The sequence below is a fragment of the Ammospiza nelsoni genome, chromosome 9, assembly GCF_027579445.1.
Source record: "Ammospiza nelsoni isolate bAmmNel1 chromosome 9, bAmmNel1.pri, whole genome shotgun sequence".
NCBI classification, from domain to species: domain Eukaryota; kingdom Metazoa; phylum Chordata; class Aves; order Passeriformes; family Passerellidae; genus Ammospiza; species Ammospiza nelsoni.
The window spans coordinates 34,870,123-35,010,967 of NC_080641.1; the positions used below are offsets into that span (position 1 = coordinate 34,870,123).

The 140,845-nt window shown below is 46.3% G+C and overlaps 4 protein-coding genes across 4 annotated transcripts; all 4 read left to right on the forward strand.

Annotated features, from left to right (window-relative positions):
* Positions 1 to 4,700: 4,700 nt before the first annotated feature.
* DNAJC6 (DnaJ heat shock protein family (Hsp40) member C6) lies at positions 4,701 to 37,053 on the forward strand. The gene is made up of 19 exons (XM_059478710.1): positions 4,701 to 4,887; positions 15,147 to 15,297; positions 16,028 to 16,077; positions 16,168 to 16,316; positions 19,713 to 19,835; positions 21,894 to 22,027; positions 22,829 to 23,023; positions 23,485 to 23,602; positions 24,319 to 24,398; positions 24,570 to 24,763; positions 24,861 to 24,941; positions 25,548 to 26,000; positions 27,793 to 27,945; positions 28,711 to 28,779; positions 29,405 to 29,539; positions 31,875 to 32,132; positions 32,597 to 32,742; positions 33,773 to 33,949; positions 34,837 to 37,053. The coding sequence occupies exons 1-19, from the start codon at positions 4,701 to 4,703 to the stop codon at positions 34,936 to 34,938; spliced, it is 2,955 nt and encodes a 984-aa protein (XP_059334693.1). The 3' UTR covers positions 34,939 to 37,053.
* Positions 37,054 to 38,164: 1,111 nt separating this feature from the next.
* On the forward strand, positions 38,165 to 43,551 carry LEPROT (leptin receptor overlapping transcript). Its single transcript, XM_059478711.1, has 4 exons — positions 38,165 to 38,218; positions 38,470 to 38,545; positions 39,387 to 39,573; positions 41,168 to 43,551. The coding sequence occupies exons 1-4, from the start codon at positions 38,203 to 38,205 to the stop codon at positions 41,282 to 41,284; spliced, it is 396 nt and encodes a 131-aa protein (XP_059334694.1). The 5' UTR covers positions 38,165 to 38,202; the 3' UTR covers positions 41,285 to 43,551.
* A 16,119-nt stretch (positions 43,552 to 59,670) lies between these two features.
* Positions 59,671 to 87,926, forward strand: LEPR (leptin receptor). The gene is made up of 18 exons (XM_059478305.1): positions 59,671 to 59,725; positions 61,774 to 62,067; positions 63,057 to 63,174; positions 67,465 to 67,670; positions 70,230 to 70,378; positions 71,795 to 71,939; positions 74,925 to 75,221; positions 76,798 to 76,912; positions 79,016 to 79,215; positions 79,614 to 79,765; positions 80,430 to 80,589; positions 80,671 to 80,753; positions 81,349 to 81,565; positions 82,279 to 82,461; positions 82,979 to 83,074; positions 83,451 to 83,553; positions 85,226 to 85,301; positions 86,352 to 87,926. The coding sequence occupies exons 1-18, from the start codon at positions 59,686 to 59,688 to the stop codon at positions 87,075 to 87,077; spliced, it is 3,360 nt and encodes a 1,119-aa protein (XP_059334288.1). The 5' UTR covers positions 59,671 to 59,685; the 3' UTR covers positions 87,078 to 87,926.
* A 10,406-nt stretch (positions 87,927 to 98,332) lies between these two features.
* LOC132076580 (cAMP-specific 3',5'-cyclic phosphodiesterase 4B-like) lies at positions 98,333 to 121,923 on the forward strand. The gene is made up of 4 exons (XM_059477708.1): positions 98,333 to 98,583; positions 118,763 to 118,871; positions 119,961 to 120,217; positions 121,902 to 121,923. The coding sequence occupies exons 2-4, from the start codon at positions 118,827 to 118,829 to the stop codon at positions 121,921 to 121,923; spliced, it is 324 nt and encodes a 107-aa protein (XP_059333691.1). The 5' UTR covers positions 98,333 to 98,583; positions 118,763 to 118,826.
* Positions 121,924 to 140,845: the final 18,922 nt, after the last annotated feature.

A 140,845-nucleotide genomic window follows, 5' to 3' on the forward strand; every position in this document is an offset into this window, starting at 1 on the left:
TGCCTGAGGAGCCAGGCAAAGCCTTGAACACTCCCAAACCAAGTCCTGGGCTGGGATGAGTAAATTGTGGATCATCCCTGACAGCTTTTTAACAAGACTGAAAGGCAAGGAATGAAAGATGTGTTGACACAGCAGGGTGGTAAATGGGTGTGCTCTTACAGGGAGGAAAGGAGGGGGAAAAAGATATTGAGGGTTGAAATTTTGTCACATCCTGTGTCATCCAGAGCATCCTCAGAGGGAGCACTCAGCTGCAGCCAGGCCCTGAGAACTGGGCTGGCTTTCACTGCAGCAAAGGCTCAAGGCTTCCTCTGCTGAAGGTTAAATCGAGTTTAACATTTAAACCCAGCCCAGACCATCTCAGAACCTCCTTTGCTTTTTGTTAGAGATGAACGGGACAGGCAGAGCCACTTTGGAATTGCTGAACATCGAGGGGGTTAAGAAGGGGTTGGATCATTTGATACCCCTTTCTCCACCTGGATCCTCACAAACCATCCCAGATTTTCCCTGGAACATCACATCCCACCCTGGGAATGTGCTCTGCTGTCACAAGGCTGGGACACCATTCCCTGGTCCACAGGGAGGAACCACGTGGCCATCCCCAACTCCAGGCCAAACCCCACTGGTTTATCCCAGCACAGGTCTGGAAACTGTTGGAGATGGAATTCCTGGCTCTGGAGCCACATCCTGGGGCTGTTCTGCTGCCACATTCCCAGAGCAGCACAGGGGGATTGTCATGGTTTGACCAGACAGGTGTCTGCTAAGGAGGGCAGGAGCCTCCCCTGAAATGGAGAATGGAAATCCCCACCCTCCAAATTATTATGATTTTGAAAATAACGGGCTCTTAAGTAAAGATGTGGGAATGGGAATAACAGTTATTTACCAGGAAAATTAAAAATACAAATGCAATAGTACAAAAAAAAAAAAAAAGAAAAAAACCACTGCCAGAGTGAGAACAGGAGCTGACCCCTGTGTCAGGGTGGTGGCACAGTCCCATGCCATGGTGGTGGCACAGTCCCATCCCATGGTGGTGGCACAGTCCCATCCCATGGTGGCTCAGCCCTCCTGCAGTGCCAGCTGTGGTTCTGCTGCAGCAGGGATCCTGCACAAGGGGGGAGTTTTCCTCTGCAGCTCCAGGGCTGCTGGAGATGGGCCTGGGCTCCTCTGGGAATGCAGGGAGCAGAAAGCTGCTCCTCTGGGAGTGCAGGGAGCAGAAAGCTGCTCCTCTGGCAATGCAGTGGGCAAAGGCTGCTGTGGTGCCCCAAACCTCAGATTGTACCCAGGTAGGAATGCTTGGCCCCTCCCCTGGGCGGGGCAGCTCCCCATGGGATGATGGGATTGGATCAGCCATGCTGGGACACTCACTGGCCATGGACAGAAGATAATTAATAATTAATGGCCCTTTAACAACAGAGATCTCCTGGAGGGAGGATTGGCTGTGGAAGAGATAAAGAAAACTGCCCAATGAACAGAGATAACTGCCCCACCTCTGACAGCTAGAACACACAATTCCATTTCCAACCTGAGACAGGGATGGATGCTCCTGGCACTGCCCAAGGCATGGATGAGCCCAGGTGAGAGGACAGGAAAGGTGATCCCTGTTCTGCAGGTCACTGCTGGGAGTGTCCCTGCCCTGGCAGGTGAACTCTGAGGTCCCTCCCAACCCAAACCATTCCATGACCCTGTGATTCTGTGCCTCCACACCTGGGCATGGCCACAACTCCCCTTTGTGCAGGGGGAATTCAGCATCCCCAGAAGAGAACTCCAGAACAAATGTTTGGTACGGGGGGTTTTAAAGGTATCGCTCCAGGTATTCAATTAATTTTCAAGCTCGATTTGCAATTCTAACAGCACTCCCCAGATGAATTGTGCTCCTGGAGAATTCAGGGTGTAATATTTCACCTGAGCTGCTCAGCTGATGGGAGGAGAGGGGCAGAAAATGGAATTGCACCTCAGGACAGTGGGGGCTTGGTTACAGCCACAAAGAGAGACTTTACCCAGGAGAGGCTGCAAAAAACCCAGACAGAGAAAAACAGTCAGAGGTTGGCAAATCAATTTTTCCCAAGGTCAGGAACAGGGAGGGTTTGTATCTCTTGAGGCTTGAGCAACATGAAATCCTCCTTAGCATGTCCTTAACACCTCCCCAGCCCTCGTGGCCCCTGCCAGCCTTGCCCCTCAGATCTGTCACCAGCCACTGCTCAATAAATGAATATTTCTGAGGGGCTCACTCCCTTCCTTTTCAGCTTTGAAAGTCATGTGCAATTCAAAGTTATTTGATTTTGGTTGGGCTTTTTGGTTGTTATAGCATTTTTTATACTGTAGTTCTCCAAAATCCAAAGAAACCACATGGCCCTGCTTTAGCCCAGCTTACAGGGAGAAGGGAGAGAGAGGAGAATATTATTTTATATGCTCTTTTCAGCTAAACTTCCTGCTGGAAGAGTGCAGCTTCACCTGAACCCACAGGATTCCCTAATCCTTGAGTTTGTACAAGCAAGGGTGGGACTTTGAGGTTGTTTCCTCCTCCCTCTGTGCCCCAAGATTCCCTGGAGTGGCTGCTCTGTCCTTTTGTGCTTTATAGAACCCCCTTTTCCAGGCTGTGGTGGTGATTCCTCTGTGATCCCCAAAAATCTCAGACAAGGAAAGGAATTAACAAAAGATTCAACCAGAGGGAGCAATTTTTGGTTTTTTTTCCTAAAAAAATAGCTGAGGCAGCCAGACCTTGGCTGCTCAGCAGTGAGGGAGTGGCTGCTGGATTATTGAGAACATGGAATTTTCATTTTTATTGAGAACATGGAATTTTGTCCAAGCTGAGCCTCTGGAGCTGATGGGCACAGATGGACACCACAGTGATGGGTTTTAGGCTCTGCAGGGTTTGTGTCGTGCCAGGTTTCTCCTCCACCTGTTTTGATGTGTTTGGGCTTTACCTGAGCAAGCAAAACAAATGAAAATTCACCTCCACAGATTTCCCATTTTTATCCCAGAGCACAGGAATTGTTTTGTCCTAGACTGACCAGGAGAGGTTGACAGATGTGATCCCTAGCGAAGATCATGGAATCCTGGAATGGCTTGGGTTGGAAAGAACCTTCAAAACCACCTTGTTCCAACTCTCTGCCATGGGCAGGGACACCTCCCACTAGCCCAGGCTGCTCAGAATACACAAAATGGCTCAGAAAACATGTTTATTTTTAATTTTATTAACCTGCTGCTTGGATGCCAAGAGGAGGGGCTCATTCCTGCTGGTCCGTGTTGCAATCCACAAATTGCTCCACACAGACCAAAGTATGGAGGGGGGTAGAAACCACAACCCCAGCCCTGAGTTCAGGCTGTTCCTGCGGCTGGCAGGGAGCTGCTCATGTCAGGTCAGCTCAGTTTTGGTTTGCTGCTTGTAAATCTGCCGGGGTTTCTCTGGGGAAGTTCTGGGTCACAGATGTACCTTGTCTGCTCCGTGCCATGAAATCTCAGGGGTTACATAAACAACAGCACATGACAAGGTAGGGCTGGAGCAGATGTCTGCTGCCCCAGAGGAAAGTTCAGCAGGGAAATTTCAGCCAGGTGCCAGCGATACATCAAGGTTTGGGTGTTGCTACACAAATTATTGGAATCAGAGAATCCCAGAATTATTTGGGTTGGGAGGGAACTCAGGGTTCATCCAGGCCCACCCCTTGCCATAGCAGGGTCACCTTCCTCCTTCCCATGTGGCTCCAAGCCCTGTCCAGCCTGGCCTTGCTTATTGATGTCTTTGCTTTAGAAACAAAGCTGGGCTAATTTCTGAGCAGAGAACTTTCCTTTCTGCCGGAGATCAAAGGCATGCTCGTGCCTGTTTGTTAGGGCTTCCTTTTGCCTTTGGTTTTCCTTAAATTACAAAGAAATCCACTTAGAAGAGTTTAATAGTGCTCATTTCCTTTGGAGCATCCCTGGGTTCCTCTGTTCCGTGCAAAATGAAATTAGGATGTTCAAGGCCTGGCTGAAAACTGCAACTGAGCAAGGCACAGCTCATCACTCGCTCAGGGCCACGCTCTGCTTGCTCCCGAGTCTGTTTTCATGGGAACAGCTAAAAATAGACGGGTGACAACAACAAAAACGGCTTTAGCAGTCGGTGGCACTGCCGGGAGCCGGAGCAGCGGTGGCACAAGCCAGGTTTGGGATGCCGGCTCATCATCCCACCGGGATCAGCTGCTGGGGCGGCACCCACGCCCAGCCGGGCGCTCCAGCGGCCCAGGGATGCTCCTCAGGGTTTTGGGGCTCGGTGCAGAGGTGCTGTGCCACCTCTCCTCCCGCGGGCTGCAGAGCGGGCAGTGCCAGCCCCGGAGGCGGTGACCTTGGCAGGACCGCGCCTTCCCGAGCCGTGCCACCGACATCTCGGTGTCGCTCGGCGCTGCCGGAGCCCGCACGCAGCCCCGGGGCGGCGGGAGGAGAGGGATCCGAGCCAGCAGGCAGGGCCGGGAGGAGGAACGGGCGCGGCGGCAGCGCTCGGGGCGGGCAGCAGCCGCCGCTGGGCTCGCAGCCCCGGGACGCTCCCGCTGCCGCGTCCTGCCCGCCCGCTTCCGGCGGCGGCGGGCCCGCCCTTCCCCTCCCTTCCCCTCCCCTCGGGGCGGCCGGAGCGCTCGCCGTGCCCTCCCTCCGTGCCTCCATCCCTCCTCCATCCCTCCTCCCTCCTCCCTCCCGGCCGCGGCGCCGGAGCCGCTCGCCCGCCCGGCTCGCCCATGAGCCTGCTCGGGAGCTACCGCAAAAAGCCCGGCAGTGACGGCTATGAATCCTTGCAGCTCGTGGACAGCGGCGCTGAGCGCGGCGGGGCCGGCGCGGGGCCCGGCCGGAGCCCCGGGCGGCAGCAGCAGCAGCAGCAGCCGCAGCCCCGCGCCGACGGCGGCGGCAGCACCATGGACAGCTCAGGTACGGCGGGGCGGGCGCGGGGCCGCTCCCGGCGGGGCTCCGGGGCCGCGGGGACAATAGCGGCCCTTTGTCCGGGCGCGCCGGGATGGAGGCAGGCAGCGCCGCAGCCTGCTCGGGGCTGCCTCCTGAGCCCCCCGCGCCCGCGGATGAAGCGTGCGAGGCATGAGGGAAAATGGATGGAGCGCTCTGGGATCCGTCCCCCTCCCCACCGCGGGTTGGATGCCCAGAATTGTCCTGAGGTTTTGGGTTTTTTCCTCCCCCCCACCCCGCTAAAAGGCACTCATCAAAGTGAGTTGGATTAATTCTGATGGATGATGTGCAGCGTGCACCATTTTTTTTTAATCAGGGAGTAAGGGAGCAGATGGTCTTTATGGCTGGTAATGGGATAGAGAGCTCTTCACCTCAAAAGGTTCAAATTTGCCCGGCTAACCAGGAGTGGGGAGAGTGGCCGTGCTTTGAAGGGACCCCTCTGGTTCTGGTTCCTCACCTGTGCCCACCTCCAGGAGCATCCACAGCCTTCGCAGGAACTTGTGGAGCCCAGAGTGGTGCAGGGAAACACCCTGGGTGTTCGGGAGGGACCACGTTCATGGCCACCCATGACAGGGTGGTCTCGCAGCACGGAATCACAGAGTCATGGAATGGTTTGAGTTGGAAGGACCTGAAATCTCATCCCATTCCAACCCTGCCATGGGTGCTCCAGCCTGGCCTTGGGCACTGCCAGGGATGCAGGGGCAGCCACAGCTGCTCTGGGCACCCTGTGCCAGGGCCTGCCCACCCTCACTGGAACAATTCCTTCTGTAAATCTGACCCAAATTTCCCCTCTTTCCGTCTGAGCCCTTTACTGCTTGGCCCATCACTGTAATTCTCAAGGAAAACACCTGCACTGTTCCAGGAGGGCTGGGCCACAGGCACCCCACAAGCACTTCAGATACAGCCTCTTTTCTTAACCTGGTAACCTCTTTTTGAGGGAAAAAAACACTAATGAGCCATGGCTGGGCTTGGGCAGGGAGAGCCTTATCCTTGATTTTTTCCCCCCATTTTTTCTGATGTAACAAGAATCATAAAATCCCAGAATGGTTTGGGTTAAAGGGACCTTAAAGTGCCACCCCTGCCATGGGCAGGGACACCTCCCACTGTCCCAGGCTGCTCCAGCCCTGCCCCACCTCCTTGAACACTTTCAGTCATGTTTTCCTCTTCCCCTTTGCCTTCTGAATTTGCTTTCAAGCCTTCTTTTAGGCTGGTGTTTGTTTTTCTCTAACTTACTTTACTCCCAAACTTCAGAAACATGTCTGAATTTGCTGCTACAACATCTCTGCTGCAATTGCTCATAATCACAGGCTGTGCCAGCAGCTCCTTACTCACAGTGGGCTGCTGTGTTGGAGTGATTTGGGTCCTGGCAGCCGCTGGGATGGTGAGATGCTGCAGGCAGGTTAATGTCTATCATCAAGGCCATTGCCTGGATGAATTGGATGAATTTCCTGCCAGGCCAGGGAGCAGAGGCAGAGGGGCAGTGGGAGGTGGTGGTGGCTTCCAGGCAGGTGTGGGGCTCCTCTCCAGCCTCATCCTGGGCTGTCATTTGAGTGCAGTTCAATTTGGTTCTCTGCTTTTGCTGAACAAAAAAAAAAAACCAAAAACAGACAAACAAAAAACCCCTGCTCATGGGCAGCCAGACAATGCCTTTATTTACAGGTTTTCTGCAATATTCAGCCATTTCCACTCTGCAGCTCCTCTGATTCTAGCCCAGAGCATTAAATTGTATTAATGGCCTCTACCAGTTTCCAGGATGTTCTTCCCAAACACATGGGCTAGCTCTGGGATTTGGGAGCTGATTTTTAAGGGATCTGTCTCAGCCAGAGTTTTCTCCTTTCAGTTCACTCTCCCTGCCTCAATTTTACAGGTGCTCTGAACAACACACCTGGCACTTGAGCAGCAAAAAGCCTCAGGTCTTAATGTAGCCCTTGAATTCTATTTATAGATTATTTTTTAAATAATCTCTTTATTTAATAGGGACTGTTTGGTGATTTTTCCAAAACAAAATTTTAAAATTTTGTGTGTTGCTTGTGATGCTCTGTTCCAAACCCAAACCCCACACTTGTATCTCTCTTGTTCATCTGAGCACTTCAGGCTGATAAATTCCTAATTTCTCCCAGCTTGCTGCAAAGCCATTTTTCTTTGCCAACTATGAAATTACAGCAGCTTAAAGAACCAAATCCACCCCTCAGGTGTGCTTGTGATTCTGAGTGATTTGGTGATTGAAGTTGCTCCTGGACTGGGGGACATGATTTATCTTTCACACAGGCTGCAGATGGATAATTGGGGACAAGGATTAGGGAGCAGTGTAAGACACAGACAGGAGAATGAGGTGCTTGGGATTTTGGCTTAATAGGAACAAGGAGAAAACACCACTCACATTCTGTGCATTTCTTTTTTGTTTAAGTAGAGAAAATACTGGTATTATAAATATTTCACTCTCCTCCCAATGACGCCAGAGTTGAAACTCCCAAGGTGGGCAGTGCTTGAGAATAATTCAGGTGGGAAAAGAGATCTGAATTCCTCAGGAAGGAGAAGGGTGGGGTAAAATCCATCTTGGGGAAAAGACTGTGCTGCTGGGTTTTGGTGGGACAGGGGGATCTCTTGTCTGTGGAATTCAGTGTCAGACCCTGAAGGTGAAACCTTTGAGTTGCCTTGGCCATATCCAAGCTTGTTATGTCCTTTTTTCTTTTTTTCCCCTGATTTTCAGTGACGGTTTCCTGTGGGGCAGAGCAGCTGCCGTTTGCAGTGGGGAGGGGAACAGTCTGGGGGAGAACCCAGTGCCACCAGTGATGGGGGACACTGGTTTGTCTGTCTGTCCGTCTTGTGGGGAGCAGAACAGACAACCATGGAATCATTAGGTCTGGAAAAGTTCTCTCGGGTCATCCAGTCCAACCATACTGAGGCCAGCACTGTCCATGTCCCCAAGTGCCACATCCACAGGGATTTTAAATCCCTCCAGGGATGGGGATTCCACCCCTGCCCTGGGCAGCTGTGCCAGGGCTGGAGAACCTTTCAATGAAGAAATTTTGCGAAATATCCAACCTAAGTCTTCTCTGGTGTAACTTGAGGCCGTTCTCTTTGCTCCTGTCCCTGTTCCCTGGAGCAGATCCCAAACCCCTCCTGTCAGGAGCTGTGCAGAGCCACAAGGGCCCCCTGAGCCTCCTTTGCTCCAGGCTGAGCCCCTGCCCAGCTCCTCAGGGATTCTGCAGCCCCTGCCCAGCTCCTCAGGGATTCTGCAGCCCCTGCCCGGCTCCTCAGGGATTCTGCAGCCCCTGCCCAGCTCCTCAGGGATTCTGCAGCCCCTGCCCAGCTCCTCAGGGATTCTGCAGCCCCTCCCCAGCTCCCTCAGCCTCTCCTGGTTCTCCAGACCCTTCCCAGCTCTATTCCCTTCCCTGGACACTCTCCAGCCCCTCCATGTCCTTGTCCTGAGGGGCCCAAATTGCCCCCAGGACAGGGGGACTGGGACTGGCACTGCCCAGCTCCTGCTGCCACAGCTCTGCTGCAGTTAACGAGCTTTTCCAACCAAGTTAAAAAGCTGAACAATCAAACCTTTCTTTTCTTTCCCCTCATATTGGATTTCTTCTGCACCTGGGCACAGGGAAATGCCCTTTGCTCTGTGGAATATTTGTGTGTGGGTCACCAGTGAGCAATTCCACATGTTGGATGGCTGAGGATTTGTGCTGGAGGCAAAGCACTGGCACTTCTGGGGCAAATTGCTGCTGGTTTCACTAACAGGTCTGTGTTTGCTGTCACCAACTCCCATGAGCTGAGAAAATGGGCTCTGTTTGGTTTTTCTATTAATTTCCTTAGACTAATGCAAAGTATTAGATCTTCAAGCATCCTCTCCTAATGCAGATTTGCAGCCTCATAAACACCTTCTGCAAGGAAAATAATCAGTGGCTGCAGCTTTGCTCCAACTCCCAAGTGCTCCTGATTATTGGCTTAATATTTTTTTTTGGACTGGTGTTGCTCAGAGTGAAAAGAAGCAAAAGCCAGGAGGCAGAAGCACAGGGTTGCTGCTGGAAGGCTGGAGCTCCTCATGGATGGCAGAGAGCTGGCACAGAGGGGTCAGCTGAGTCCTGAACAGAATCCTGGAATGGTTTGGGATGGAAAGGACCTTAAACTCATCCAGTGTCACCCTGCCATGGCAGGGGCACCTCCCACTGTCCCAGGGTGCTCCAAACCCCATCCAACCTGGCCTTGGACACTTCTAATTTCTCTGGGCAGCCTGTGCCAGGGCCTGCCCACCCTCACAGGAACAATTCCCAATTCCCTCCTGCAAATTCCCCAACTTGAGATAGAGGTTTGGAAATGGATAAGAGGAGGTTCAAAGAGAGACCTGAGCTGAACCTCACAGGACACAAAACATCACGAGTTATAAAACCAGATTCCAAGAAAGGCATCTACCCAGAGCTGCTTCTGTCTCTTCCTTTTTTAAGTTGCTGCAAGTGCTCTCAAGATGAGAACCAGGCAGAATTTTGAAGAAGCCAATTTATTTGGGTTTTTGCTGTGGCATTCAATTCTGCTTTCTTAGCAGCTGGCTGAGCATTGAAAGGAGAGGTTCTAGGAAATAAGATGCAAAAGTAACAGCGAGGATAGTTGTTATGAAAGGAAAAAACCCTTTCTGTGCTGCTCTCTGGTGTTTATGATCTAGATAAGATAGAAAAGAGCTTTTAAAGGGTTGGGGCATGGACTTGCTTGTGCTCTGTGCTTCCTCAGGCAGAATAACCACCAAGAAAAAGCCTCTGAAAGAAACTGCAAGCAGTGAAATTGAGATTTCTTGAGCTGTTTTACACTTGCAAACATAATGTCTTGTGCTCTGGTGATTCCTTGTCTCTGAGTCAGAAGAGAGACATCTCCATGTCACTGGCACGGGGACAAAGGCCTGGCCGGACAATGTTGGCCTGTGTTCCCCCCTCGCTGCCTTTTCAAACGGGGAGGTTCTGTTTAATGGCTCCTTTGTTTGCTTGGTATGTTTTGGACACTTGAACGATGGGGTGTTGGCAGGAGTTTTGTCTTTTCTCAGTTGTTTTGACAGGGGGGAGAAGAACAGAGAATGTCCCTCAACTCCACAGACCCATTTCACGCTCCGGCCTGGTGGCTCGCTGTCGGGCCTTGCTGAAGATGACTTTCATGAGGGGAAATTTTTAACAAATTGAACAAATCTAGCAAGCACTGGGTAGTAATCCCCCCCTCCCCTCTCAATATTACTATTCTGCTAAGAAAACACGGAGTAAAACCCCCTCTTTATGGAAATCCTCCATGTTTTTGGTGCCAGCTGCACTCCTCAGTTTCTGTTTCTCGAGCAAAAGCAGAAAGAGTGAACCTTAATTCTTTCCATGAAGAACTTTAATTATTTCCATTAAGTTTGCATTTAAGCAGCCTCAAGCAAACCTTTGGATAAAAAGCCTTGGGCTCATGCAATGTTAGTTCTGGAGTTTTATCCCAGCAAAGCACAAAAAGAGGTTCTTGAGTTCCCTACCCCAGAGTTTGCTGCCAGAGGCGCTGAGTGCTTCCCCCAAGAGGCTGGGGACCCTTTGTTGTCCAACAGAAACACAGAATTATGGACTTGCTCAGGTTGGAAAAGCCCTCTTAGACCATCTTTTAAATGGTCTTTTAACTCCTTCCAGGGATGTCTCCTGCCAGGGCTGGACAACAGTTTTGGGGGAGAAATTTTCCCAATATCCAACCTAAACCTCCCCTGTTTGAGGCATTTTCCATTTCCTCCAGGCAAAAGGCCTGGATGGAACTGCTGGAGAGCTGCAGTAAAAAAACCCCAAACAACAACCTCATATGCAACAACTCCCTGCTCAGCTGAATAAATTATTGAAGATATCTTAGTGCTGGGGATGCTTCTGTGCCTCATGATTGTCTGCTTAGGAGAGAATCATGGTTTTACCCTTTGGATGAGGGCCTGGAGTGACAGGAGAAGGGGGAATATCTGGAAAATCCCAGAGGGAAGGGTTGGATGGATTTTGGGAAGGAATTCCTGGCTGTGAGGGTGGGCAGGCCCTGGCACAGGGTGCCCAGAGCAGCTGTGGCTGTCCTGGATCCCTGGCAGTGTCCCAGGATGGGGCTTGGAGCAGCCTGGGACAATGGAAGTGTCAGGATGAGTGAAACCTGGGCTTGGGCGTTTCAGCACTCATTTTATCAAATGAGCAGAGACTCTTCTGCTCTGCACATGCTTTGCTGCTTATTTTTATGGAATAACACTTTAAGTGTGCTCAGCCTCATAGGGAACCTAACTCTACCAGGAATCTGGGACAGTGGAGGAGGAAGAGGAGACAGATGGGACTGGTAGCAAAAAATTAGGTAAAAAATAATCAGTGTTTGGGATCTGTGTGAGTCTGAGGAACTTCCCAAGTAATTTCTGCAGGTTTTCCCTGTGAATGCCCCTTTATCACTGTTTTAGTTGCCTCTGCTGGTGGTGATTTCTCTCCCAAATCATCACGCAGTGACTGTTGAAAAGTTTATGTAATTCTGATACTTGGGCTGTGTCTGATCCAAGACAGGATGCAAGTGCCCATAACAGCATCCATGGTTTAGTCTTGGCTTAAATGTGGTCAAGCTCAGCTTTCCAGATGAAGGATGAGTGCTGGAAGGAAGTTTTGGGTATCAGGATGTGATTTTGTGCCCTTAAAACACAGTTAGAACCACAGAATCACAGATGGTTTTGGTTGGAGGGATTTTGAAGCCCATCTCAGTCCAAGCTCACATTCCACCACCCAGGGTATTCCAAGCCCAGCTGGCAGGTGAAGCCCTCAGATCTCTGATATTGATTTTGGTAATATCTCAGCCATTGATTATCACTGGGTGCAGAGGAGCCACTGCCCAGAGATTTGCTTTTAGGAGCTCCTGCCACCCTCCCCTGGGCAGGGGAGGTGAAATTCCTCTTTGCAATCCTCTGCAAGATGTGGAGAACAGCAGGAGCTGGGGATGCTGAGGGTACCCAGAGATGTGGAGTCTCTGCTCTGCACCCAACACTCCTCCAGCCATGGGAAACCCTTCAAAGGATGCTCCAACCCTGCTGTAGCAGGAATTGCTGCTGCAGGGCTGCTCCTCCTGCCCTGCAGACCCTCCCAGGAGTGGGAACCATGTCACAGTGATGCTGGAGTTGTGGCAGCCTGGCTTTGCTCCCTGCAGCCTGGTGGGAAAGCACGTCCCACACGAGGCAGGCTTTGCTGGGAGAGCTGCCTGGGGGAGGAACGTGAGCTCTGCTGCCTGCTGGGGGAGAGAGGCACAAAAAGCAGCTTTTTTTTTTTTGCTGAGTGTTCCTTAAAAACAATCCAGGCTTTGTTGCTGAAGCCACAACAACAGTGGCTTGACTCCTTTCAGTGCAGGGAACTTTAAAAGGGCCGTTTCTGCCCAGGCACAGGACAGCCACCACCTTTATCTTAGGGGATAAAACAAGCAAAAACCCTTTCTTTCCCCCAGAAAATACCTTGTGGGGAGGGAGAAGGCTGCAACAAGCAGAAAAAAAAGTCTAGAAATGGGGAATTTGGGATACAAACACAGGAACAAACAAAATTTTTTCCATTGTAGTGCCAGGCTCTTGTGGTACCATTGGAAGAGAATTCAGAGGAGATTTAAAACTCCCAAACTTCTTTCTTTGGGAAGATGGGAGATGAGGATTTAATGCTTTTCTGTGTGGAATGAGATGGTCTTTCAGATCCCAAAGCATTCTGTGATTCCATGATGAGGAACAGGGAATATTTAGATCCTTCCTCACTTCCCCTCTAACAAAAGCACAGGCAGCAGCTCCCTGAGCAAAAATAAACCCCCTCATTTGACACTGAAGATATTGTTACACAAAATCTGGGCAGCCTGAGGGAAACCTGCTTCCTTTCCCATGGCTTCATGTCTGCTTTCTGTCTGCCCTTTCCAGGCAGAAAGGGTCTGTTCACTCCTGCTAAGTGACCTGGGAAAGGCAGCACTTCTCTGCTGAGCCTCAATTTCCAGGCAGCCTCCTTGCACCTCCCCTCTCCGAGGCTCAGAGTTGCTTCATCAGCACAAATAGCCAGACTGACAGAGTCTGAAATGCCTGCTCAATGTCGGCTGGCTCCCCCTGGGCTCTCGGGAGAGCTGGAATTCAGCCCTGTGCTTGGGGGGGTTCTGGGGGGCTGCTCAGGGACCTCCCCAGGCAGACAGGGCCTCCAGCCATGCAGATTTTGCTGGGAAAGATTCCAAATCTGGGATTCCAGCCACAGCACCTCCCTCAGGGGGTGGCAGGGTGTGACCCTCTGCTCTGGTCACTCTGGGGCACCTCTGGCTGCAGGTGCCAAAATGTCCCCATCACTCCAGGTCACACCTGTCCCACTCTCCCATTTCTGCCTCCAAAGCCCCACACTGAGAGCAGGATTGGTCTGAATGTGTTTGGTTTTTGAGAATAAGCACAAACACTGCTCGTGGCACTGCAGGGGATAGGGAGGGGGTGTTTCCCTTCTGGATTTGTGGTTTCTTTCCCTTTACCTGGGTAGGAATGAATTTCCTGGCCTGGCTAATCCAGACATTGATGGTTTTGCCACCCTCAGCTACTCCAGTACTGAGCACATCCCTCTGAGCTCCCCTGGATCCCTGTTCTCTTCCAAAGCTCTCTCTGCCTTGGGAGGGGAAGTTCTCCTGCACATCCATCTCCTGATCCTCTGTAAAATCAGCACTTGAGTGCTTTAATTAGGATTTCCACAGTGTCCAGCTCCCATCCTGTCCAACACCAGGCTGGTGCTGTCAGCAGGGGCTCCCTCAGCTGAACTCTCACTGCTGAGGGTGGACCATGTCAGGAAGGCTCCCAGCTGACATGTTTCAGTTTTGGAAGGAGGTTGTTGCTCTATTTGGTATTTCCTTATCACTGTCACAGCTCCTGAAAGGTGCCTGTGCTCAGCTGGGGCTGGGCTCTGTCTGCAGAAGCACTGACACAACCAGAGCACACAGCCTCGAGCTGCACCAAGGGGAATTTAGGTTGGATGTTAGGAAAAAGTTTTTTACAGAAAGGGTGATAAAGTTCTGGAATGGTGTTTAAAAAAAGCCTGGATGTGGCACTTGGTGCCATGGGATAATTGAGGTGTTGGGGCTGGGTTGGACTTGATGATCTTGAAGGTCTCTTCCAACCCAGTGATTTTCAGATTCTGGTGATTTTTGGGATTCTGCGATTCTGGGCTTGGTGACTGTTGGAGGTTTATTCTGAACACAGAATGGTCCAGCCTGGCATTGGACACTGCAGGGATCCAGGGGTGGCCCCAGCTGCTCTGGGAATTCTATTCCAGGGCCTGCCCACCCTCCCAGGGGACAAATCCTTCCCAATATCCCATCCACCCCAGCCCTGTGGCAGTGGGAGCCATTTCTTGCTCAGCCATCCTTTCTGAGTCTCTGCTTTAGGGGACACAGGAAACCTGGAATTGATTCCTGCTGCTTCTCCTGGAAATACAGTGAAAGTCTCCTTCTCTCTCTTTCTCCTCTCCACTTTCTAAATCTTCAGATTGATTTCTAAAGATTTTAAGTTTTCCATTCTCTCAGAGCCTTCTGCTGCTCTCCTACAGCATTTCCAGCTGTAAGAATTTGCCCAGTGCTGTTGAACCTCTGATCCTTTGTCCCCTTTTCCCTGTTCCAAGCTGCCACTTTTCTGCCTTGCTTTCCTTTAAAAGCTGACCTGCAGAACTAAAAGCCCCCTTTGAACATCTCCTCCTTCCAGCCCTGGCTCTGCCAGCACAGAATAACATGAAAACAAACTTTCTGAGGGAAGATCAAACACAGATTCCATGCTTGGAAGCCAACAAGCTTCTTTGATTTTTTCCTTTCTCTCTTTTATTTTTTTTAAAATCATGCTCACAGGAAGTTTGGCAAAAGAAATATTCCTGTGCCTCGAGGAGCCATCTTGTGTTCTAAAACAGAATGTAGAGGAAAAGTGGCCAATTTAGATCTTTTGCCCTGTGCTGAGACTGAACACAACCTGCACACAGTGCTGTGAGCTGTGAGCCCAGCAGGCAGGAAGGAGCCATCCCTCATCCCTTGGAGGAGGAAAACCACTTTTCCTCATGCCTGACACACAGCAGCTCATGGGGACCTGCTTGGTGTGGACAGAGCAGGGGGATTGTTGGGGTTTGTTCCAAACCAGTGACGTTGGTTTTGGGTTTGTTGTGTTGTAATTTTTTGTTTTGTTGTGCTGTAATTTTTGGCTTTGCTCTGTTGTAATTTTTGGTTTTGTTGTAATTTTTGGTTTTGCTGTGTTGAAGGTGCCTCGTCACCAGACATGGAGTCCAGCTACGGGGGAGGCCTGCTGGACATGGTGAAGGGAGGAGCAGGGAGGCTCTTCAGCAACCTGAAGGACAACCTGAAGGACACCCTGAAGGACACCTCCTCCAAGGTCATGCAGTCTGTGGCCAGGTACAGTGCACCAGGAGCAGGAAAAACCAGGAGCTGCTGCTCCCACTGAACAAGCTCAGCTCACAGGGATTGAGGAAAGGGGAAAATCCCCAAAAATTTCTTTGGTTCTGTCTCACAATTGGGGTTTGGCCTCAAGGAAAACCAAAGCAAAACCATGTGAGCTCATAGTGAGCATCAGCACCCTGAAATCTGGGAAATGCCAGTGAAATGGAGCACCTGGTCTCCAGCTCCTGGAGGATTCCCTATGGGATCCTTCCAGTGAAACACCACCTGAATATTTATTTTGTCACTGGTGTTGATGTCTCTCTCTGCTGTGCTTGCTGATGTTCCCATCCCTAAATCCACCTTGGCATGGAAGACAGACTGAGGTGACTTTGCTTTGGGGACTCTCCTGGTGTTGTCCCCTTCCATGGAATCAAGGGCTACAAGAAATTATGGAAATTTAATGCAAGACCCGAGAGGGTTTGAGGGATCTGCAAAGTGCAAACTGCTGGAGATTTCTCTTGGAAACTGGCACTAAAAATTAATGACAGAAGGGAAAAGGGACCTTTCTTGCAGGTTTTGTATCCAGCTAATTGCATGTGGAGAGGGGGAGGCTGGGTCACTGTCTGCATCTCAAGAATTAATTTTAAGATGAATTTTCCTTGTGTGATAAGTAGATTTTTTCTGGGCAAACACTCCTAACGTGCTGCTGAAGTGCCTAAATTCTGTCCCCTGCTTTGTCTCTTAGTTACACCAAGGGAGAGCTGGATATTTCCTACATTACCTCAAGGATCATAGGTAAGCACTGTGGAGAAACACAACGCCCAGAATTCCAAAGCCCAGAATTGCAGGCACCCCAGTGATGCTGGCCTCTCCTTGCCTTGGCAGTGATGTCCTTTCCTGCTGAGGGCGTGGAGCTGGGATTCAGGAACCACATTGAGGATGTCAGGACGTTCCTGGACTCCAGGCACCCCGACCACTACACCGTGTTCAACTTGTCACCCAAATATTATCGCAGTGCCAAGTTCCACAACAGGGTGAGTGCCTTCCACGGGGGCAGATTCCCCAGGGAAAGGGGCAGCAGCTCCTCTTGGACCCACAGTTTGAGGGGATTTAGGACCTAGAGGTGTTTTTAAGCTGCTGGGGTGAGTTTGGGAGTTTTAGCTGGGATGAAAGAGCTGGAAAGTTCAGGGATAATGCTCATGTGAGGAGCCTGGAGAGTGAAAGGCATTGCATAGAGTGGCTGCAGGGAAATAAAGATAAACCAGAGTTTATTCTGTTCCTACAGAGTATTGGAGCTGCTGCAGGGAAAGAATAAAATTAAAGCCTTTGGAAGAAATTACCAATAGAAGGAGGGAGATGATTTTCTTGCAGTTGGGCTTTAATCAAGCAGGCAAAGCTCGGGATGGAAAGGGGATCTGAGGGGCATTTTGGCTCTTGTGACTTTAAAAAGCCACCTGCACGGCCTGGCCCAGTTTCCCTCTCTAAAACCAGAGCAGCATCAGGGAGCACTGCGAGGCTCTGCTTCATTAATGGCTTTTAGAGGAAATCTCTGAAATGCTGCTGCTGAAATGCAAGATTAGATTTAATCTTTCTGAAAACTTCCTGTTCTTTCCCTCTCCCATGAGGGAGTGCTGTGTTTTGGTGTTGTGTTCTGTTTTTTTAAAATTTCTAAATTTTTGGTGCCTTCAACCCAAAAGGCAGGCTTAACTCTCAGTCAGGGTAAATGAATCTAATCTAAGGCTAATTTAGTTTTAATTTGAGGTGTAGCTGAATTTACCTTCAGTAATTCTGATCACCAGAAACCACTCACTGGCACTTAAAGCAAATTTCTCTGTGGCCATCAGTAACCAGACTTCAAACATGAGTAAATGAACAGGGAAGACTAATTAAGAGATATTAAGAGCTCAGAATCTTCAGTCTTGATTGATTTTGGTGCACCACTGATGCTGTTTGTGGGTGGAGAAAAATTTATCTACTTCTGAAAGCCCAGCATTAAAGATCTATTGCTGTGTGAGCTGGACATAATTCCTGAATCCCTGGAATTATCTCCCACCCTGCCCAACACTTTAACAAGAGACTTTTAATACCACTCCCAAAGGACAGCTTGGTGCTTTGGAACCATTACTTTGACCCACATAGGAAGAAAATAAAATTACCTTTTAATAAAATATTGTGGTTTCAATTTATGTGCTGGGAAATTCTGATTCCAAGTATTTTTCATGAGAAAGTGTGAACAACACAATACATGAAATAATTACCAGGCTGAACTTTGTATAAAAAACACTAAAGGGCTCTCAAGGAGGTGAAACCTCAGTGAGTTTCCTGCTGGGATGAGGATGTCAGCTGAGCTGCACTGAGATACACACTGGTTCTTTGACAGGAAAAGCTTTTCAGTCCCTGCTTTCTTTAAAGCTTTCTGCTCCTAAGATCCGAGTGGGTCCCTGTGCTGCGTGGTGGCACAGGAGGGAGATAATTCCAGGGATTCCAGGAGGGAGGTGAATTCCTGTCCTGCTGGGCCATTTCCCTGCCCAGCTGTGCCTGAGTGGGTCAGCAAGCCCCAGGTGCCCAGCCTGTTGAGGAGGAGAGGGCACTGGGAGGGTGCTGAGCCACTGGGAAAGGTTCTCCCCTAACCTGGAAGGGTCCAAGGACAGAGCTGGGAGCACCCTGGGATAGTGGGAGGCAGCACGGTGTGAACAAGGTGATCTTCAGGATCCCTTCCATCCACCCAGAGTGTGACTCTGAGCAGAGACCTGGCTGTCTCCAAGAGGAGAGGAGTTTCAAACCACAGAACTCAAATCTGGCATGAACCAAACCCAAACCTCACAGCCCCTCGTGGGTCACGTCCCTGCTGCTAAAGTCAAACAAGTGCTGAGTGCTGATTCCCAGAGCTGGAGAATCCCAGCTGCTTTTCTCCAAGGTTGTCTGTGCTGAGTGCTGGTGAGGTTCTGTTTGATGGAAACACCAAGCACACATTTAATTCCCTAATTGTGAACCATCAGGCAGATGTGTAATTAGAGGCAATGTAAATATGTAATTATGGACTGGGGGGAAATGTGTGTTATTTACTAGAGAAGTGATAATGGCTTTTCCAGATGCTTGGCAGGGAGGGCTGCTCTGAGGACTGTCAGTGGAAGGGTCACTGTAGGAATTCTAACAGGGAAAATCAAGGATGTACAACAGAAGGAATGAAAGAAACTCTGGAGACAGGAGAAGGTGAGAGGGTAAATAGGATGGTCACTCCCTGCTCTCCAAACTTTGAGCACTGCTGGATCTGTTCAGTGATTTCTACAACACAAAGCCACATCTGGATATTCTGGAGGCTAAAACTTTCACAAATCTAAAAGACAATCAGATAAATATCCAACTTTATGTAAGACAAAAATGGAATTTGCCAGCTTGGCCTGGCCCTGCATCCCATGGGAGCCTTTGGGATCCTTGCTGGACACAGCACAGCCTGGCAGGGCTCTGGCTGGAATCTGGGTGCCTGTTTCTGCTCCAAGATGTTGTGCAGGTGTCAGACAGAACCTGCAGTGCAAGTTTTATAAAACCTGGAGCATTTCCTTCCTCTGAGAGATGAAACAGTTCTGGGGATCATGTGGCTGTTTCAGAACATCTGGGCAAATCATCTCCTTCCTTCCCCATTCCCATTGAGCAGCAGCCAAATGTCAGCTGAGAGAGAGAACCAATTCTTCAGCTGAGGACAGGCCTCAGGACATTCCTCCCTTAAATTTCTTCTGGCCAGAAATGCCTTTTAAAAAAGAGATGTTTCAATTATAACCAGATGAAAGGGAGATGTCAGTTTAGGGCTATTTGATGTGCTGCTTGGGACTGCAAGGACTGACTCAGAAGCAGCACAATGAGGAATAGGAACCAGACAGACTTTAAGATTTGTGGGGTTTCTGCTCTAAGGAGCCATTCATTTTTCTGGCTCATACATTAACATACTTAGATAGGATTTCGGTTTTTTTTGAACAGAACTTTCCCTTTCATCAGTTTAGTATCTGTCACACAGGGCTTGGAGATCCTGTGCCAGAGAAGGATTCAGAACAACAGATGCTCAGTGCCCTGTGCAAATCAGAGCAGTTTTCAGGGACACGTTGTACAAAGGCTTTAGAAATCGAGGTGAGACTGGAGCATTCTAAAAGAGCCCCTCCAGATAATCTGATGTGAAATGTAAATTTTGAAAAATGTGCAGTCAGGAGCAACATATCAGCCCAATGTCATTGCATTGAGAAAGCTTTTTTGTCTGCCTCCTCATAACCCATGGGAGGCACAGCACAGAGTCACGCACGAGGAGAGCTGGAGTAGGATTGCAGCACATAACTCCGGGTTGTAAAGGACGAGTAGGTGTCTTGGCAGGGAGAATGAGCAGAGCAGGGCCTGTTTGGTGCCCCCACAGAGCTGTTTGTGTGCTGCTGCCATCCCTGCAGGTGTCTGAGTGCAGCTGGCCCGTCCGGCAGGCGCCCAGCCTGCACAACCTCTACGCTGTCTGCAAGAACATGCACAACTGGCTGCAGCAGAACCCCAAAAACGTCTGTGTCATCCACTGCATGGTGAGTGCACCCACAGCAGCCAGCACAGCTGGGCACTGCCAGCCCACACTGCTCCTGCAGTGCCTGCAGCCTGGGGACAGCTCCTGAAACAGGAGGGGTGGGATGGGATGGGATGGGATCCATGGGATGGGATCCATGGGATGGGATGGGATCCGTGGGATGGGATCCATGGGATGGGATGGGATCCGTGGGATGGGATGGGATGGGATCCATGGGATGGAATGGGATGGGATGGGATGGGATGGGATGGGATGGGATGGGATGGGATTGACCCAGAGTAAAGGACATCATCACCCAAAGCTCAGCTGGAAGAGAATCACTGAATGAGAAGCAGGAATGCAAAGCAAGAGAGGTCAAAATCATTCTCTAGGAGAAAGGTTTGAATTTTACCCAAGAGCTGCTAGCTTGCTGTGACTTGGCCAGGGTGCCCAGAGCAGCTGTGGTTGCCCCTGGATCCCTGGCAGTGCCCAAGGCCAGGCTGGATGGGGCTGGGAGCCCCCTGGGACAGTGGAAGGTGTCCCTGCCCAAAGCAGGGGGTGGCACTGGATGGGCTTTAAGGTTCCTCCCAACACAGACCATTCTGTGATTCTGTGATTTGCACTTTAAGTAGTCACAGGAGAAAATGCAGCCTTTGGACTGAAGGGGGCTGGAAACTGGGCAGAAACCACAGAGCTGGGAATTCTGCGGAGCTGTGAAATGGAGACTGTTGAAGTCTCCTGCCATAGGAGAGGTCAGGCCTGGCTGAAGGAAGCCCCCAGAGGGATTACTCAGCACTGGGCAATGCTGCACTGTGTGAGGGTGGTGTGATCCTGGATCACTCCTAATTTACTCCATGCAACCTTTCCCGTTGACAGCAATGCCCCAAAGCAGAGTTCTGCTTTGCTCCTGGAGCCCAAATTAAACCAGGAGGCTGTCAGCCCTGATCAGCACAGACTGGGAGGAGTGGAGGAAATGACTGATCCCAAATTGCACAGAGCTCCCATGGGAGCCTGGCATTTCTGCCTCTCACAGCACAGCCAGGGACGTCAATTCCCTTCAAACAGAGAAGGATGCACTTGGTGTCTCCAATCCTGGAAATCCAACTCAAAAATCCAATTCCTTTCCTGTCCTTTGAGCAGTGGATATCAGGATAATGTGATAAAGGACAGGGAGTCCTTTCCAACACTTTCTAACAAGGCTGCAGAAACCCACTTAGTTTATATGAACCTGAGAGATCTTGCCAGAAACAACTGGCAGGGGCTAAACTTGGAAAAAAGCAAACAGCCTGTTCATGTCAGTAGGTTCTTGGGGTCTGGATCAGCTCCAGTACAGAAAATCCTACAGAAAATGGCTGGAATGCCTAAAGGGGGCCTGAAAAATACAATTGCAAGGAGCAAGAGTGGTGAGACCTTGAGGAGTTGTGGATTCCCCATCCCTGGAAGAGTTCAAAGGGGTTTGGAGCAATTAGGGATAGCCAAGGTGTATATCAGAAACCCAGGGCACGGGGAATGCATTGATTTTTTCCTGCTCTTCCTACATTTTTGGTCTATCAGTGTGACTCAGCAAACTTTTCCCCATAATCACCTTTAAAAAACCCCATCAGGAGCAATCAGAGCTGTGGAGGTGTTTGGGTGAGGAAGCCTGGGGCTGGATTTTTTGTTTGTTTGTCCTTTTCCAGGATAAATTTCTGTTAGAGGACTGCCTGCAGCTGTAGGATGGGTGCACTCTGACCCCTGTGGTCACTTTCCAGGCCTATGTTTGAAATAATTATAAAATTACAGTTGGGGAGCAGCCACGAACACCAACATTTGCAGCCAAAATGTTCTTGTGGGCTTTCCAAACAAGTGTAAACCACCCTCAGCTTTGGCTGCTCCCTGGATTTTATCTCAGCTTTGTTCACTGAAGTCCTGGGTGTTGAACAAATGACACAGAACTCAAAATTGCTCATCATCTTGTGGTCTCAATCCTAATTTTTCTGGATAAAATCATATTTTGTGATTTCAGGAGGAGTGGGGAGCTGGAATTTAAAGGATCTTTCCGGTACTTACAGTTTTTCCTCTCTGCCCCTTTCCTTGCCAGGACGGCCGCGCAGCCTCAGCAGTTCTGGTCAGTGCAATGTTCTGTTTCTGTCACCTCTTCTCTCATCCTGGCCCTGCTGTGCAGCTGCTGAACACAAAGAGACCTGGAATTGTACTGTGGCCATCTCACAGGAGGTACAGTACCCTGGCTCAGCACTGAGCTCCATCCCCCTGCTCAAAGCTGCCCAAAGGCCTGGCAGGTGTGCTTTGGCCCCTAGGCTCAGCCAGGTGTCCAGATCCCAGTGTTCCTCAGAGATGAGCAGGGAGCAGGTCTGGGAGAGCTTGCCCAGAGCAGCTGTGGGATTTGGGATTTCTTTCTTTGGAGATCCCTGGTGGGGTCTCACCCCCAGCACAAAACCAAGTTCTGAGACTGAGCTGGGAAGCTCCTCCTGCTCTGAGCAGAGAGCAGGTGACATTCAGATCTCCCAGCCTGAATTATTCCTTTATTTGAGATGTCTCTGCTCACTGAGAGTGTGGGATTAGAACACTGCTGAAGGTCCTTCCAACCCAACCACTCCATGCTGAACCTGTGGTTGACAGGGCCCTGGAGAATTCCTCTCCTGTGCCAGCTGCATCCTTAGAGAAACAGCAGTGCCAGTGCAGGCTCTGTGCCAGCTGCATCCTCACAGAAACAGCACTGCCAGTGCAGGTTCTGTGCCAGCTGCATCCTCACAGAAACAGCACTGCCAGTGCAGGCTCTGTGCCAGCTGCATCCTCACAGAAACAGCAGTGCCAGTGCAGGTTCTGTGCCAGCTGCATCCTCACAGAAACAGCACTGCCAGTGCAGGCTCTGTGCCAGCTGCAGGGATGTTGGAGCTCATGGAGACTCCAGTCCTGGACCTCCAAAAGAACAGCAGTGCCACTGGATTTCGAGGCAGATTTGGAGCATGAAATGAAAGAAACAGAGGTTTCAGCCCTGGTTTTCTCTGCCTGCAGGTACATAGGGTACATTTGTGACCTAATAGCAGACAAACCTGTCATCCCCCACTGCAAACCACTGACGATCAAGTCAGTCACCCTGAGCCCCGTCCCCTGCTTCAACAAGCAGCGCAACGGCTGCCGGCCCTTCTGCGACATCCTGAGCGGGGAGACCAGGATCCTCACCACCTCCCAGGAGTACGAGAGGATGAAGTGAGTGCTGGGCCCTGCCTCCCTCGGGAGTGAATGCAGACCCTTCCACCTGGCTGGGGATGGCTGAGCTGCAGTCGCTGCCTGGCTGCTGATAAATGGAGATATTCGCTGAGAGTTAGTGCCTGGGGTGAAATAAATGGCCAGGGGGAGCCTGAGGTTGGCATGAGCGGGATAACTGCACAGACATCAGGATCTGAGCCTGGCAGGGGTGGGACAACCACAGACATCAGGATCTGAGGTTGTCAGGGGTGGGATCACCACAGACATCAGGATCTCAGGTTGGCAAGAAGTGGAATACCTTCCTAGCGATCATCCAGTGCTCTGTGGTTCCCCCTGTGGGATATTTTTGTTCTAACCAAGCAGAGCATTGAATGCTCCTCCTTGCTTGTCTTGAGGAAGGTGAGAGCTTTGATGTGGTGGGAGGGAGCTTAACCCTGGCTTTCCTGCTGTTCCCCTGCAAGAGAATACCGTGTGCAGGAAGGGAAGGTGCTGATCCCACTGGGAGCCACTGTCCATGGAGATGTTGTTGTCTCTGTCTACCACATGAGATCCACCATCGGGGGACGCCTCCAAGCCAAAGTAGGAGCTGCTTTCTCTTCTCTTCTCTTCTCTTCTCTTCTCTTCTCTTCTCTTCTCTTCTCTTCTCTTCTCTTCTCTTCTCTTCTCTTCTCTTCTCTTCTCTTCTCTTCTCTTCTCTTCTCTTCTCTTCTCTTCTCTTCTCTTCTCTTCTCTTCTCTTCTCTTCTCTCCTCTCCTCTCCTCTCCTCTCCTCTCTTGGGAACTAAGAGCTGCCTAAACATGGAATCTTCTCCCTAACCACTATTTCCCTGAGGATTTATTTAAAACTAATATTCAAGTTGCAGAGTGGGCAGTGAATATTTTCCTCCTCTCCACTCATTCTTGGTGCCCTCTGCTGTGTAGATGACGTTTCCCTGAAGCCTCTACTCCAAGTGAAATGGTTTTATGTTATTTGGGACACAAACCTGTTGCTCCAATATATTCAGTAGGAAGAGCTTAATTTCACTGCAAAACTGACAAGTAGATCCCAGAAATAAAGAGAAAAAGGGAAAGAAGGCCAGTTCCTGAAGGTTTTCTGCTGTACGGAGGCTGCAGCAGCAGGGTTGAAGGCAGATGGAAATATTGGGAATATTTGGGAATATTGAGAAGGAAATACTACCTGTGGAACAAGCAGAATGAATTCAGTTATGCAGCAGTTAAGATTAGGGTAGAATTAACTAACTCCTGTATTTAAGCCCTTGTTCAGTCTGGTTCTCTCTGCTTTTCTTTTCTTTTCAGATGACCAACACACAAATATTCCAAATTCAATTTCACACTGGATTCATAGCCCTGGGAACAACCACTCTCAAATTCACCAAGTGAGTGTTTGAAGCTGAACATTAATCAAACCTGATGCATAAAAGCCTGATGAAGGCTGAGGGAGAACAGTCACAGATGAAATATGAAAAGCCTGAATGCACTGAAAGCCTTTTTATAGCTTTCCAGAAATATTCTTTCCTTTTCAACTGGACCACTCTTGTCCCCTTTAGGCCTGAGCTGGATGCCTGTGACTCTCCAGACAAATATCCTCAGCTTTTTCATGTTATACTGGACATAGAAATACAGTCTGCTGACAGACAAACTGAATTAACTCCCCCATGGGAGAACTTCACAACAAAAGACATCAATCCCTCCATTCTCTTCTCCTCCCACCAGGAGCACCAGGACACTCTTGCTTTGGCAGGTAAGGGCTGCAGGGATTTGTTCCCTCCCCATGATTGATTCCTTCATGCTGAGCTGGGTTTTGTTTCATTCCACCTCTCTGGTGCTCTGTGCTGCAGGCAGAGGTGCCACGGATTCCCCCCAGGATAACATCAGGAACGTTGGGCAGAGTGCATTCTTCTCCTCTCTCAGCTGGCAAGGTAGGCAAGGCTTGGTCTTCAGAGTCAAATCTGCTCCAAAGAACACAAACAACCCCTGTTCCCCTGGCTGGAGCTGCAGTGAGGCTGAGGGACCCCACTGTAGCATTAGATCCCAGAGCTGGGCACACCCTGGTGTTGCCATGGAGTGGGAATTCCCTTCCTACAGCATCCTCCTCAGACTGGGCTCTGTGGGACCATTGTTGACACACTTCTAGGGTGAGCCTTCACCCGAGGCCTCCTTCATGCCAAAACTTGAAATAAATAAGCCTTGATGAGAAAATTTAGGTTAATTTTGGCAAAGGAATCGTGGTTGGAAATGACCTTTAGGGTCATCAAGTCCAACCATTGCTCAACACTACCAAGGCCACCACTGACCATGCCCCCAAGTGCCACATCTCCCATGGATGGGGACCCCAGCTGTGCCAGGGCTGCAAAACCCTTTAGGGGAAGAAATTCACCAGTTTTTATTTTACAAAGCAAAATTATTTTAGCCAAATGCTGCTGTGCTATTCTCAGCCTTCTGTTCTGCTTGTAAGCTGATTTGTACGGGACCTTTGTGATGACCAAACTAACAGCTGCCTAATTTTATTTTCAATCATCATTTAGATCAGAAATCTGACAAAAGTAGCTCTCACCCCACCTCAGAGGATCGAGCAGCGTTGGTGCATGAGGAAAGCGAACAGTCAGATGACGAACTCTTGTCCCTTTCCAGTCAGCACAGTAATGCCAGCGGTGACAAGCCCCACGGGACACCCAAACACAGCAAAAAGCAGCAGGAGCCTCCAGCAGCACCTCCCCCTGAAGACGTGGACCTGCTGGGCCTGGATGGCAGCCCCATGAGCAAGAGCTTTCCCTCGCAGCCCAGCGCTGCCCCCTCTAACTCTGACCTGCTGAATGATCTGTTTGGGGTCGGGGGGCCGAGCTCCCAGAGCCCTGCTGGAGCTGCTGGAGCTGCTGCTGAGGAGGTTTTCCACGTGGGGGCACCTGGATCTGTGCAGTCGACCCCGCGGCGCTCGGCAGCTTCGGCGTCCCCGTCCCCGTCCCCCAGGGTGGGAGAAGGTAATGGTGGCTTTATTATAAAAATATCATAGCGATACTCCATAAATAATGCTGTCCTGGTTTGAAAATCAGAATTAAAACAATTTGAAGGGAGGGCATTTACATTTTCCACTTTAGGGGAGGCTCCTGCCTTCCTTAGCAGATACCTGTCTTTTCAAACCAAGACAAATGCTTATCATAAAAATCAGTAAATTTACATGATACCACCAATATATCAGCAACAAGTGTTTGAGGAAGTTAAGATAATACTTTTGAGACATTCATGTATCAAGGAAACAGAGCAAAAACTTTAAACAGTTTGATATTAATGACAATTATTATTTGTTGGTGTTACCTCTAGAAGACAAAACCAGCAGAGGCTGTAATGAAGAGCAGAACTTTTGATGAAATTGATGATGTAATGAGCTGCATCCCTCCCAAGGGGGGGGACTTGGGCTTGGAGGATCCTTCTGGGGGATCTTGGCTACCTCCCTTTCATGTAGGGGATCCCAAGAGGTCCCAACCAGCTCCTCTGCTCCAGGCTGGTCCATCCTCACCAAACCAGTCCCTACTGGGGCCCACGCTGGGGTTTGGAGGCTCCTCACACCAACAACCACTGCAGAGCCTCAGTTTTGCTCTCATTATGGGCCCAACAGTGCACATGAGTTTTACAGAAACTTCTCTGGGAGTTTGGGTAGACCTACAGCACCATGAATTGAATTTCTCTTTGAACTTAGGGGTTTGGAGCTGTGAGAGGGATCCTGGACTAGGAAATAGAGAATTTCTGTCTCTTCCAAGGCCAGGCTGCAGGAGTGGTTGGATGGATATTAGGGAGAGGGATCTTTTGAAGGATAAAGCAGAGCAAGTGCAAAGAGAGAGAAGAAATGCAAGTTTCAGTGGAAGAAATTGGCCACTTGCACCCGTAGAAGGTTTCTCTTGTTGTAGGCTCAGTCTGAGGGCTCTCACCCAGGGCAGGTTTTGCAGACACATCACACAAGAGGTGCAGCAACAGATCAGGAAAAGATTTAGGGATTTGTGAGCTCTGCAGAGCCAGACTCACACAACTCAATTGTGCCAAGCCAGGAAAACAAGGATAAGAGCTTGGGAAATGAGTGAAGAGTAGTGATTGAGTAACATAAGTAATGAGTAGCATCATCACCACATGCAGAGCTTCTAGGGATTGTACCTTTCAGGATACTTTTAACCTTAAATTTGTTGACAAGAATCTGAGTGACTTCATAGGAGTTTCTTTTGGTTCAGTTTGTTGGGGTTTTACATGGAAGAGAGATGATTGAACAAATTGATCAAAATGGAGTTTGAGAAGAACTGGATTTTTGTAACAAGTGATGCAGGAAAGATATCCATTATTTTCTAAAGCTGTTTCTAAAAGTCCCTTTACCCCCAACATGGATAACCTTTGCCAGCCTGGGATCATCTTGAGAGGAAGCAGGAGTGGCAGGAATTGCACCAGGGCAGTAATGCCAAGCTCCAGTCTGTCCTCCACACTCTCCTGGCAGTTACAACTCCACCTGAGGTGCCTGAGTACTTTAACCCTCACTTCGCTGGCTCTAAATTCAGCCTCTCTTAGGAAATGAGAGATGGGGTCAGTTTGTTGCCATGCCCAGGCTATGGGGCTCTTTAGGGATATTAATTTGGGATATTGATGCTCTCCAGTTGCTCCCCCACAGTCCCAGGCTGTCCCCTCTTTGTTACCTGCAGGTATCAGATTTCCTCTCCCCACAGCATTCCCTTACCCTGAAGCACATTCCTGCTGCAAGTTCATGATTTCCTTTCCTCAAATATGTTTTCACAGCCACTGCCTTTGATCCTTTTGGAAGCAGCCCCAAGCAAACTGGTCCAGACCTCCTGGGCTCCTTCCTTGGCTCATCAGCTGTCCCTGGGGATCCTTTCCTCCAAGCCACAAGAAGCCCTTCACCAACTGTGCACAGCGATCCCTTTCACATGGGTAAGAAAGGGGAGCCTCTTCCAGGGGGTTTAAAGAAATGTAAAATGTTGCTTTGAAACAGAAATGGAACCATTAAGTACAAAGTGATGATTCCCATAAAAGGACTCTAAACCACAGAAACCCCACGAAACAGGAAAGAGCTTTTTGTCTCTGGACTTAAAGTACATTCAGCATCTGAAGTGTGGTAGGATGAGCTGAGTTTTGCTCAGGTCTTAGACTTAATTAATAGGCTATTTATATAAATAAAAAAGAGGCCATGAAGAATGTCTGCCCACACGTTCCTGTGGTTAGGAGGTCTCCTTTGAAGCAAACTACCATTAATTGCACTGAACACAGCCATGTTTAGAGAAAACACACATCCTTTGGTGATTTTAGTTGCAGGCACCAGCTTTCTTTAGCTCCAGTAGTAACCCCAACCAAATTCACAGCTGAATTTGACTGAAGAGAAGGAGTTTTCTTCTATTTGTTTAAAAGCTCCCTAATTTCCTCCTTCTCACCCCAAAATTTCAGGTGTAACCCTGTCTGAAACACATTCAGTCATGGATTTATTTGTGCCTGATCATCTAACAAATGCTCCTTGGGAGTATCTCCCTGGAAAGCTGAAAGGGATCTTAAAGACCATCCAGTTCCAGCCCCCTGCCATGGGGGGAACCTCCCACATGAGGTTCTGGGACTTTGTGGGGTCCCAGTGGCTCCTGGTGGGCACTGGGCTGTGCTGGTTTTGCTGCAATGCTTTCAGATACTGATATCAGTAATTCTCTTTAGCTTCAGGCACTCCAACAGTTTCCATCCAACCAGATGTTTCCAGTGGTTGGGACTGGCCCAACAAAGCAGGTATGTGCCATAAAATTCAGGGTGGTTAGCAAAAAAAACACCTTTAGGGAGCTCTGAGAGGGGAGAGGCAGAGGGGAAATGCTGCCAGTGACTGCAAAGAACAGGTTCCCTCTAAAGATTTCCAGATTTAAAATAATCTGGGTTGGTTTCCTCAAGAGCTCAGAGCAGGACAGGTGAGGTGAGGGTATCCAGAGGTTGTTTCATCCCATGGAGAGCCATGGAAAAAGCCTGGGCAGTGCTGTGCATTCCCAGGATGCCACTAAATGATTGCCTGGTTCTTTATGATCTTGGGAGAGTGTGCATGGCCTCCCAGAGCTGCTTCCTGAAGGCTTCTAGTTGTTAAAATGTATGCACATGTCACAATTCCTCTGGCAGAGCAGACAGTCTGGGAACATTCCTGCTGCTGTTCCTAATTGGGAGTGGGAGTGCAACAAGTCTGAGGCTGCTGAGGAGCTGACAATGGTACACTCATGGTACACTCAATTTTAATAGCAGTCTTCTAATATGTGGCTGAGCACTGGGGAAGAGCTGCACTCGTATCAAACAGGAGGAAAAATGTCAAACAGAAGGGAAAATGTTCTTTTTTCTCTTATATATATTATATATTTTTTCTTTTCTTTTTAAGGTGGTTTAGGAATGGGAAGTAAGTCTGCTGCCACCAGTCCTACAGGATCCCTCCACAGCACTCCCACTCATCAGGCTAAACCCCAAACACTGGATCCATTTGCTGATCTGGGAAGTCTTGGAGCAAGTTTAGCAGGTTTGCATCCCTTATTAAAAAAAGGAAAATAACAAATTACCAGCATTGTTTTAGAGAAATAGGCTGAGCAGCCTGGTATGTGTGGGGCCTCTCAGCCCACCTGCATGCCAGTGCTGCTGGCAGGCTTTCCCTTCTGCCTGACTCTGTAACTCTCACAAATCCATGCTTTTCCTGATCCCTGGTCAAAAAATGTGCTGGCAACGTGCAGGGAGCTCAGCAGGCTGCATGGATTGCAAAGCACAACCTCTGATAAGTCCAAACATGCTCTGGCTGGGGATGCTCTGTGCTCAAGTGCTGCTACAGGCCTGGGAGGAGAATTTGGCTCTGCAAAGCTGCTGGGGTTCTTGAGTAATTGCTTCCTTCTAGACTTGACTTGTTTTCCTGCTTTGTGAGAAAAGCTGTGGAATTGTTCTGCCTCTAATTTGCAGTATTATCTAAAGATGGGGTATTTCACCTGGCTACAAAGGTTGACTGCTTAGAAAAGCCTTTTCCCCTTGTTTTATGTAATGAGAAAATCAGCAAACCCTCAATTCCAATGTTTAAAAGGCAGTTCTGAGAAATTACTGAAGCTTTCCTTAAAGCCCAGCATTGTCTGAGTGTGGTAAATAGATTTTCCTTGCTTTTGTTGCTGCCCTCAGCTCTTTGGGAGCCTTGTGGTTCGGTGTGATGTTTGTTTTCCCCTTTGCGTCAGTCCCAGCACGGCTCTGGAATTCGGTTTCCCAGTTCCCTCTGCTGGATTTCAGGCTGCTCTGCAGGAGCAAAATAAAAACCGTGCCAAGCCCCATGTCAGAGCCACCGAGGTCCTTTTAAAGCACACATTCTGTAGGAGAGTGGTGGGGTTTAAAAACAAATGCCTTGGCATCCCCAGGATGTTTAAGCACATTTTTGTTGGTCGTGAGTAAATCAAAAGCTCTTCATCCAGTTTCCATGACACATTTCTGAGCTGGAAGCTGAGTGTGGATGTCAGTGTGAAATAATAAAACATTGACACTGGCTTCCTCCCACAAACACAACCAGAGCCAGAGGAGCATCCCCTAAAGCAGTGAGGCGCTGGGACTCATCTCTGTGGATGGTTTTAATCAGCACAGCGTGAGGAGACACGATTCCAACAGCACCAGCTTGGTGCTGGCACTGGCACCGGCTGCCACAGAGCTCCCTCACCCCTGCACGTGCCCAAGGCCAGGCTGGATGGGGCTCTGGGCAGCCTGGCCTAGTGCAGAGTGGGATGCAACTGGATGAGCTTTAAGGTCCCTCCCAGCTTTAATCACTGTGTCACTCTGTGTTGCCACCATCCATCCCCACGGAGCTGTGGCTCCTTTAGCTGTGGCTCCTTGTTAGCCACCTCCAGCTTTCCCTGCTTCCCTGAGCCACCTCCCATTCCTCAAACCCCCAAAGCCAGGAGCTGTCCCAGAAACAGCTCACAGAGCAATCTCTGGGCTAAAGCCATGCTGCAAACATTCGTGGCACAGCTGAAAGCAGAACCCTGGGGGACTTTGCTTGGATCAATTCTGCTTTGTGAGAAAACCTGTGGAGTTGATCTGCCTCTAATTTGCAATATTGTCTAAAGGTGGGGTACGTGAAAAATGCCAATCACTTGTTTTTAAAATTTTAAAAATCTGATAGTAATAAAATGGTTATAAAAATAACAATACAATTAGAGTAATAATAATTTGGACAATTTGGATTAGGACAATATGAGATAATAGAGACAAAGAGTTATGGATGTCCAAGTACTTTTTCTGGGCAAAATAAGCCAGAAAAAGGACCCACATTAACAGAGGATTAGCCCTTAAAAGCAATAACCTGCTGCATATTCATACACCTCATACATGGTGCATAAATTCCATTCAAACACAGGATTCTGTCTGGGCAGTGTCAGCTTCTTCCTCTGAATCCTGACAGCACCTTCGAGGCAGAAGAAGTTCATTTCTTCTGATAATGGGGCAATAAATTCTCTTTCTCTGAAAGATTCAGCTGTCCTGTGGCTGCTATCTTGCTGCAGGTCCTTTCTTTAAAAAAGTAACTTACATAGCACAGTTTCTATTTTAACATTTTGTTATAACCTAAAACGACATTTAACACAGTACTGAAGAGAATTAATCCAGCATTGCTTTCTAACACAACACATATAATATTAATTTTAATAGTTGTGAAAAGCCAATCATAAAATACACATTTTTCACAGGGTATTTGCACGTGGCTGCACAACTTGACCGCTCAGAAACGCCTTTCCCCCTCCTTTCATGCCATAACCAGCAGACCCTTGATTCCAATGCTGCAAAGGCAGTTGTGGTTTATTCCCACTGTGACTCTCTCCCTGTGTGGCTGCCCACAGGTGGCCCCTCGTTTGCCAGCAAGCCCACCACGCCGACGGGCATGGCCGGGGCCTTCCCGCCGTCCCCACAGAAAGCACCGCCACAGCCCATGGGGGGCAGTGGGTGGCAGCAGGGCACGGGGTACAGCTGGCAGGGGACACAGCCCAAGGGCCAGCCCAGCGTGCCCCACGCCTCCCCCCAGAACAAACCCAACTACAACGTCAGCTTCTCAGCCACGGGGGCGCAGGGCGAGCGCGGGAAAGGAGCTGCTAATGTCGGTAAGAGCCTTGGGCACCTGTGGGTGTCCCTTGGTTTGCAGGCTGGGGCTAAGCAAGTCTGTCACGTGGATTATTTGGTGCTTTATCCTCTCCTGGACTGAACTGTGCTATTTAGGAAGTCCTGTATTCCAAATGAGCTTCCAAAATAATCCTGGAAATGTCCAAAGCCAGGCTGGATGGGGGTTGGAGCAACCTGGGACAGTGGAAGGTGTCCCTGCCATGGGAGGGGGTTGGAACTAGATAAACTTCAAGGTCCCTTCCAACATAAAGCATTCTAGGATTCTATAATAATAATAACAACAACTTAAAAGTAACATTAAGCAACATCTTTCATGAGAGCCTGCACAGTCATTAGCACTGGGAGATCATTAATGTGATTAACCAAAGGATGTATCTTATGTAGAAAGCCAGGGTTAAATGCACCCATGCTATGATAATAACTTCAAATCTTCTCCATTTTCAAGATTCCAAGCCAAAGGTGTCTGCAGATTTTGAAGATTTATTATCTGGTCAAGGCTTTAATGCTCACAAGGACAAGAAGGGTCCCAAAACAATAGCTGAGATGAGAAAAGAAGAAATGGCAAAGGAGATGGACCCTGAAAAACTCAAAGTAAGCAAAATTCTTGGTGATGTCCTCCCAGTCATTCAATGTCCTCAACAGATTGAAACTGCAAGGTTACATTTCTGTCCTCAGCCAGACCACACCACCAATGGCTTGCTCAGTGTCACTGTCTGGGCTGCTGCCCTTCCACAACACTCCAGCCCTGATTAGCAGGTGCAGCTAATTGAACTAATCCTCTGCCTCATTAATCCTGCCTGCTTCGGAATTCTCTCATCTCTCCTCAATAAATTGCCAAACTGCAGATCTCTTATGGAAGGGAAGGGAATTCAGTCTGTCCTGCTCTCTATGTGAAATATGAGACCACAAATTGGAATTACAGAAGGAGAGGAAAAGCTGCAGCAAAAGCCAAGCAAAGTTCTAGAAAACAGAATGATCCTCTCAAAATGTCCTGGTTTTAGCCTTGTGGAAAGGTTTTAACCTTTGGGAAGTGACAGTAGCCACAATGAACACCACCATCAGCCACAACAGCTGGCCAGAGGTCAGGCCTTGGAGTGGGCAGGAGTTTTCCCAGCTCCCATTTTCATCCCCACAAAAGCTGTTGAGTCACTGATGCTCCCAGCTGATTTGGCCTTCCCAATATAATTCTCTTTGCTCTGATGTGTTTTTATTTCATTGGGGCAGCTCAGCCTGGAACTGTAAAATCTATTTATGCTTTGGTTTTCACATTTACATTTTAGCTTAGCTGAGCTTAGTTGGGGTGTGCAATTAACCTTGCTAAAGAACCAAACAATTAAACACTTAATTTTGGCTATTCCATCAAGCATTACTCAGTCAGTGTTTTTAGCAGGGATGTTGCTCAAAGTCTGTCTTAACTTTCAAGTGATATAAAATTAATGATAATTTAAAAACAGTGATATAAAAGTTAATGACAATTAGCTAAAGGTTTTCTGAAGGTTTCTAAAGCATGGAAAGAAATTTAAGATGCTCCTCAGGGCCACAGCTATTCAAATGAACAAACTTAGTCCTGGTGGAATATCTAAAGTGAGGCATAAATAGAGACTTGCACTCCTTCCTGCAGGTCCTGGAGTGGATCGAGGGCAAGGAGAGGAACATCAGGGCTCTGCTGTCCACCATGCACACGGTGCTGTGGGCAGGGGAGACCAAGTGGAAGCCTGTGAGTATGGCAGACCTGGTGACCCCAGAGCAGGTGAAGAAGGTGTACAGGCGGGCTGTGCTCGTTGTTCACCCCGACAAGGTAAGGCTGGGCTGCCTCCACCTCGGGGGGAAACCAGAATTGAGTATAAAGGGTTGCATGGGATTGCTGATTTATTGCTGCAAACAGCTCTGTGGAAAGTGAGAGCTCAAGATTTCTGCAAGTTTCTGGAAGTTGAGAACTCTCAACTCATCCCTGGAAGTGTTCAAGGCCAGGCTGGAGCAATCTGGGGTAGCAGAAGGTGTCCCTGCCCATGGAACCATTTAGGCTCTAAGGTCCCTCCCTGCCCAAAGCAGTCAGGGGTTTTGTGAAACCACTGCCAGCCCCAATGCTATGCCTGGAACCTGCTGCTTCAAGAAATTCAGAGCTTTTGGCAACCTCACTTTGACTCTCAGCCATTCTGCTGCTGGGCAGCAGTTCCAAATCAAACTCCTGCAATGGAACCACCAGGATGTTTGGCTGCCCAGCTCATGGCTCGTGCCCTGGCTTCTGCCATTTGCTGACCAGGGAGCAACAACTCCATCTGGGACACCCTGTGGGGAGGAGGAAACTTCCCCTTGGCAGGAAATGGGGGTCCCAAGGCTTGGGAGGATGTGGGCTGCCTGAGGTTTGCAGGAATTCTGATTTCATCCAGGAACCGTGTCAGGTGGCAGCTCTTCCCCCTCCATGCAGGTAAAATCCTCTCCCAATGCCAACGTTATATTTATTATTTAGAAGGTGACATTTATTATGGTGGTTTATCCCGCTCTGGGGGTTCTCAGCTCTGAGGAGCAGCAAAGCCAAGAAGTTCTTAAGGAAAGCAGCCCTCCAGAGCAGCTGGTTTTTGTCAAGGAAAAAGTGAAATTTCCTGGAGCTGCTTGGGAATCTGCTCACGTGCCAGCTTGTGTGGGAGCTCTGATATCCCTCTCTTGTCTCTGTTTTTATTCCAGGCTACTGGGCAGCCATATGAACAATATGCAAAGATGATATTTATGGAGCTGAATGATGCCTGGTCAGAATTTGAAAACCAAGGACAAAAACCCTTGTATTAGGTACTTTGTCAGCCTCCACTCCAGACCCGTGCTAGTGCTTATTTAGTCTCTTGTCACAAATGTCACAGATCAACCAAACTCTGGCTGGAAATTCACAAGTTTCAGAAAACTAAGAGCCTAATACTTATCATGAAGAACATGAGAAAGGTCTCCAGAATCCTGAGCTCAGAGGAACTCTGGCCACCTGGCTCAGCCCACCAGAGCCACAGGGTTACAGTTTCTGGTAACTTCTCTATTTTATTTTGGGTTCCAGTGGGACAAGTAAGAACACATACTGGGAGAAGGTGGAACTGGTCTGTCTCCAACAAAGTGTAGCTGGTGAATTTCCTACCTTGTTTTTGTGAGGTGTGATATGGCAGCGCTTCAGTTGAGTTCAACAACTGCTGGTGAGGCCCAAACTTGGATGTATGTTATTTTTTTCCTGAGTTTGGATGGAATTATCCACTTGAAGTGCTCAGCTGTGGTTTAGGCACGCTCCTAACAGTCACCATTTGCTGCTTAATTGCTCATCTAGTGTAGTCTGGCTGAAGAGAGCCCAAGCTGAATCCTGGGCTGGGTCAGTGTGGCAGCTGCTTTTGCATTAATTAATGCTGTGCTTCACCTCCCAACCCCGCAGAAATGTGCAGGCAGAATTCCTCCAGATGCTTTGGAAAGCGAGCAACGAGTCCTTGGGTCAGCGGCCCCTTGCTGGTTTGTTAAGCAGCAGTTTTGGGGGGAAGGGAGGGTGAATCCACCTTGAATCCTGGTCCAAGTGAGGAATGAGCACGTGCTGCATTTCCCGTGGTTCTCATCAGCAGCTCGAAACCATCACAGAAATGCCAACAACTCAAAATTCTGCCGGAAAGGTTTAGAAACTTCCCAGTTTCTAGGTAGCACTCCCCCTCCTGCGGATTCAGAACTTTTCCCAGCCCACTTGTATCACCTTTATGCCTTTATCAGCTCCAGAGCACTTGGCCAAGGCTCTTGGCAGGCTGAAACCTGTTGCAAGTTCATTTCTCAGATCATGGTGTACGAGCTGTCGCACAGACATCCAGAGACCAGGTCTGATCTCTGGGGTCACTCCAGTGCAAATTGATTCGCTCTAAAGTTTCTATTGGACCAAAGCAGTGGCATCACAAGGGAATCTCTCTGTTGCTGAAGCTGAAGCAGCTTTCCTAGTTCCAAAGCGAGTTGAAATTCAAACTTCACCCCAAATTCTGGCGTTCTTTTGTAGAGTAACTAAAGTTAGCAGTTTATTTACCAACACCTACCCGTGTTTGAGGGATACTCAGTAGATGGGCAGGAAATAATCTGTATTTACTGCCTCAGGAGCAGGTTGCCATCGGGTGTGAGTCTTTAAGGCTGGTGGTTTTTCAAGACAATCCACTACTTGTTGCACTTACATTTTCAAGTGGCAAAGCTATTACTGCAAAGAGAGTGTGTCAAAGTACATGGCTTTCTGTATAAAACTCATCCTTTTGTTGTACTGGTCCATTATTTACTGCCATTAACTGAAAATGTGAAACCAACACATAGGTCTCCTTTTATATAAAAGACCTTAAGATAATAGTAACAAACTGGATGTTATTTATTAATGTTTTGATCCAGTATGTGCTTGTCTTATTTAAAGAGATAACTGGAATGTGAATCATGTTCCTGTGATTTGTTGGTTTATTGTTTCTCATTCACATTTGTAGATATTGTGACCTATGCCTATATAATAAAAAGGATCTCATTATTATAACGTACTTTTTTTAATGATGAAAACCTCATTAGCTTTGTATCGAGTTTGTCACGGCACATAACTCTGGATACTCATTCATTCACAAAAATACAAATCCACCATTAAACTTTACCAAAAAAAAAAAAAATCCAACCCTCTACCCCATTTAAGTTTTGATTACTTCCATCCCTAATGTTTTTATGGATGCATGAAAGTATTAGGATGTATGTATATCCAAATAGTTAACTGAAAAAAATCCATTCTTGTCATATCTGGTAGTGACAGAGGTTATCAATGTTCAGGTTTACTGTTTGACTAAATTATTGTAATTTTTGTAAATACGGTATATACTCGATGAAATTGTGACTGGTCTAAAACATTTGTATATACATTAAAAAGCTCAAATTAACAAATTCAGCTATCTTTTGTGCTTGTGACCACGAGGCTGCAGTCCTGCATCTCCTGTGTGAGGGGTGGTGAGCCCTGGCTGGGTCAGTTTTGTCACTCTCATTATCCACAGGCTGGCATTCCAGGTGCTTTTCCCAAATTATTTGGGAACAACTTTGCATTGCTGTTCTCAGGCTCCTACCTTCAGAGACCCACAGCCAAACAAGCCAGCAAACCTAAATTTTTCAAATTTTTTGGAAGCATATAGTGGATTAAGCCTGTTTTAATTAGCTTTCTGGCTCAAAATAATGTAAAATAATGAAAAATGGGGAAAAACATGGAGCAGGGAACATAGAACAGCTGAGGAGGGAGGTGTCTGAAGAAAAGCTCCCTGGGGAGGGTTATCGAAAATGTTGTGTATAATCTCCCTCTTAAAGGCTTTTCTTGGGACAAAAATGCTGTTAGTGGGTAAAAGAGATTGGTTTGGGGGCAAAAATGTTCTTCTTGGGACAAAAAGACCATTCTTGGGGCAAAAAGGCCATTGCTGAATTAATAAGGCTGTTTTGGGGTAAAAAGGCCGTTGTTGGGGCAAAAAGGTTTCTCTTGGGTCAAAAATGGGAGTTCGGATGTGTCATATCAAAAAATCCAAGGCTTGAAAAACACGGCTTTAAAAAAAGCTGTCCCTTTCTACGTGTGGATTAGCACAAGGGTGGACGATGCAGGTCCTGAGGTGGCCCTGCTTGAGGCAAACGAGCCGGCTCGATTTTTTGGGGTGAAAACAGAGGTTTTCAGGAGCACCTACAAAACGGCAGCGCCTGAGGGGCGGGGGCTCTTTAAAGCGGTGTTTACGGATTCAAATCCACACAAATATACATTTGTGCACAAATATACTCTCCTTACGGACAGATGCGAATTTAACGCACGCACATACACGTTTTTTACCCTCATACAGGGGTTATATATGAGAACACGCGGGTTTTTGCGGCTTTTTACGTGCATTAAACCCCACTCGGGGCCGTCCCCTCAGGACACCCCGCCCCCTGCCGCGAGCGCAGGCGTGGCGGGAAAAGGCGCTCCCGCCCCCCGCCCGCCCTTTTAAATGCTCGGTCACGTGACGCGCGGTGAAGGGGCGTGGCCAGAAGGCGGAAGTCGCGCGGTGCCAACGGAGCCCGGACATGGCGGGCGTGAAAGGTACCGGGGGCTCCTTCAGGAGGGAGCGCGGCCCGGGCAGCGCCTCACGCGGGGGCGGGCGGCCGGGAGAGGCGGGGAGGGGTGCCTGGCACCGGGGGAGGTGGTACCCGGCCCCCGCCGAGGGATGCCCGACCCGCGGTGAGGCGGTTGCGGGTGCCCCGGGAGGGATGCCCGGTGCCTCACGGGCTGGTGCCACACGGGTCCGGTGCCTCACGGGCCGGTCCCTCACCGCCCGCCCTGTGCCGTTGCAGCTCTCGTGGCCTTGTCGTTCAGCGGAGCCATCGGGCTGACGTTCCTCATGCTGGGCTGCGCCCTGGAGTACTACGGGTGAGCGGGCCGGCGCCCTTCGCAAAGTTTCTGGTTAAAATCCATTAATTACAGCGTTTATTTTATTATTTAACGGGGCTCTTTGGCTCCTCCCGCAGCCCCCCGCTCCCAGGCTCTTGGCACGTGGTGCTTTGTTGTGATTACACATCACTTCCTAAGGCGGTATTTGCATTAAAATAAAAGCACTACAGACAGCCCTGTGCTGCCTCAGGGAAAGCGGTGCCACCTTGCTTTGTAATCTCACACCAACATTTCCTTAATTTCCTGTTCCTTTGAACAATCCTCCCACAAGTTTCCTTTTGGGATGTCCCCACCCATGGCAGGGGCTGGAGCTGGGTGAGCTTTGTTCTGTAATTCCGTCATTCCGTGTCTGTAAAACACTTTAAAAACTCGCAGGAGGCTCCTGAGAGCTGTGATACAGAGAGATGGGAGGGTGTGCCTGCTTCATCCCTGTAGTTTGTAATTCTGTGTCTGTAAAACACTTTAAAAACTGGCAGGAGGCTCCTGAGAGCTGTGATACAGAGAGGAGATGTGAGGGTGTGCCTGCTTCATCCCTGTAATTTGGGAATGCTGCTCCTGTTCCTGCCCCAGTGCATTTCCTGCTCCCTCCGTGCTCAGAGCTGAATCACCAAACGGATTCAAAACTGAATGCAAAAGTAAAATAAATGAACCCTTGCTGCATGCTGCTCTATCAGTGCAGGGAAATCCAGGTGGAATTGCCCCATTTTGGGTGCAGTCTTCTGATCAATCCACTCTTCAAGCCAAAAAGCAGCACTAGGAGTTTTGCACCAGCTTTGTGCCCGAGGTAGCTCTTTTAACATTGTTCTCTGCCCCTCCCCAGCGTGTACTGGCCCCTGTTTGTGCTGATCTTTTACTTCATCTGCCCCATTCCCCACTTCATTGCCAAGAGGGTGGGAGATGACAGCGATGCAGCCAGCAGTGCCTGCAGGGAGCTGGCCTATTTCTTCACCACGGGAATTGTTGTCTCTGCCTTTGGGTTCCCCATCATCCTGGCACGGGTGGAAGCAGTAAGTCCTTGCTAATTTTTCTTTTCAGGCCCCACTTGTTGTGCATCATCTTCAATCCTGCTTTTTTTCATTACTCTGCTGTCTCCGGGTGAAAATAATCCACTGAAATTTGCTTTTTTGATGTGATAAAAAAAAAAGAGCTCGCATGACTGAGAAGTTTTTAGCTGGTGTTTTTCCCCTCCAGCCTTGTTTAGGCCCAACCCAAGATAACATCTCCTCCTGCACCTCATGCCTCTGTCTCATGACCCTCTGCATCACTTCTAGCTCCAGCTTCCTTATTTTTCTCTTGGAATTCCTGCTTTCTCCATTCAGGGTGCTGCAGACCTGGGGGCTTGGGAGTATTAGGAGTTAAAAGATAAAAGGCCAAACTTCCAGAGCTGCTCTTGTGGCTCTCAGAGCATTTCCAGGTTTGGCCTCTGAAAACCTGAGGGAACTGTGCCTAAGTTCTTTCCTCTTTGCTTTCTGAACTTCTCCCCAGTGGTGAGATTTTGGTCACATTTGTCTGAAAGGCAAAGAATTCCCCCAGTCCCAGTGATTTTCTCAGTCCTGTTGCTTTTCCCTTTCACTCCTTTAAAATTTGTGTACTTGCTCTGAATTTATTGATTTACACAATAAATACATTTGTAAATACATTTATAAATACATGTATATACATACATTTATATATGTTATATATTTATATATATTATTATAATATATATTATATATAATATACATTATATATGATATATATTATACATACAATATATACATTTATAAATACATTTATAAATGTTGTGTACTTGCTCTGAATTTGTTTACACAATAAATACATTTATAAATGTATATATACATTTTTATATATATACATACATTTATATATATTATTTTATATTTATATATTATTATTATATATATATTATACTATTTATAAATACATTTATAAGTACATTTAGAAATACATTTAGAAATACATTTATAAATGTTGAGTACTTGCTCTGAATTTATTAATTTACACAATAAATACATTTGTAAATACATTTATAACTGTTGTGTACTTGCTCTGAATTTATTGACAATGCCCAATCCCCCTGCTATTTTTATTTTGGAGGTGGGGCCTGGCAGCAGCAGAACAACCACGAGAGGGAACTCTGTTGTGTGTTTTGGGAGTCAATGTTCCTTATTTAAGTAAATTACTTCTGCAGCTCATGAATAAAGAAAAAAGCTGTTTACTTTTAAATCCACGTTTTCCCTGCCTGTGACTTGTTTAAAAGGAGATATTTTGATTTTGTTGCTTGGCAATGCAAGGAGAGCACTAATTTCAGCAGCTTTCTCTCTGATTTAGGTGTGTTTCAATGATTTGGAAGGCAAGTCATCATTTTCTTCTCAATCCTAGCAGTAGCTTGGCTGAAGTGTTTATTAGTGATACAAGTGGCTGCTAATTGAATAATTAGTCACACAAATTGAGTTTTTTATTGTTTGCCTGTTCTGCTTTTAGCACCTTTCTGCAGTACTGTGATTTTTTTAGTGTTTTAGCTGATCTAATGGCTGTAAATAACTGTCCTGAGCATCTTTTCCAAGAAGTGCTTTGATTGTTGCATTTCTTGCATTGCAGATCAAGTGGGGAGCCTGTGGCCTGGTGCTGGCTGGCAATGCAGTCATTTTCCTGACCATTCTGGGCTTTTTCCTTGTCTTTGGCAGAGGAGATGACTTCAGCTGGGAGCAGTGGTAGGAGCTCTCTGTGGTGCTGGTAATTTTCAATATTTCACAGCTTTTCCCCAGTTCTGTGTGTGTGTAGAGATGTTCTAATGTGTGTGGTGTGTTATAACATTCACCTGGCTTTACATTATCATGTAATAATTTGCTTTCTTAAATGCACTTCAGCCAAAGGGACAGTGCTGACACTTGGCTTGAAGTAGTCACTAAAATGGGGAATTATGAATTTATCCTTGAAGAAGTTTACAAAAAATAAGCAGTTTTACACATTTCTCACTGTATTTGCATTGATTTTTTACTGAAATGTCATTGAGCCATTGGTCACTACTCCTGTTGGGTTTTTAACCACATAATCAGAGATTAATATGAAGATTATCCTAATTGGGATTGTTCAACTTGAGCAAATTTTCTGCTTCAATTAGGATCAGTTATTATTTCATTTACATCTCATTAATTTCAGAAAATTTGATTTTTCTTAATGATAATAAAGCCAAACATAAGTGATGCCAACTCTTACTGCCTGAGGAAAGCAAAAGAAAATAACCCTGGTTAAAAACCCTTCCACTTATGTTTGTTTAAAGATCATTTTCTCCACACAAAGATATTTTCTGTCTCTGTTCAGTTTAAAAATTGTGGCTAATAACATATTTTAATGCATCTTAAAGCTGACATGACTTCTATGAAGGTTCACAAAAGGAGAAACTACCCTCAGGACACTTAAATCACATTTTAATGTTCAACTCTGTATTTTTATGGGTGTGAATTGCTAGGAAAGGAGTGTTCTGCTGGGTAGGATTTCTTATTTCTTCCTTGCTTTTAACACACCCTTCTTCAGCTCCTGTTTTTTGTCTGGAAGAAGGTTGTTATTGCATTAAAACACTATATTTTAATAGCATTATCCTAGTAACCATTCACATAATCACACTTAAGAAAATCTAATTTTATTACTTTAGTTGTGTAAGAACAGAGGGAATGGTCAGTAATTAATTACTGCTGAAAGAGGAATTAACATTAAAGGACAGTTTATTTCTGGATGTTAATGCTCCATCCAAGGCATAGCAGGATAAACTTACAAAAATCCTGGGAATAACAAATTATCTGAGTGTCTTCTTCCTGCTTTTGATGAAAGCTGTTGGAACTGGGAAAATGACTTGGTTAGTGATAAACCAAATATTTCATATGAAACATCATTTCCATGTTTAAATCCTGCTGTGATTCTAAAGAAGATGCCTTTTTCCCCTACACAGTGGCACTTTTCACTCAATACTGGAGTAAAACAGTGAAATAAAACCCAGTCAGTGCCTGATGGTAAATTCCTAATGCCATTGCTAACAATTCCATTTAGCTCCACTTGGATTGGGGCTGGGTTCTGGAAAGCTTTTACTCCATTTATGTACCAAAGCCTGAGATAGAAATCTACAAAACTACTCAGTTACTGGTGGAGTTTTGGGGAGGAAAAGCAGCTGAGATGGAATTTTTCCTGAAAAGAAATCATTCTGTAGTGTGTGACAGGAGCAGTGAACAAGGACAATCTAAAGGGACCAGGAGGACCAGAAAATGCTGGTTTAAATTGCTTTTTGCCAAATTTTTCCATTGTACTGTATCCCCTTTGGGCTGTGGTTGGTGGGGACCTCATGGGTGGTGAGTAGAGAAGGTCAATGCTTTTTTATTATTGTTTTTATTATTTGTAGTATTATTTGGAAGTAGCTACGTGCACTAATCCCTAATGTGAATTTCATGCAGTTTTCACGTGGACTTTACATTACATGTTTAAAATTGTGTTGGAATCATGGAGATCTTCCTTAACCTCTAAAGTAAATTTACTTTGTTATCAAATATGGTAAAAAATAATATTTCAGTGGGGTTTTTTCTCCAGAGCTTCACTCCCACTGAGCTCTGATGGTCTGTACTGGGAATTGTGTCCCATCCCTGCAGTGGGAGTTTATTGTGCTTTCTCTGGAATGGTTTCCCTGCGTGGAAGTGAATACTGTGTATCCAAAGTGCCTTAATTTCCACATAAGGCTGATTTTTGTGGCTGCACCTCCATGGCAAGATCAGTGTTCCATGATCAGCTTTTCCCAAAGCTTCCTTGCCAGCTCATCCTGTTCCTGCCATTGGGAGTGCAGCTTTTGTACCTTTTGTAAACAGTTTTTTATGATTGCCATATCCCTGACATCAGCAAGTATTAAAACATGGACATTCAAATACCTTCTACTTTTCTTTCCAAGCTGCCTACTAAAACTGACTTTTGGAATTGTCTAATAAACATATCTGATGCTTAAAGATTTGTCTGTCTGTAATTTCAAGAGGTGACAACAGGCAGGTGTGAGGGGGCAGGTAAAACATGTCCAGTGCTGCTTTCCTGGTGTGGAATGGGCAATTCCAGGAGCCATGGGAGTGGAATTCATGTAGAATGTGTTGGAAAGGTAAAGGATGACAGTTTATTTCTTGGGTTTGTGGTGAATTTGGGAGGTTTTTGAAGCACTCCATAAAAAAGATGGGATGTGAGGTAGTGCTTGAGCTTTTCCCTTTCTTCCAGGGAGTCTGGATAAAATCCATTCTCTGCCAGCAGGGCAGGGATGCAGGGGGCATCAGAGCTCTCCTTCTCTTCCAGGTCACTACTCCTGGTATTAAAGTGATGAAAATATTAAAGTGGGGAATTCTGATCTCCCCAGAGCTTGGGAAAATGGAGTTACTGAATCCCCCACAGTGAGGAGGAGTTTGTGGGCTCTGTTTGGGAGGGCTGGAGATTCATTTTCACAGCAGTGCCCTGAGTGTGGGGCTCTGGAGGAGGTGAGTGTGGGTCACACCTGTGCACAGGGAGTGCTTGGGAATGCTGCTCACCTTTGACAGGGTCACTGCAGCTCCAGGCTTGCTGAGCTCCCCTTTGTAACCTGCTGCTGGATTGGGGGTGTTTGTGGGGGTAACTTTGATTTCCTATCCCGCCCCTGTTCAGCTGTTTTTCTTCACTTATTCCCTGTCACATCCTCTGGGATGGGTTAAAAACCAGCACAGGGGGTGCTGGTCCCAGTCTGGCACTGGTTTCGTGGGTTCTTCAATCCTCTCAGAAGCTGGTAACCTCTCTGAGCAGTTGTTAGGACCTTGGGTAACTTCCTAAAACCACTGAACAGCCTTTAATCCCACAAAACGAGTGTAAACTTGTTACACCAGGGTGATACCAAACTGTCACATTTCAAATTGTGGTGACAAACTGCAAATGGTGGAAAGCTCTAAGATGAGTTTTCTAACCCTGATCTCAATTCTTACCACAGCAGGACTTTTCAGATGCTGTCTGTTTGCTCTGCAGGGATTGTTTGGGCTCTGGTAAAGATTGGACAGACTCTCATTAAGCTGGATGCTCCCCAGGTACTAATGAGCCATTGATTTGTTTAGGTGGCCCTGCAAACACAGGCCCAGTTGCTACTGCAGGGCTTCCCAGGGAAAATCTGATAAAATGGGTGAGGAAGCATTGGCTGCTGAATTGGGATCAAATGTTAAACATCAGCTGGAGACATTTTCTCAAAAGTCCTGTTCTGTATTTATCTTGTTTTATTGCTTTGCTTTTGCCCTTTATTTTGAGGTTTGGTTCAGCTGTTATATTAAAAATGGGTTATAGATGTTTATTCCCCATGACCATGTTTATTTTTTTAATGGAATTATTATTTTTTATAGAATAGTTCTAGATTGTAACAAATATTCAGGATATTTATCTTTCTAATGGACTGGTTGGTCCCTGCTTCCTCTCCCACCCCTGGTCTGCCTGTGCAGGAGATTCTACACCTGGAGTTCCTTCTGCCCACCTCTGCTGGGGACACAACAGGGATTATAAAATTATAAAAACACCCCTCTTTTCCCTCAGGAAATTCCTGGGGAACAGGTGGAAGATTGTTTTCCAAGTGAGACTCAACCCATGGCTTTCTTTAATACAGCAATTTATATGTAGCGAACATAACTGTGCAAAATTACACATAATGTTAATAATAAATACACATTATACATGATAATTACCCCCCTCCTGCTGCAGTTTTGCATTCAGGGAAGAGTTCTGTGAAATGATTATAAGAGGAATTTCAGCTCAGCCCAGGTGTTGGGGTCTGAACCCCTAATATTTTTTAGCTCTTTGCCAAACTGGCGGAAATTCCCTGGTGGAAACTGCCTGTGTGACATTGTTACATATTTTCACTAGTGCATTTTCTTGGGGAATGCTGAGAAAATGAATTGCTCACTGTTGTGGAGTTGAAAAAACCAAAGCAGAAATTGTATTCAGGCTGGAGTTTTACATTACTTGAAACCCTGAAAAGCAGAATAACTCTGAGGTACAAACAGCAATGTTGGTGTCTCTGGTAGGTCCAGGGGGGCATTTCAGGTTACCAATGCCTTTGAATTTTGATTTATCACTGCTTGGAGCTTCATTTCCCAACGCCCTGACTGTGCTGCTTTCCCTTTCTTGGTCCATGGCAATAAATGGCGGATGCTGCCTGGGTGGTTTTGGGTTTTTGGGCATTTGGGGACAAGTTGAAGGGTGTTTAAAGTGCCTTTGAAAGCAGCACTTGGAATAAGAGGATTGAGGGTGGCATTTGTATGTTTTGCTTACCCTCTGTTGGGACTGTTTAATCTGGGGTTGGGATTTTGCTGCTCTGCTATTTCCCAGTATAACAGGAGCCTTTGTTCCCAGTTCTCCATCTTTAAAGGGGAAAAATCCTTTTCCACCACCCAGAGACAAAGCTGCAATAGTTGTCACTCTCTGGCTGCTGATCAAGCTGTCCCTGGGGAAGCTGATGGGAATTTGGGATCAGGGGGGTGCAAGCCTGACCCAGCTGGGCTGGTGACCCCTCCCATGTGAGGGGAGTCACTGTCCTTGGCTCAGGGGGTGGCATTCCTGGCCGTGCCTCACAGGAACGGGCTGTTGGATCCACAAATCCCTGCCTCGAGCACAGGGAGAGGATTTACAGCTTGTCCTTGTTCCTAGAGCACAGCTGAGTGTCACAGTGTGGCAGGTTTTTATCACCACATAAATGATGTCTTAAACAGCTCCAGGATGATAAAACCGTTTCCCATATAAAAAAAAATCCCATAAGAAAACTCTGTTCAATTTTACCAGATTAAGAAATGCAGAATATTTCTCCTGCATACAGAAATACATTTTATCTTTGAAATCATATTATACAAACTAATATCACTTAGCCAGTCCAGAGTATCCTGTGTTTCCTTCTCATTCCTTTAAAGATTGCATTCCTAACAAATATTTTTCTGCTTAATTAAAACCTACAGCAGAAAATAAATCAGTTTTCATGGATCTCTTAAGAGCCAGCCAGTCCTTAGACACAATTTCCAAGTGCCCAGCCTTTATCTGGGAGTCTCAGAGGTGAGGAATGTGCAAAGTTAATTGGGATGCAGCCAATTTCCTCAATTGGGATTGGGATTATTCACCTCCCTTTGGACACCTGAGGATGATCACAGGTATTTCTGTTTCTCTGCTCTTTCACAGGGGTTGATTTGTCATATTTGGAAGGTTTTTAATGTCAGAACAATTGTTATGAAATACAAACCTTTCATCACTGCTACTGATGTTTGAAAAGAAATGTGTTTGTTTTACTGTGTGGTGGTTTGAGATGGTTGCTCAAGCTTTGTGGGCTGTGAGGTATTTTTAAAGTGTGGCCTTTGGTTTGGTGTGAAAAATTGCCCAATTAACTTAATTTTAGTCTCATCTTCATGTTGAGGCAGTGATGCTTCTGACAAGTGATGGAAGTCACTGTGAATGACAGCACTGCTCCCTTTTCCTTTAGTGATGGGAAGAAGTTAAACAGAAATAAAGTCAGTTGGGGGGTATCATTTCCAAATAGAACCCAAACTTTTGGATTCTTTGCAGAATTTTAAGTAAATCAAAGGGCAAAACCAATTTTCTGCCACCTGCCTGACACTGAAGTGCTTTTATTGCCCACGACTCTTCAGTTTTGTGTGAGGTGCTCCAAGTTCCTGCAATAATTACATTTTCTGCTCTGTAATGGGCAGGTAATGAGGTAAACTCATTTTGAGGGTCAGTCAACACCTGATTTCCTGTAGCACTTTTAGTAATCTCATTAAATGAATAGTAGCTAACTTTTAAATGGCAGTAATAGGTCATTCCTTAGGGCTGTATTTTTATTTGGAGACTGAGTGTGGCAGCAGGGTTTGGTCCCATTTAAACCTCAAAACTCCTGCCCCAAAATGAAACCTTTTGAAATTAGTGTTATTAATCAATAGTCAATTTTATCTCTTATTAATCCATGTACAAAGAAATAGCAGTGGTGATGTGGAGGGAAAGAGCTGATGTTGAACTGGGATGATTCAGGGGTGCTCAGATATCCTGCAGCCAGCTCCAGGTTGGAATTAAATAAATTAATTAAATAAATGTGACCTTTCTGAAGGGAAAACCTGTCTGCACTGAATAATCAAATCAGATTATTCAGGATTTGTGTTTGGCAGCCTTCAAGGGAGGCGTTTTGCCACAAATACCTGATCAATAAGGGAGAGTTTAGAGATGTGAGTCCAAAACTGGCATTTTAAATGTGCAGGGCCTGGGGTGTGAGTGGAGGCTGGAGGGGGTTGTGGGTATGAATGTTCTGCTCTTGCCTGGTGTGGTGTGAACCACTGTGGGTGTGGGATTCCTGTCTGATTCCCTTGGAACTCTGCTTTTTGAGGAGCTCCTTGCCAAGTGTGGGAGAGCTGATCCCTGCCCTGCTCATTCCTATTCCTGCAGCCCCAGCAGTGCCTTGGCCTCTCCAAACTCCTGCAGGAGCCCCTGGCAGAGGCTGCTGGTGGTGCCTCAGGTTTGGCTTTTCTATTTTCGCATTCTGAGCTGCTTTAGTGTGTGGGGCTGGGCTCACATTCAGGGATGCTGAGCTCTGTGCACAGAGCAGGGAGACAAAACAATTCCTGCTCCAGCTGGGCACCAAGGACAAATGATCCAAATCTCAGCCCCAGAGCACAAACCCCGTGGGCTGGAGAGAGAAAAACAAGCAGGGTGGGACTGCAGGGCTAAAGCTGGAATGGGACAATGAACTGCAAGGTGCAAATGGAGCAGAGCTGATCCCAGGGACAGAGCCCGTGCCCGCTCGTGCATTTTGGGGCCATTTTGGTTCATCTTGGGTGCAGCCCTGGCTGGGCTCTGGTGCTGCCCAAGGTGGATCCATGGAGGAGATCCTTGGAATCAATCCCTGCTTTATTCTGGGACTCTGCCCAGCCTCTGCTCCAGGGCAGCCTGCACAAGGCATCAGTGCTGCTGCCTGAGGGAACATTCCCATGTGGAATTCCTGGGGGAAAGGCACACAGAGCACCCCTCTCCATGGGCCAGCTGCTCCCAGCCTTCTCCAGAGGCACCAAAAACTGGCAATGGCTCTCCCAGGCATCCCATTTTTCTCCCAAAAACTGGGAATGGCTGTTCCAGGCAGTGCTGATCCCATTTTTAATGTCAAAAACTGGCAATGGCTGTCCCAGGCTGTGCTGATCCCATTTTTCTGCCAAATAAAGAGAGAACAACTTCAGAATCCACCATCCAAGTGTTCCCACCATCCCGTAAATCTGAGGGCACAGCCTCCCAGTGCCTCTCACAGAGGTTTCACCCCTGTTTGGTGGGACTCTGTGTCCCCAACCCTTTCCCTGCTGTCACAATTGCAGGATCATCCCTTCACTCACACTCCTCTGTGCCAGCACTATCTGGACACATCATTCCCACCCCAGAAGGATCCATCTGCTTCTTGTTCTTGCCTCTTCCCATATCTTCCCTTCCTAGCCCAGTTTTTCCTGTTTTCCCACCACACATTCAATATTCCTGTATTTTTCCCCCTCATGCAATTCCTTCTCACCTATTATTATCTAGAAAATGAGCAGAAAATGAACATCTCAGCACATGGATCCAGCCATTCCACACTCCAGCTAAACAGGGATGAAATGCTCCCAGATTTTGAACACTGAAACCCAAATCTTCCAAGGATTTATCCAAAACTTAGTGCCCAAACCTGTGCTTAGTAGGAGCTGAAAATTGGACACTATTCCAGCACTTCCCTTGATGTTTAGGTGAAATACTCTGATTTTTGAGAATAATGCCACAAAAAAGAGCCATGAAATATGTGTGAGGTTGTCTCTTATTTAGAAATGTTATTTTCCCTCTTGGGATGAAGGATGTGTGAGGTTGTCTCCTATTTAGCAATGTTTTCTTTCCCTTTGGGGATGAAATAAGTGTGAGGTTGTCTCTTATTTAGGAATATTTTTTTCTCTTTTGGGATGGTGGGACAAGGTGGGGGAGGATCCTTGTCCCACCCATTTTCAAACTTCTCCTGCTCTAATGAAAAAGTGGTGGCATTTAAAAAAAAACTTTAAAGCCCCTTCCAACCCTTCCATGATTCATTTATTGTGGGCATGAGTAGATGGGGTTTCTATTTCATGTTGGATGAAACTCATCACTGAGATATAAACATTTAAGTAAAATCCTCTCCCCATAGCCAAAACCACAAAAGTGGCCTCAATTTGGATTAAACCCCCCATTTGATATTTTTTCTGAGCCTGTGACTATCACAAACTGAATTTTTTGACAGATTTAGAAATGCTTAAATTGATAAAAAGCCTAGATTTATTTTTTTTTTTAATGAAGGCATTTATTCAAAATACCTTCCCCTTTTCTGCAGCATTTCTCTGTGTGCCAGCTCTGTGCTGTGAATTCCTGGTCTCTGTGTGAGCTCCCACTTGAGAACCCAGATTGGTGCCAGCTTTTCTGAAGTGCTGCTGGAAATAGATCCCAGCACCACCCCCTGAGGGAGAAAGTGGTGGTGTTTGCTTTCTCCTCGCTGAGATGGAGCTGAGTGTGTCACCCTGGCGGGGGCTCTGGGGACAACAGACCAAACAACGCTTTGGAATCAAAGTCAGTCCTGCTTTTTCATGGCTGTGGCATCAGCCAAGCTGGCTTTACATGGCCAGCAGCGTTTGGGCTCTTCCACAGTCCCATCCATGCACGTGTGCACTGAAAGCTGATTTCAAATGGTGCTCATCAGGAAGAAAAATAGAAGGAAAAACAGAAGAAAAATCAAGTCAAGCTTTTTGAGAGGTGTCCTTCGCTCTTCCCTTTTCCTTTTTATTTTCCAGCTGCTAATTCCTGTAAAGGACATGTGTGACTGAAAAGTCTTTTTAGGGGAATTGGGAGCCCTGGGTGCTTTCATTTCCTCACCTAAAGAGGGTCATGCTTTGCTGTGTAAATGTTCTGGTGCTGTTCAGTGAAAGCAGAGTTGGACCAGGGAAACCTCATGGAGGAGAAGAAAAGCAAAATTTGTCCTGTTTGATGGAACTGTAGAGTCCTGGAAGGGTTTGGCTTGGAAAGGCCCTTAAAGCCCATCCCATTCTCATGACAGGGACACCTCCCACTACCCCAGGTTGCTCCAAGAGTCCAGCCTGGCCTTGGGCCCCTCCAGGGATGCAGCATGGATTTCCGCAGGCTGCAGTTCCCTTTTCATGCAATCCTTCTTCTCCCTGGCACCAGCAGTGCTGTTCCCACTCACAGGGCTTAGTCACTGCAAAGCCAACCAGCTCAAATGCATCCTCATTTCCAAGCTGAGAAGGAAAATACTCCGAAAAAAGGAAATTATTTATTAGAAAACAGCTTTGCCATGTAAAATATCGGCGTGAAGCACAAAGGTGAGCAGAGCAGATTGGTTTTCTGTACCTCAGAGGCAGCATGAGCACAACCTCTGATGTAAATGTTACTATAGTAACAGTGGTTTTATTTAAAAGCCCATTAAATAGACATATCAAACACATCCAGCCTGTCAAAATGAAAGTCAAACTGCACAGCCTGCTGCTTCAAGGACCACTTCTTTTTGGCCAAACTTGTATATTTTGCTGCAATTTCCCCCTTGAATGCACTCAGGATCCTCTTTTTCCAAATGACACCATGGCTCTTGGGAAATAAGCTGCACTAATGGTGACAGCACTAATTACCTGGGACCTCTTGTGCAGCCATGTGGAGGCTTAAAAAGGGATGGAAATTGGCTGTAGATCATTCCCTTCTGCCTCCCTCAAAAGCTTATTCCTAACAGAGCTTAACTATTGAAAAATAAAGAATATATTATGAAATATTATCTGGTCATCAGCTGTTCCACAGGTTCAGATGAACTTCCCTTGGGTGAGTTTGGTGCCACTTGGTTTTCCTCCCTTTTTTCCTTCTTCCCTCTCCATGAGCAGCTGCTGTGGCTCTGCCCCTCCTGGCCCAGTGTCAGTTCTGCCTCTCAAACCCTGCTTTGATTATGAAGTAATTACAGATTTGCATAAATGAAGAGTCATATCTTGTGAATATCACGGGTTTTATGGGTTCTGTGCTGGTATTTTTAATTTTGGAAACTTCCCTGTGCTTGCTGTGGTGCAAACTCCTGGTGTTCTTTGCCTAAAAGATGAAGAGTTTGGACAAGGGATGGAGGGACAGGAAAAGAGGGAATGGCTTCACCTTGGAAGTGTGAAAAACACCAATCCCTTGTTTTTAAAAATTTTCAAAGTTAATAGTAATAAAATGGTTCTAAAAATAGTAATACAATTAGAATGATAATAATTTGGACAATTTGGATTAGGACAATATGAGACAATAGAACTAAAGAGTTACGGACGTCCGGGTACCTTTTTCTGGGCAAAATAAACCCAAAACCAACCCACATTAACAGAGGATTAACTTTTAAAAGCAACAGCCTGTTGCATATTCATACACCTCACACATGATGCATAAATTCCATTCAAACACAGGATTCTGGCTGGGCAGTGTCAGCTTCTTCCTCTGAATCCTGATGGTGTCATCCTGCCCAAGCGAGGTGGGAAGAAGTTCGTTTCTCCTGATAATGGGGCAATAAATTCTCTTTCTCTGAAAGATTTCAGTGTCCCGTGGCTGCTCTCTTAAAAAAGTATCCTACACAGCATAGTTTCCATTTTAACATTTGTTATAACCTAAAACTCTATTTAACACACTGCTTAAGAGAATTAATACAGCATAACTTTCTAACACAACACATATAATATTCATTTGAATACTTGCACTAAGCCAATCATGAAATACGCATTTTTCACAAAAGGAAAGTGGGTCTGGATTGGATGTGGCGAAGGAATTCCTGGCTGTGAGGGGGGCAGGCCCTGGAATAGAATTCCCAGGGAAGCTGGCAATCCCTGCAGTGTGCCAGGCCAGGCTGCACGCCCTGGGACAGTGGGAGGTGTCCCTGCCATGGGATGGGATTTAAGGTCCCTCCCAACCCAAACCCAGCCTGGCATCTCTGCTGCTCCTCAGAGAGTGGATGTGGATGGAGAACCAGGCAGGAGATGGACTCAGGAGAGCTGAGCAGGGATTTTTATTTGTAAGAGATCAGGGAGTTATTATGATCTGCCACACAGAGGCTCTGTGACTGTATCCAGCATAATTGGTGGAAGGAATTGCTTTAATGTCACATTTTTAAAATAAATAAACCCTCAAGGCTGAAGTTTTGTTCTGTTGGAGAACAGTTCTGTGTTTCTTGCTCACACTTAGATTCAAAACATGCACATAGGTCACTGAAGTCTTCTCATGTGCTTTGCAAAACCACTTGGGGCTTGGTATTTTATGGTATTTTGTTGTTTTTCAACATGAGACTCGTTGAAAGGCTTCTGGCCCCTTGGTATTTCTCTAATGCTTTGAGAGAGAAAATCTGAGGTGAAACGTGGAGGCTGAGAGAAAAAAACCAACATTTCCTTGTTTATATTTATAATAAAAGCCTCTCCAGAAGTTGTTCTGGTTCCACAAACAGAGGAGGCCCTGAGCACAGGGGATGCTGTGCTGAGGCTGGAGAACATCCTGGATTTCCACGTCCTGCTGAATAAAGCACAGAGAAACTGAAAATCCTGGAGGCAAAATGGCACTGGCAAAATGGCAACTCGCTGAGCTAATTCAGACGTGAAGAGAAACACAACGGGGATGAAAACATTTGAGCAGCAAGATGTCAAATAATCATAAAATATTAATTTATAATAATAATAAAGTAGTAGAATTCTAGAATCGTTGAAGTTGGAAAAGCCCTCCAAGGCCAGCAGGACCTGATCCCCACCTTGTCCCCAGCCCAGAGCTCTGAGTGCCACCTCCAGGAATTCCTGGGACACCCCCAGGGATGGGCACTCCAAACCTCCCTGGGCAGCCCCTGCCAAGGCCTGACCTCATCTAAAAACACAATACACAAACATTCAACAAAAAAAAAATCATAAACTTATATTTATATAGTTATAAATAAAAATATACCTTAAATAAATAAAAACTATATAAGTAAAACAATAAAAAATTATAATATAAAATATAGTTATGGAAAATAACTTTAAAAATTTAATTTTTAAAAACATAAAGAATTGTAAAAACGTATGTACAAATATATGTATTTATATATAAAATGTATATCTATATATAAATAATATTTAATAATTAAACATTTAAAATTATAAAAACATATATAAATATATATGTATTTATATACAAAAATATATATGTATAATATGTAATATTTTTATTTCATTAAAATAATATTGAATTAATATATTTATTAAAATAATATTAAAATGTTTTATTAAATATAAACATCAAAAATACAATAAAAGTAAATAAAAATAGTAAATTAGGAAACCAAAATAATTTCTATAACAACTATATATTAGTTTAAAGAAATTATATATTACCTTATAACAAAAAAAACTTATAACTACTCTTGAACTATAACCAAGTAGTTTCTTCTCTAAATCTCACAACCTCTAAAACCAATATTTATCTAAACAAATCTCCATTCTACAGGGAAATTCCTGCTGGTCCAACCTGAGCCTTGTCCTGTCCCTGTTCCCTGACCTCACCTGGTTCCCAAATCCTGTCAGGGCTCAGCCCCAGAGCTCTCCAGGAAAGCTGCTCCGTAAAGAGAGACACAATAAACTGGAATTGAAGTTTACACAAAGGATGATCAGGGTGAAAGCACAACGTAACACACGTCAGAGACCTCAGAAAGGAGGAATTACCTCTCTTCTGTCTTCCTCAAGAGGATTAAGCTCAAGGAAGTTTTGGTTTAGGTGTTACAGGGGGAAAAAAACCTTAAAAATAAATATATATTTGCATTAGTGGAGGCTTTGTAGGGGATTTTTTTTTTTCCCTGGCTGGCAGAACAGCAGTGGCACATGGGGAAGTGAAAGAAAACTCTGTCAAATGTTTGTCTCAAGATATTCTAAATAAAAGGATTTTCTAGTGGCAGCTTTTGACAGCTTTTGCTGATGCTGTGAAAGTCTGGGATGTGAAAGCTTCAGTGGCTTCCTAACCTCAGACATGAGTTGTATTGAGTCACATTTCCCAAACTGCCATACTAGAATCAGGAAATATTTTAAAAATAGAATTTATCAATTTAGAGAGGGTTATTTTAATAAGGAGCGAAATTGGCTGATGCTGCTTTGAGGAAATGGGTTGTGAATTACAGAAAGTCAATAAATAAATTAAAGCCAATCAGTGGGTTTGCTCATGGGAGAAGTGTTTACACCACCCAAAAGATAGTTCCAGTCTGGTTACTTGAGAAGAGCTTGCAAAAGGGAAACAAAAATATTTGTCTTTATAGCTCATGAAGCGGAGATAGTGGGTTTGCATTTCTTTTAAAATAATATTGCTGAGAAGAAAAACCATTGTATAAAAGCCTCAGCTGGGCCTGGCTGGGACTTTCCAGTCTCTACTTCACTGGTTTCTAAATTATTGCTGCCTTTTACAAAAGGATGAGCACAAGCAAAATTAAAGGTCCATCCTTCCTAGCAGGGCTCAGTCCTTGCTTGAAATTCCTTGAAATAATTTTTGGGTGTTGTTTTTTTAATTGCAAGCTCCTGTTAAATATGTGGTATTGCTTTACATCTGTCAACTCCTCACACGCTGAAGTGCAAAAGGGTCAAAAATGTGATTTAGTCCATTACTTGTGGAGTTAAAGGTAATTTATATCAACTGCTCTTAAATTAGAGCCAGCAAATAATGGATATGTGCATTACAGCACAACCAGGTCTTGAGATATTTGAATTAATTAACATCATTAAGAGGCGCTAGGCCAGGTTGGATGAGCCTTGGGCAACCCGGTATCGTGGAAAGTGGCAAGGGTGGAATGAGATGGGCTTCAACTCTTCCAAGGTTCTCCCTCCTGCTGTGTCTGTAGGAATTTTATTTCCTGCTCCCTTGTTATTCCTTCCTGCTCCTGCTCATCATTGGTGGTTGTATGCCAAAGAGGAGATTCTGATCCAACACCCCGGCTGTGCCCCCCTGTCAGGAGCTGTGCAGAGCCACAAGGGCCCCTGAGCCTCCTTTGCTCCAGGCTGAGCCCCTGCCCAGCTCCCTCAGGGATTCTGCAGCCCCTGCCCAGCTCCCTCAGGGATTCTGCAGCCCCTGCCCAGCTCCTCAGGGATTCTGCAGCCCCTGCCCGGCTCCTCAGGGATTCTGCAGCCCCTTCCAGCTCCCTCAGCCTCTCCTGGGGCTCCAGACCCTTCCCCGCGCCTTCCCGGTTATCCCGTGTGAGGGTCCAGCGCTTCAAACCCTTCGCTGCTCCTTCCCCGCCGTCCCGTGTGAGGGTGCCGGTGCTCCAAACCCTTCCAAGTTATCCCATGTGAGGGTCCTGGTGCTCCAAACCCTTCCCAGCCCCTTCCCCACTATCCCGTGTGAGGGTCCTGGTGCTCCAAACCCTTCCCTGCTCCTTCCTGGCTATCCTGTGTGAAGGTCCCGGCGCTCCAGCCCCTTCCCAGCTCCTTCCCGGCTGTCCTTAGCGAGGGGCCGGGGCGGGCGGGGCGCTGGGCCGGGGCGGGGCGGCGGAAGGGTCGGAGCTGAGGGGAACCGGGGAAAGCTGAGGAGGGCCGGGCTGGGAACGGAGGGATCGGGGCTGAAGGGAGCCGGGGGAGGCTGAGGGGAGCCGGGCTGAGGGGAGCCGGGCTGAGGGGAGCCGGGCTGAGGGGAGCCGGGCTGAAGGGAGCCGGGCTGAGGGAAGCGCCCGTCCGGGGCTCGCCGTCGGAGCAGCGCCGTGGCAGCGTCGCTTCAGCTGCCAGTCGGAGCCCCGAGAGCAAGGAGAAGCAGGTTGGTGAATTTACTTTTTATCCCTTTCTTTATCTCTAGTTTCCTGAACCATCCCCCTGAACACAGCCGGCAGCCTGTTCCACACCCCGCTCGCAGATCCAGGCGGTTTCAGCCCTTTCCCTCCGTCTATTCCCTGAGATTCAGCGTCAGAAAGAAAACAAAAATAAATCTGGGTGAATGCGGGCTGTGAGTCCCCGATGGTGCGGGAGCTGGGATAGAAGAGAACTTCGGAAAGTTAATGAGTGTTGCAGCATTTATAAATGTTTTTTATAATGAACACACGGAGAGCCCTTAACTTCCAAGCGTGCCCATAAGGGGATATAACCTTTAAGTGCCAAGGAATCCCAGGAGCTCTGCTCGTAAGGAAGGACAGATGCACAGCATGAATGAGGAGCGGTTTCACTACTAACAAGAGAAATTCCACGGTCTGGAGAAACTCTGAAGAGTTCGGGACGTTTTGCTGCTCTCCTCTTGGGAGAGAGGCTCCACCAGCAGGTTTAGAGCTGGATTTGTAGCTGTGCTTCTGCCCAGCCTGGGCTGACTTTATTAAAGCTTTAATATTAGCAAAGTTATTCAGTGTGGGTCCTACTCATTTCTGTTCTGTGTGCACCACTTTCTCAGAACTCTTTTTGAAGAATGGTTTTTAGTGTACTCAATGGCAAATGGAATTCCATGCTGAGACCGACAGGACTGGAAAGCCCTTGGCACCTTAAACAGCAGGTCAGAAGATGCTGTGCACAGACGTTGCTAAAAAAAAAAATTATGCTTTCTAGAGGTGTTTAATATTTAAAACCAGCTGTAGTACAGTGCTTGCAAAAATCAGGGATGGTTTGTATGGATTTCCATGCCCAGTGCAGGTGTTTGTGGGTCCTGCTCATTTCAGGTTGTGCTGAACCTGTTTCCCATGCTGATAAGTCAGAGAATTCTAGGATTTTTCACCTGTCCTGTAAATAAAAATGATCTTATTTCATTGCTGTCCTCCTTGCCTGTCATATCTGTTGTGTTTTAGTTTTAATCCCAATTCTTGGTGCTGAGCTGTTCTGTGCTTGATATGGAGAGGAATATAGTATTTACATAAGAAATCAGAAAATTTATTGTACCCAGCAGTAGCAAAGTCAGTGGTTCCAGAATAATTTAAGATATATTTGTTCAAAAGGACCCAAATTCCTTCCCTTTGTATGGACACTTCCCCAGCCTCAAATAAACCAATTTGTCCTGGCTGTGTTCATTTATTCTCTCCAGGACAGAGCTTAAAAGTTGTAATAATTCTCTTTATTTAACTTCCTGTTCCCTGTAAATGTTCCTGTAAAACTTGTACTCTTTCTTACAGTGGAGCAAGGAATTCTGGCAAGTTCACTGTTCTCACTGGAAAAGATTTTGAGGAATCCTGTCTGTTCCAGCAGTGCATTTATCCTGCCCTGGGATTTAGGATTTATCTTTTTTGCCCAAAGTTTACACGAGGAAGGCTGAACTCTGAACAGAGAAGGGGCTGTTCTGTGGCCATGCAGCTTTCAGGGCTTTTTGGTCCTGTTGAGCCCTGGGTTTGGTCAGGAATGTTGTTGGGAAAACACCTCTGTAAAGCCAGCGTAGATCCACGTGAGAGGAGATCCCAGGCTGGGCTGAAAAGTGCCTTTGCCTTCTGCTCCAAGTATGAAACCAGTGCTGACATCAGAATCTCTGATTGCTCTGTCTGGCCCTTTTCATGTCAGAATCCCAAAATCATTAAGGCTGGAAAAGCCCTCCAAGACCATCACGTCCAGCCTTGTCCCCAGCCCTGAGTTCCTTGGATGCCTCCAGGGATGGGGACTCCAAACCTCCCTGGGCAGCCCCTTCCCATCCTGACCACCCTTTCCAGGGACAAATTATCCCTTAATTTTTTCCCCTTCCATCAGGAAATTAAAAAAAACCTTTATCGTCACTAAACCACATAGAAATTATAATTTTCCTTCTGAATGGGGTTCTGGGGCTCTGTTTATTTTATTTTCTTCTCAGTGTAAATGGCTGTTTCATGGGGGAAACTCTTAACATCCAGGGCCTATGGATAACTTTGTAAATTTTGGAAATGGATGTCCAGTTGTCCTGGAAGTGATCTCTGCCAGTTTCCTGCTGGGAAGTGCTTGAAGGATGGACAGGGATTTTTCTTGCACATGGAAAAGAGGAAGATGGGCTGTTTCTCATTAATAGTGTGAATAATGTACATTTGTGTCAAATAAACTCTTTTTAAAAAGGTACTTTTTTGTTTCTGAAATTAGGGAAAATCCAACTAATTTCAGTTATTTGGAAATTACTGAATTTCTGTATCTTTGTGACATGACCTGATAGCTCCATAATTCCCCTGGCGCCTCATGGCTCTCTATAAATAACCTCTTTAGAAATAAACTAATGGAAAAGGAGCAGGTGAGATGGGCACCTACCAGCTGTGCTGAGAGCCAGATTGCCCCCTGAAACTGGCAAAGTCTGAGATTCCCTCTTTAATAGCTGAAAATGGAGCAGAGAAAGCCCAGTGGATGGGCAGGGAAGGGGATGGGGATGGCTGATCCTGCAGAGCAGAGTGCTGGGGAAGTTCAGCTCCACTGCATTTGAGGGAGAGCAGGCAGGAGACAGGGACTGGGAATTGTGACATCCCTGGGCAGCTGCCTGTGCTGCAGGTAGATATGGAACACAGGAATAAATCTATTTTCCAGGACATGCAGCCCCAAAGTGCATTACATAACCTTGGCACTGCCTCCCTTGGCTCCAGGGACGTTCTCAAGGAAGCTGTCCTCAGAAATATTCCAGGAATGGAGCCCTTTGGAGGGATTTCCTAACTGGAATTTCTCACCCTGGCCTGACTTGAGCTGTGGGTTTTACTCAGCACTCAGCTCCTGACTGCAAGAGCAGCCAAACTCTCCTCTGTGGAGCTCTAACTATAAAAATATATTTTGATTTTAGCAGAATTTATGTAACTATTGGATGAAAATACAAAAGAACGAAGTATCTGAAGTGAAGGAACAATAATGAAATTTTGCTGTAAGGTTTAGTGAAGTCTTCACTGTTGGAGTGGGTGAGTGCTTCTGTGTCTGCTGCACTTGGAAAATTCTGATTTTTCCTCCCTTTCTGGCCTGTTCTTCCTTTCCTGGTGCAGAGAGGAGTGTCTCTCCCCATCCCAGAGTGTTGGAATGAGATGGTTTTTAAGTTCCTTTCCAAACCATTGTGGTTTTCCATGATTCTGCTTACAAAGGAGTGAGCACCAACTGCACTGAAATGCGCCGAAATTAAATAATAGACTGAGAATTATAAACCCTCCATTAATTTTCTGTGTGTTTTTCAGGTCAGCTCTACAAAACAAGATGTGTTGGCAAATCATCCCAACCATGGTTGTGCTGATGGGTAAGCCACTAAAAAATAAGCCAAACCCCAGTTTGGGGTGACTTTTCAGATCAGGGAACATTGTTAAAAAATACATGTAGACTCAGGACACATCCAAATAAATGCCCTAACAGATTTGATGAGATAAAAGATTCTGGGGAGTTTGTTTTGTTGCCCTGAAGTGCAAGGAGAGCTCCTCTGCTGCCATTCCTGCCCCCTTGGTTACCACAGGGCTGCCAAAGGGAGCTCAGCTCACTCCAAATGCTGCATTAATAGACTGGGAAATGCCTCTGACAATATTGGCATCTGCTCTGCAAGGACAGCTGGTATTTGCCTTCCTTGTTAATTTTTTTTTTTATTAAAATAAGGACTATTTAAAGGGTTTTAATGGTGGTGCTTAGGGAGAAAGCAGACCCTGTAATCCAGTGGAGTTATTTGGAAAATTTGTGTTATTTTTACAAAATATGAATCAAAAAGATGAATAAATCATTACATTTAGGTACCTTTTATATACATAAACACCTTTTTTCTTGCTCTCTATGTACTTTTATCCACTCATTATCGAATACTGCATTGCTGAAATTCTTTTAAGTACCTTTTGTGATCTGAACATATTGAGGAGCTTTAACTGGAAAACCTGGATGCTCCAGAGAGATTTCCTGGCATTTCAGGGCAGTTTGTCACCATCTGATGGCCCTGCTGCTCTGGGGACAGAACTGCAGGCCAGGCCTTCCTCTGGGTCATTTTAACCTCATTCTTTCTGTTTCTGGAGAAAGGGGCTGAGCACATTTGTGACTTTATAAGATCTAGTGAATCCCTTGAGATGATCTGTGACACACAAGGGGGACGTTCCTCAGAAAAAGAGATGAGCTGGGGACGGCGCTGCTGCTCTGTCCTGCTCTGTGTCACTTTTTTGTCCTTTTGTAATCATGGATTATGGCCTGAGAGTTTGTTTGCTGCACTCCTCCTGCTGGAGGCTAATGAAGCTGGGATTTACAGAGGCACAAACTCTGTTTAGTGGGAGAGCAGGGAGCAGCAGAGCCCTGCAGGAGCCTGGCAGCACAAAATCTGTGTGGAGGGATGAGCAAAACCCTCTGCAGAATAACACTCTGCATCTCCCGGTTTTAACAGCCTTTTTTGGAGCTCTCATTTAATATTTTAGTATTATTTAACTCGTGCTCTGTGCTAGAGAATTCTGAACTTCTGTTAATCAAACAGTGCCAGAGATGTTCTGGTATTTCTTATTTTGGCTGTGGCAGGGCATAGAGCATCAATTAATTTCTATTTAATGAACTGCTTCAAATTTCTGCCCTTCCTGAGCAGAACACAAAGTGCACCCCTGCCCCTGTTCCTTGCTGTAAGCAGAGCTTTAATCTTTAAATTCAGAGTGTTTTACAGTGTTTTCCCTGCTCATCCCTCTCTCAGCCATTGTGAGCACAATTCAAGCTATGACATCCACAAATGTGCTCACAGTGGTTTTATTTTAAGTCTTGTGGGAAAAAAAAAAATTATCATTTTCCAACCTCTCACTTCCCAGATAGTGCCCTGGGGTTGTGCAGTTGCACCCACAGTAATGTTGTCCTTTTTTATTTCACAGTTACAGTGGGACTGTGTTTCATATTTACAACAGGATTATATTTGTATTGAAATGGAGCTGCTTTAAAAGAGCTGGGGGGGGATCTGTTCCAGCACTGCATGGGGAGATGAGACTCACACCCAGCTTAGGATTCACTGCAGTTTTGGTTGATAAAATCCAATTTATCCCAGAGATGCTTCACCTGAAATCTTGGCCTTGCCTTTTTCAAGAGATTGAGAAAACAGAAGTTCAGGTGCAGTGAGGGTGGGGTAAAATCTGGAATCTGTGACACCATTCAGAGAGGATGTTTTTAGTGATTTTGTCTTTACCTAGAAGGGATATTTTTATTAATTTTGTCTTTACCTGAGGGAGCAACCCCCGTAAATAACCTGATTGTTACCTATTTCTGTATCACATCAACCACTCCCTTTTAGTTGTTCAAAAAGATGAACTTTTCCTTTTGTTTTCAATACTTTCCCCTTTTTATCTGCAGACTTCCTTCAGATGGCAGCTGCCCATTGCATGGTCCATCCAGTTCCTGCCAGGAATTTCACACTGCCCTGTGTGCTGCTGAATGAGACCTTTTTGAGCCCTTTCTCAGCTGGGAGCTGGTCTGGTTTGAGGAGAGAACTTGGAGCACCCAAAATCAAGCATTTCATGAATGAAGAAAATTTTCTGTGTTGCCTTTGGAGTGCCAGCAACTTTGATTGTTCTTTGTACAGAGCAAGCATGCAGGCAAGGAAGTTTATTCCTTCAGAAATAAATCTCTCTGCTCCTCAGAAAATAGGTGGGTTTAGCACTCAAGGGCATAAGGAGTTAATTATTCCAAAAATATTTAGGGTTTTTTGTTGTTTGGGAGGAGAGGGTGGGTTGGATTAATGGGGATTCACTTTTGTCCTGGGCAGGCAACACAGTGTGGTGGCAAAATCCTTACTCAGGCTGGTAAAATCCATCCTCAGTGTGGCAAAATCCCTCTCAGTGTGGTAAAATCCTTCCTCAGTGGGTAAAATTTTTCCTCAGAGAAGTAAAATCCTTCCTCAGGGGGATAAAATCCTTCCTCAGAACGCAGTGGAATTGTACAGCACAGTTTCAAAAGGGAAAAAAAAGTTGGCTTTCTTTCTAGGGGAATTGTGAATAAAATATGGAGGACTGCATAAAAGGACATAAACCCAGATCTTCAAAGGAGTTTAGACACTGAGAGGAATATTTTAAATATTTTTGGTGGATGTGGGCTTTAAACTCCATCAGCAGGCAGGGGAGATGGAGAGCAAATGGCATCACTTCTACATGAATTATGAGGCTTTCAATAATAAATGTGCAGTAAATGTCTGTACACGGATTAGGATTTTTTTCCCAAGGATTTTTTTTCTCCTCCTGTCTCTGAGGAACACGGAGCTGGCATCCTGCTGCCAGGAATCTCCTTGACCTCAGTGGGCAGAATTTCATTCCACAAATCCCCAGCTGGGGCTGTGCCACTTCCCAGGACACAGCAACCACCATCAGCTGCATTTTCCTTCACCCTGCAGCCTTGTCCCTGAATCCAGGTAAAAAGTGTTCCTTCTTTACTCATGACAATGCAGAACCACGTGGATTGTGAGCCTTGGAAGTGTTTAAGGTGCCCAAATCAAATTATTCATAAATAATTTCCCATCTGTGGTGCAGCCTCACTTTCAGGAATATCTGTTTCTTGTCCTCTCTTTGTGAGTGACTTCCATCCAGGTATTTTATTTTGTTTTAATGCAGCTCAGAAATGTGTGATCCCTTTCTTTTGTCCAGACTGGAGCTGGAACGTGGAATGTTGGATTAGGGGCAGGCTGGACCTGTTGGTTTGTAACCTGCAGCTTTTGAAGCTGGACCTGAGAGCTGACCTGAAGGTGAATCTTTTATACTGGGGGTAAGTACAGGATTTACTGTTAAATCCCTCTGGAAAACTGAAAGCATTTCCTAAAACATCAACATTCCAGCTGCCAGCATGGTGGGAGCTTTAGCTCTGCAGGTTTTACCTTGTCCTGTCTAAAAGTAATCCTGGATAAGATGGAAAGTTTGTGGTTATTTGAATGAAAAATGGTTGGAATGGAAAATCCCCCTTCTCTGTCCTTCCCATGTTTCTTAAAATCTGTCAATGAAATCAGCATTGACTTCTTAAGGTATCTTTGTTGTCAGCATTTCTTAATTTTAAAGTCTTGATTCTGCTTTTTATTTTTTTTACTATAATATTGGCTCTCTTGAAGTAACTGTGGTACTTTACATGTGATCCAATGGCAAATGCTGCTCTCATCTCATTGGCACTGTGGTGAATATTCCCTGGAATGCTGAGAGATGGAATTCTCCTGCCTGTGGGATGGGCAGCTCTGGTGCACATTGGTTACAGAAAGATCTGTTTGATACCATGAAACCACCCTGGTTTTTCTGGGTTATTGATAGGTTTGAAGAGACACACAGAGACTTCATTTCCTGATGAAACAGGATAAACTGAAGTAGTTGAATTAGCTGAATTTATAGAGGACTTCCTGAACAGCCAGATCTCATTTGGCACAAATCACCCCTGTAGTCAGAGCAGAACCCAAATGTGTTATTTAGGAATAAATATGGTTGTTGGGCTGACACAATATTAAATCCCATTTTGGTGAGGTGGGTTCCCCTTTCCAGTGCTCCTCAGGACTGTGAGTGCTGCAATACCATTCCATGGGTGTTGGTGGGGGAAGCAGCTCTGCCTTTGCTCTGCTCCATCCAGGCTCAGCTGCGCAGGAGAAGCTTTGCCAGTGATCCCAGAGCAGAAATCTCTATATTGAATTGTTCTGGGATGCCACCAGCCTGGAGCCCCAGCTGGGCTGAGGAGGCTCCTTGTGTCAGGAAGGGAATTCAGTGAGCTCCATGCAGTTTAGCAGAGCAGGCCCCGTGGGCTCAGCAGGGTCTCTGTTTGCTGCAAAGATGAGAAGCAAAGCAAAACCTTGGAGAACTCACTTCCCTCCCCACATTCCATATTAATATTTTCCTTTAAGGGTCCCTGTGTTCTGGGGGAGCAGCAAGCACAAGCATTTCAGCCTTTGGGGAGGTGACAGCTTTCCCTGTTGGCTCTCTGATACCTTAGCATTTTATTCCTGAGCCAGAATACCTTGAAAACATTCCCAGTTTTAAAAATATGCATTCCTGGCATGTGTTTCTCCCTGGGAGTCTGGAGACCCAGCCAGGATTCTCACATGCAGGGCACTGCACAAAAATAATGATACAGGAGAATCTACAACAGAAAAGCTTGGGTCTCTCACAGCTTTTTCTTTTTTTTTCTTTCTCTTTTTTTCCCCAGCATTAGAGAAGTCTCCTCTTATTTACCACATCCACAGTTTTCCTGCTTGGAAATAGCAGGAATGGGAATGTTCTGTTCTGGCCATGGCAGTGCCCTGTGAGAGGCTCAAGTGAGGGAGAGGATGGGGCTTTGAAAAGGTTATTCCAAAAGAATAGAAAAAGAAAAGGTTATTCCAAAGCCTCATTAGACTAATGGGTTAATTGTCTACCAAACATCTTTCCAGCTGTCTGATGCCAGGAATGCTGTAAAGGCCAGGGTTAATTCCATGAGCTGGAGTCTTTAGCCTCAGGGATCCCCTTGGTTTCATTTTCACTGATTATCATTTGCCCTTTGAGCTCCTGAGGCTGCATTCATATTTGGACTTATTTGAAGTACCTGGGAGGCTCTCCTCCAGCTCTGGGCCCAAATTCCCATGTTTTTTAAGGATAAATCATTCAATCAGTTGTGCATTGAGCCTCTCCAGCCAGAGAAAACCAACCTCTCATAAGAGATTGATGAGCTCAGCAGCCCTCAGATCTGCTGCAGTTTCATGGGGCAGCTTCTTCAAATAAGGATTTTTCTAGAGCTACCATTGATCAAAAACATTGGGAAATATTTATGGAGAAAATTCTGGAAGCCTCAGACAGCTTTGCTCCATCCTTTCCCAGTCAAGGCAGTGCTTGGAAAGGATATGGGAACAATGTGACAGCAGAGTTACAATGGTGATGCTATTTCACAGCCACCTGCTTGGGATGGACCTTTCCTGAAAATTCAGGTGATTTGCCCTGAAAGGAGTTTTACTTTTTCTTCTCAATTGCAAGAACAGGATTGAAATTCAGCCAGGACATTTTGCAGCATCTTATTGAAAGTCTCCAAGTTCCCCACGGGGCCACAGATGAATTTAGCAGGAGAAGCATCACCTTCTGAAGGGGGTTGAATATAAATATAAAACATTTAGGACTTCCTGCATGTTTCTTTTCCAAGGTATTGGCTAAAAGAACTCTCTGTGACAGGATTTGGGTGGAGGAGCTGACCTCTCCTCAGCTTGTGAGGGTTAATAAGTCAGGAGAGGAGGTTTTAGCATTTTTCTCCCTTTACACTGCTTTTTTTTTGGTGCAAACAAGTCCATTTGGATGGTTAAAAATTGAAATAGTTATTAGGAATGATGAGGGGCTGGTGTGGTGGTAACCACTTTCCAGATAGATCAGATCAAAGACGTGGTTTGAAGAAAGAAATATGTTTTCTTCAATATGGATTGGTTGTGGCTTTTGGAGACCAATAAAATCTGAGAGCAACAGGAGAAGGCAGAGAAGCTTCAAAGCAAATTCTGCAGTTTTTGAAAGGAAATTCAGGAGAAAACAGCGGAGCCACATCTAGAAAAACCAAATTATTCCAAGTAATTTCAGAGCTCCGTGTCTGCCAGATACCATCAGCATAATTCCTGCGAGTCCTGGTGGGAATTATTGTAGGAATGTCAGGGTGGACTGTCTGGAGCATTAATGAATGTAAAGCATACCTTGACATGGACCTGCCTGGGGCTGTTCCTGCAGAGGAGCTGGGAGGGCAGGGCTGCCCAAATTCCGTGGTTTTCCAGCCTCAGAGGATCCCAAGATGCAGAAAGATCAGTGAGGGGTGAGGGGAGTGGGGCTGGGATGATCCAGGAGTGGCTCCCTGCAGTCCCAGCCTGAACTCTTCCCATCCTCCATAATTCCCCTCAGTTTTTTGATCTTTTCCTCTCTAAGCAGGGCAGGATATGGAAATGGAACTGGTGAATCATGGCCAGTTCCCTGTGCTCTGCTCTCAGATAAATGGAGCAGATAACAAATGGACTAAACCCAAAAAATAAAGCAGCAGATCTCGTCCTTCCCTCTCCTCCAATGCAGAGATCTCTGCCCTGCCTGAATCCAAGTGTTCCAGTGACTCATGCCAGCTATAAAACCATTGGAAAAATGTACTGAAAGGCTCCTATTCCATGAATTTCCATTTCTTTCTCTGAATTAGTAAAACAAAACCCTTACGGACAGAAATAATTCCAAAATCATTTCAGAACAATTCCAAACAGGAGCTTTTTATTTTCTTGTTGGGTAAGGATGAAACGTGAAAAGAAGGAAAGAATCCGAGGTGATTGAGCTGTCAAGGTTTGTCTTGGCTTTGCTGCTGGGAGAAATTTGGCCTCAAATTATTTGCACTATTAAATTCCCAACCTTGGGGAGGCTTTAGTCACTGGATACCTGCAGAATTCCATAAATGTGGGGTTCTGGAAGAGCCTGAAGAGCAGAGATGAGAATGAGGAATGCTTTGGGAACTGCTGGTTCTGAAGATTCAGATGGGATATTGGGAAGGAATATTGGGATATTGGGAATTAGGAATTGTTCCCTGGGAGGGTGGGGAGGCCCTGGAATGGATTTTCCAGAGAAGCTGTGGCTGTCCTGGATCCCTGGAAGTGCCCAAGGATGGGTTTGGAGCAGCCTGGGACAGTGGAAAAGGTCCCTGTCCATGGCAGGGGCTGGGATGGGATTTAAGGTCCCTCCCAACCCAAACCATCCCATTATTATAATATTCCCTATAATGCTTAATTGCAGCAGGAGATAGAAGGAGCATTAACTTGTTTTGGTATTATTTCAGTGCCTCACAAATGGGAATTAAGAATTCATCTCTTTTGGGATGGCAGGGAGCTGCCATGGGAAGGTAAAACAGCACTGTGTGCCTAAAGAAAATATAGGAATTCTGTAATGGAATTGTGTTCATTGCTTGAAAGCCATTTAAAAAGGGAGAAGCAGCAAAGTTTGGTTTTTTTTCATTAATTATTTTAATTCTTTGATCAATAAACCAAATCCAGGTGGGCACGCCTATTGAGATACAGAAAATGGTTTTGTTTCCTGCTTTGTTTCCCCGCTGCAGGTCAGAGCTGTCCCTGGGGGCTGCATCCACGAGCTCTCTGCAGGGCACGGTGAGGGTGGCTCCGTGTGACTGCAGGGACCAGGCCAGCTGCCAGTGCCTGCTGGGCACCCCGAGCCTCAACCACACCTACCTGCTGTGGCTGGAGATGGTGGCAGGGGACACGGCCCTGGGGTCACCCCCGATGGCCCTGCAGCCCTCGGACATCGGTGAGCACGGCCGGACCCCTGGCCATGGAGCGCTGAGCCAGGGGGCTGAGCTGGGAACGCAGCTGAGAGAGGGAAAATGATGGGCTTGAATTGAGAGCTTCAGTGGATCAAGGGTTGGGTTAGAAGTGCGTTAGCAAAGGTCATACAATGTGATTAGAGCTTAACAAGGAAATTGATTGATACCAGGTGGGATAACTGGGACAAGGTTGGGAATGACGGGTGAGGAATGAAGTATTGAGAGAGTGCAGGAGCCATAAATACAGCTAAGAATGAGAGGAGGTTTGGACTGGGACCAGCAGGCCAAGGAGCCCTGCCAGCTTGACATGGGTGGAGAGTTCACCATGAGGAAGAGGTTTTACTTCCTCTTCAAAGGAAGAGTCAGAACTTACTGTTCTGAAATGGGTCAGAACCCATTTCTTTGGGTCAGAACCCATTTCTTTGTGTTCTGACCCAGGACAATTGCACAGCCCTAATGGACATCCAGCTAATTAAAATACAAAGTGAGAGAGTTAATGGTTATGTAACTGGTGTCCTGGAAACCATCCTGGAAACCATCTGAATATGGAAAACCTTTTTGGATAAATAGAGAGTAGGAGTTTGTGACTTTTTACACATGTCTTTGGGAGGTTACTCCCCAGCTGTCCAGTGCTGTAATAAATGTACCCTCTTTTCAGCACTCTAATAAATGTACACTCTTTTCAACTTTAATTAGTAGAAGAGTCATCTGTCCATGCTCCACAACAGCAGCAGGATGGCTCTGCTGGCAAAGGGGCACAGACAGGGCAGGAAAAGCTCCCTAATCCCTGTCTGGGCTCCAGTGCAAACCACACTGAGCACAGCCCAAGCACTCAAATATTGGTTGTTTCTCATTTTTTCCTTTCTAATCAGAACCTCTCTGTGCACAAGACTGGCCCAGTGGTGGAGCTTGTTGCTGAGGGCTTCAATTAAATTCAAAAAGCTGTTCCCACAGTTGCTTAGCAAGAAATCCCACCCATTTTCCCAAGCAGCTCTCTGATCCTGATGTTTTTTTCCTCACCCATGCAACCCCAAGCTGGAAAACATTGCTGTGTGTTTGGTCAAGCTCAAACTCTCCTGACATGATGAATTTGGGATGTGTTGCTATCCAATGTGCCCAGTTATTGCAGATTTGGGCAGATTTCATAAAGGCAGGAGCTGTCAGCTGCAGGGGAAAAAAATTAAAGTTTTATGAACATCTTATTAACTTAAAAACTTAGGAACTTTATGAAGTTCCTCCTAACTGATGTGCTCTGCAGACAGAACCAGTTAAAATCTCTGGGTGGGTTGGTTTGGAAGATGAGAGGTGGCATTTTTCATTCTGCTGGTTTAAAATGATGCTGCAGGAAAAAATTAAAAATTCAGGCTGGAGTCTGCCAGTATTTAAAAATGACACAATGAGTTAGCTCTGCTTAGTGAAGCATGTTTTTAAAATGCACAATATTAATATATGTTCTGCCAAGATTTAGCTCAATTAAAACTATTTTGAATGTAAAACTCTTGAGTGCTTGTGCCACGTGGATTTTATTTGCTGATAGGGGAGCAGGTGGCATCAGAACCATCATTATCTGTGGGATCTGATTCAGGGAAATGTGATGGCAAAGCCACTGACTTTTATTTGCTTTCTCCCCAATCACTCCCTGCTAGCCTTCCTGAAGTTAATTGCTTTGAGATGGTCCAGAAGTAGAAATTAAATAAAATCTGACTTGGTGTGGTAGATCTATACTGAAAATAATAAGAGAATTTTGTTATAAATAACTAAATAAAATCTGACTTGGTTGATGGATTTATACGGAAAATAATTAGAGATATTTGCTATAACTGAGTGACATTCCAGTAATGCAGTTAAATGGGACCCTTGGAGAGCTGCACCCCAGAGCAGGTGGGATTTGAGGGGAACATTTGCCCACTGCCCAGGAATTTTGGGAATGTTTTCCCTTCAGCTTCTGTGGGGTTTTACTCTTCCATGGGCAAAACTTGGCTGGGAATGAGGACTGGGCCAGCCAAGGTCTGAGTACCAGGGAGAAGCAGGGCCTTGGCTCCTTGGCATTGTCCAAGGAATGGAATCCTGGGCATTTCCCACCCAGAGCTCCCCTCATCCCCATGGGAATATCCAAACTCTCCATTTTCACTCTCCTGGACACCTCCTTTCCCCGCCACCATCCCTGTGGAAGGATGGGAATGTTTAGGAAATCCCAGTGTACACTATAAGGAACAAATTGATTTTCTCAGCATTCCCATCCCTCTCCCCCTCATTCCCTCTTCCCAACAAGGCAGGTAAGCCAGGGCTTGGCTACTGGGAAAAGTTGTGGCCAGAGGGAAGGAATTCCTGCAGGTTTAGGGGAAATGGGAGGTCAAACAGCATTTCTTGATGACTGCAACAGCACCAGGATGACTTTTCCAGGGATGTTACACAAGCCATGCAGTAGAGCAGCTCTTGGAAAGTGAGTTTAAAAGAACTGAGTTTAAGTCTGAGTCGTGACTCAGTAAAACCCAGCACCCTGGGTGAGGCTGGGGCTAACCTGTGGATGGATTTGTGTGCAGTGAAGCCTGAGGCCCCCGTGAAGCTGCGCCTGGAGCTGGCAGAGAGGGGCCAGGTGAAGCTCTGCTGGTCCAGCCCTGCCCCGCTGCCCTTCCCTCTGCAGCACCAAGTGAGGGTCTCTGCTCCCCCGGGCCACCACGGGGACAGCCAGGTGAGAGGCACCGTGCCCTCTTCCGGGGCTGGGCATTCCCGAATCCCGGCATTCCTGAATCCCAGCACTCCTGAATCCCAGCATTCCCGAATCTCGGCATTCCCAAATCCCGGCATTCCCGAATCCCAGCATTCCTGAATCCCAGCATTCCCGAATCCCGGCATTCCTGAATCCCGGCATTCCCGAATCTCGGCATTCCCGAATCCCGGCATTCCCGAATCCCGGCATTCCCGAATCTCGGCATTCCCGAATCCCGGCATTCCCGAATCCCGGCATTCCTGAATCCCGGCATTCCTGAATCCTGGCATTCCCGAATCCCGGCATTCCTGAATCCTGGCATTCCCGAATCCCAGCATTCCCGAATCTCGGCATTCCTGAATCCCGGCATTCCTGAATCCCGGCATTCCCGAATCCCAGCATTCCTGAATCCCAGCATTCCCGAATCCCGGCATTCCTGAATCCCGGCATTCCCGAATCCCGGCATTCCCGAATCCCGGCATTCCCGAATCCCAGCATTCCTGAATCCCGGCATTCCCGAATCTCGGCATTCCCGAATCCCGGCATTCCTGAATCCCAGCATTCCCGAATCCCGGCTTTGCCACCGCTCCCCTGGGCCTTGGATTGGGAGGGGGGCTCTTCTGGTGGAGCTGGGCTTAGCTCGCTGTTTTTCCGTGGAGAAGCTGGGCTTAGCAGGCTGCTTTTCCCTGGAAAAGCTGGGTTTAGCTGGCTGCTGTTTCCTGGAGAAGCTGGGCTTAGCTCACTGATTTTCCTGGAGAAGCTGGGCTTAGCTCACTGATTTTCCTGCAGAAGCTGGGCTTAGCTCTGTGCTTCTCCCTGGAAAAGCTGGATTTTACACCTGTCCCCACTGAGAGAAGCCCCATCTCCTGCTGGCTCTCACAAACAAACTCCCATTTTTCTCCTTGGGTGAAATCCTGGATTTTGTGAAGTCTAAATCCATTTTCTTTCAGCATTCTATATGTTCTGTAACTCATCTGTGTTTAATATTTATAAGTTTTATTATAAATAGGTTTTTTTCTCTTCCTACCATGCAAGTGGCTCTGGAATAACAAGCAGCTGTTAATTAGCAACCCATAATGAAACAAGTCATTTTCCAGAGAGTTATACAACTTCCAGCAGTCTCAAATTGACAGTAAATTTAAAGAAGAAAGATTTTTTAACCCAGCTTGCTACCTAAAAATATAGAAAATCCTTGTCTAGAATATAAGGATGTTATCTCATGTCTCTTAAGTAACAAATTTATTTGCTCAGCACTCCCATCCTTCTTAAAAACTGAGTTGAAAGAGAAGGCACGAAAGAGAATTCAGGGAATTCTGACTCCGTACAATTTATTTACGTTCCTTCTGTCTCTCTTCCTGTTTCTTTTGACAACAATAATATGTTTGGACAATCCAGCAGATGCTTCAGGTTGCCCTGGAAAGCTCCATGGCCATGGACAATGCCCTGCTGGACTCTCCATCCTCAGTGCAAGTGAGGAGCAGGAATCTCCATGCTCCAGGCTTCTGGAGTGACTGGAGCTCACCCTACAACCTCAGTTTGGGAGGTAGGACACCTGCAGGCTTGGGGATAAAGCTGATTTTCCAGCTGGTTTGTGGGTTTCGTGTTGGAAATTGAGTTGGGATGAGAGATCCTGTGGGAGCCTTTCCTGCCTGAGCTCAGCTCCCTCCCTGTGCCAGGCTGGGATTCTGGAGAGCACACCTGTGGGGCTGGCACTCCCTGCCCACACCCACACAAAGCTCTTTTCCTCAGAGCTTTTCCATTTCCAGTTCCAGCTGGCAGCCCTGAACCTCCCCTCAATTCAGGATTTTTCTCCTGGTGCTTTCTCTCACTTCTGGTTTTGCTTTTGTAGCTGAAGGCCCAGAGCAAAATCAAATGTGCTTTTTATACAGTCCAGCTTGGTTTGTAATGCTGAGCCCTGTGCAAAACTGACTTTCTGCTTATTTTGTTGTATTTTTCCATGCTCTGCTCAGAATTCCCTGGGAATATTTTGGTCTGTGCTGCCACAGGAATTCTCTGAACTCTTTATATAGGCACCTGCACCAAAGAAAGAACTAAACCTTGGGAAAAAAAAAAAAGCTTTTTTCCTATAAAACCTGAAACAACAGATCCTAAATCTGCTTTACTGCCAGAGAAAGGGAAATTTAGGGGAAATCCTAAAAATCCCTGCCTGGTTCCTCAGTGGGAGAAGCAAACCTGACTTTTAAAGGATTTAATGCTGGTTTTGGGGTGTTCTTTGCAAACAGCTCCATTCCAGCTCCACCTGTATCTTCTGTGAATCCCTCACTGATGGGGGCTGAGTTTAAACTTCTTTCAATCCTTGGAAAATTCAGTGTATTTGAGCCTGCATTGGAGCACTGCTACAATGTGCTGCTAATTGCAGTGTAAAACCAGTTTTTGGGACTTGGATCTCCTGCTGACTTCAGGAGGAGGAGGAACAGCAACTCCTGGAAAAACGGATTGATTTTATTTTGTTCCCCTTGTGCTGCTTGCACTGCACCCTCCAAGGATTTTCTGCTCTTTTCATTCAGATGTGCCTGGGGATATTAAAGATAATTTAAATCAGAGTTTGGAAACTTCAGGTGTGGAGGGAGACAGTCCAAGGCTCATTTCTGCTTCTGTTAATAGCAATTAAGGAGTAGGAAAGTTAGAAATACAACTGGATAATGGTGATGATGATGATGATTATTCTTTTTCAATTGACAAATGCTTTTATGTTTTTTTAGTTCCATTTTCAATTTCAATGGATGCCCCACCTTTTTCCTTTTGTGTAACCTGAGGATATTAAAGATTATTTAAACCAGAGTTTAGAAACTTTAGAAACTTTAGAAACTTTAGGTATGGAGGGAGGCAGTCCAAGGCTCATTTCTGTGTCTGTAGCAGTACTACTACTACTACTACTACTACTACTACTACTACTACTACAACTACTACTACTACTTATTATTATTATTATTATTTCAATACTATATAATATTGTTTATGAATATTATATAGTTTTAACATAATATATAATTACATAATAATATATAATATTATTATAATATAATATAATTATATTATATTACACAAAATATATATCGTCAATAGTAATAATAATAAAATAAAAATAAAAAATTATACATAATGTATAATATAATAGATATATAATAATATATAATATAATACGGTATGATATTATTATAAGGTATATTATTATTATTATCATCATCATCATCATCATCATCATCACCATCATCATCATCATCATCATTTGAATTTTTTTCCATTTTCAATTTCAATGGATTTCCCCCCTTCTTTCCTTTTGTGTAACCTGGAGATATTGAAGATTATTTTAATCAGAATTTAGAAACTTTAGGTATGGAGCGAGGCAGTCCAAGGCTCATTTCTGCATCTGCAACAACAACAAAATTATTATTATTATTATTATTATTATTATTATTAGTAGTAGTAGTAGTAGTAGTAGTATTATATTTAATAACATCATAATAGTATATATTATTATATAATATAACATATTATTATATCGTATTATATACCATTACACATAATATATAATATTGTCAGTAATAATAATAATAATAACATGAAACATAATACACAATAGTATTACAATATATAATATAATAGGCTATGAAATTATTATATTATATGGTATGTAATATACCTTATACTTATACTTCTTCTTATACTTATACTTCTTCTTCTTATCGCTTATGATAATTATAATATAATTTCAATATTTTAATATTTAATAATATCATAATAGTATATATTATTATATAAAATAACATCTTATTATTATTTCATATTGTTATATACTATTACACATAATAGATAATATAATATTGTCAATAATAATAATAATAACAACAGCAACATAAAACATAATACACAATAGATAGTATAATAATATATAATGTAATATAATATAATATAATATAATATAATATAATATAATATAATATTATATTATATTATATTATATTATATTATATTATATTATATTATATTATATTATATGGTATGCAATATACCTTATACTTATTCTTATACTTATATTTATTATACTTACACTTATACTTATTATTATTATTATTACTATTATTATTATATTATTTAATAATATCATAATAGTATGTATTATTATATAATATAACATATTATTATATCGTATTATTATATACCATTACACATAATATATAATATAATATTGTCAGTAATAATAATAATAATTATTATAATAACATGAAACATAATACACAGTAGATAGTATAATAATATATAATATAATAGGCTATGAAATTATTATATTATATGGTATGTAATATACCTTATACTTATACTTATACTTATACTTATACTTATTATACTTATTATACTTATTCTTATACTTATACTTATACTTATACTTATACTTATACTTATACTTATACTTATTATTATTATTATTATTATTATTATTATTATTATTATTACACTTTGTGTTTCAGTTCCAAGCCTGCCCGCATTTCCCCTTTCTGTCCCGCAGCCCAGGTGCTGTATTTCCCGGCCAGGGCTCTGGCCCGCGCTGGCTCCAGCCTGTCCTTCCTGTGCACGTTCCGGAACCGCTCTGAGCCCGTGCCGGCGCGGGAGCTGGTGTGGTGGCTGAACCTGGCCGAGCCGCTGCCGGCCCGCCACACCTCGGCGCTGAGCGGCCGCGTCAGCCGGGTGACCCTGCCCGAGCTGCGGGCCAGCGAGCCCCGCGGCGGCTTCCTGTACAGCGCGCTCTACTGCTGCCACCGCAGCCGCCAGTGCCACCGCGCCTACGCCGAGCTCTATGTCGTCGGTGAGGCTCGGGGCGCGTTCCGTTCTGCTCCCGGCCATTGTCGTAGCGAGGATGGAGTGTTCCCGTTTAAAATCCTTTATTGCCCTTGGGGGCTTTTGTTTAGGTTGGGTTGTTGGGGTTTTGTTTGTTTGTTTGTTTGTGTTTTTTGTTTTTGTGGTTTTTTGTTTCTTTGTTGTGGTGTTTGTGAGAGTCCCCAGGACGAGGTGAGAGATGAGAATCTGACTCCATGTTCTCAGAAGGCTGATTTATTATTCTATTCTATTCTATTCTATTCTATTCTATTCTATTCTATTCTATTCTATTCTATTCTATTCTATTCTATTCTATTCTATTCTATTCTATTCCATTCCATTCCATTCCATTCCATTCCATTCCATTCCATTCCATTCCACTCCACTCCACTCCATTCCACTCCATTCCATTCCATTCCATTCCACTCCACTCCACTCCATTCCATTCCATTCCATTCCACTCCATTCTCCTACACTGAAACTATACTAAAGAAAGAGAAGGATGCAGACAGGAGGTTTAACAAGAATGAATAATAAAAACTCATTACTGACTCCTCGGAGTCCAACACAGCTGATGGTGATTGGTCATTAAGTAAAAACAATTCACATGTTTGGAGAAACAATCTCCAGATCACATTCCAGAGCAGCAAAACATGGAGAAGCTGAGGCTTCTCAGCTTCCCAGGAAAAGAAATCCTGGTACAAGGGATTTTTCAGAAAATATCACAGTGGCAGTTTGTTTTTTGGGGGTTTTGTTTGTTGGGGTTTTTAAATATTTTTGTTGTTGTTTCATTTTGTGTTGGAATTTGAAATGTAGGTAATTCTCAGAACTTTGGGTTTATAAGTTAAAGCTCAGAATTAAACACAAGATTTGATTTGAGGCTTTGGAAAAAGCTTCTAAACTTAAGTGTTAGAAGTGAGGATGTGGATTTGTAGTTTAAAGAGACGTTTAATAAAGGAACGTTTAGAGTTTTAGAGTTTAAGATACAGAAAAAATAAAAGCAGTCACAAATGTGAAAAGGTTAAAGCTTAGAATTAAACACAAGATTTGATTTAAGGCTTTGGTAATGTAAGTAAGAGTTGAAAGCGAAGATATGGATTTATAGTTTCAAGACATGCTAAGTAAAGGAAAGTTTAGAGTTTTAGAGTTTAAGATATAGAAAATATAAAAGTAGTTATAAAGGTAAACAAGAAATTTAGAGTGCAGCACTGTAAGTTTGTGTGTTATAACATGATTGACTAAGAGGGCTTACACTGTAGCATGACTCTATAAGACAAAATTTTTAAAGATTAAGTCAAAAACAGAAATATTTTTGTTGGTAGTGTTTTATTAGTCAATAACTCTTTTAAAAGTCTTGTAACTAAGAGTTTTGAGACTTTTAAAACTACGCTGTGAAGATGTGAGCTGAACTCACTTTTCTTACTTATGTGGAAGATAAAAAAATAAACCACATCATCAAAACCAGTTCAAAACTCCCATCTCAAATTACATCAAAAATTCCTCACAGTTTTGTTTTGTAGCAACCATTGTATGTTATTAATTAAGCTTTTATGTCTTTTAATTAGACATGGATTTTAATATCTCCTGTGAGACTGATGGCTACCAGACTAAAATGACTTGCAGGTGGTCTGCAAACCCAACCACCCTGCTCCTGGGGAGTCTGCAGTTAAGATATCACAGGTATGGATGGAGTTTAATTCTCTTTTTATGTTTGGAAAGCATTGCTCAAAATATTTTAGTGTCAAAGAATTCTGGAGAAATGTAATTATAGAATTAACAGATTCTTTATTCTGTGTGCAGGAAGGGAACCAGAGATAGCTGAGTATGGAGCAGATTTTATTTATAGGGTTTTTCAGCATTTTTCAACCTGTTTGGGAGCCAGTTCTCTTCAAGAAGATTTCTTGGATCAGTTAAAAAATTATTCCAGTTGCTCCTACCTATAAGCTGTAGGGAAATAAGGGAAAAGCCCATTCCCAGTGGGAATGTCTGGCCTGGGGGAGCTGTAGAATCCCTGTCCTTGGAGCCTCTCAGGTCCTGACAGCTCCATCTGATCTGAATTTAACTCTGCTCTGAGTCTGACATGGGACTTGAGACCTCCTGAGGTCTCCACTCAGTCTTTGGTTCTCCTATAACTTTTTTTATATTTTTTTCTATGTACACACAAGTGAAAACAGAGGATGAAACCAACTCATTCCAAGCTGGTAAAAGTCTTGTTTGAAGAACCAAACCTTAGCTGGTGAAGGGAATGTTGCTTTGTGAAGGCAGCAATTCCCAGAATTCCAGAATCCCAGACTGGTTTGGGTTGGGAGGGACCTCAAAGCTCATCCCATTCCATCCCTGATGTGTTGAGCTTGAGGGTTTCCACTCAGACAGACAGACAGACAGACAGCTCTTCCTGAGGCAAAAAATCCATAGTTTTACTGCTTTGCTGGGCTGGAGATGCAGGAATTTTGGCCAACAGCTTCCATCAGCCCTGCCTAATCCTTTGGAAAGGCAGCCTGTCTTCTCTGGTGGAGTTCTGGATGATCCTGGTGCCCAGGTGAATATTTCCCAGGGTTTGTGGACTGAAGGAATAACTGGAATGCTGGAAAGTGCAAGTGGAGGGTTTTGGGGCAGGATTAATGCCTGGCTGAGTGCTGAGGTAGCTTTTGTTTACTCTGCCTTGACAAATATGGATCTAGTGAGTGCACTGCTGGGCAGGGAGCTGGGAATAAACCCCATGCTGCTCGTGGTGCCTTTTATTCCCACTTCCTCACTGCTCAGGTTTAGCTAAAAATGTCATTTTCTAGTAGGAGGTGATAATGTGGAGATTTGTTCATGCGCCTGCAAGATCAAACAGTGACATTACCACTGCCTGCAAATCCTTCCCAGATGCTGCTGATCCTTCTTTTTGTTCTGGTTTTTGTGGTTATTTGTTCAGAGTGAGACCTGAAAGAGGAAAATGCAATAAAATTGCTGCTGCTGTTCCCTTTAGGAGCTGGAGTGCAGCACTGCTGTGCTGTGTATGATGCTCTGCCTGTGGGGTTTTGTTTTGCTTGGGTTGTTCCTACATCTTCCCCTGCAGGCAGTGCTGCCAGGAAAAACAGCTCCAGAGGGATGATCCTGTGGGAGCAGGGAATGCTCCAACCCCAATTCCAGAGCACCAGGCACTGCTCTAATCCTGGGGGCACAAAGGGGGAACTTCCACCCAGTGTAACTCTGGTGGTTCCTCTGAGTAACTCACACCCCCTCCAGCCCCTCTCGTCACAAGTCTGAGGAGAAAGCTGAACAGTTCCCACTCCAGGAATTTATCCAGTTCCATTTTGTCCAAAAACCAAGCCTCCTCTCTTCTGTTGCCAGGTGTGATGACTGGACATGGGGTTTTTGTTCCAGAGTTGATGTTTTGGTGGGATTTGCATCTCCTGGAGACCTCACTGGGTGTCTGTGGCAGCTTCCCCCTGGTTGCCAGTTGGGATTTTGGAAGTCATTCCTGACTGGAGTCAGTTCTTGGCAGATTTGCCTTGCTGTGTTCATTGCCAATCCCTCAAATCCCACAATTGATGAGGATTTGGAGCCGCCTTCTCTTGTTGTACCTGCTGCTTTTGTTGTTTGTCCTGCTTTTTGCAGAGCCAAAGCTTTGAGGAGTGACTCTGAAATGTTTTTTATCCTTTCAGTGCGGACTCAGGTTCAAGATCCAAATAATCCTCAAAATCCCAGGAGTTTGCAGTGCCTCCATTCCTTTAATTCCCTCCAGATTTACACTTGCAGTGCATCAACTGAATGTGGTTTTTTCCTTCTTTTAAGGAGCCAAATTTATTGCTCTGACTTTCCAAGCCCATCTCCAGACTCAGAGGTGAAGGAATGCCTTTTGCAGGGGAACCATTCCTACGAGTGCACATTCCAGCCCATTTTCCTGTTATCTGGATATACCCTGTGGATAGAGTTCAAACACTCCCTGGGAACCCTGCAATCCTCCCCAACCTGTGTCATCCCAGCAGATGTGGGTAGGTCAAGATCCTTCCCTTGTGCCCCTGAATTTTTAAATGGTGTAGGGAAAGAATTTTCCCACAGGTTTTCAATAAAAACACGAGGGTTTGATATTACCTTAAAGAAAAATTGGTTTAAATGTTATTTCCATAGAGGATTTTAAATGAAACATCCACTTCTGCCTGTTATTCCCTCTACAGAAGAAATACAAAAGAATCTGTTGTGCTTTAAATGAAAATGAAATACCTGGAAACATTCCCGTGGGTTCTGTGTTTCCAGCCCTGCTTTCCCTGGAACAGCAGAGGCCTTGTGTTACCCACCACCCTCAGGACAAGGAGAAGCCATCCATGGTTGGATTTATTGGGCAGTGCCAGTGCAGACTTTGCAGTAATTATTTAATTTTTCCATTTCCCAGTGAAGCCTCTGCCCCCTTCCAACGTGGGAGCAGAAGTGACCAGGAACACGGGGCTGCTGAACGTGAGCTGGGCCCAGCCTGTGTTTGCCAGCAGGGACCTGACATTCCAGATCCGCTGGAAGCCAGGGGGCAGGGAGGAGGTTCCATGGCAGGTATGTTCCATCTGGCCTGGAGCAGGGGTCATGGCACTGCTGAAGTGTGGAGATGGTTTTTATGGAATTTATCCATGGGGAAAAATCACAAAATGCAAAAGCAGTTGCAGTGTCCACAAAGGAATTTTCCTCACAATCCCGCTTCCTCACGGGGTTCATTTTCAGGAATTTTGACTCCTAGAGCTGTGTTGCAGACATCTTTTATGAAAAATCCTTTCCTTAGGATTTTTCCTCCTGAGAAGCTGAGAGGCCTCAGGAACAAAATGTAAACAATGGTTATCTGCTGCTGTGGAATGCAACAGGTGCATCTGGGATTGGTCTCATGTGGTTGTTGCTAATTAATGGCCAATCACAGTCAGCTGGCTCGGACAGAGAGCTGAGCCACAAACCTTTGTTATCATTCTTTCTTATTCTATTCTTAGCCAGCCTTCTGATGAAATCCTTTCTTCTATTCTTTTAGTATAGTTTTAATGTAATATATATAATAAAATAATGAATCAGCCTTCTGAACCATGGAGTCAGATCCTCGTCCCTTCCCTCATCCTCGGGCCCCAGTGAACACTATCACAGAGCTGCCTAAACATCCCTTTGTGCTCAGTGAACACTATCCCAGAGCTGCCTAAACACCCCTCAGCCCTCACTGTGGCTGTTTTCCCTCTCGCAGCTGCACGAAGCGCCCGAGCCTGCGGGCAGCTGGGCAGTGGTGCCGGTGCAGCAGCCCTGCGTGCAGTACGAGGTGCAGGTGCGCTGCAGGGAGCTGCAGGGATCCGGCTACTGGAGCGACTGGAGCAGAGCAGCCCAGAGCCTCGTCCGGGACATCAGAGGTCTGTGCTGCAGGGACGTCCCCAGGGCTGGCACGTGCCACGCTCAGCTGTGACTGTCCCTCCCAAATTGGTGTTTTGCAGCTCCCTTGCAAGGCCCGGAATTCTGGAGGATCGTTTCTGAGGATCCAGCCAGGAAGCAGAGGAATGTTACACTCCTGTGGAAGGTGGGAGCAGCTGAGTTTGGGGCTTTCCTTGTGGTCCTAAAACCAGGTGGGATTGCCAGGAGTGGAGTGTGACAGGCACGTGAGGCTTGTGGGAATTGGGATTTGCCTTTTTCTGGGCTCCTGACAATTGCTTGGCTCGTCCTAGAGGCAAGAGGTGAATCCTGGTGGGAAATCTGGGATAAAATGGGAGATGGTTTTGCCTTCTTTGCCTTAAAATGCTAATGCAGGACAGAAAAAAATTCCTCAGTGCCCATTCCTGTTTGCTCATGTGCTGCTCTGGGCTTTGAACCCTGAAAAATGTGCAAAACAGGGAATTGCTGTGGGAATCTGAAAGTTTGGCTCTCCTTGTCCTTCACTTCCCTTTGCTGGGAAGAGAGGGATGAGAGTCAGTTCTCAGAGAGGGAAATGATGCCTTTAAAAGAACTCCAGCCCTTGGATAAAAAACAGGAGCCAGGACCATTCTGGGCCCTGTTTTATTATTATTTCTATTTTATTATTGGATCCCGCTTGCTTAAAATTGGAGCTGCCCAAACACCTTTGCTCTGGGAATCAGGACAGAATTCAGGAATTAATGCCCATGAATTAATTGCTGCAGCCCCTGATGCAGAATGACTCCTTGTGCAGCGTGAGCAGGTACATCATAAAGCACCAGAGCCCAGGGAGCCCCCCCTGGGAGGAATTTGTGGATCATGGCACCAGCTGGACTTTCCCGTGGATGGAGCCAACCCACACTGTCACCATCTTGGCCATGAATTCACTTGGAATCTCTGCAATTAATTCCAATTTAACTCTGTCCCAGCAAATGAGCACAGGTAAGAGCAGCAAGGAATGGGATGTGGGAAATGCCAGGAATCCTGGTGATGTTCATGGGCAAAGCTTTCTTTGGGATAAAATTCCCTCTATTGGAATAAGGAATGTTTTATGGGGATACATTCAGCACCAACTGAGCTGTTAGAAAACTCAGATTTCCTTCATGAAAATCCTGTGATTTTTAGGGTGGGAAAAAAGCTGTCACACTTCACTAATTAAATATAAAGTAATTAATCAAAGAAAAAGAAAATCCTGCTGGAGAACTGATCTTTCATCCCCTTTGTTTTGGGAACACCCAATGTTCCTGCTGGGAATGTTTTGTTGTCTCCAAAATGAGATGTGGTCGTGTTTTGGGCTGCCAAGGTACAAAGCCCTCAGACTTCCTGAGCAGCAATTCCTGCTCCACTTCCTGAGCAGAAATCCCTGGATTTGGCTGCACTCTGTTAATTTATTCCTGAGATTTCAGGAGGTTTTAATTTTTGGTTAAGGATAATTAAGGAATTGCAGGTGAGAATTGGGATATTTGATGTCTATGATAAACTTGATCTGTTTGTGCTTGGGGCTGCTTTAGTGTAACCCAGATTTTTGGTGGCTTGAAGAAAAAACCTCTCTGCCGATGTGGCTTTATTATACAAAAGACAATTAAAGTGATAACGTGGTGACACTTCAGCAGTTCATGGCATGTGGATCCCAGGTGCTTTCCCTGTTTCCCCAGTGGATGCTGTGCAGTCCCTGAGTGCTTACCTGGTGAACAGCACCTGTGTGGTTGTGGTTTGGAGCCTCTCCCCCCAAATCCCTGGGATAAAATCCTTTGTGATTGAGTGGAGGAACCTGAACAAAGAGGAGCAGGTGAAATGGCTGCGAGTTCCTCCAAACCTCAGGAAATATTTCATTTATGGTGAGTGTGTGCTTGAAAATATAATTTGTGCTGTTAATTGGTGTGGAACTGAAAAATGTGGAATTTCTGAGCTCTGAGCCCTTTTTCCCTTCTGTGTTTCTAATCACTTTTATTGACCAATAAACCAAATTGTGATGCTCATTAGAGGATTGCCTGTTGCATTAATAATCAGTTTAAGCTCTGGAGTGAGTTCATTTTGTGGCACTACAATAAAATTAGTTCTGGAATACTGAACACACCAGCTAATTATTCAAATGAATATCTGCATTTCCTTTGCATTTTGACTTTACTCCTGGAAATTATCCCAGGAGCTCCATAAGATGTTCATTCCATGACAGAATAATGCTGGATTAATAGCTTGAATCTTGGGATTTTGAAGTAGGGATCTGTAAAAGATGGATCCATTATTGCCCTCTCTGGGCTGATCTGAGCTCTGATCTGTGCCCAGAGCCTCTGTGGAGGGAATTGTTTACAAGCTGGATGGCAGTGGGTTCCAAAGGCTGATTTCTCTTTGCAGATCACTTTATCCTGATTGAGAAGTACCAGTTCAGCCTCTACCCTGTGTTTGCTGGAGGGGTTGGCAAAGCCAGAGCCACGGATCAGTTTGCCAAAGGTGACTGTCAGGGGCTTTCCCCCTGTTTTTTTATGAAGTAAAAGTGAAATTTAAGTGTAAAATCTCTGTCTTTTCTGAAAAAAAAACCCTAACTAGTAATAAAGTCACTGTAGTGTACCTACAAACAGTGAACAGCTTTAATTTGAAAACCCTCTGTGGGCTGAGCTGAGTGAAGGATTAAACTCCTATTTAAATAATTCCTTTTTGTCTGTTTATTCCCAAGGGAAAGGTTTGTCCATGTGCAATAAAACTGTTGCTCAAGGTTATTTCCCCATCTAAGCTGTTGTTTCTACTGTTTGTTATTTCCCTGTTGCCAACCATTTGCTCCCAGACAAATCACTTTGCTGCATTAATAGCTGAACTCCTTTATTTCCAGGGGGATTTGAAACTGGGAATTCTGGCAGCCTCCACGTGGTTCTGCCCATTGTCTTCTCCACCTCAGTTCTGCTGCTGGGAGTGTTGCTGCTTTCACACCAAAGGTACCTTGTTCCTGTTATCCAAAATCCAGCTCTTGTTCCTGTTATCCAAAATCCAGCTGCTTGCTCCTGTTATCCAAAATCCAGCTGCTTGTTCCTGTTATCCAAAATCCAGCTCTTGTTCCTGTTATCCAAAATCCAGCTCTTGTTCCTGTTATCCAAAATCCAGCTGCTTGTTCCTGTTATCCAAAATCCAGCTCTTGTTCCTGTTATCCAAAATGCAGCTCTTGTTCCTGTTATCCAAAATCCAGCTCCTTGTTCCTGTTATGCAAAATCCAGCTCCTTGTTCCTGTTATCCAAAATCCAGCTCCTTGTTCCTGTTATCCAAAATCCAGCTGCTTGTTCCTGTCATCCAAAATCCAGCTCCTTGTTCCTGTTATCCAAAATCCAGCTCTTGTTCCTGTTATCCAAAATCCAGCTCTTGTTCCTGTTATCCAAAATCCAGCTGCTTGTTCCTGTTATCCAAAATCCAGCTCCTTGTTCCTCTCATCCAAAATCCAACTCTTGTTCCTGTCATCCAAAATCCAGCTCCTTGTTCCTGTTATCCAAAATCCAGCTGCTTGTTCCTGTTATCCAAAATCCAGCTGCTTGTTCCTGCTATCCAAAATCCAGCTCCTTGTTCCTGTTATCCAAAATCCAGCTGCTTGTTCCTGTTATCCAAAATCCAGCTGCTTGTTCCTGCTATCCAAAATCCAGCTGCTTGTTCTTGTTATCCAAAATCCAGCTCTTGTTCCTGTTATCCAAAATCCAGCTCTTGTTCCTGTTATCCAAAATCCAGCTGCTTGTTCCTGTTATCCAAAATCCAGCTCCTTGTTCCTCTCATCCAAAATCCAGCTGCTTGTTCCTGTTATCCAAAATCCAGCTCTTGTTCCTGTTATCCAAAATCCAGCTGCTTGTTCCTGCTATCCAAAATCCAGCTGCTTGTTCTTGTTATCCAAAATCCAGCTGCTTGTTCCTGTTATCCAAAATCCAGCTCTTGTTCCTGTTATCCAAAATCCAGCTCTTGTTCCTGTTATCCAAAATCCAGCTGCTTGTTCCTGTTATCCAAAATCCAGCTCTTGTTCCTGTTATCCAAAATCCAGCTCTTGTTCCTGTTATCCAAAATCCAGCTGCTGCAGCTGAACTGGTGCCACTCTGCTGAGCTGGTGTCACAGAATCCCAGACTGATTTGGGCTGGGAGGGACCTTAAATGCCACCCATGGCCACCCCAGGGCCACCTCCCACTGTCCAGGCTGCTCCCAGCCCCAGTGTCCAACCTGGGAGACTTCCAGGGATGCAGGGGCAGCCACAGCTGCTCTGGGAATTCCATCCCAGCCCCTGCCCACCCTCCCAGCCAGGAATTCCTTCCCAATATCCATCTAAATCCCCCTTTTCCAGCTTCCAGCCATTCCCTGTGTCGTGTCCCTCCATCCCTTGTCCCCAGTCCCTCCCCAGCTCTCCTGGAGCCCTTTAGGCCCCGTGGCTTGTGGTCATTCAGCACAGGCTGCACCCTTTACATTTTCCCAAGCTGGCACCTGGAATGTCCCTTCTTTATGGTTTGGGTTAAATTTGGGCCATTTCTCATCTCTCCAATGGTTATTTCATGGCCACAGTGCTGGGGATAAATGAAATGGCAGAGATTCCTTCCCAGCACAGTGCAAACAGCACCAACTCCAGCATTTCCCTGACATTTCAGGATGAAGAAGCTGCTCTGGGAGGATGTTCCCAACCCCAAGAACTGCTCGTGGGCACAAGGAGTTAATTTCCAGCAGGTTTGTATTTCCCTGGGGCTGCTGCTCCCTCCACTTGGGGCTGTTGTTCCATCTCTGTCTCCAGTGGAAATCCAGCCCCGTTCCCCCCTCTGGCTCCATCCAGAGGTTCCCATTCCCCAGGCCTCTGGATTATACATTGGACATGAGATACCTGCTTTTAATGATGAACTGTTAAATAATAAACTGATTTTTTAGTAGGTGACAGATGGTGGCCTTTGCCAAAACAGCCCTGGCCTTGGCTGGGAGGGGTTTAATCTGTGTTTGCTGTGGTGTCCATGGAGAGGGGAAGGGACACAAACATCTCCTGAAGGGATAAACCACATGCATGAGGAAAAAATTGTTATTTTCATTGTTGAAAAGCTCCCTGTTCATTTTGATGTGGGAAGGTGATGTATTTGTGTGGGAAAACCCCAAATTCAGGGCCCAGGTGTCACCAACAGTGAGTCTGAACTGAGCAGAGCCCAGGAGTTTCACTCCTTGCTCTGATTTCCCACTACTCTGACTATTTTGACATTTTCCTCATTATTTTGGCAGCTTCCCTGCTGTAAAACATGATTTGTTAATCCACCAAAACCTGGATTTATCTGTTTTGTCCTGAATTCATTAGGAAATACAAGGGAATTTTCCTTTGGAGCTTTCTTGCTGCTGTCAGTTCATCCTGGTGGATAATTTACATCTGCATTTATTAGGAGTAGTAATTCCTGCATTTCTCCCAAACAGAGGAGTTTCACTCAGTTCAAACATGCAGCTGCTACTCAGGTGGGAATGCTCCAAAAATCCCATGGAAAGGCTGAATTTGACCTGGATAATCCAATCCTAGCAGGGAAAGTTCCTTCAGCTGATGTATCAATGGTAAATCAGTCAAGGAAATTTTGTCATAGAGGATTTTCAGCTATAAATTCTTAAAAAACAATGTGTGAACTCAATGTGGCAAAATTCCAGGCTGCTGGGAACGACCTTTGGTGTTGGATGCTGTGACCCATAAAACCTGGAGAGTGAAATAAAGCCGTTCCATAATAAATGAGCACTAAAATCCCTCTTTTCTTCCAGCCTGAGACTCTGGAGCATCTCTTTGCCAAGCACCCCGAGCCAATGTCGTGTGAGCCCCTTCTCCTGGAGGCAGAGATGGTGCTGGAGGACATCAGCATCACCAAAACCCTGGGAAAAAAGGAGCCAGGGGATTTTTTAGGAATTGACTCGCCCCAGGACTCGGAATGTGACTCTGCCTGCTCCAGCAGCCCCTTCCAGAGCAGCAGTTTCTGCAGGAGCTGCCAGGATGGAGAAGCCCCGGCTCGGGGTGACCTCAGATACGCCACAGTCATCAGCAGCCGTCCCTCCAGCGGGCCGTGCCGGCCAAAATCCTGCCCGGGGAGCTGCCTGGGGAGCTGCTTCCTAGGGCAGCACCCCACAGTGCTGGGGGCCTTCTGCAGGGGTGCCTGGGACGTGGGCACAGGGGCAGTGCTGGTGCGGAGGGCCCTGTCCCTGCTGTCCTCAGAGGGGTTCCCGGAGCCTCTGGAGGAGGCTGAGCGCGGCCTGTGCTACCTGGGGATAGCAGCCATGGACACAGGGCACAGGGACAGCCTGACAGACGCCCCCGGGGGCACGGGCCAGCCCCAGAGCATGGCTCTGCTCACGGAGCAGGAGCTTCTCCAGCACATCCCAAACGGTGTCACGGAGTTCATCCAGAGCAGCCTCAAGCCTAAAGGCGCCGTTCCCTATGTTCCACAGTTCCGGGTGGCTGCAGCCAAAGGGCAGGAGGCCACGGAGAAAAAGTGACAGAATCACCCAAAATTCCATATTCCTGAAGTTTTTCCAGGTGTTGATGCATTCCTCTGTTTTCCCTCTCTTGCTCTATCCGGCTTGTTCTGGTTTTAGGCCTCACCTGGAGCCCCCAAGGGTGAGAGAGCTGATCCAGGGCCTGGGATATTTCTGAGGGAGGAAAGCTGGAATTTGCCATTTCTCTGGAGATTATGTGTGACATCGAGTCAGCCTGGATGTGGTTGCAAGGAATGGATCAAGGAGTGAAAGGCTCAGGGTGCTGCAGGAAGAGGAAGAGAATCCAAATTCCTGTGTCTCCATTAACTGCATAAAATTATGCATTTAAAGTAAGGTAACCACATTTTATTGTTGAACACAAGATTCCAAATGGTGGGTTTTACACTGACATCTCTTCCCAAGCTCTTTCCTAAGATTCCATGGGAGAAAAGACAGGAATTGGATCCAAGGACCCTGCATTTTAGATTTTGGGAGATCCAACGTGTCTGTATGGCCTTGGAGAAGTCACTTTGCCTCTACAACCCTGTCAGGAAGCCTCAGGTGGGAGTAAATCAGGTTTGCATTTTCTGGGAGAAGCTGGAAAACAAACCCACACTGATTTGCAAGCCAAAGCTATTTTTTTTGTTTTATTGCATAGTTCATAAATATTTTTCTACACCTGCCTTTTCAGAGAACTATTTTGAGGCGTAAAGGAGGATGAATTTATTGTGTATTCCAAAGAATATATTTCTGTCAAACTTCAGAGAGACAAAACCAAAGGGCAAAACCAAAATTAAAAACCAAAGCAAGGGTGAATTTAAACCCAGTTTGGGCTGCTGACCTGGCTCTTGTGGGGCTCTTTGGTACTGGATGTGACACAGATCTGATGTTCTGGTTTCCAAAATCTTGTGTGGGGTGAGCAATTAAAACTTGTTTTATATTAGGAACCAAGACTTGTCACTGTGGTTGGAGATAAAGCTGCAGGCTCCTGTGGCTTTCCAGCTAAAGCTGTGATGGATGCTGGATTTAGGATGCACTTCTGCTGTTGGGAAGGGACAGGAGAGCCCATTTTTCTGGAGAATGGAGTGATCCTTTCTTGGAAGTGTCCAGAAAAATTATCTGGTTGTGTTTGAAGGTCATCTTTCTCCAGGAATAAAAAGCTGATGCTGATTTTGGCCCGCCCAGACCTTTCCCAGTAATTCCATACAAACAGGGGGAGCTTAACCATGGGAATGATCAGCTGAGGGACCAGGGAGGGCTTTCCTGGGAACATGGAGAATTCAGGAATTAGGAGATGTGCAGGAGGTCTCTCCTCAATGGCAGATTCCCAGGTTTCCCCTCCTTTGGGAGCCCAGCCCATCCTCTATCACTGCCATCCCATGATTTCCTAATGGCCAGAGCAGCTGGTGCTCCTCAGGAAAACCAATGGATCTCCTCTGCAAAAACCCTGCAGGAAATACAGCAAATCTGAGCTGCTTCAGCAAAAAGAGAAGATCTGGGGTGTGATGAGTGTAGAACCAAGGGGTTGCATCCTTCCTGTCCTGTTCCTGCAATCCCAGTGCTCCTGAGGATGCTGCAGATCCAGGTCCTGCCCCACAGCTCCATCAATAATTCCTGCAAGTGGCATTTCCACCCTGATGGAAGGGACATTCGATGCTGCTCCTCACCTCTCCGTGCTCCCACAGAAAGCCAAAATCTGCATGTCCTGAATGCTCCATCTGCTGCCTCTGGCTCGGGTTACAGCTCCCTCGGGCAGCAGCTGCCTCGGGGAGAGAAAACTGGGAGCTGGGCAGAATTGGGAGCTTTGGGTTCTTTTCCATCATTATTTTCCCCTCACCTTCAGGTCAGGTTGTTTCCCACAGCTAAACCTTTCCCAATTTGAGGGATTGCTGTGTTTGCAGCCTCAGGAACAGAATCTCCTTGGCTCATTCCTGGCTGAGCTGGAGATGGGAATGTGCAGTGCCTGGGTGTTTTGGAAGGTAAGGACGTTTCTGCTGGAGCCACAAGAAGCTGCCACTCGTTCCAGAACTGTCCCTGCAGGGGACACAGGTGTCACCCCGGGGAGGGCTGGAAGGGGCTGTGTTCCATGTGAGAATGTCTGGAGCAGGGAATCTGTGCCCACTGCCCCTCCCAGGCTCCAGTTCCTTGGCAGGAGAGCTGGGAAAGTGGGGAACAGGGTCACACCAGGATCTGTGCTGGGGCAAAAATGGGTTTCAAGGGATGATCTCCACCTGCAGCTCTGCTCTGAGGGGTCTCCTCCACTCCTGGCTCAGTGCCTGGCAGATCCAAAGGGATCCACCTGACCCTGGGCATGGGGAGGAGGAAAAACCTTTGGAATTGCACTTGGGAGCATCCTAAGAGCAGCCACAGGAGTGACCCAGCACAGCCCCTGTTTCCTTCCCAGGGAAAATGTTGCTGCTTCTCCAGAAATGTTCCTGTGCCACAAACAATCCTGAGCCAATTCCCAGGGAATCTGGGCTTTTTACAGAGAAATGGGATTTAGAAATGGGATTTTTGGCCGTGGCCTCACACTCACCAGGAAAGGCTTTTTCAGTTTGAACCAAGCAATTACAGGAGCCATGTGCAGCTTCTGAAGTACAAATTAAGATCCTGCAGATTCATTTTGAAGAGCATTCAGGACTGAAGCTCTTTTATGTAAGAAAATGAATCAAATGTGTCATTTTCCCTTTTCCATGTCACTTGCAGCTACAGTTAAATTCCCCTTTCTTTTCTTGTTTTTTAATCTGGGATTGATGTTTGAAGCAGCAAAACCTTCAAGTCCCAGGGATTTGGAGCTCCATGATCTTTAAGGTCCTTTCCAACCCAGGCCATTCCATGATTCCCTGATTTAAAAGCACAGAAGGGATCAATACATCCTTCAAATCCTTACCAGGCCATGATTTTGTCGTGGACATTCCAGATTTTGTGTTCCCTGTTGGAGAAAAGGGAATTAAAATGCAGGTTCCTGGTGGGAATTTCTGCAAGAGGAAGGTTCCCATTCCTCCAATCTTCCCTCTGCTGGGAAGATAACTTGTCTCAAATTTTGAATTGAGTGTATTTGGGGTGTGCATGCAGGTTTTTCCCAGTAAAACACCGGGATTTTTGCGATGCAAATGAAACTCATTTCCTATCCCTGAAAATTCATTCAGAAGCAGCCATTTCTGCCTTCAGATCCAAGAGGAGAGTTAGGGACAGGTGTCAAACACAAACCTTCCCAGCAAAGAAAGCAATTTCCATATGGATCCAGCACTTGGCAAAGGAGAGGCAGCAACCTGGGCTGCTGGAAGGTGTCCCAAGCCTTGGGTGGAATGAGATGGGCTTTAATCTCCATCCAAATCCAAACCACTGTGGGATTCTAGAATTCTGTGAAGGAGATTTTATAATTCCGTGAATGGATGGGATGGGAAAGCCAAGGAACAGCTCTGTTAGATCCCCAAAATCCATCCAGGACACACAGGTGGGCAGGAGACCCAGCTCAGACTGCAAAGGAGCACTCAGAGCTTCCAAAGATGATTAAAGATCTGGCAGGGAAAGAATTATTTAATCTTGTGCCTGCCTAATGTCAGGAGCTTGTCAGAGACCAGCTGCTGTTTGCAGGAACAGCTTGGAATCCCTCTGCTCCAGCTGGGTGGGCAGGAAAACTCCAGCTGGATCATCAGGGAAACTCAGCTGGGTGGGCAGGAAAACTCCAGCTGGATCATCAGGGAAACTCAGCTGGGTGGCCAGGAAAACTCCAGCTGGATCATCAGGGAAACTCAGCTGGGTGGGCAGGAAAACTCCAGCTGGATCATCAGGGAAACTCAGCTGGGTGGCCAGGAGAATTCCAGCTGGGTGGGCAGGAAAACTCCAGCTGGATCATCAGGAGACTCCAGCTGGATCATTGGGAGAACTCCAACTGGATCATTAGGAAAACTCCAGCTGGGTGGTCAGGAGAACTACAGCTGGATTATCATGGCACCTCCAGCTGGATCATCAGGAGAACCCCATCTGGGAGAGCACCTCCTCCCTCCTCAGCACAGGGAGCAGCAGGGACAGTGATGGGCTCAGCCCTGCTCCCCATTTCTGCCCCCTGAACCATCCCACACTCCCTGGACACAACTTCTGGCTGGGGCAGGGATGGTTCCAGAGAGATTTCTTCCAGCAGCTCTAGCTGAAGTGAAGGATGTTGGGTTCCTTTTTGTTTTCAGGTGACAGCATTTTGAAAAGATTGTTTTAGGCTGCTGTTTGTCTTGGAGCTGGGAAGGATCTGGAGCAGAGGATGGAGCTGGGGAGGGTCTGGAGCCCCAGGAGGGGCTGAGAGAGCTGGGCAGGGGCTGCAGAATCCCTGAGGAGCCGGGCAGGGGCTGCAGAATCCCTGAGGAGCCGGGCAGGGGCTGCAGAATCCCTGAGGAGCTGGGCAGGGGCTGCAGAATCCCTGAGGGAGCTGGGCAGGGGCTGCAGAATCCCTGAGGAGCCGGGCAGGGGCTGCAGAATCCCTGAGGAGCTGGGCAGGGGCTGCAGAATCCCTGAGGAGCTGGGCAGGGGCTGCAGAATCCCTGAGGGAGCTGGGCAGGGGCTCACCTGGAGCAGAGGAGGCTCAGGGGCCCTTGTGGCTCTGCACAGCTCCTGCCAGGAGGGGTTTGGGATCTGCTCCAGGGAACAGGGACAGGAGGAGGAAAGGGCTTCAAGGTACCCCAGGGAAGGTCCAGCTTGGAGATGATGGAAAATTTCTTCATGGAAAGATTTTCCATCCATGGCACAGCTGCCCAGGGCAGGGCTGAGTCCCCATCCCTGGAGGGGTTTAAAATCCCTGTGGATGTGGCACTTGGGGACACGGGCAGTGCTGGCCTTGGCAGTGCTGGGAAACAATTGGACTTTATGGTCTCAGAGGACTTTTCAAGATTAATGGTTCCAGGATTCTATGATTTTATAACTCTGGGAGCCTTTTTCTCTTTTTCCCATCAGCTGCATGTGGAAATAGATGTTGAAGCAGGGGCCCTGTGAGGACTCCAATCCAATTCCCTGACTGGAGCTGGGACAGATTGCCCTGAGCCCCTCGGAGCTCTGTGGCCTCTCTGGCTGAAATAGGCAGGTTAAAACTGCAGAGATGGAAATCCAGGAGATCTGAAGATTATTTCCTTGCAAGTCCTGCTTTGTGTCACCTGCCCAAACCCTATCAGGGGTGACAGCACCCAGAAACACAAGCCAGGGTTGCCAGGCTAAAACACAGAAAGGTTTCTTGTTGGTTTAAAAATCTACTCTGTGGGGGATTTTGTTTATGTTTTTGTTTGTTTGTTTGTTTTTGTGTTTTCTGTTGGTTTGTTTGTTTTTGGTGGTTTTGTTTTTGGGTTTTTTTGTAGGCAAAAAGACAGTGGAACCTTTCCTGCCAATTTGAGATCCTTTTTCCCACTCCGAAAAAAACCAGTCCCAGGATTAGGGGCTAAAATCTTTCTGACCACTCTTTTGGTGTGGTTTTAGGGAGCTGATGTGAATTAGCTGAGCTCTTTGCAGTGAGGAAAATCCCTTCCCTGCGCACTTCCCAGACTGTCCGTGGCAGGGTGGGCAGGCCCTGGCACAGATTTCCTGTCCCTGGCAGTGTCCCAGGCCAGGCTGGTGCAACCTGGGGTAGTGGAAGTGTCCCTGCCCATGGAGGGGGACTGGATAATCCCTGAGCTCCCTCCCAGCCCAAACCTATTCCATGAGGAATTTAATGTCAGGACTCCTTATATCTGTTCATATAAACTTGTGTTTATTTAGACCAAATGTTAGCTCCTTCCTTCCTCAAACCCAAGGACCTTCCAGCCTTGGCTGTTCTGCAGGATGAATAATCTTGTCAGTGGCTATTTTTTCCCAGAGTACATCAACACCCAGCCACAAATCCTCCTCCAGCTGGATAAACTGGGCTGGGGACAGGCTGTGGGCTCAGGGCTGGCAGCAGAGAGGAGAACATTCCCCAGCACCTCTCAGCCCTAACCCACAGCTCCTCCTGGCCCTCTCAGGGATTGGGATGCTCCCAAAGAACTCGGTGGGATGAGTCAGCTCCCTGTCTGCCAGCCTGGTGCTGAGGGGGAGGAAGAGGAGTGAGGAGCTTGTGCTGATCCAGGGAAGCTGCAGCACAGGAGGAAAGTGACAGAATCTTCTTCATTTCTCAATCCCTGTCTTGGAAAATGCACCTTTTCCTGTGCTTCCTGCTGCACCAACACCTGAGCCCTTGGTGGCACCTCTGGGGCTGCCAGCAAAGCTGAGGCAGTGGGAGCATCCAGCTTTTCCAAAGCAGGCACAACATAATCCTAATCCAGCTTCCTGCTGCTATGTTTTCTGCTCTGCTCCATGTTTTTTTCCAGAGCATCCAGCACTTCCCAGCTCTGTCAGGGATGATGCCCATGGCTCAGGACTCAAGCCCATCCTCCCTCCTAAAGCCCAGCTACAGAGAAAATTGGGAATCTGAGGCCTCACATCCCAAGAAGTGCTGCAATGTTCCTTGCTGCTGTCTTTAGCCAAAACATTTGGGTTTCCAGGTTTGTTTCAGGAGAAATCATCCATGGAATTACCCTCATTGTTTTGGGACTATGACAAATCCTTCCCACTTCCCATCTCCTCCACCTGCCTGCTCCCTCATGGATGAGAAATTGCAGTGGTTCCATTCCAGCCCTGGCCTTGCTCCAGGGAAGTGTCTGCCTTTAAAAACTGCCCAGCATTTCCAAAGTAATAAAAAGCTTCAGTGGCTCCATCAGCTCCTGCCCTTTTCCTAGGAAAGCTGGTTGGTGTTTTTCAGGGAAGCCACCCTGCTGAAGGGAGCTGCCTGGATTGCTGGTTTATCCATTTCCATGCAGGATTTGGGAATCCACAGCAGCCTCCTCAGCCACTCCTGAGAGTGAAAAGCCTCATCAACGCCTCCCAAAGGGATTTTTGGAGAGTAGGAAGCACGTCCTTCACTTCACAGCTGCTGCTCCATGCTCTTCTCCCAGATAAATCCCTGATAAAGCTCCAAGAGGGATGGAATGTCCACCCTGCACTTCTTCCCTCCTTGCTCAGCTTCTCTCTCCCTCTTGACATCAAACCCAACAATTGTTCTACTCCTGTGAAATGGGGAGGGGAAATTCCACTGCCTGATCCCAGCATCTGTTATATCCCATTTAATTCCCATTTACTTGATATCCATGAGCTCCTTCAGCTGGAAGGACAGAGAAGAGAGCACAAGCACTCATTAATTCTGCCCAGCTAATTAATTAATTCATGGATCTCTTACAGTATCCAGGGTGTTTGTTTCCTTCCCCTGTTTCCATCCTGTCCTGCTCATCTCCCAACAATCCACAGCCTCCCTCAGTTTTCAGCTGAATCCCTTTTCCTGGCACCAAGGTCTTTGTGGAAGAGGAGGGAAGATGACAAAGACATTTGGGTTTGATGAGCTGAGGGCACAGAGGGGAAAAAATCCTGTGGGGAGTCCCTGGCTGGGTTTGCTTGGTGTGGGCAGTGCCAAGAATTTCCTGATCCTCCCTGAAAAGAGGGATTTTGGAGAGGAGAGGGCACCAAGTCCAGAACAAACCCAGAAAATTGTATAAAATACCCCAAAATGGCCTCAGTGGAGGTTCTGAGGCTGCCTTGGGGGTGCTGGAGGGCACAGGAACCAGGACCCCCTTCTGTTTATATCAGCCACTCTCATTCCAAACTCATTTCCTGCTGCTCCCTTCCTGTTTTAATGGGAAATGTTCCCTTTGACAGGACCTCACCGAATCCATTTATCCTGCTGTGTTCCAGCTCTCCTGCCACATTTATCACCCAGGGATCTGAGTGCATTCAACACAACCACAGACATCTGCCAGCTTATTTTTTTTTCCCTCTCAGTCTCCTCAGGAGAAAAAATGAAATGAGTGCAACAGTTTTCCTATTTTAGGAAGTTGGACTTTTCCCCCAGCCTCTCTCCCACAAACATTGCTTTAGTTATTTTCTAGTAGAGAAAACAAATCCCCACAGGATCCACATCCTCAGCTTTGATCCTGAGACAGTTTTACTTTCCAGAACAAAGCTGGACCATCCCTCCACTGCCCAGCTCTAGGGAAGGGGTCAGGAATATCAGGAATAAAAATATACTTTTCCTCTCACCAGGCAGCTTTTTGGCTGCAGGATTGGGAATGTGGGAATCTTGCACCACAATGGGACAGCAAAGGAAAGGCATCACCTGGACTGGTGAGAGCTCTGTGTCAACAATGAATCCTAAAAACCCTGCTGAGCTACTGCCCAAGGTGATCCCTGTGCATCATCTCTGTGGTGTTGGCATTTAAAATAACCCATGGAATGGTTTGGAATGGGAGGGACATTGAAGCCATTTCATTCCAAACTCTGCCATGGCAGGGACACCTCCCACTGCCCCAGGTGCTCCAAGCCCCATCCAGCCTGGCCCTGGGCACTGCCAGGGATCCAGGGGCAGCCACAGCAAATCTGGGCACCTGTGCCAGGGCCTGCCCACCCTCACAGGAACAATTCCCAATTCCCAATCTCCCATCCAGCCCTGCCCTCTGGAAGCCATTCCCTGTGTGCCGGCACTCAGAACTCTGGAACACGAGAGTTCACCCACAAATGTTCATCCCCCGCCTGGCTTCGGGAGCTTGCCGGGGGAGGAACACGGAAAAAGGGATGTTCCCCTTCAGGGAGCAGCTCAGCCCCGTCGTGCACTATCCTGGGAATTGCAGTGTGGAAGGCGGCGGGATCCCAGCTAAAATGGGGAAGGGAGAGGAGGTGCCTCGGTCCCGCTGCTCCTGCCGAGGGAGCTGTCCAGTTCTGACTGCCCTCAGAATTCCGTCCTGCCCCGAGTGCTGGCACAGAAATGCTCCTGGAGGAGCCTTCGGGCAGCTCCCCTGAGCACTCTGCCAGGAACGGGGAGGTTTGGCCAGGAAGAGAAGCTGGATAACCAAAAATCTCCAGGATTTCACAGAGTGACAGAAGGGTTTGGGAAAAGGACCTTAGAGATGGCCTCAAACCTGATCTCAGAGCTGCTGCTGTGTGTCTGAGAGCTCAGGCTGTGCGAAGGACAGAGGCAGTGAGTGCACAGGGCTGGTCACTGGGAAGTGACCTTTTCCCAAGGCTGCCGGCATCTCAGTGGATTTATGGACATGGAGTCCTCTGGGATGGTCAGAGCTTCTCAGCAGTGAAAAATTGGTGCCTGTGAGTGGCACTCAGCGACTGCAGCAGGGCAGGGAGTGCTGCAGCTCCCAGGACTCACTTTGGCGTGGATCAGGAACGCTCAGGGCCGCTGGAATGTCTCAGGAATGACCTCTTGGACTGGCTTGGCAGGCTCAGCAGAGGCAGATGCGGGGAACACGAGCCCATGATGGGATTGCAGCAGGAGCTCTGAGAGTGCCTTCATTCCATTTCATTCCACCCTCCTGCTCTCAGCTCTCCCTCCCAGCAGCCAGGCTTCAGCAGGGTGCCAGGAGAGAGGAGGAACAGGAGCTGCTGCTGCTGCCAGCTGCAAACAGGGACAGCCCCGTCCTGCCCAGCAGGTGAAGCCCTGCTGCTGTTCCCAGCCTCTGGAATTGCATCCATGACTCTGAATCGCAGCCTGGATCAGGATTGCTGCTCTCTCCTGTTGCCAGGGAGCTGAACAGCTTGGATGTGCTGCCTGGAGGCTGGGAATGACCAAGAGCAGCATTTGAATTTCCCTGGCCTTGGAGTCTGGAAAAGCAGAATTTCTCTCAGCCATTTGGGAATTCTGCCCTAATTTGCGTTGTTCAATCCTCACAGACAACTCTTAAATATTCCAAAGATTTGCCTGAGCCTAAACCCCAGGGTTTACATCTAAAATCCAGGGGAGGATTGCAGAAGTGACTTGTGTGTGGAATTTCCAAGAGTTTAACAGGTTTAACACCTTTGCACACCAAACTCTGGACCAGATTCCTTGATCTGTGTCCGAGTCAGCAGAGAGGGACAAAAATTCACCTTGGTTCTCCTCACTGCAGCCCATATTTTGTAAAAGGTATTGGCATGTTAAAATTTGATTGGTAATTACCTTTGTATTTTAAAAGAAACTCCTGTATGTTATAGAAATCTCTCCATTAATTATTAACTCTAAATTTTACTGAACTGGACAGACAATCTTTTCTCCTCTGTAGGATTACGTGGCACAAAACTTCCATTCAATATTGTTCTTTTATTGCATAAAGAGTGGTTTATCAAGATCTGCTGTGGTCTGGCCTGTGGGCCTGTGGGATATTGGGCCATGGGATGGGACTTGAGCAGGAATCCCAACACAGCAGCCTTCTGTTCACTTTTCAGAGGCTGCAGTCACAGATCCCTGGAAAAAATCAAGGGGCTGTGTGTTATCCACAAATAACCAGTTTAGCTCTTCATTTAAAAGGTTTTATAATGAATAGATTTTATTTTTCCCTGCTGGACTCTGAGGTTTTGGGGAATTGGGGTGGGTTCTGTAAGCCTTTTAAATGCTGCTCCATGGCCCTGAAGACCAGAAAATTCCTCTTTTACCACGTGAGCCAAGTCTTCATGTTATTACTCCAGAAACTTGGCCTTTGATGAGGACATCAAACACCCCAAGATCTCATGTTTAGGATGAAGCAGAAGTGAACAACCATATGGAGAGAATTGCCCTTTATCTGCTGGGTGTCTGGGGTGACCACCAGCAGCTCCCACAGGTGTGACATGTGGCATTAAACCTTCGAGGTGAGCAGCTCCTGTTTGCCAGGAGGAAGGGAAAGGAAGAATTCCTCCCCAAAATCCCAGCCCAGCCCGGCCGTGCCCGGGGTTTGTGCCTGCTGCTTCCCCCGGGTGCGGAGCATCCTCTGCTCCAGGCAGCATTCCCTAGGGAGGCTGCTCCAACCACCACCAGCTGCTTCCTCTCTCCTGCTCTGCCCCTGTGGATGCAATGATATCGATAAATTTGTGTTTGATTCCTCAGAATCCCAGACTGGTTTGGGTTGGGAGGGACCTCAGCGCTCCCCTCAGCCCACCCCGCCATGGGCGAGCGATGCCACCACACACCAGCCCAGGCTGCTCCCAGCCCCATCCAGGCTGGAATTCGGCCGGGTTTGCTGCAGAGCCGCTGCCGGGGCTCGCCTTGGCCCAGACCCGGCCGGGGAGGACCCGGGGCCGGGGCTGCGGCGGGGGAGGGACGGACGGAGCGGGGCGGGACGGACGGAACCGGGAGGGGAGAGCGGAGCCGAGCGCTGAGGGAACGGGAAGGAAGGAGCAGAGCGGAGAGGAGCAGGCGGGGAAGGAGAGCGAAAGGAAGGGGCGGAAAGGCAAAGGAAGGGAAGGAAAGGCAAAGGAGGGGAAGGAGAGGGAAAGGAAAGGAAGGAGAGGAGCGGGGAGCGAAGGGAAGGCAGGCGAGGAGCCGAGCCGAGCCGAGCCGCCGGCGCTCCCCGCGGGGCCGGCCCCGCTCGCTCCGCAGCGCTGGGGAAGCGCGGCCGCCGCTCCGCCGCCAGCGCCGGGGCCATGGAGCGCTGAGGGCGGAAACCTGAGGGGAGCGTGAGGAGAACCGGAGGAGAACCGGAGGAGAACCTGCGGGCAGCCCCCGGAGCCGCCGCCGCCGCCGAAGGTAAGCGCTGCCCGCCCGTGGGGCCGCGGCCGCCGCCCGGGGCCGGGGCCGGGGCCGGGGCTGAGGCGGCCCCGGGCTGTGAGGGGACCCTGCCCGGCCCGGCCCGGTCCTGCCGTGAGGGGGTCCCGGCGGGTCCCGCTCCGTGCCCCATAGAGCCCAGGGACCGAGCCGCTTGTGGGGTGTTTGCCTGGCCCCAGTTAAGTTTTATGGTGGGGAATCACATGGCATTAAGAGGAAAAAAACCCCAAACAAACGAGGGTTGCGGTTTGCCAGAGAGCGGACGTACACTTTAATTGGTTTTTAAAATTACTTTATTTCTGCGCCCTCTGCACCTTCTAGGTATTCTATGTGTATGTTAATTTCCCTTCTATTTCTCCCTGTGTTCTTTCCGCCTCGAATTTCTGTCGGAGTGGCTCATTTGATGCTGGCCATGGTGTTCCCTGGAGCAAATCCCTAAATCCCCTTTGGGATTTGCGCCTTCCCAGCGCCGTGGGCTGGGGCTGCCCTGCCGGGCTCCCCTTCCCTCCCATCCCCATCCCAGAGCCTGAGCAGCGCTCTGCAGCCTGGATCCCCGGCGCTCCGGCTGGATGAGCCCTGCCGATGCTCCTCTGCCGGAGACATTTCCTCTGCATCATTTCCCTGCCATGTGCTTTGAGTCAGTTTGTTTTTCCTGAGCCTCCTTTTCCCAGTTCGGAGCCTGGTAGGAGTTGCGAGTTCAGAGAGGATCTGGGAGTTGTTCCCTCGGTGTGGCTCCACAAAGAGGAGCTTTTTGCCCTCCTCGGGTGGAGGTCGGTGAGTTATAAATCAGCTCTGCTGAGGAAAGAGGTGTTTGCTGTGATCTCTGGGGCTGGGATGGAGCCATGAGGGCACTGAGTTGTTTTGTGTGATGCTCAGTATCTGTTGCTACAGGAGACATCCCAAGAGATCCTCCACTGAAGAGAGAATTCCCGGTGGATCTCTCTTGTGTGAGACTCTTCCCAGCAGAATCCATGCACTGCCTTTTGTTTTTTTCCTCTGGACTCCTGGTGTCCATAAGAAGCTGCAGTGAATAAGCTGAATAATTGCATTTGCAGGTCATAAATCCAGTGGAACAGGGAACTTTTTTAGGCCACTGTGAGAGAGATGCTCATTTGTAGTGTCCCTCATTATCAGCTCCAGAGAGGGAGCTGATGGTTAAAAAGGTTCTGAACAAATCTGTGATCTATAAATCATCTGGAATAAAAGCTTGTTAGCACAACAAATGCTTTTCCCAGCAGATTATTCACTGGAATTCTCTGTTTCTCTTGTCATCTCATCTATTTTAGTGTTTCCTTGTGCCTGCTCAGGTGCTCCAAGTACAGCTGTATCCTACTTTATTCTCACTTTTGGACATTTTAGATTCCAGGAAATAAGTTTTAGTGCAATGCTTTAATGTGAAGCTAGAGTAAAGGATGATAATGAGCCTTTTTGGCTGTTTTTTCCAAAAACATATTCAGGTTTTTTCTCCACCACTTCTGTATTTACTTCCCAGCTCTTCCCATGTCACATGGAAACCTCTCCTTATTCAGCATTCAAATCCTGATTTATCCATCAGGAAGCTTAACCCAGATTAGCTGAGTAATCGTCTCTGGGAACACAGGGCTCCTTTAAAGAGTCATTCCAACCAAATCCCTGGAATTTCCATATTTGAAATGGATAGCCACGGATAGAGCTGGAAAATCCTGCCTAAAATGGCAGCTTTTAATTGGAATGGTTTGTTTTATCCAAAATTCCTGTCCTTGGAGTGATCCACGTGGAGCTGTCCTGGAGAAATGGGGAAAGTTTTAAACATTTGGGAAAATAGTGACAAAACAGTGCTTGGGAACACCTTTATTCCTTTAAATTAAGTGCCTGTCTTTCCAATTTTCAGTCTTTATGTGCTTCCCTGAGCAAATAAAATTGGATAATTACAGCAGTGGGATAAATACAGCCTTGGCAGATGGAAAAGAAAGAAACCAAAAAAGAAAACATTGGGAAGGTGTAGGACAAATAAGGAGGTGAAAAAACTCCCTTAAACTTGATGCCTGTTGCAAACAGGTGAGTGGATATTTATGTGAAATATTGCTTTGAAGGAAAAGATTTTAACCTGATGTTATTTATTACTCACTCTGTGGGTTTTTTTCCCCCTTTTCCTTCACTTTAGAGAATGAAAAGAATTTATCAATTTCTCTTTGGGCTCCTTGCTGCTGCAGTGTTTTGGTTTCAGGCGATGCAGGGGATGCTTGAGCTGGGGTAGGTGAATTTCAGCTGAATTTCTCTAATTATGAAAACAGCTCTCAGCTTCAAGCTTGTTTGTACAAAAAATGAACAAATTGATACCATCCTGTTGTGCTAAAGCATGCAGGGGAAGCCTGGCTGTGCTTGTTACATCTCTGAGTGTTCCATTTGTCGGTGAGCCCTTCATGTCCCAAATAATTCAGGGATATATCCATTATTCAGGTTAAAATCTTAGAAAGAGATTGACAAATGGTACAGAGAAAGTAAATTAAGAACTTTTCTCTTGGTTATGCAGGAAAATTGAAAAATCCAAGCCTTTGAATTTAATTTTTAACTTAATTTTTCATTAGATGTCTAATTGGACCAAGGGTCCATTTGCCAGAGCGTTCTTGGAGCACAAACCGTGGCAAAATAATTCCTGCCAATCTCAGAAGTCTCCAGGAGTCTGAGAAACTTTGCAGATGGAAAAAGACAATTTTAGAGAACAATAAAGAAAAGATAAAGTGGTTTATCCTTTGTATTTTAAAGCAGGCTGAGAGATAAGAGGGAACTTCCTGGGAGAGCAGATTATTCCCTGTCTGTCTCCAGTGGAATTCCTGCACTTTCTGCTGCAGCATCTGGCACTGCTGGCAGTGATGAGAAAATAGATTAGAGGATGAGGCTGGGTTAAATCCGTGCTTATTCAGGTGCTTAAAAAATGTCATTTTGTGCACCCTGACTTCTGCTTTTCCTCGTGTTTGGCCACTTAAGGATACACTTTGTTTATAGAGAACTCAGGGGAGGAAAATCCAGAAAATTCCCTTTTTTTTGGTCTTTGTTTCTCCCTTTTCTGTCTGACCATGTGTGGATTGTGGGATTCTTTCCTTTCCTCCATCCATTTTCTTTCCTGAATTTCTCTCCTCTCTGGAAGCAAAGAGGGTTGTGGATATTTTTACTGATGGGAATGAATTGGAACCAAGGCAGATCCAGGGCCTGGGAGAAATTAAGGACGATCTTGGTGGTGCTGAAAATACAGGCTGGGAATTGGGACAGTGTGGAGCAAAGATACTGCATAGAATGAGATATTTTATAGAACAAAATTATAAAACTTCAGGCCTGAACGCTGAAAATGCTGAATTATGGTCTTTGAACTGTGGGGGCTGGAGCCAAGTGGGCAAAACCCCTTTGGATTGGAGGTGAGCTGGAGTTCAGACCCAGTTTTCCATTAAAACCTGCTGTGCCTCTGGGATTCCCCATTGGGATTTTCCCCTCAGCTTTCCCTGTTGGTTACCCAAGGATTTCACAGCATTGCCATTGTCCTGTGGGCTGCAGGAGAAGCGAGGAGATGCCAGTATTTCAGTGGATAAAGGAGGTGTATTTCTGGTGACAGAAAAGCAGCAGAAACCCCAGGATCCTCCATGTCAGAGCAGTTGAGACACCGATGTCCCCTCGTTTTTCAGAGTGTCCTGGAAGGGAATTGATTTGTGGAAAAACCACTGGTAGGTTTTTCTGCCCCCCGTGGAAACCCTCCCCAGAGGCTCTGTGCTCTGTGGGAGAGCCGGGCTCTGCTCCCGTGGGTGCAGACTGGGGTGGCATTTCTGAGGAGTATTTGGAATATTCCTTTGCAGCCAGCTGTTGGAGAGTTAACTCAGCCTCGTTTGCTCTCTAATTAATTTGCTGGGGGATAATACCCCACGTCTGACCTGGTTTTGGCAGCAGATTTGGTGGGAGCAGCTGCTGATGCTGGCACAGGCTTTGCCTCCCGTGCAGGAGGTGTTGGGGACAGCTCAGGACCAGGGGACACAGAGAACACACAAAACTCTGCTCCAGGTGCTGCTCCCTTCCTCAGCCCAGCCCTCCTGGCCTGCAGGAAGCAGGACACGGAGTGTTGGCAATAAAGGGATTTTATTTTATTTTTCACTGTTCAGGGCAGACCTTGTGGAACAGCAGGCAGAGCTCGCTGTGCTGCACGCCAAGGTGTGGGAAGGGAGAAGAGGGGAAAGAGAGGTCAGCTAAAATAAACCCAAGGGAACAATCCAGCCTTGGAGACTCCAGAGAGGCAGGGAAGCACAGCAGACAGGGGACAGCGAATACACTGATGCCAGGGGGGTTTGTAAGCCAGAGAATTCCCCTGAGCTCTCCTGAATGCGCAGGGAATCTCTGCCTGCTGTGGGGACAGCAATCCCTGGGTGTTTTTGGCACAGGGAAGCCGAGTGGAGCTGCCAGAGGATTTGCTCCTCGCCATTCTTTTGGATGCTGTGCTTTTATGTCAGTGCTTCTGAACCTGGAAACAAGAAGTTGCCCCTTTGCTTGAGTAAATAAGCACCAGGTTTTCAGTTTTGTTTCTGCCTAGGCTCCTCTGTGAGCTCAGGTGCCTCTGGCACATCCAAGGAATTGTGTTTCTTCTGGGAGCTAAGGCAAATAAAGGCACAGCCTGGAGCTCAGAAGGAATCTGAGACTTGGAGTTTTCTCACTGATGTGCAGGAATTGGCTTTGGTGTCTCAAATCTGAAATGTAAAGAAAAAAAAGGGAGAATTTTCCCCCAATGGAGGAGAACCTTCTCTAACCTTGTTGCTGCTAAACAAAGCTCAGCTTCTGAGTCACTCCCATGGATCTGGGTTGAATATTTGCTGTCTGCAGGATGGGCATTGAGGGATAAATCCCTCCTGAGCTTTGGGGAAGGATTAGGGCTGTGCTCAGATGGAAAAATAAATTCTTGCCATTGATTTTTGTCCCATTCACGCTTTTGTAATTCAGCAATTGCTCGAGGAAGGCACAGCCAGGATCCCACTGGAATAAACAGCACAGAAAACCTGGGATTGCCAGAGCTCCTGGGAAATGTGGGGGATAAATGTGGAGAGGAGCTCCTTGCAGCAGGGACACTTGCAAGGGTGCTTATAAATAGTGGGAGCAGGAACTTGGGGAGGAGAGGAGTCCAAAAGGAGGAATCCTCAGGAGTCCCTGTTTCTGAAAGCAGCAGCTCAAATGAGAACAGAAAATGATCCAGCAGCACAAGAGCTCTTGAGGAGAAAATCAGTGTGAGACATATGGAAACCTTCGGGGCCAGGCTGCTCTGTTTGATGGGATTCTGCTCCAGGAGCAGCACATCCTCGGGATGCCCAGCATGCTCAGGAATACTGATCAGAAACCTCCCAGGGCCTGTGGTGCCAGGGCTCAACCCACTCCTGCCTGGAGGGAAAAACATCCCGTTTAATGCTGGAAAAGTGCCCCTGGAACAGCCCAGGATTCTCCATGTTCCACCTGGGAATGGCTGCTGGGGGGCTGCTGTCTGACCATGTGTGGATTGTGGGATTCTTTCCTTTCCTCCATCCATTTTCTTTCCTGAATTTCTCTCCTCTCTGGAAGCAAAGAGGGTTGTGGATATTTTTACTGATGGGAATGAATTGGAACCAAGGCAGATCCAGGGCCTGGGAGAAATTAAGGACGATCTTGGTGGTGCTGAAAATACAGGCTGGGAATTGGGACAGTGTGGAGCAAAGATATTGCATAGAATTAGATATTTTATGGAGCAAAATTATAAAACTTCAGGCCTGAACGCTGAAAAATGCTGAATTATGGTCTTTGAACTGTGGGGACTGGAGCCAAGTGGGCAAAACCCCTTTGGATTGGAGGTGAGCTGGAGTTCAGACCCAGATTTCCATTAAAACCTGCTGTGCCTCTGGGATTCCCCGCTGGGATTTTCCCCTCAGCTCTCCCTGTTGGTTACCCAAGGAATATTGGAAATTTCCTGTTATCCTGTGGGCTGCAGGAGAAGTGAGCTTGGGCAGGAGCAGAGCAGGATGTGTGATGTTCTTTGGAGAGCTTGGGTTCCCAGCACTGCTCCTTCCAGGGGTGCTGCTCTTCCCTCAGGGAAAAGCTCTGTGTGGATCTTTTGGGATGCCAGGAAGAGCAGGAAGTTTGTCCAGATGGTCCTTGGAGAGAGGCTGCTCCAGGAAGGGCAGGAGGACAGCAGCTCTGGGGTTCCTGCATCCTGCTGAACCCAGGGATTCCATGGCATTCCATGGGATTCATGGACACAATTCCAAGAGAGGCTCCTCATGGCAAGAAATGTCCCCCTGTGTTTATCTGTGACTTGGTGACTAAAGCAGCGCGGGTTTTCACACTGGAAATAGAATCAAACCATCATTTCCATGATTTTTTAAAAGCAGAAAATATCTGGAGAGGGCTTCTTTCCCAGTTGGAATTCCAGGAGAGGTGTCTGTCTCCCCTGCCATAACTCTTACTGTTCATCCAGAAGAATTTTTGGGATGCCCTTTCCCTGTGGTTCCTCCCAGGCTGGGACAAGGGAATATTCCTCTGTTGGTTTTTGTGGCTTTTTCTTTGCCTTCTTTCTTTCCTCTGCATTCAGTTCTCAATTCTGCATTTCCTTTCTGGAATTCAACCCCAAATTCCAATTCCAAGCCCCTTTCCCTGCACTGTCCTGAGGAATCCATGAAATCTCTGCCTGTGCTTCCATTGTTTGAGGTGTTATTTGTGTGTGTCCAGTTCTGGGGGAGAACTGGCACTGTAGTTTTCCTATTTTCCTTATTCCTGCAGGAGCCACGGGAACATTGTGGGGTTTTTCCCATCTTGTGGGTCACTGATGAATCAATTCCATAAAAAAGGAAAGTTTTCCATGCCTTTTTCCCAGAAAAGCAAGAACAAGGCAGTGTTCAAATGAAGTCAGGCAGAAGAACTATAAAAATAAACATTTATTTCACCTCATTCTTCATTTCCTTCTGGAGCTGTATTCCCAGAAATCCAGTTAGTTTTAAAAGAGGGGAAAATAGTCCAGTCACGGGCACTGAAAGGAAGTAGGAAAACACATTTTTGTCATCTTTCCTTGTTTTTTAATCACCCGCTCTCAGCATAAAAATATTTAGTGCAAGACTCCAGTCATGTGAAATAATTGTAATTAATTCCTTGAGTCAGGACTGTGTAGGAAAATTCAGGAAGAATTTCCTGAGCACAGGAGAAGGGATTTATTTAGACTTGTGGAAAACCAGAGAAGCTTTATGATTAAAAAATAATGATTTAGCTCTGAGCAGACTCTTCCTGACTTTTAAGAAGTTTCAGTGAGTTTTCCTGAATTTAATATTGGTTTTTTCCATGGCCTGAGGTGTTCCTGGTGTGGATTTTGCTGGAGAAATTGAGGCGGCATTTTGGGGGTTGTTTGTTCATAAAACAGGAGCAAGCAGGAGAATTCCTGTCATGGAATGGCAGCCAATCCCCCAAAATTCCCTTTTCCCTTCCCATAATTCACTGTATGATCAAGCTGGAATATTCTTGGCTATTCCTGGCTGTTCCTTTTCCCATTTTACTCATCAGAGTTGTTGAATTATTCCTTCTTTTGGTCCATCCTGGGTTGTCTCATGGATCCAACACCAGTTTGGTGCTGCCAGTACAGTGATTCCTACAATTTTAGTTGGATAAACCAGATTTTATTTAACTTTGCAGCAAACCAAAGCTATTTTGGTTTTTATTATTGATATTGTGCCCTTGGGAGCAAGCCTGGATTGATGCTGGGAACCCTGCAGCTGCTTTGGTTTGGATTTCAGATCCACACTTCCATAAATTTTTTTTTGGAATTGTGGTTGCACTGGTGGGTTTTTAAAGGGTATCTGTAGGTGTGTAACAACTGCCCTTTAATCAGAGCGATGGAATTCATGGAAATTTGTCATTTGAGATGGAAAAAATCGAAGGCAGCACAAAAATGTTCCCCTGTGTTTATCTGTGACTTGGTGACTAAAGCAGCGCGGGTTTTCACGCTGGAAATAGAATCAAACCATCATTTCCATGAGTTTTAAAAGCAGAAAATATCTGGAGAGGGCTTCTTTCCCTGCTGGAATTCTGTGGGCTGGGATGCTCTTCCCTTTTCCTGCAGAGGAGGGGAAGGAGTGTTCTCCATCTGGCTGGGGGATTAAAATGGTCCTGTGTTTTGGTGGCTCTGCAGATGAGTTCAGCTCTGCATTGCACGCCTGAACCTGGGGAATTCGGTGGGGAAAAGAGCAGGAATGCTTCATTCCTGAGCCCCTCGTGCTTCATTCATTCCTGAGCCCTTTGTGCTTCATTCCTGAGCCCTTTGTGCTTCATTCCTGGGCCCCTCGTGCTTCATTCATTCCTGAGCCCCTCATGCTTCATTCCTGAGCCCCTCGTGCTTCATTCCTGAGCCCCTCGTGCTTCATTCATTCCTGAGCCCTTTGTGCTTCATTCCTGAGCCCCTCATGCTTCATTCCTGAGCCCCTCATGCTTCATTCCTGGGCCCCTCGTGCTTCATTCATTCCTGAGCCCCTCATGCTTCATTCCTGAGCCCCTCATGCTTCATTCATTCCTGAGCCCCTCATGCTTCATTCCTGAGCCCCTCATGCTTCATTCCTGAGCCCCTCATGCTTCATTCCTGAGCCCCTCGTGCTTCATTCCTGAGCCCCTCGTGCTTCATTCCTGAGCCCCTCGTGCTTCATTCCTGAGCCCCTCATGCTTCATTCCTGAGCCCTTTGTGCTTCATTCCTGAGCCCTTTGTGCTTCATTCCTGAGCCCCTCGTGCTTCATTCATTCCTGAGCCCCTCGTGCTTCATTCATTCCTGAGCCCCTCGTGCTTCATTCCTGAGCCCCTCGTGCTTCATTCCTGAGCCCCTCATGCTTCATTCCTGAGCCCCTCGTGCTTCATTCCTGAGCCCCTCATGCTTCATTCCTGAGCCCCTCATGCTTCATTCATTCCTGAGCCCTTTGTGCTTCATTCCTGAGCCCTTTGTGCTTCATTCCTGAGCCCCTCATGCTTCATTCCTGAGCCCTTTGTGCTTCATTCCTGAGCCCCTCATGCTTCATTCATTCCTGAGCCCCTCGTGCTTCATTCATTCCTGAGCCCCTCGTGCTTCATTCCTGAGCCCCTCATGCTTCATTCCTGAGCCCTTCGTGCTTCATTCCTGAGCCCCTCGTGCTTCATTCATTCCTGAGCCCTTTGTGCTTCATTCCTGAGCCCCTCATGCTTCATTCATTCCTGAGCCCTTCGTGCTTCATTCCTGAGCCCTTCGTGCTTCATTCCTGAGCCCCTCGTGCTTCATTCCTGAGCCCTTCGTGCTTCATTGCTGAGCCCCTCCAGTTGCAGGGAGTGCTGCTCTCCAAGGCACCCAGTGCTTTCCATGCTTTTGGGCTGGCATTTGAAGTGGGACTTTCTTCTTCCAGCGAGCAGGTGACACGTTGCTAAAAATAAACGGATCGAGTGATACTGGAATTTTCATTTGTAAATTCTCAGGGGATCTGCCAAAACTTCCATCGGAGACCTGCAGTCATTTGGGAGGAGGCACAGGCTGTTCCCAAGCCGAGGGAATTCAGGTGGGAGGGATGTGCTGAGGGGGAAGAAATTCCTTACTGAGGGTAAAGAGGAGCTTTTCCAGAGAATCTTTGCCTACCCCATCCCTGGAAATGTCCCAGGCCAGGTTGGAGCAGCCTGGGACAGTGGAAGGTGTCCCTGCCATGGCAGGGGTGGGATGGGATGGGATTTAAGGTCCTTCCCAAGCCAAACCAGTCTGGAATTCTGTGATTCTGTGGGAATGGAGTAGGAAATGCCCTCTTTCCCTACTCCCTGCTCCCCTTCCTGCTCCCCTTCCCTGCTCTCCAGGCTGAGGAAACTTTCCATTTTCTCCATCCCATCCCATCCCATCCCATGATGGAGGGAAAGGGAAGGAAAGGGAAAGGGAAAGGGAAAGGGAAAGGGAAAGGGAAAGGGAAAGGGAAAGGGAAAGGGAAAGGGAAAGGGAAAGGGAAAGGGAAAGGGAAAGGGAAAGGGAAAGGGAAAGGGAAGGAAAAGGGAAATCTCTGTCCTCTTGGGTAGAGATGTCCCTTCAGCTCTCCAGCTCCAAAGCTGATCCAGAGGAGAATAAAAGGGGCTCATTGTGCTCACTCCAACACCTCAGGATTGGCCTGGAGTTTGTTGCCTTCTCCTGCCTTTTCCAGCAGCAGAGGTTTCCCGTTCAGCCCCCGAGGATGTGAGTTCAGCCCCAATAAATCAGATTGCAGCTGCTCCTGTGCTCTGCTCCCAGCTTTGCTTCCAGAGGGCTCATTCCCTCCGTGCTGGGCTGGATTATATTCCAAGCTGTTCCCTGCTCCACATTTGCTGCAGGAAAACAGCTGAGGGCCCAGATTTTGCAGTTTTATTTTGGGCATCTTGTTTGTTTTGAGGAAAAAACCCATTTCCTTCTATTCTGACTTTTCAAAGGGAGGAATATCAGCGTTTCCTTATCTCAGTGGAAGCAGATTCATGAGGGGAGCACCTGAATGTGGGAGCGAGCTGGGAATGAAAAACCTTTGGAAGGGAGAAGGGAGAAGGGAGAGGGGAAGCTCTCCTGGAGTGCCTGATCCTGGAGCAGCAGATTAGGGCTGAGTGTAATTAATAACAAGAAGAAATCCATGAAGTTGTTATAGTAACTGGGAAGTGAGGTTGGAATTTATGATCCGAGTGACTCAGCTCTGGGGGAAGGGATCTGGGAGCCCACGGAGGGAGAGCTGGAGCTTCCCTTTCCCAGGGACTCTGGAATGGCCATGGACAAGGATCCTCCGCACCCTGAGCAGGAAAACCAGCTCAGCCCATCCCTCTTGTCCCTCTGCATGTTGTGTGATCCTGGAGAATTTGGGAAAACTCTCCTCAAGTAATCCGTGTAGCAATTAAATCCTAATGGTTTTTCCCCCAGGAATACAAGAATGCCCTTTAGCTTTCCAGCAATCTCGAAAAATGAGAGCTGTAAATCTCCTCTCCTGAAGCTGCTTTGGGAATTCAGGGAGCTGGGTGGGGATTTCTTAACCTGCATTTTTTTGTCCCAGGGAAATGCATCCTAAGACTAAAATGGGAAAACCCGTGGAGAAGCTGGGTCATTCCTGTGACTTGGAGAATTTTTGTGCTGTATTTTTATATTTGCAGCACTGGTTGCACAAAGGGAAAGTATTTGGGTTTTGTTGGGATACTGTTTTTTCCAGGTAGCCTCAAGTTGGAAAAATCTCCTGGATTAGCTTGAAACGGTTCTTTTATACATCAAGGCCTCAGCCTCCAAAATCCCAGAGTTCAGGGCTGGTTTGGGTTGGAAGGGAAATTTAAAATCCTCAAATTTCCACAGGATCCAGGGGCAGCCACAGCTTCTCTGGGAATCCCATCCCTGCCCCTCCCCACCCTCCCAGCCAGGAATTCCTTCCCAGTATCCCAGGGAATCCCATCCTCTGGCAGCTTTTTCCATTTTCAATCGCAGAATTGGGATTTTCCTGATGAGGCTGGATGGATCCAGGTTGGGATTCCTCTTGGATCACCCTGGCACCCTCCTACATCCCAATATTTTGGAATTTCCACTTCTTCAAATCCCTCTGCAACCTCAGCATGGAATAATTTGACCAGGAAAGGCAGATTTATTTATTTATTTTTTTTATGGTGTCACACAAGGACCCTGACATGGAGCTGATCCCTGGGAAATGAGAATTTCTTGGGGGAAGCGCTGGGATTTTGGGAGCAGGGGTTACTGAACAGGGTTAATTGCAGCCTTTGAAGTGATGGAATTGGATAAAAACTTCCCAAAATGTTCAGCAAGAGGATCACTCCTGGTAATTAAAGGAGTTTTTGATAACTGGGAAAGAAATTACCAGGAGAAGTTGGGAGAAAATGCTGGAATTGCCACTTTCACCTCACTTCAGAGCACCTCATTTGGGAGAAAATTGCAGAATGAGCTAAATCACTTTTTCATTAAAAACAAAAATGCTGATCATTCTGCCTGGCATTAGAAATAATGCAAATATTTGCCCAAGAAGCAAAATATCAGATCCAGAAGGAAAGAAAACAACCACAGTCTAAGGAAACAGGAACATCTGCTTTGGCTCTGAGGAAAAAATCCTGGAGTAAGAGAGCTGAAATGTCCCTCTAAATCAGGCTTTTCCCCTTTCATCTCCTGTTATAGATTACTGCTGTCCAAGATGCCACTTCAAATATCTGAAATAAAATATGGAAGTGGCTGGTGGAAAACACGGGAGCATTTCCAGCATGCCAAATGCTTTTTCTGTAGCCTTAATTTCCTTTTTTTTATTGGATGGCCAGACAGAAATTTCAGTCTGGAAATTGCTAACATGGAAAAAACCCTGGGATAAATCAGATTCGGAGTTGACCACGGTGCTGTCGTGTCCTGTTTAATATTCCCAGTGCCAGGCTTGGCAGTTTTGGATGAATATTGAGGAAAACGCAATTTCTCTGCTCCAGAATCCTTTTCCTGGGAAGGAGAGGACACAGAGTACAGCAGCAGGAATTTCCTGTGGCACAAATCCTCATTTTCCCTTTTTATTTGGATTTTGTGCGTGCCTGCGGTCAGAAAAGCTGGATAATTGATTTGTGTTTGTTCTAATTGGCCATGGAAAGAGTTTTTCCTCAGGCCCTGGGGTTGGTTTTAGCTGCTGTTCCATGGCTGTGTTTGGGAATCTGGGGTGTGAGAAAAGCTGGATTATTTTGGGCAGAAAACCAGGATGCTCCATCCTGGAGAGCCCAGATCCTCACCTCCCATTTTCTGGGTGGGAACCCTGGAATGATTTGGGTTGGAAGAGACCTTAAAGCTCATTTTTCCAATTTACTCCAAGCCCCTTCCTTACAGGTCTCAGCTTTCCCTTGGTTCTCCAGGGTTCTCCTAAAAATAGTGGATTTAAAAGCATAAAAAATGGAGGTTTGGGGCGATTTTTGGCCCTGCAAAGATGGAATTTTGGTTGAAGGACTTTGAGGTTTCAGCCTGGAATTCTGTGATGGAATTCTAAAGTTCTTATGGTGTTCCCTCAAGGGGTTGAGCTTGGAAAGCCCATAAAAAGGGGATTTAAAAGCATAAAAAAGTGAATTTTAGGGCAATTTTTGGCTCTGATATGGAATTTTGGGGTTGAAGTGTTTGGAGATTCGGCCAGGAATTCCTTCATGGAATTCTGGTGTTCTTGTGGAATTCCCAAGGGACTTCAAGCTTGGAGAACCCTGAAAAAGTGGATTTAAAAGCTTAAAAATGAATTTGCTGCTGTAATTCTGGATTCCATCTTTCCCCACTATTCTTAGTGGTTTTTCCAACAGGAAAAAGGGGCAAGGTTTGGAATATTCTCTGTTTTCCAAGACTTCTGGAGGATGAGGTGCTCTCTTTGTAGCCTTGGTTCTGTTTTGGTGTTCTTGGGGTCATTGCGTGGCTTTGCCGCTTGGCTCTGAAATAAAATTCAAAAATAAAAAGGGGAAATTTCCTTCTTTTCTGGCAATTTGGCTTTGCCCAGAAAAACTCCTGGGGAAGGAGATCTGAGGATTTTAAAACCTTTTCTTTTGGAGAAAAGGTTCTGAAATTCAACGTGTGGGAGAGTCTAGGAAGGGAAGGAGTAAATGAGGGACAGGAGGTGAGGGCTGCGTTATTTCTGCAGAGTTTATGCCATTATAATCCCATGGATCCACAGCATTCCCATTTTCTGGGAGACCCAGCAGAGCTTAGGGATGACAATAAAAACACAAGGGGAACATCAGGTGTAATTTAGAAAAAATCAGCCTAAAAATCTATAGGGGGAAAATCTGCATGGCTGAATTTTCTGGGGTTTGGTGTATTTAAAATTTGATATAATAACAATAATAATGTTAAATAATATATATATATATATATATTGATAAATAGTGATCAAAATTATAATAATTGTGATAATAATAAAATAAATTACAAAAGAAAATAAATTGTGATAATGATAAAAATTATAATAATGGTTATTATGATAATAGTAAGGATAATAATAATAATAACAATAGTTCTGGTCTCTGAGAGCTGCTCGGCTGCCCTGAGGAGTGGGAGGCTCTGCAAATAATTTGTTCAAGGAACAAGAAGGAGAGAAATTGCATCTTTTAATAGTCTGCCTCATTTTTCCCTTAATTACCTTGGAAGTCCTGATGTGGGGAACACTTGAACTGAATCCTTTGGAGCTGTCAGAGCTGATTGTTAATTTCGCTTCATTTTTGCACAATAGGACATAAGCTTTTTAGAAAGATAAGATTAAAAATCCCTGACATAATCAGGAAAGTAGAAATTTTTTTCTGCTCAAGCTGTGAGTATTTGTCTGGAAGTTTCCTATAAAAAATGGGCTAGTGAAAATTCAAGAAAAACAAATCTGTGAAAATTTGGGAAAATGTCACCAAAAAACTGGTTAAAATTTGAAAATTGTGTTTCATGGGAATTCCATAGAGCGTGTCAGGCCTAAGGACAGCAAAATGTGGATTTAGTTTTTTAATTGGAACTGAAAGAAATGAAGAGAAATGACAACCTGGTTGTCCCCTCTGCAGGAAATCCAGGAATTCCTGGAGTTTCTGGGACAGACTGGCTGAGGCATTCCTAACTTTAATGCTTGGACCGACTCCAGAGAAAGAGGAGTCCTTGCAATCTTGCTCATATCCTGGGAAGGAGCCTCCTAATTAAAGCTGAGGCACAGTTTTAATAATAATTAATTATTTCAAGATAATTTTTGGCCATGCCCAACTTGCTTGGAATTTTCTCAAGCCTCTACAAAGATCATCCTTCCTTTGCCATTTTTATAGCAAGGAAATTGGTTGGATTTATTCCTGGAGATAAATTTGTGACTTTATCCTGATGCCTGATGGCTTAAACCAACAAATTCGGGTTTTGAACTCAGCCTGGCAATTAGGACAAAGCTCAGGGCAGCCTTGGGAGAGGCCAGAGTGGGAAAATCCTTTCTCCAGAGCCTTGGGAGAGGCCAAAGTGGAGGAATTGCTTCTCCAGAGCCTTGGGAGAGGCCAAAGTGGGGGAATTGCTTCTCCAGAGCCTTGGGAGAGGCCAAAGTGCAGGAATCACTTCTTTAGAACCTTGGGAGAGGCCAGAGTGGGAAAATCCCTTCTCCATCTGGATGGTGCTGGTGGTGTCAGGTCTCAAAGCAGTTGAAGATGAGAATGGCAGTGATAGGAGATGAAGGCTGTGGCAGCTCCAAGGGAAAATCCAGCCCATGGAATCCAGCAGGGAGCTGTTGGAAGGAATCCAGAGGCTGGGAATCCCAAACCTGCACGTGAAGATGTGTTTTAGGGATTTCTGTAAATAGTGGATTAGACACTGGATGAGCTGGCAGCTGTTCTTTAACCACTGGGTAGGAAAATCAGGCTCCATCCCATGCATCCATGGGATTGTATCCTCCATCTCCAGGATGGTGCCAGGGATGGAGCAGCTCTGCTGGGAGGAAAGGCTGGGACAGCTGGGAGTGTTCACCTGGAGAGGAGAGGCTTTGGGGTGAGCTCAGTGTGGCCTGGAGGAGCTGCAGGAGAGGTGGAGAGAGACTTTGGACAGGGATGGAGGGACAGGACACAGGGAAGGGCTGCCAGAGGGCAGGGGCAGGTGGGATATTGGGAAGGAATTCCTGGCTGGGAGGGTGGGGAGAGGCTGGGATGGAATTCCCAGATTCGCTGTGGCTGCCCCTGGATCCCTGGCAGTGCCCAAGGCCAGGCTGGACACTGGGGTTTTGAAGCCATCTGGGAGAGAGGAAGGTGTCCCATGGCAGCAGTTAGAATGAGGTTTAAAGTTCCTCCCAACCCAAACCATTCCATGATTCTGTGAAATCCCTCTTTACCACTCCATGATTCCGTGAAATCCCTCTTTTCTGAATCACTTTTCCCAAGTTCCAGCCATTAGTGCTAATAGATGCCCTTGCTTATGTTTTACAGAGCTCTGTGAAATCTTCCCAGCTTTTGCTGGAAATGAGAACAGCTTGGGTTTGCTGAGGAGGAGGGAATTTCTCAGAGCTGCCGCAGAGCACTTGAGCTGTTGCTGCTCACAAGAAACGGGAAAAGGTCACAGAAAAGAACAACATTTTCCTCAGCAAATAAGTAATAAAAAGGGGAAATTCTTAGGGATGTGTCCAAGGAGGGCTGGAGCAGCTGAAGGAGCTGGGAAGGGGCTGGAGCCCCAGGGGAGACTCAGGGAGCTGGGCAGGGGCTGCAGAATCCCTGAGGAGCCGGGCAGGGGCTGCAGAATCCCTGAGGAGCTGGGCAGGGGCTGCAGAATCCCTGAGGGAGCTGGGCAGGGGCTGCAGAATCCCTGAGGAGCTGGGCAGGGGCTGCAGAATCCCTGAGGAGCTGGGCAGGGGCTGCAGAATCCCTGAGGGAGCTGGGCAGGGGCTGCAGAATCCCTGAGGAGCTGGGCAGGGGCTGCAGAATCCCTGAGGAGCTGGGCAGGGGCTGCAGAATCCCTGAGGAGCTGGGCAGGGGCTGCAGAATCCCTGAGGAGCTGGGCAGGGGCTCACCTGGAGCAAAGGAGGCTCAGGGGCCCTTGTGGCTCTGCACAGCTCCTGACAGGAGGGGTTTGGGATCTGCTCCCAGGGATTAGGGACAGGAGGAGAGGGAACTGTCCCACAGGAGGTTCATGTTGGATATTTTTCCTGGAAGGGTGTGAGGCATTGAATAGTTGCCCAGGGAGGTGTTGGAGTGACTCCATCTGGAAGGGTTCCAGCCTTTCCCTCCTTTCTCATTGCCCAGAGCAGCTGTGGCTGCCCCTGGATCCCTGCAGTGTCCAGGCCAGGTTGGAGCAGCGTGGGACAGTGGGAGATGTCCCTGCCCACGATGGGGTGGAATGGGATGAATTTAAATTTCCCTTCCAACCCACAGCACTCCATGATTTTATGTGAAGCAGGAGCCCATCTGTTCCTCCTGGGAGAGCCAGACCTGAGATTGTCACTTTTTTTTTGGTGGCTGTCACCCTGTCTGAGTTGGTGCCTCTCCCTGTGAAGTGCTCATGGATTTGAAGGAGAATCCAGTTTGAATCCCAGCTCACAAATGATGTAATTCCCTGTGGGATCAGATGATCTCCTTCATCCCTTTCCTTAGAAAAGCTTCTGCAGTAATTCACAATTCAGGTGCCTGGGGTTTATCCCTGAGCATTTTCAGGATCCCCATTTTGTTGGGAGGGAAAATCCTGCTCTGGTGCTGTGGTGGAAGTGAGGCAGAAGCAGATGGGACAGTGGGATGTGCTTTTGCTGGGATTTCACTGGGATTTGCTTTGGGTTTCACTCTGTGTTTGTGTCCTGCCTCCATGAAGAGTGGGAGGAGCTGGATAAACAGCTCTGCTTCCCAAAACTGCCGTTCATGGAGTGGGAAAATGGGATTGGGAGCCAGCCTTGGCTGTGTCTGTGGGACAGGGGGATCCTTTAGGGCCGAGGGGATCCCTCTGCTCCTCACATCCCCCTGGAGCTCTAACCCTGCCCATGGAGAAGCCCCAACGAGTGGGACGTGGGTCTCATATTCCAAACCCTCCCAAAGTTGCACATGAGGATGTGTTTTAGGAATTGCTGTAAATGGATTTCACACTGCATGAGCTGGAAAGTGTGTAGGAAAATCAGGAAAAGCATCCATGGGATTTTATCCTCATTGTCAGCTGCTTCTTGGGAACGCTTTAATTCATCCCCTGGCTGGATCCCTCTGGAATTGCTGGAGTGTTTTCCCAGTTTTGAAACACATGGAACATAAAAATCTTCAGGTGGAAGCTTGGTGTAAAAAGAAAATTCATATTCCACATGGGATATGTTCCAGGAAAATGGATCAGACCCAGCTGATTCTTCACAATTTATTAACAAATGCAAAGCTTTGCTGCTGGTCAGCATTCCCTGAGCCCAGACCCAACTAATGTTCTAGGATACAGAGCTTTTTTGGAGGATTTGGGTACTGGAATTGTAATAAAAGTCTGCATCAATGAGGAAATGTTCATGAGGAAAGAATTCCCAGGAAGCCTCTTTGGAGTGTTTTGCTCTGGTTTATTCTCCCCTTAAATGTTCATCCCAGGTGTCAGATTTTTCTGGGAAGGCACAGGAAAGAATGAGTCAGATTTTAATGGGAGTTTAGTCATGACTAAAGGAAGTGTTGGGTTTTCTTCAGGCCTCAGAACTGCAATCCCCACAGAGCAAAAGCTAGGTTTTGTCATTATCCATATTCTGCTTAAATTAACTTTGACAAATCAATAAATATTTATAAAGCTGTGGTGTGAGAGGGGTCAGATTTTCACAGAATGATCTTCCAGTCAGTCTGGTCCTTCCCTCCACTTCCTTCTGTCCAGCCTGGTCCTGGAATTCAGCAAAATTTGAGAAATATCCTTAAACTCTCATTGCTTTGGATTTTTTTCCCCAAAGAATGTGTGGATTGAGGTTTAGTGGAGAATATGGAGGTGGTGCTGGTTGGAATTGATGACCTTAAAGGTCTTTTCTGGCCTTGATGATTCCTTGATTCTCAGGGGTTGCTCTGGATATTCATTTATGTGGGTGTTTCTTCATTTTGTGTTTCCTTGTGAAATTCCACATTTTCAGGAAGCAGCTCCAGTTTATGCTGGGATCCCAGTCCCTGCAGATCAGGGCAGTGACAAACACCCCAAACTGGGCTTTATTAAGCCCAAATTGGACTTTATTAAACACAAATCTGCTTCATTCTGCTGATTCCTTTTGGTTTTTCCATGAATTTTGTCCACATACAAAGGGAATTTGTATTTTTTCTGGCAGTGAGCATTCATTCCATGTTATCCCTATCTGGGCGTGTTGTGGCCATATTTACCGTGGATATCTGGGGATTTATCATTTAATCCTTTTAATAACAGGGCTTTAAAATTCTCTTCATTGTTAGAGATTGATAAAATCGTTGCACTTAACCTGGAATTGGGTTCTGCTGCTTGAGAGCAACATTTCTGCTGCTCAAAGGGCAAAGGAGGGAATTTTTCACAGTGGATAAAAGGGACATTTGGAATAATTTGGAATAGCAGGTCATGCCCTAACCTTAATCTTAACCCTAACCTTAATCCTAAACCCATCCTGAGGCTGTGCAGATCCTGTCCTAACTGTAACCCTAAATGCACCCTGGAGGGTGTGCAGGTCCTGCACCCTAAACCCACCCTGGGGGCTGTGCAGGTCCTACCTTAATCCCAATCCTACCCTAGACCCACTAGAGAATGGGAACTGGAGTTGAATTCTTAGGGAATTCTGATGAGGATTAGAGTAATAATGAAATAAAAAATGCATCACCACAGCAGGTGCTGAGCTGCTGGAACATTGAGATATTTACACATAAAAAATGTGGGATCCAGAGCAAATATTCCATAAATCCCAGCAGCATTCATGCTCCCTGTCCACCCCACACTGCCCAAAGACCACCAGAGCAAAAAAAACTGGATAAAACAACTCCCAACTTTTCCAGGGGTTGAGCTGTTCCGTTTTTAATTTGCCCAGCAGGGTTTTCAGCAGATTGGAGATGGTTTTCCATGAAAATCAGCAAGGGCTGAGGAGATGCAGCCTCGTGCTCAGGAAAAGGGCCCCTGGAGCCATGCAAAATTTGGGATAAGATTGGGAAACAGCTGCAGGAGGGCAGTGCTGATGGGGAGAGGTGGCACCTGGGGACACAGTGGGGCTGCTTCAGGGATGTGCTTGGTGAGCCTAAAAATCTTCTCCAGCCTTAAAAATTCCAGAATTTTATCCAAATGGGCAGTCAGGAATAAACCAGCGGGGAATTTAGTGGCTTATTTGTTATCAAACCCAGTTTAGTATTCAAAAATATGTAAACATTTATATACAAATATATATATTGTGATTGTCATATAGTTAATTAGTATAATTAATAGAAATTTATTATATAATTAAATAATTAATGTATAATCGTGTATTGATATAAATATATGTTATATAATATATAATTAATAAATATATATACCATTTATATATAATTGTATGGAATTTATAGACATAATTTTATAATATATATTACATATTTATATACATAATTAGATATATTATATATAATTACATCTAAATAACTCATACATATTCATAGATATTAATTTGAAAATATATAAGCAACATATAATTATATGTAATTACTATATGTATATAATTATATACATATATTTAAATTTAATTATATAGATATATAATTCCCATGTGTTTATAAATAAAATAATATAACCATTTTTTCTTTCAGGTTGCCCCTCTGAAGAAATTCTGTTTACCTGAAGTTTTTTATCCTGGGCTGCACTTGAAACTTGATGATGAAGAAAAGCAGAAGTGTCATGACAGTGACTGCAGATGAGGTGAGCTCCTGCTGAAGGTTTATTTTTCCTTATTCTTCTTTCCTTTTCCTTACATTCTGAAAATGAACTAAAAAGTTGATTTTGTCTTCTTTGGTAAATGTAAACTGGTTTGGCTTTGATTGCTGATGGGTAATCTTGGAGGATTTTTAGATAGGAAGAAGAAAATAAAAGCAGCACATTAAAAAATGAACAAATCAAGCCCTGGAAAGGTTTGGAGTTGTTTTATCCAGGTGTTTTTGCTCTGATGGTCTTTGGGCAGACACAGTGTGGTGTGGGCAGGGAGCAGGGAATGCTGCTGGGATTTATGGAATATTTGCTCTAGATCCCACATTTTTATGTGCAAATATCTTGTGGAAGAAATTCTTTGTTTGTAGAATTGTAGAGTTGTGGGGTAGTTCTGGCTGGAGAATCAAGTGTGGTTTATCCTAGTAGAGGAAATAATTTGCAGAATTCAGTTCTGGACTTGTGGAGTTCTCATGTCCTGGGTTAGTTCTGGCTGGAGAATTGAATGTGTTTTATCCCTGTGGAGGAAATCCTTTGTACAATTCAGTTCTGGAGTTGTGGGATAGTTCTGGCTGGAGAATTGAGTGTGGTTTACCCTCATGGAGAAAATAATTTGTAGAATTTAGTTCTGGACCTGTAGAGTTCCCTTCCTCCTGAGATAGTTCTGGCTGAGGAATCGAGTTTTATCCTTGTGGAGGAAATCCTTTGTAGAATTCAGTTCTGGAGTTGTGGGGTAGTTCTGGCTGGAGAGTTAAGTGTGGTTTATCCTCACGGAGGAAATAATTTGTTTGCAGAATTCAGTTCTGGAGTTGTTGTGGAGTTCTCCTGGGATAGTTCTGGCTGGAGAATTGAATGTGTTTTACCCTCGTGGAGGAAATCCTTTGTAGAATTCAGTTCTGGAGTTGTGGGATACTTCTGGTTGCAGAATTGAGTGTCGTTTATCCTCGTGGAGGAAATAATTGGTTTGGAGAACTCAGTTCTGGAGTGGTGGGCTAGTTCTGTCTGGAGAATGGAATGTGTTCCACCCTCGTGGAGGAAATGCCGTGTTTCCAGAGCGGAGGGGTTTCAGAGGCCTCTCTGTTGCAGGGCTCCCTGGATTACCTGGAGTGTGGGCTCAGCAAATCCTACAGCACGTCCAGCCACGCCCTGGGCATTGACCTGTGGCGGGGCCGCCGCTGCTGCTCGGGGAACCTGCAGCTGCCCCCGCTGGCCCAGCGGCAGACGGAGCGGGCCAGGACCCCCGACAGGGACACCAGGACCCCCGACAGGGACATCGTGTGCAGGCCCACCACCCTGCCCCTGCTGCCGCCCCCCAGCATCGCCATCACCACCTACCACGACTGGTGAGTCTCGTTTCCTTCCGCTTTTAGTGATTAATTGATCCGTTTGTTTGTTTTCTGGTTCCAAATTGGCTTTTTCCCTTCTTTTTTGTTATAAACACGCATCTGATTATCTCATATATATTAGCCTGATTAATCGACCTCTATCGGTTGTTTTATCACGGTTATAAGTTTATAAAACAAATTATTTTTAATTTTTTTTAAAATTCTACTTGGTTAAAAACCTCTCTCAAAAGTTCTGATTCTGATCTCAACTGGAGGATTTGTGTTCCTAACTTGGCACCCACACAAGTTCAGGATGGTGCTAAACTCTGCCACAAAGGGTTGAGGAAAAGGCTCTGACTCTCTGTATGTTTCTCATCCCCTGTGTGAGGAAAAAGGCTTGGAAAAATCCCATTGGGATCTAAAGTTAAGCTGCAGATAAATCCCCTAGAAAGCATCAGAGAGCTGATTACAAGGGGGTTGCTCTGAGGTGAATTCCAAAATTGGAACTGGGGTGAAGTGCCAAAACAAGGGAATCAATCCAGAGAGAGGAGAGTTCTCCTGTGCTGGAATTGGATTTTACAGCAGAATAAGGATGTGTGTCTTGCTTGTCATAGGAACATTGAGGTGATATCAGTGTGACCTTAAATTCTGTGCTCTCAACTTTGGGTTTAGTGTCAGTTTTAGGTTCTAGTTTATAAATGCTCCACTCTCAGCTCCATTTGCTGGTTCATGTTCCTAAGCTGGGGTCTGGGTTTCTGTTAAACTTAGCACTCTCTGTGTTTCTACAACTGGAGAGGATCCCATAAGCTCGAGGTAAGTCCCAAGAAAGCAGCAGAGAGCTGATTACAAGGGGCTGCTCCGAGGTGAGATCCAGAACTGGAACTGGGGTGAAGTGCCAAAACAAGGGAGTCAATCCAGAGGGAGAGGAGGAAGGCAAAGCCTTGGGTGTTCTGTGCTGGAACTGGATTTTATGGCAAAATAAGGATGTATCTTGTGCTTTTCATGGGAATATTGAGGTTATATTAATTGCACCTGACATTCTGTGCTCACACTTGGGTTTAGGATTGGTTTTAGATTCCAGACTTTCCTCTCTTGGCTCCGTTTGCTGGTTCATGCTCCCGTCATTATTCCAAGTTGGAGTCTGGGTTTCTATCAAGCTCAGCACTTTCCATTTGAACAGCTCTAGAGGACGTCCCAAATCCATTTTTTAAAGTCCTTTGGAAAGAGTTTTCCTGCTGAAAATAGGATTTCTAAACTGCCCTGGAATAGCTGAGATAGAGGAATTGCAGGAGCTTTTGTCCAGGTTTTGTGATTAATTGCTGGGATAAATGCAACCAAACAAGTTCCCTGATTTCAGATGGGTTGGGAATTTTGGCAATAAAAGGGTTGGCTCACCTTTGTGGGCATTGTGGGAATGTTCCCTTTTGTGGGGCAGGAATTTGCATTCCCGACAGCGGGAGCCTTTCCATAGGGTGGGCTGGGAAGGATGGACTCGCTCTGAGCTTGGAATGTGCCTCTGTCCATGGTTTGGGAGGAATTGCCAGGGATTTGTCATGGATTTATCGCTTGGAACACAAGAGGGCATCGCTGCTCCTCTCTGCCGGCCCAGCAGGATCCGCGCGTGTGGATTTTCCTGGAGCCCTGACAGCCCTGCTCGGGTTGTTGCTGTTCTGTAGTGCTGAAAATTCCCGGTTTTCCACAGGAACTGGGAGCTGCTGGTGTGACTGGGATGCTGCGCTGTCCCAGCTCCTCTTCCTGTATCCTCCTCACCTCCCTGATCGCTTACATTGGCTGATCCTACAAAAACTGTGTTCAGAATTCCCATTTTTTATTGACATCCTAATCCTCACCTCCCTGATCGCTTACATTGGCTGATCCTACAAAAACTGTGTTCAGAATTCCCATTTTTTATTTCAGTTCTAATCCTCACCTCCCTATCCACTTACATTGGCTGATCCTGTAAAAACTGGGCTGAACATTCCCATTTTTTATTGGACTTTTAGGCATTGAGGGGTTCTGGACCAGGTTAGCACTGAGCTCTGCCCCATTCCAGGCAGTTTTTCCCTACAGAATTCCCAATGACTCAGGACCTGCCACCCTCTCAGGAGTACAGCCATGGGATCATGGAATGTTAAGGTTGGAGAAGATCATGGATTTGGGATAGAAATCCAACAGAGCTGCAAGCTCAGTGCTTGTTAGTGATCCAAAACCCAAATTAATTGAAGATTTGAAGGAAAAAAAAACAGTGGATAAAACATGGAAGATGTTTCTGGAGACAGCCAGAAAAATAAGGGGGGCTGATCCCAAAGCAGTAATTCCAAACCAGGTATGATGTAGTAACATTTTCTGTGGAAAAGGAAGGGAATATTCCCACAAAACAGCTTTTCTGGATCCTGCAAGGCGGGAGGGACATGGGATAGGGATCTTCAGGTGACAGTCTGAGTGGAGAAGTCTTCCAAACTTCTTCTCCACAGTTTTTGTCCCTGTTTTCATCCAAGTTGTTCAAATGTTTCCCCAATCCTGCTCCATATTTTCTGACTCCAGCTTTGTGTTAGGAAATCCAGGCAGGAGGGAAGAGTGAGGGTGTGAAGAATAAATTTGTAGCTACACTTGGAGCATCCAGAAGAGTTCTTCTCCCAATTTTTTTTTTTGCTCCTTAGCATCTCCTGGGTTAGATTTGGCTGCTCATTCCTACCATTTCTCCACATTTCCCTCAGGTGTGTAGGGGATATTTGGATATTTTGAAGGGTTTGCAGCAAATTTTGGTGTTGAAACAAAGAAGGGATTTATGGTGAATCCCAAAGCGTGAGGAAATCAAGGCTTTAAGAATTCCATGAGGAGTTGATCTGGTTTAATATTAAATATTGGAATGCGCTTTTTTAGGGATTGGAGAGGCTGATAAATATTTGGGATGTGGCAATAAATACTTCATTAAAATATAGATTTGCTGCCTTATTATCCCTCATTTATGGCTTTTTTCTTCTGGAATAATTTTATTGTGGAGCCTGGAGATGAGAATCTGTAAGGAAAATATGAAGGGATTGATCCTATTCCCCACATCCACCTGGAACTGGGATAAATCTACTCAGTCTCTACTCCTGTAGTACTCCCGTTGTTCTCCAGATGGTGGTGGTGGGCAGCAAATTAAAAACAGCGTTAAGAGCTAAATCAGCCCGAAATTCGGGATAGTTTTGGGAACTGAGTTACTCCAAACATTCCTCGGGAATTCTGGCTGCAGCCAGAGCCAGCCCGTCCTCCCTGGGAGGCTGCTGGGAATTGATGAAATGGGAATTAAATGGGGATTGATTAAATGGGAATTAATTGTTGGATTGACAAAATGGGGATTAATTGATGGATTGATAACATGAGAGTTACATGGGGGATTGATAAAACGAGAATTAATTGATGGATTGATAAAATGGGAATTAATTGATGGATTGGTAACATGAGAGTTACATGGGAGATTGAAATCGGGGCATTGATAAAATGGGAATTAATTGAGAGATTGATAAAATGGGAGTTAATTGGGCAATTGATAAAATGGGAATTAATTGAGGGACGGATAAGTGGGGATTAATTGAAGGGTAGATAAGGAAAGTTAGGATGATAAAGGGGATGAGATTTGCATGGAGAATTAAGGATAACAAAGCTGGAATCAGGCTGGGAAACCAAGCTCCTTCCATATCCCATGGATGAAATGAAATATCTGGGAAGGTTTAACAGGAACTATAGGATGAATCCCAGAAATTCAGAAGGAGACAATGTTTTGGAGGAATGTGGTTTTGAGGTTTTTAAATTTTCTTTTGTTTTTTCAATGCAGTTTCTGACTTTGTGATAATACCCTGGGAAATTGGAGTTTTATTTCCTAGATAATTTCAAACTCCAGGAGATAAGAACTGAGGGAATGTGCTGTAAACTTAAAATAGGGAAAAAAATGAGCTAGCTTCCCATGTGGTGAGAAAAATAAAAAACCTGAAGGAATGTCCTGAGGTGTTCCCACAGGGAATATCCCACATCCCTGATGTGGTTGGGATGGGGTTTTTCCCAATATTTTATAGTGTTCCTCTAGGGAATATATCCTTGGTTGGGATGGGGTTATTCCCAATGTTCTGAGGTGTTCCCACAGGGAATATCTCACATTCCTGCTGTGGTTGGGATGGGGTTATTCCCAATGTTCTGAGGTGCTCCCACAGGGAATATCCCACATCCCTGATGTGGTTGGGATGGGGTTATTCCCAATGTTCTGAGGTGTTCCCACAGGGAATATCCCACATTCCTGCTGTGGTTGGGATGGGGTTATTCCCATGTGGAATTGAGGCTCTGCCAGAGCCACAGACCCAGGCCATGGCCGTGTGTGGCACTCAGGGCTTTGAGGGGTCACATCTGACATCCCACCCCAAATCCTGGAGATCTTCTATCAAAATAAACCCCAAAAATCCTTTCTATCAAAAAAAAACGTGGGCAGGCCAAATATCCCAAGGTCGCCGCTGCTGTGTCATTGCAAATGTCAACCTATCCCAAAAAAAAACCTGGGAAAAAAAGGTGATTTTGCTCTCTCTGACTTGAGTCTGCTATTATTTCTCAGCTAAAAATACCCAGAGAAGTGTTTTGTCTGCCTATATTTAGATTTTGGCTGGTGCCATCAGTTTCTGAAGCTCTTGCAGCTTCAAAAACCTGTATCTTTATGTTTTCTTGGAGGCCTAAATAAAAGAGCTATGATTAATATGAGGTGTAGTTACCCAGATGAATTTTAAGATGGATTAATCATAGGTCAGGAATTAAAATTATGGTTATTTCAAAATCACTTGTTGTCCACAACTTGTATTTTGTTGTTGCCACCTAATCTTTTAATTCCTTTCCATTTATTGAATTTATTGAATTTTACTCCAAATACTCCACATAACATCCCCTTTTTGTGTGAATTGCAAGGTGATCCCAATAATCAAGGATGAGCCTGTTAGTTCAGAGCTGCAGGGTTTTGCCTGGAGATGAAAGTGGTTGGAAACAGAAGCACACAAAAAAAAGGCTTTTAATGATTCAATTTTAATTATACACCTCAATCCTGAGTGCAAAAAGACAGCTTGGGATGTGTGTGGAAGGGGAAGAAATGAGTCACTGTTAATCAGCAGAAGACAACGAAGCTTCTGAAATATTTTCTTCAAACTTCACCCTCGCTAGCAGAGAAAATAAATGAAAATTATGGAAATAGAGTTGATGGAAAAGCTGAATCAGACACGAAGTTGACAGGATTTTCTGACTAATGATAACTCATCCCCAGGGAAAGAGCAAACCCCGTTTGTTTTCACCTGCACAACCTGCTGGGCCCAGCTGCTCCAGGGCATCCATCCCTGGGGTGGGCTGAGCTCTGCAGGCCCTCCCAGCCCCAACCCTCCCGTGGTTCCAGCATCAGAGTTGTGTCCTTCAGGATTCGGTTCCTCTTCATCCGTTTGTGGTCGGTTTTGTTACTTTTTTTGTTGTTTTTATTCAGAATTTGATTGGTTCAGTTCAGTTTTTGGTTGGTTTTGTTCCTTTTTTTTGGTTGGCTTAGTTCAGTTTTTGGTTTGCTTAGTTCAGTTTTTGGTTGGATTAGTTCAGTTTTTGGTTGGCTTAGTTCAGTTTTTGGTTGGCTTAGTTCAGTTTTTGGTTGGATTAGTTCAGTTTTTGGTTGGTGTTGTTTCGAATTTGATTGGTCTTCTTCTGCTTTTTAACTGGAAAAAAAATTGGTTACTTCAGTTTTTTAACCGAAAAACTGGTTATTTTGGTTCAGGATTTGGCTGGTTTTGTCCAGTTTTTGGTTGGTTTAGTTCAGTTTTTGGTTGGTTTTGTTCAGTTTTTTGTTATTTTCCTTCAGTTTTTGGTTGGTTTCATTCAGTTTTTGGTTGGTTTTGCTCCATTTTCTTGTTGGTTTTGTTCCTAATTTGATTGGTTTTGTTAAGGTTTTGGTTGGTTTTCCTCAGCTTTTTTACTGAAAAAAACCCTGATTACTCCAGTTTTTAACTGAAAAGCTGGTTATTTTAGTTCAAGATTTGGCTGGTTTTGTCCAGTTTTTGGTTGGTTTAGTTCAGTTTTTTGTTATTTTCCTTCAGTTTTTGATTGGTTTCATTCAGTTTTTGGTTGGTTTTGTTCCAGTTTTTTGGTTGGTTTTGTTCCTAATTTGATTGGTTTTGTTTAGGTTTTGGTTGGTTTTCTTCAGCTTTTTAACTGAAAAAAACCCTGGTTACTTCAGTTTTTTAACTGAAAAACTGGTTAATTTAGTTCAGGATTTGGCTGTTTTAGTTCAGTTTTTGGTTGGTTTAGCTCAGTTTTTCGTTATTTTCCTTCAGTTTTTTATTTGTTTAGTTCAGTTTTTGGTTGGCTTAGTTCAGTTGTTGGTTGGTTAGTTCAGTTTCTTGTTGGTTTAGTTTAGGTTTTTGGTTGGTTTTGTTTAGGTTTTGGTTGGTTTTCTTCAGTTTTTTAACAGAAAGAAACTGATTGCTTCAGTTTTTAAACTGAAAAACTGGTTATTTTGGTTCAGGATTTGGCTGGTTTTGTCCAGTTTTTGGTTGGTTTAGTTCAGTTTTGGTTATTTTCCTTCAGTTTTTGGTTGGTTTCGTTCAGTTTTTAGTTTGTAACACCTGAGGACACGGTCAGTGGTGGACATGGAGGTGGTGCTGGCTGATGGTCAAGACTTGCTGATCCTAAAGGTCTTTCCCAACTTTAACGATTCTGTGATTCCATGATTTTGTGATTTCCCAGAAAAACTCCCCAAAATCCACCTATAAATCCCATTTTTAAACACTTGTGGCCAAGTTGCTCCCTGAGTTTCCCAAATTCCTCTTGGTCCACCTGGCCCTGGGAGGCTGCGATGCCTTTGGACCTTTCCTGATGTGTTTTCAGTATACCTCCATCTGGAATATTTCCAGCTTTCCCTTTTGTAAAAAGCAATTCCCTGCTGGAATATTTGGAGCAGAGGCCTGGAGACCCCTGGGAATGTCCCTGGGAGGAAGCAGAGGTTTGGGAATGCAGGATTGTCCCGTGCTGCTGCCTCACCCCAGCTCCAGGGGCTTTTACCCAGCGCGGGAGACTTCAATCCCTTAAAAAATCATGGAATTTTTGTTTTTCTTGGCCAGCCCCAGCCACCCCTCCCTGACCCTGTTTCTGCTGGCAGTGGCACCGAGCTGCTCTCGAGGAGTTCTGGCTGTGGATTGATTCCTTTAATTAAGCCATAATGGACAAAGCTTCCTGGGGATTCTGTCAGCAGAGCAAATCCTGCCCTTTCCCAGCTCCAAAGCGTGAGGCACTGGCAGAGCTGGGAGCTGTTGGGCAGGGAACCTTGGGGGTTTTGCCTGGAATTCCTTAGGGAAAAATAGCTGTAAAAAAATCCACTTTATAAACCTGATTCTGGTTAATCTGAGGGAGCTGATAAAGGGGAGATGAGCTGAGACACAAAGAAATAAAATAACTGGAATGAAACTGGGATTATTTCTGTAAATCAACTGAAAGTCTGGGAAAGCAGGAGGGAAATACACAGCTTTGGATGAAAGGTGTAATTTTCTGTTCCTCAGCCATTGTGGGACCAATATCAGAGAAATTTGTGGGCTGGTGAAGATGATTTCAGTCCTTTTGTGGCAAGGAAGAGGAGGGTGCTCCAAAATTCCTTTTTTGTCCTTTTTTTGGGCAGTTTTCCATGGGAATCCATGGCAGGATGCAAAAATGGCTGGGCAAAGTGGGTGTCTGGATTAGATCCAAGGGATTATTTGGGAGTACCAAGAAGTGACAGAGCAATATTTTGGATTTCTTTTCCGTATTTGTCGTTGTATTAAAAAATCAGGGAATTGTTTGGGTTGGAAAAGCTTCTGAGGTCATCAAATCCATCCGTGTCCCCAAGTGCCACATCCACACAGAGCTTTTAAATCCCACCAGAAATGGAGATTCCACCCCTGCCCTGGGCTGGAAAAGCCTTTCCAGGAGGAAATATTCCCTACTCCATCTCTGTATATAACACAAAACCTTTTCTCATCAAGATATACAAAATTTTTAGAGTTTTCCCATCAGCTTCTCCTTTCTCTGGAGTCACCCTAGAGGTCTCTGCCTGTGAGGAATAAATAGATTTTTTTTGATAATATATTACAAATACCTTCTGTAATCTATAGTTGTGAAATGAGGAAATGATCACAATTAATACAGATTGCTCTGACATATGGGATTACTCACTCTGGATATATAGAAGGCATTTCAGTGTTCTCTGGGAATAAATCAGGCACAATCCCAAGTTGCTAAGCAAATTCCCTTCTTACATCACACCCTGGTGGCTTATATAATTTGATAATAAAATCTAAATGATATAAATTTATAATGAACTTATAAATATCAATTTATTCCCAGTCACTAGGAGGGAACAGCAGAAATACCTGTAAGAAAAAAGGGGCATCACAGCGTGGTATGATGTTGTATTTTTTGGCAGATAAATTTTGTTTTGTGGGGGATTTAATATGGAAAAAACTGTTCCAAATCCAGTTTAGGACAAATGGGAAGGGAAAGGCACCAGGTTTGCTGTTCTTCCCAAACCCTGCATGCGTGTGCTGAATGCAAATAATTTCCTGTGCCAGGGAACACCTTGGAAAGCTCAGCTCAAACAGAGGCAGGGCCTGCCTGACATGGGGGATTAATTCAGGGTGAGCAGATGAGCACCCAACCACTCCCAGGGAATATTTCCTAAAGATGCAATTGATCTTCTAGGACTCATCTGGAAATTATTCTTGGTTTTCTTAGCCTTGTTGAGATTCTGGGTGTTTTAATACTGGAAAACTTATGGTTTTGTTCAGCTTTTGGTTGGTTTAGTTCAGCTTTTGGTTGGTTTAATTCAACTTTTGGTTGGTTTAGTTCAGCTTTTGGTTGGTTTAATTCAACTTTTGGTTGGTTTAGTTCAGTTTTTGGTTGATTTCCCAACCAAAAATTCCCTTCCCAAAAATTCCAGGCTCCTAAAATCTGTGGGAATTGAATGGAGATCCAGACTGGATAATTTCAAACTATCTTTGATATCTTTGACTATTTGATAATTTCAAATTATCTTTTTTTATTAGATATAAAACAACCTCATCTCTCAACAGGAATCTAAATAACAGTGGATTGTTATTAATTTTTTTTTGCCTCTCAAACGTGGGGAACTTGTCATTTAAACCTGTAATTAGGGATGGATTCCTGCTTCTCTTGCTGCAGGAAACTTTCAGGGAAGGAGAAGGAAAAGCCTTAAACATGTAATTTATTTCCAGTTTTCTGTTGTGGAGCCATCTTTTAGCAGCTCAGCCTGTGAGGCAGCAGATGCAAAGGCAGGTGGTTTTGGGGGAGTTTTTTCCCTTAAAAATTGACCAGCTGAACACCATGAAACCTTCTGCTTTTGGGCTGGAAAGATTTTGCTGGGATTTGTTCTGCCTTCTGTTAAAAGGAGATGATTAAGGGAGGGTTGAAGATTTTTTTATTCTATAGAATTCCAGGCTGGTTTGGCTTGGAAGGGATTTTAAGGATCTTCTCATGTCATGCCATGGGCAGGGACACCTTCCCCTATCCCAGGGTGCTCCAAGCCTTGTCCAGCCTGGCCTTGGACACTGCCAGGGATCCAGGGACATCCCCTTTGTCTCTGGGAAACATCAGCATCCCCACAGATCAAGGGATGATGCTCCCCAAAATGTCTTTGCTGTTCCATTTTGTCCTGTTAAACCCTGGCTTTGGTTTGGGTGTTCTGGAGACGTGGCTGATCCAGTGCAGCTCAAATCCCAATGGTGGATTTCTGGTTTTCAGGTGAAAGCACCTTTTTAATCCCCAGGGTTGGGTGGGATGGTTAAAATGACAATGTGGTGTTTAGGTCGGGCCTGGAAGCAGATTTGCTGCTGCTCTGAGAGAGCTAAAGTGAAACTGGGGCTGGGATGGAGTGGAATTAACCAGGACTGGTCTAGTTCTGGAATTAGTGGCAGTCACCTGGGATGGGCACGGGGCATCTCTTGGATGTGATGGAAGGGAAATAAGGGAAAATATGGGTTCTATTTTGTATCATTTCCTCTCATGTCAGCCCCTTCCCTGCTCCTCCCCTTTCTTTTCCCTTTTTCTCCACTCCTGTTGTGTCTCCAGAGCTGCTCCATCCCTGCAGAGGTGCCACAAACAAAGGGGTTTGTACACAAAGGGTTCTTTGTGGGTCCCCACCACAGCGGGTTCTGTGCCACAAACACATCCTTCCCTGCAGTCCCTTGCATTTCCTGGGGATGTTTTCCAGCTGTTCACAGAGCTGCTCCCAGCTCCCCTTTCCCCATCCCTGCCTCCTTCCCCTCTCTTTCCTCACAGCCCCTGCTCTCACTCCAAGCCTCGCTGTCATTCCTTATCCTGACATTTCAATCCCCTTCCAGTTCCACATGCAAGCCTCATTCCCTGCCTTCTCCTCTCCTGGCTGCTTCCCTCCTCCAGCTCCCAGCTCCTTGATGTTTTCCTTGTCTGGCTGCAGACATTTCTCCCTCTGATCCTTTTTCTCCGTCTCTGCCTGTCTCCTCTGCCGGGGTTGCTGTGATTTATTCCTGGTGCTGCCTCATCCTGGCAGCTCCAGCTGCTGCCTCAGGGGCTGAGCTCAGGATCACATCCCTGTCACTGCTGTGACATTTCCACCACAGATTTATTCTGTGCTCTGCTGCTGGCTCTGTAACCCAGTTATTTTCCAGTACAAATGACAATTCCTGTATTCTCTGCGCTTTCATTCCTTCTTTTTTTTTATCTCCAGTCTCTGTGTTGGTTTAGTCCAAGAAGAAGTTGTTATTTTGTAGGGTTTTCTCCTGCTTTAGCTAGGTTTGCTTTTCCTCAAAATCTCGTTTTCCCACCCTTTCCCAAACACAGACATTCCTCCCTTCCTTTTATTTCCTACTGGGAAAGAGCTTTGGCTGATCTCCCTGCCTCCTCTCCAGGCTCATGTTCATCTCTCCCAGAGCTAATGGAGCTGGTTGGCTCCTGGAATTTCTCTCCTGGAATTCCATCGTGGATCCTTTCCCAACCCATTTGGCAGAAATCCACCTTAAGTAGGGATGGTGCTGTGAGATCCCATCATGTCCTGGCCCAATAATGGGCTCTTTTCCCATCAAATGTGGTCTAATTTTAGTCTAAAAGGGATTTTAAGGGGTTGAATCCTCCCTTGAGCATCCTCAGCTTTTCTAAATGTTTGGAATTGTCCATCTCTCCTGACCTTTCCAATCCTGGGCCTGATTTAAGCCAAGGAAATTCTGCTGTGTATGGGGGACCTTCCAAGTAATTCCAGAACTAATGAAGGAACAGCCCCTGTTGCTGTAGGAGCACATGGATATTCCATGGATTAAATAACAATTTCTGAGCAGCAATCAAAACACACAGAGGGGATCTGTGATTTTTATTTTATAAAGAAAAATCTTAATTTTCAGATTGTTTAGAAGTTTAATAAAGATTTTATTTTTCCTGTTAAAGGGGGAATTCTATCAGCCAGGATTTCTGGAAAGGAGACTTTGTACTTGATTAAAAATATGTTTTCCCCTGGGTTCCCTTGCTTGGAAAAAGAAGCCCAAGTAGCAGCAGCAAAGCACAGTCCCTTGAAATAATTTCTGTAATTAATTTGCTGTGGGGCTGGTGGAACATTTTTGGGATGCCCTGGGGATGGATGGAACAGGGGCTGGAGTAAGAGAGGGGAATTCCTGACTGTTTTTATCTAAATGTGCTCTGAGGAAGAATTTTCCAATTGCTCTGCCCCTGGCAGAAAGTGCTGTGAGAAGTCAGCTAAAAGCTTTTCCTTTGCTACTGGAGCCTGTAGGACACTCCAGAATTCCCTTTTCCCTGGTGTTTTACTGCATCCTGGCTATCAGCACTGGGAACAGGTGAATAATGGTGCTGCTGAGGAGGAAAGATGTGTTCTTGTTGCTTAGCAATTGCTCTCAGCACACTCAGGATCAGCTTTTGATGAGGAGTTGCAGGCTTGGAAATGTTGTTTCCCACCCTATCAGTTATTTTAATCAAATATATTGAAACTTCAGCACTTCCAGACTTTTCAGCGAGTTGGGAAGCGGGGATGGAATCTCACCCAAATGCACTTAAACTTCTGAAAGTTTCCTTAATTGTCCTTTTTCTTCCAAGTGGTCTCATTTTCCTGCCAGGCACTTTCCTTCAATCATCTTTTCCGCCTCCTCAACAATTCCTTCATATTTCTGCTCCCTGTTCTGATGGAATTGTTATCTTGGGCTGCAGACAGTAATGTGTGGGGATGGACAGAGCAGTGCAGGGTGTTCTGGGCTCTTCAGGGAATCGTTTTCATTTGTAAACCAGGGTCAGTCCAGGCTTGGGATGAACAGATGGGAAACAGCCCTGGGAGAAGGGTTGGGGGTGATGGTGGGTGAGACTGGGCTGGATCTGCCCTGCTCAGGTGAGGCCCCACCTGCAGAGCTGCCCCAGCCCTGGGGACAACATCAGCAGCACCTGGAGCTGCTGGAGAGAGCCCAGAGGAACCCATGGAGCTGCTGCAGGGCTGGAGCCCCTCTGGAGCCAGGCTGGGACACCTGGGGGTGCTCACCTGGAGAGGAGAAGGATCCAGGGAGAGCCCAGAGCCCCTGGCAGGGCCTGAAGGGGCTCCAGGAGAGCTGCAGAGGGGCTGGGGACAGGGATGGAGGGACAGGACACAGGGAATGGCTGGAAGCTGGAAGTGGGTAGATTGAGATGGGATAGTGGGAAGGAATTCCTGGCTGGGCTGGAATTCCCAGATTTGCTATGGCTGCCCCTGGATACCTGGCAGTGTCCAAGGCCAGGCTGGACACTGGGGCTGGAGCAGCCTGGGACAGTGGAAAGTGTCCCTGCCATGGCAGGGGTGGCACTGGGTGGGATTTCAGTTCCCTTCCCACCCAAACCATTCCCAGATTCCATGACCCCCAGAAGCTCTGATGCCCTGGGTGCTCTCTATTCCCTGCAAACACAGGGAGTTCCTGCCAGGACTTTCAGATCCCAGCTTTCCTGCCAGTTAGCTCCAGTGTCTGCTTCTCACCTCCTCTTGGCTCATCCTGGAGTGAAGCAGCGTGTCTGGCCAGAATTCCAAGCTGTAAATCCCTGGAGAATTTGTGTCTGGCCAGAATTCCAAGCTGTAAATCCCTGGAGAACTGGGAGATGTTGGCTGCAGGGTCCTGTGTGTGTGGAGCACCAGGAGCTGGCATTGTGAGGAGTGGGAGCTGGAACTCCAGGAGAGCTCTCCTGGGACCTTTCCCAGGGAATTTTGTCAGGGAAATGTGGATCTATTGGCACCAGGAGCTGGAAGGTGCTGGAAACATCTCCTGTGCTCAGGATCAGCCTCCAAAGTGCTCCAGGCCAGCTGAGCTTGGAGAAGCTCTGGCATTCCGATGGATGGCACTTTGTGTTCCCTCTCCTTTCTTCCTCCCCCAGGCTCCTCTCCCTCCTCATCTGCTCCATTCTCTGGCATCTCTCTGCCCATCTCAGCACAGGACCTTGGCCAGGGGGCTGCCAGTTCATTACTGATTTATGGATGGCCAAAGGATGGGAAGCATTTCCTTAATGGACACTTTGGAAAACAGTTTTATTGCTTTTGAAATGGGATTTCCCTCTGCTCTCCCTGCCCTTTGAAAAGCTTTAGGGAAGGGCATGGAAATTTCTCCAACAGCAGCTGTATCCTCACAAACTCCCTCCAACATCTCATTAGAGTTAGAAAGTTCATTTTTACTTCTGTTTGGAATTCCATTGTTTATCTCTCTTGGAAATTTCATTTTATATTTCTGTTAGGAATCCTATTTTTTATGTCTGTTTGGAGTTCCATTTTTTTTGTTGTTTCTGTTTGGAATTCCAGGTTTATTTCTGGTAGGAATTCCAGCTCCAAAGCATGTGTGTGGATATGATTCCCCCTTCAGCTCCTAGGCTCCCCTTGGTCTGTCCCTGCCTGTCAGTGGAGTAACAGATCCCAGCCTACCACACCAGAATTCCTAAATCATCCAATATCCCCCTTGTGCTGCTGCCTGAAGCTCTCAGGATTCAATCCCACTGCAGTTCCAGTGCCCTCAGTGAGGCTTGGGCAGATATTTCGGTTTATTTTGGTTTTTAATAACTGGGATAGGGCACAGGGCAGGCGGGGTGGGGTGTCTGGGAACTCCTCTCCAGGGAAGTTCTCTATGATGAGGCTTTGCTGGAAGCTGAGGAAGGCACGCTGGTGTTCCTGGCAGGAGTTTTGGGATATTTGATGGAAAACCCACAGGGCAGGGATTTGCTGTAATTGATGCCTGCATGGTGCAACCAGAGTACTTTCCTTATGTGCTCTCCCTGAGTCTTCCTCCTTTAAAAACATTTCTTGTATTTGCATTTTTGGTCACCTTATTTTGACCAGTTTAAAAAGTCCCTCAGGGAATTATTGTGCTCTCACACTCCTTGTCTTTAACTTCTTTACCTGAATGTTGCTTTTTATCCTTGGAAAAGTAGAACTTGCTTTCATGGTGTTTATATCAAGAGATAAAATTCCTGAGTTTTTTCTGTTTTAAATGCATAGACTCTAAAAATTACTGGAATTGGCAGGGAGCTGCCAGCTCCCCCATCCTTTGGTTTGGCAGAGCTTGGACACTTTGGCTCTGCGTCCCAGGACGGTGGAGCCTTTCCATGGAGCAGGAATTCCCGCGTGCTTTGTTCCTGCAGAACAAAATCCCTTTGGTTTTGTTCCCTTTTAGCCTTTATCCCACTCAGCGCTCTCCCATCCCTCCCATAGCCGGGGAGCAGCATCGGGATGTTGGGCAGGTCCTCAAAATCTCCTGGGGCTGCCCCGCGCTCCCCGCAGGGCAGGACAGAGTCCGGCTGCCAAAATAACCCCGAGCCAATGAGCGCGGCCGGGGTGGAGCCGGCGCCGTGCGGGGAAAACAATTCTCAATGAGAGCCCGGCCTGGGAGCGCGGGGCGCGCCGTGCCCGGGGCTGGTCCTGAAATCCCAGCGCTGCTCGCTCCTGGAGGGCGGGATGCTGGGGCAGAGCCCGATTCCCTGACTGATCCCTGAAATCCCAGCTCTGATCGCTCCTGCAGGGCGGGATGCTGGGGCAGAGCCCGATTCCCTGACTGATCCCTGAATTCCCAGCGCTGCTCGCTCCTGGAGGGCGGGATGCTGGAGCAGTGCGCGATTCCCTGACTGATCCCTGAAATCCCGCCGCTATTCCCGCTCGGGGAGGGCGGGATGCTGGAGCAGAGGCTGATGAATTTTTCATGAGCGGCCACAACAACAGCGGGAGCATCCTCCCAGGAGCAGCCGGGGCTTTGTGGCGGCGCTGCCGGATCCCGCGGCCGCTGCCCGGGCCGTGAGCGGGGGCCGCTCCGCGCCGGCCGCTCGGGGGATGCGCGGCCGTGGCCGCCGCTGAGCGCCCGCAGCTCGCCCGGCCCGCAGCGATGACGGCCAGGGAGCCTTCCCGGGAGCTCGCCACTCCCGAGGCCGAGGTTTACATCAGGACTTTCAAGGAGCAGATGCACCTGGAGCTGGAGCTGCCCAAGCTGCCCGGGAACAGACCCACGTCGCCAAAGATTTCTCCTCGCAGCTCGCCCAGGAACTCTCCCTGCTTTTTCAGAAAGTTGCTGGTGAATAAAAGCATCCGCCAGCGCCGTCGCTTCACGGTGGCGCACACATGGTAAGCCCTGCCGGGTTTAAACTGGGTTGAAACTGGGTTTAAAACCAGCGGAGCTGTGGTTTGAAGTGGGGAGAGGGAGCGCGGGTCCTCGGTGGGTTCTGCCGGCGGGGAATGGAGCACAAAAGCAGCCGGGGGATGCTGAGTGCGGGGCCTCGGCCCTCGTTCGGCCGCCGTTCTCCGGGAGGAATCCAGCCCTTTATTCCCGGGAACAAAGGCAGCAGCCGGCAACTTTGCCAGGCGCCGTGTGCTCGTGTGGGAGAGCCCGGGGCTCCACTGCAGAGCCCAGGAATTCATTTCATGACCCGTGAATGTATTTCGTAGCCCACTTGTGCATTTCAGAACCGATGGAATTATTTCAGAGCTCATGAGTTCATGACAGAGCCCAGAAATTCATCTCAGAGCCCATGAATTGATTTCAGAGCCCAGGAATTCATCTCAGAGCCCATGAATTGATTTCAGAACCCAGGAATTCATCTCAGAGCCCATGAATTGATTTCAGAACCCAGAAATTCATCTCAGAGCTCATGAATTCATTCCAGAACCCATGAATTTGTGTCAGAGCCTATCAATTCGTTTCAGGACCTGTGAATTCATTTCAGGACCAAATAATTCATTTCAGAGCCTGTGAATTCATTTCAGAACGAGGCACTCATTTCTGAGCCCATCAGTTCATCTCAGAGCCCACCAATTCATTTCAGGGCCCATGAATTGATTCCGGGGCTCATTCCTGAGCCCATGGATTCATCTCAGGACCCATGAATTAATCTCAGAACACATTTCAGAGCCCAGGAATTCATCTCAGAGCTCAGGAACTCAGAGCCTTCAGGGCACATTTTTTTCTTCTCTCAGCTCAGGGTGATTGGAGCAGGGCACTCTTGGAGCTAAATCCTGAAAAAGGCTTGGAGACAGTTTTTGCTGGCTACAAATCTCCCTCCTTTCCACCTTTTTTCCCATGGGAATCCTGTCTGGGAGGCTTCTTTTCCCTCCCCACAAATCTCTAACCCCAAACAGTCAATTTTGATGCCATTACAGCTGATTGGGGCTGCCTCTGAGGGTCATTTATCCTGCTTAAACCATAAACAGCCATCAAAAGATGAAATAAAATCCAGGAAAATCCTTGAGAATCTCACTGATTCATTTCCTAAATTTCCTGTTGCAGGATCCACCTTTTAAATCCCAAAATATGCACCAGTTGAGTGTGGGAATTGAACCAGAAAACTTTGAGTTATGTGAATTTTTTAATCTTTCCTCACACAGCCATAAATCCATTACTTTCCCATTCCTTTAGAATTCTGGAATCCTGCAGAATTCCTGCTTTTTTGTTTGTTGATTGGTTTTGGTTTGTTTTTTCTTTAAATCCAAGCAGCAATAACAACCTCAATCTGGTTATGAGCTGCAGCAGCTCCAGAGTGTTCGTGGGGATTTTAATTGCTCAGAGTCACTGGTGTTTGGGGTTTTTCACATTAATTCCCTGGAACATCTGTCATGGAGCTCATCTGGTCCCAGCAGCCTATCCAGGGAAATGAGGGAAAGATGCTCCAGCTGGGAATTAGGGAGCAGGATGGGACCAGGCTCAGCATCTGTGGTGTTCGGTGAAAAAAGAATTCAGATATTTCATTTGGAGATGGAACTTGGATCAGCTCGTAAAGGAGGTGGGACCCCTCTAGATGGAAAAAAGGAAAGGTTTTCAACTCAATTTTTAGGTGATTTGGAGCAGTTTTAAGCTTAGATAAGAAAGAAATAAATGTAGAAATAAGAAAATCACTCTGAAAAGGTTCCAAAAATGTTTGAGTGTGAGCACACCCTCAACACAAACCACACACCAAAGCCAGCTGAAATTTAATTTAAATATTTCAATTAATTTTCAGTATTTCCCTGTGTTCCAGCATTTCCTTGGAGTGTCTGGAGGGTGTTCCCTGTGTGCTGTGGGGTCCAGCTGAGCCCCTGGATGTGCTGGGGAATTCTGGGGTTGGGATGAGGGCACGGAGCAGCCTCACCTGTGCCCAGGCAAATGCCACTTACGTAAGGTGCCCTTTGTGGGGGCTGGGGAGGAATTGCCTCGGGAATAAATGGGCAGTGCCAAGCCAGGGAATCCATCTGTGCTGGATTTTATGGAATCTGTAACTTCTCCAGCCTCCTAGCCAGAGAACTTCCTCACTCTGGGGGGGGGGTAAATCAGCATTTTCACCACATTGATGCCGTTTTTTGGGGAATCTTCTGCTCCTTTTCCTTGTTTCCAGTTTTCTGCCTTCCCTCATTCCTCTTCCCCTTTGAAATTAAATTATTTTCCAGACATTTTCCTGCTTTTCTGACAGTACATGGCAATTCCCTCCTCCTGCTGGTGCTGATGGAATCTGTGTCACCACAGGCTGCTCCCATATCCAGACACATCTTGCCCAGGAAAAAAAGGAAAGCAATATTGAGGTTTGTTTTTTTTAGAATAAAGCCGTGATTCAAGTATTTCCATGATCCAAATGATTCTTTTCCTCAGGGAAAGGCTGTTCCCACTGTGTTCACCACAGTGACCTCCAGACCTGTGCCAGCCTCATCCCTGCCTGCTCCAAACCCTGCATCCCATCTCCAAATGCTTCATTCCCATAAAAGAACTGCATAAAACCTCTGTAAAACCTTCTACTTTGGGGTTTTCCTCCACCAGGATCCACCAGGCTCATTCCTCACTTGCATCTGGCAGTTCTGCCTCGGAGATCCCAGAATTCCAAATGCTCCTTCTTCCTTTGGTAATTCCCATCGGATCCCTTGGTGCATTTTGGGGGATTTTATGGGGAAAAAGGCAGGCAGAAGCCATGAAAATTCTGTTCACGGCGAGTTTCCTTTGGAGTGACTGGAGAGGGAGCAGCATCTCCTGCAGGTGGTCCTCAGCTCTTCCTCCTGCCAGCCAAATCCCAGCACATTCCCACTCCACATCCCACAGTCTGCTCTTCCTCAGCCCATCCATACCTCGAGGAATCCAAAGGAATAATTTTAAAAAACATCTTTGACTTTTACATCTCTTCCATCTTATTTTTGCCAATCAAGAACTTCAAATCATCCGTTTTACCCCCCTAGCAAGGTCCTTGACAGCAATGCTTGGAAGATCCCAAAGTTCAGTGTTTTCCAAGTGCACTCTGCAGTTTATAACGCTCATTCCTTTGTTTTGCTGGATTTAGCCTCAAAATTATAAATAGCTCTTCAAGGCCAGGTTGGACAGGCTTGGAGCAGCTTGAGATAGTGGGAGGTGTCCCTGCTCATGGGAATGGGATGAGATTTAAAATCCCTTTGAACCCAAACCATCCTGGAATTCCCTGAATATTTCTCCAACCTAAATCGTTTATTCAATTTTTATTTATTCCGGCTCTGGTGAGCTTTTAAAGAAGGGATTTCTACAATATGATGCTGATTGTCTTTTCTTAATTAAGATTTTTGTGGATTTTTCCCAAATTAATTCACATTTAGCTTCAATAATTTAATAGCTACCTGTTACCTCATGGAGGAAGAAAATACAGAACAGAAATGAAATCTTAGGAAATTTTGCTCTGCTTTTTCTCTTGGCTGTCCCTGAGTGCAGCTAAAACACAGCCAGCAATTTGCTTTTCCAAAGTATAATATCAAATAGAAATAATTTTATTTTAAATCCATCTTTTTTTTTTTTTTTTTTTTTGAAAACATGCTCTGTTTTCATGGCACAACAATCTCCCCTGGAGGAATTCAGGGAGTTAAATAAGATGGCACAATCCAGTTGAGACTTTTCCAAGCCTGGTGAGTAACAACAGAGCTCTTGAATTCCTGGAAGCTGCAAAATCCCATGGAGGCGGATGGAAATGATCCAGTTGTTGTGTTGGCTTTTGGTTTGTGATCATGGAATGGTGCTTCAGAAAGATGGAATTTTGGAGAGTATTTACTTGGAATTGCTGAGGGGAACAGGGGTTGATAAGACCCATGAATTTCTCCAGTGTTTTAGTGGTGGTGGAATTGATAATATCAATTAATTTCTCCAGAGGTTTGTTGCTGATGGAAATTATAAAATCCATGAATATCTCTGGTGGAGGAGCTCAGGTGCTCCTGGTGGGTCACTGGAATTGAAAAGATCCATTGATTTCTCCAGAGGTTTGGTGCTGGTGGAATTGGAAAGATCCATTAATTTCTTCAGAGACTGAGTGGTGGTGGAGGAGCTCAAGTGCTCCTGATGGCTCCCATTCATGGATAAGATCCATTAATTTCTCCAGGGGTTTGGTGCTGGTGGAATTGATAAGATCCATGAATTTCTCTGGAGGTTTGGTGCTGCTGGAGGAGCTCAGGTGCTGCTGGTGGCTCCCTGGAATTGATAAGATCCATGAATTTCTCCAGGGGTTTGGTGCTGGTGGAATGAAAGAGATCCATTAATTTCTTCAGAGGTTTGGTGCTGCTGGAGGAGCCCAGGTGCTCCTGGGGACTCCCGTTCATGGATAAGATCCATGAATTTCTCCAGGGGTTTGGTGCTGGTGGAATTGATAGATCCATGAATTTCTCTGGAGGTTTGGTGCTGTTGGAGCAGCTCAGGTGCCCCTGGTGGCTCCCATTCATGGATAAGATCCATGAATTTCTCTGGAGGTTTGGTGCTGTTGGAGCAGCTCAGGTGCCTCTGGTGGCTCCCATTCATGGATAAGATCCATGAATTTCTCTGGAGGTTTGGTGCTGTCGGAGGTGCCCAGGTGCCCCTGGTGGCTCCCTGTGCCACCCCTGGTGTCCCACTCTGCTGAGGTGGCCCTGCCCAGCGCTGCCATCCCAAACCCAAGCTCTCCTGGCCACCTTCTGACGGGATTTGGCCTGGAGGAGCTGACTCCTGCTTTTGAATCCAGTGTCTGTCACTGGTGCTGGGTGATCCCAGAGGTCTTTCCCACCCTCGGGATTCCGGGGCTTTTCGGGATGTGCTGCTGGAGCCGTTCCCACTGCGCTCCATTTTTAGCAGGATGCGTTCCCATATCCCAGTGTTGGAAACACCCTTGGCTGTGCTTTGATGAGCTGCTCTGCTTGTGTTTCTCACCCTC

Excerpts from the sequence above, each read along its gene's own strand:
- DNAJC6 (XM_059478710.1), top strand. The coding sequence starts at position 4,701 with ATGAGCCTGCTCGGGAGCTACCGCAAAAAGCCCGGCAGTGACGGCTAT. Across the intron at positions 29,540-31,874 it reads TCTTGGAGCAAGTTTAGCAG|GTGGCCCCTCGTTTGCCAGC; the intron begins GTTTGCATCCCT and ends GGCTGCCCACAG. Across the intron at positions 33,950-34,836 it reads TCGTTGTTCACCCCGACAAG|GCTACTGGGCAGCCATATGA; the intron begins GTAAGGCTGGGC and ends TTTTTATTCCAG.
- LEPROT (XM_059478711.1), top strand. Across the intron at positions 38,546-39,386 it reads TGCGCCCTGGAGTACTACGG|CGTGTACTGGCCCCTGTTTG; the intron begins GTGAGCGGGCCG and ends GCCCCTCCCCAG. Across the intron at positions 39,574-41,167 it reads TCCTGGCACGGGTGGAAGCA|ATCAAGTGGGGAGCCTGTGG; the intron begins GTAAGTCCTTGC and ends CTTGCATTGCAG.
- LEPR (XM_059478305.1), top strand. The coding sequence starts at position 59,686 with ATGTGTTGGCAAATCATCCCAACCATGGTTGTGCTGATGG. Across the intron at positions 80,590-80,670 it reads CCTCGTCCGGGACATCAGAG|CTCCCTTGCAAGGCCCGGAA; the intron begins GTCTGTGCTGCA and ends GGTGTTTTGCAG. Across the intron at positions 80,754-81,348 it reads ATGTTACACTCCTGTGGAAG|CCCCTGATGCAGAATGACTC; the intron begins GTGGGAGCAGCT and ends TAATTGCTGCAG.
- LOC132076580 (XM_059477708.1), top strand. The coding sequence starts at position 118,827 with ATGATGAAGAAAAGCAGAAGTGTCATGACAGTGACTGCAGATGAG. Across the intron at positions 118,872-119,960 it reads TGACAGTGACTGCAGATGAG|GGCTCCCTGGATTACCTGGA; the intron begins GTGAGCTCCTGC and ends TCTCTGTTGCAG. Across the intron at positions 120,218-121,901 it reads ATCACCACCTACCACGACTG|GAACTGGGAGCTGCTGGTGT; the intron begins GTGAGTCTCGTT and ends GGTTTTCCACAG.